Here is a 130,549-nt window from a genome sequence, read left to right on the forward strand (position 1 = left end):
AATTAAGGCAGGGAGAACTGAGAGCAGCCCATACAACTTCTGGGGGAAATCCGTGGGTTACAAAAAATCTGTTTGGAGCCATGCTGAATGGCTAAGGCGGAACTGTTTCCCACAAGGTGGGACCAGGCTCAGGGAAGAGAAGTGACCTTTAGGATAGTAATGCTAGTGCTGTTTCGTAAAAGAGCAGGGTCAAAGAGATAGCAGAAGAAATATATCTACCTCGTATAAAACAGATTGTCTGTCTTCTGGAAAATATCCAGATAAACCACCTCTGCCTTGTAATACAGAAAAATCTCTCCACTGACAAGATATTTACAAACTCCAAATTCAGCTTTTCTCTCCCAGGGACAGTGCTAAATGCATATTGCCAATATTTGTTTCTTTGAGTACTACTTTTCTAAACTAGCCACTCTCTTGAGTTTAAGAAATTTTTCTTCAGATTATTGTCTGATTAAACCAGGGAGTTCTGCCAAACAAATAACTATACCAGAGCTGAGGAGGCATCCTGTTCCCCACTGGGATCACTCTCATGGAGTTATCTTATTTTTCTCATTTCTAAGTTCTTAAAGGATGACTCACTTTCTCCTCCATATACAGCCTACACCTCTAGCTGTTGATCAGTGGCATTGAGCTGCATTGTCCAACTGACGAGTTCAGTGTTCAGACTGATTCCTTTCTGGGGGCAAAGGAGTGCCATCCCCTCAGCCCTTAAAAGCTTCTCTTAAGGGCCTTACGAGCTATTAAAATTGCTCACCTCTTCTGATCAGTTTCATTGCACACTTCTTGTCCTCCCCCACTTTGATTCAACAAACACTTGTTAAGCACCTATCAAGTGTGAAGGATAGTGTGTAAAATGTATAAAACATGCCTTCTTCTAAAGGCTTCTTGTCACGAAGGAGACAGACATATGCAGAAGTCACAAAAAATGCAAGGTGGATTATGAGAAGTGCTATGTTCCACTAAGGAATAAACTATAGGGTTATGTGAGGGAGGGACCTGGAGGGGACAGACTTTGAACTGGGAAGGGCAGACTTCTGATAAGGAATGGAGAAGAGAGTGAGAGTCTGGGGAATATAAAGACAATTGGCTCCACCAGAATTTTTTCCCCTTTGAATAATTGTCTTTAAATTCACAGCTTGTGTTTCTGTTCAGTCTAACCAGTGCCAACTTCAAAGCATCACACAAGTTATGATATATGGGCAAGCACTTACTTGGTAGCACCTGACATCCCAGAGGAGCCCTCCTGGGCCATCTGAAAGTCATGGAAGCCAATCAGCAGGTTATGTCAGCTTCAGGGCCTTCTCCCTTCTGATTCCTCTGACATTTGGTCTCTGGTCTGTTGACATTTACTAACATCTTTCTTCAAGGTATGTTTCGCACTGTGAGCCATCCTGCCCTGACTAGTCTCCCTTACAAGTAACGATAGATTGAAGTGAGCCACAAATTTTTTTCTTCTACTCCCATTGAGGAGTGGGGTCTGATTTCTCATTTCTTGAATCTGTACTGACTTAGTGACTTGCTTGACCGGTATATGTGGCAGAAGTGACATTCTGGAGCCTCTGAGGCTAGGTCAAAGAAACTTCTTGCACCTTCCACTCAGGACTCTCAGGAATATGTCCTCTGGGATCCCTGAACTGTCAAGTCCAATTACCCTACCCTTAGACTGCCATGCTGAAGAGGCCATGTATAGTTGTTGCACTTAACCATCTCAGCTGAGCTCGGCTTTCCAGCCAAGCTCACCAGGGCACCAGATATGTGAACAAAGCTGTATTGGGCCCTCCAGACCAGCCCATCTACCAGTTGAATACAACCAAGTAATTTCCATCAATAAATATGGAACAGAAGCATCATCTAGCTGAATCCTGCCTAAATTTAAGTGAAACCAATGACACATAAGCTCATGAGAAATATGGTAAAATGGTTGTTGTTTGAAGTCACTAGGTTTGGGGCCATTTTGTTAAGCAGCATTAGATGACTGGAACACCAAACCTGCAATGTTTAAGGCTAGTTTACATCAGATTACATTGTAGGCATCCTACTCTCCTTAAACCTTCTAAATCACCCAATTCCTAACGTGATATAACTGTGCAATAGTTTCATATAGTAGAATTGCTCATCTTGGGAAGTAGGTTGCTGAGATAGATGCCAACCTCTGTGGCATATGTATCTGCCTGGACAAGGAGACTCAAATACATGGGATTGGTTACACTCCCTCATTCATTCAACAAATATTTATTAATTGGTATCATCAAATTAATCAACATCCAAACCAACCCCTGGGTTGTATGCAGTGAAGTCACATTTCCCTAATAGTTGCGCAGCCCCAGGTTAGGGTCAACAAGTACAGAGAAACACTGTGGTGACTTATAAAATTCAGTACTCCCTCCCATCCTTGGGCACTGGTATCTGGTCTTTGTAATCAGAGAAATGGCCCTGTTCCTCAGCCTATAGAGGTATTGGGAAGAGGCCTTGACACAAGACAATGAACAGATTTAATATATTGTTCTATATATTCTTCTGTTTTGCGTAAAAATTTAGTATCAAATTCCATTCCCCATTGGGATATTTGTTAAAAGTGTTAGCACTTAAAAACCCCTGCTGTCTAAAATTCAGTCAACAGGGAACTTTAGCACTTGCTCTTTGCATATTAGCAAACACATGTTTGAACAGACAAAGTGGTCAGAGGCCATTTTGGATGGCAACATTCTAGATTAGTAGCCACAATAGAAATTTACCCAAATTAACTACAGAAGTTACTATAGACAGGCACTCTAGCCAACCTCATTATCAGAGTCCTAGCCTCTGAGCTCTCTTTCTAGGTATGCTCTGGAGGCTGCTGTGAGACCTGCTGGACCTGGGCATTTAGATGATGAGGGGCTGGCATTGTAACTTTAATTTTTGGTAAATCCATAAAGAGCAGGTAGTCTATAGAGAAGGGACTAGAACACATATTACATCAGATAATCCCTTAGCACTGCTTCTTGTGAGGGCCTGGCAAGAGGTGTTCCATGCTGTGGACTAGTGATTCTAGAGGCTCTAAACAGCCTGAACAATCCTGCCCCTAGTTTGCTAGCCCCATTTTAGCAGTTGGAGACAAACGGTTATCACTTCCCTAACTGCTCATTCACTTCTCACTGGACAGTTAGGCCAAAGGATTCAAATGACATACTCTTTCAATGTGTTCATGGAAAATGCCACCAGGGCAATAGTTCATTTTAACAGATGGTCTTCTGCAGGCAATCATGCTGAAAAAAATGTCAAAGGGACTAGTTCTGTCTCTGACCAGTTTCAAAAGCTGGTCAGAGACAGAGCTAGTCTCTTGATGCCCAGTCCAGTGTTTGGCCATAGCAGTGTCTTCTCCCTTTGACATTTTTTTTCAGCATGATTGCCTGCAGAAGGCCACCTGTTAAATGAACTATTGCCCTGGCGGCTTTTTTCATGAACACATTAAAAAGTATGTCAGCAGTTCATAAGTGTTGGAAGATAGAGCCTGCCTGAGGACTACAGACTCATACAAAAAAGTAATCATATTAAAAACATGATCAGATACGTGATCTCACACAGGATTTGAGTGCTGCCTCTGGGTGGAGAGGGCATTTAGAAGTAAACTTTGTATGTCAAAATAGTGGACTTAGGGAAACATTTTAATTACTTGTAGGAATAATGAAACAAAATATGGGGATTAGGATAGTCCCAGGAGAACTGGAATACTTGGCTACCATGTGAGTAATCCAAGATGGGGGTGGAGATTGTATAATATGGCATGATAATTAAACATGCACTCTGGAATCCAAGAGATCTGTGTTTAAATCCTGCTCTGCTATTGATGAGCTGGGTAAAGCTAAGCTGCAGAAGAAAATAAGGTAGGTAATCACATAACCCTAAACAGAACAAGAGACTGGTCATGAGTCTGCAGTAAAATCCAGTGATGCTGGAATGGTAAAGGGGTCAGCCAAGGTCCTTCATTTGAAAAGTTTCATCTCATGTATCATACTCATAACAATCCCTCATTCAACACATCCTAATAAATGAAACAAACTATTGAAAGTGAGAACACTTTACTCTAGCTGAGTTTCTTTGAAATTCACAGCTAGAATGTTATAAAAGTTGGGGGTTAGACTCCTCGAAACCATGTCTCTAAGCTTCCAATGCCATTTATAGCCTTCAATTTCTCCCACTTGTATGAGTTTCATGAATAAATCCTGCCCCTCCACGGAGGTGGAGATACACTGGAGAGGTGGCATAAAAAGAAAGCTGGCTCCAAAGTCCTTCTACTTAAGTTTAAATACATGTTCAACATTTATAAACTGTGTGACCTTACATGAGTAAATTTACTCCTCGAAGCTTCAGTTTTCTTAACTGTAAAATGTGGATAAAATAGCACCCTCTTTTTATAGGTTGTACAGGCATTTAAATGAGATCATGTATACAAAGCAATTAGCATATAGCCTGGCACATAGCAAGCCCTGAAACAATGTTAGCTATAATCTAAAGCAAGCAGTTCTTATTCTGTTAAGAGAGAGTTAGCTTTCATTAGTGACAATTTGCTTGAAAATTTGCACTGGGGTTCAGATTGCAATTTGCTTGAAAAGTATGCACTATGGTAATGAGTCAAGCTGGTATAGAGTTAGAAGAACTCTAGCCCCTTAAATGCTTTGGTGACAGCTGGAGTCCAAATGAACCCACATCCCTATGTCAGGAGCAATATGAGGCTGCAGTAGGTGGAGATAAACCTTGTAACCCTCTGCATGGCCCTCATCGTCTCAGGGGCCTGTCGCTACAGCATACTGGCCACCTTGTTTGGCATCATCTAGCTCACTGATATAAAGGATGTGGCTTGAGAACTTGATTTACAGACTACCAGGGCACCCTTTTCCAAATGTGCCTAGAGGTACTTAAGAGTATTCCAAGCTCTGGGGCTCATACCTATAGTAACACTATGACGTGTATAGTATCAGTATTATCCCTAGTTTATGGATTAAGATACTGGCATTCAAAGTGATTAAGACCTTTCTCATCATTACCAAAACAGCAATTGTTTTGGGGCTTGAACCCAAGTTACTGATTCTAATTTAGTACACTTTCAACCTATATGTATTTTTTTCATTATTCTAATCAGAAATGCAGATTATTATATCTTATATGCATATATTATGTATGACAATTAAGTTCGCAAACTCATCCTAGAAAAAGTGCTACATACCTCATTGCTGAATATCACTATGGTCACCTTCAAAGTACTCCCCTTGGGAAACTATGCACCGATGCCAGTGCCTAGTCCATCCTTCATAGCAATTTTGGAACTCTTTTTCTGGAATGGCCTCCAGAGTTGTTGTCTTAATACCCTTAATGTCCTGAAAGTCATCAAAATGTCTTTCTTTAAATATGTCCTTTATCTTCGGGTAAAGAAAGAAGTCACTGGGGGCCAGATGAAGTGAGTAGGGAGGGTGTTCCAATACAGTTATTTATTTACCGGCTAAAAACTCCCTCACAGACAGTGCTGTGTGAGCTGGTACATTGTTGTGATGCAAGAGCCATGAATTGTCAGCAAAAAGTTCAGGTTATCCAACTTTTTCACGTATCCTTTTTAGCACTTCCAAATAGTAAACTTGGTTAACTGTTTGTCCAGTTGGTACAAATTCATAATGAATAATCCCTTTGATTTCAAAATTGGTTTGCAACATTGTTGCAACAAGTTCACAAACTTAATTGTCAGACCATATATATGTGTATATATACACACACACACACACACATATATATACATATATATATATATATATATGATAGTAAAATAAGACTGGGTCTTACATTAATTTTTGCTCCAAAAGATGCATTAGAGCTGATTGGCTAGGTCTTATTTTTGGGGAAACACGGTATATGTATATATATATATATATATATATATATATATATATATATATATCCAGGAGCTGTGATAAATTCACACTTTTCTACCTATGACCCCGTGATATCAAGAGTTAGCCAGTATTTTAATGTAGTCTATGGCTCTGAAAGAGCAATTTTGACTGTCTTGCCTGTAGACCTAAATTGTGATGTTTATCCCAGTCCGCCTCTTGGTCCTTATGTACAACTATGTCACCTGGAAACTGCTCTCCTGAAAACCTTCCTTTTCATTACTCAGACTGTGCCACATGCTTTGGCAGCCTACACTATATAAAGAAGGGTTTGAATTATATGATCTCTAAAATCTCTTCATTCTATGATTCTATTAAATAATCTTTCTGGGCAGCTTTTTATTCTTTTGGTTGGACATTGTTGCTTCTACAGCCGAGACTGTCTGTCTGGATAAATAATGGTTGTTGGTTTTGCAGCTAATAGGGTGTTTTCATGTGACATTTTTATCCTCCTTTTTTTTTTTTTCTTCCCATTTTTAAACCTTGTCTCTTATCAGTTTTCCAGGTGTCCAGGGCATAATATATATAATGAATTTGATAGACAAAATATTGGGAGAACAGTTCAATTAGGTTTCTATTTCAATAGTTCAGAATTACATGATGAGTCAAGTGAATAAAAAAGATAAGGGCGGGGGGAGCACAGCTGAACGGCTCAGTTGGTTAGAGCTCAAACTCTCAACAAGGTTGCCAGTTCAATTCCCACATGGAATGGTGGACTGCGCCCCCTGCAACTAAAGATTGAAAATGGCGACTAGACTTGGAGATGCGCTGTGCCCTCCACAACTAGATTGAAGGACACAACTTGGAGCTGATAGGCCCAGGAAAAACACACTGTTCCCCAATATTCCCCAATAAAAATAAAAAAATAAAAAGGTAAAGGAAAAAAAGCTCAAAATAATTACCAAGATTCATGTCTAGGAATAAGGGAAAATGATGGTACCAACAAAGCATGATGAGCTGGAACTCATTAGAGTGGTACATCCAAGAGGAGCTGCTGAAAAAAAAGCAGACTTAGAACCTGAAACCTGGAGACTTCTGCTGCTAACAACTCCCATGTGCATATTTTGATCCCTTCGCTGTCAGCTCCACGGGGATGGAGCTAGTCCCTCTTAGGCACTATGATTTGGCTTTCTGACACCTCTCTGGATTGGAGAAATAAGAGAAGGCTCAGGGGAGTGTGCTATCTCTGGAGCCAGGGAAGGAAAAAAATTTTACAGTAAGAGCCAGTTTTCAAGCCAGTCAATTTCTCCAGAAAGAGGAAGGAGAATGAGGATGGTCTTAGACTGTTTCATTTGACGAGAAGTAGGTCACGGTGACAATGAGAGTAGTTTCAGTAGTGTGGTGGAGATAGAAACCAAATTACAGGGGAAACTGAATGTTTTTCATAATAAAGAAACTCAGACAAGAATGATTTAATCATGGGGAAACCTTTATTTAAGCCTGTCTTCTTGTACAAATCATAAAGAACATGTTCACAATGTTCACAATTTACCCTAAAGACCCAATCCTCGTAGTTTTTCAATGCCTCCAATTTCCTTCTTCCCTGTCTTCTTCAATTTTTTTTCTCTTTTATATTTCCTACTTACCCCTCCTCATTTTCAACTATGTTCCTAAACAGAGATATAGAAAAAACAACCTTAATAAAATAATGAAATCTTGGAAAAAAAAACCGCACAAAAACATGTCAAGTACCTCCAGGGCCAGGATGAAAAAAGATGCAAGGGAGTCTCCTTCATCTCACCCTTAGGAGCATAAGAATCGTAATAAACATGGTAATAGAAAATTGATTTAGGCAAAAAGGACTGGCCCTTCCTTGCCCTAAGCTGCTCAAGGGTCAGAAATGGAAATAACAGACAGGAAAGATTTAGGGGAGTTGTGGATGGAGGGAACATACAATCACTAAGCGAAAGCCATTGTCTTCAGAAAGCTCCAGAGGAGAGAGTAGGCTGGCCACAGCAGCAGGATTCTCTGAAGAACTGTTGGAATTCTGACGTTCCCCACTTGCTTCCCTTCTCTGACTGGAATGTCTTCCTCCGTCTCCAACTTGTGAGTCAGGAGGACTTCAAGATCCAGTCCAAACTACACCCATCTGATGGTGATGCCTTCCCTAATAGAAGCCTTCCCTGGGCAGAGTTCACTCCTCCATCCTCTGGGCGCTCATACCTCATGAAGCAAGAGGTAAGTGTGCACACCTCTAAGTCCACTGCAAAACTTGTATTTGTTTACAAGTCTGTCTGCTGGTCAGGAGTTCTCTGACTTTTGTATCCTTAGTGTCTTGAATACAGCCTGGCACATAGTAGGTAACTTAATAACTGTGACGGGGAAAAGGAGAAAAGAAAGAAGAAAAAAACGAAAGAAGAACAGAGTGGAAGAAGGGAGAGAGAAAGCATCTGACTCAAAAAGGGGACGGGGAATGGATTCAAAAAACTTCGGAGGAAAGAGACAGAAAGAGGGAAAACCAATTTTCACGGTCTTGTCTGCCTTTCACATTTCTCTTACACCACAACTATCCTCTTTTCACTCCTGATCCTTCAATTCACCCCAAAGAGAAGGAAAGAAGCCAGTCAGCCTTCTGACTTCTGCTCCATTCCCTCAAACCTCGTATCATCCCTTTCCCACCATGGTGCCTCCCCACGTGGCCTCTGCCCTCCTCATCTGCCCCACGGGCAGCACTCCCACCTTAACGCCCTGGCTTCTCAAGCCCCTGTGTTGTCCAGATGGGAACTTACACCTCAGATTGAAAACCAAGAGATTCTTAAGGGCAGTCTGCAGCGTGTGGGCTGAGGAAATGCTAGACTGGGCCTACAAGTTACGTGAGAAAGAATATTGTCAAGTGGGTTCAGGTGTCCCATGTATTGGAGAGAGGAGCAAGTCCTGGAAAAGGGAAGGGCTCAGCAATTACAGCCCTTCCTCCTCAACTCCTCAAACTCATTCATGGATGGACTTTCCACGTTCTTCTTCTTGATCCATTGGTCAGAATCATTTTTCTAACTGTCCTCTCATGGGCCCTACACCTTAGCTCCTGGAGCTTCTTGACTGTCTTCCCAGCTAGATGTACTTTCCCCGCCAAGAATCATACCAGGGTCCCTAAACCTTGTAGAGTTGCTTCTGGGTCTGCTCTCCTAACCTAGGTATTCAGCTGTCTCCCCTTCCCCAATGCTCTTTCCCCAGGAATTTTGAAACTACCTTTTCCTCAGTAAAGATCATATGTTCAAAACCAGTTTGAGTTATAAAGCACTGTACTAGAATATCTACTATCTTTCTCCCCCTGTAATCTCTGCCCTTCTTTTCTGATGTGTCCTATACCTTCTTCCCCCCATCCACTGCCGCTCCCCCCTCACCCAGCAGGTTTGGTTTGGTGCCGTGTGGAACCCAAAGCTATGTGCTGCACAGTAGGCAGTGTCAGGATACAGGCAGGCATCTCAGCACGAGGCCTTGGCAGCGTTCCCAGGCAGAGCCATCGGCCCAGGCCAGGACAGTAAGCATGGATAAGGTGGGAGAGGGCATAAGTACGGTGGCTGTAGCCCCCCAGCACCAGGAGTTCCCCTTGCAGCACAGCACATGCAGCCCCCACATGGGGGGAGGGCAGGGGAGTCAGGTGAGTCCAACTATCAGTCCTTGGTTCATAGGACTCAAAGCTCAGCAGGTCCCCAGTCTCACCTAGCCCACCTGCTACGTACAACCGCCCACTCAGAGCAGCCATGACATGGCCAGCACGAGGCACCCCCATAGGGCTCAGAAGTGTCCCCGGCTTCTCAAGTTTGGGGTCATAGTGCAGCAATGAGGCAAGGCATTGGTGAGACCTGTTGCAGCCACCGCTGATATACAACCGACCCTCCAAAACAGCAGCTGCATGGGCAAAACGTGGTGCTGGAAGTGCAGGTGCTGGCCTGAGGGAGAACAGGGCACATGATCAGGCAACAATCATCCTCATCTCTCCTTCTCTTCCAAGTCCCTTAGTCTCTCCTTGATGCCGAGAAACAGCCCCTCCCCCTTCCCTGCTCACCTCCAGACATTGAGCTCAGGGTTATAGGTCTCCACAGAGTTGAGGGCAACACCATTGGCTCGTCCACCCAGGGCATAAAGTAGTCCATCCAGTGCCACGAGGGGGAAAAAACTCCGAGCCTGGCACAAAGGTGCCATCTCTTCCCAGTCCTCTTGACTGGGGTCCCACCTAGACACAGTGTGACAAGAGATGGGAAGAGTGACCCTGGGAGTCTATGGTTGGCTGGGCCAGCAATTTCCCTCAGCTGTCTACTGTGGGGCCATACCTGAGAGTCGAAGCCAGGATGTTGGAGTGGCTGTAGAAATCCTGTCCCCCACACACGTAGAGTTCACTTCCTGCTAGGCTCGCAGCCCCATGCCGGAAGCGCCCTGGGGCTGGCAGGGCAGGCAGCCGCCCCCACTCCACAGTTCGAACCAGTCCCATGCCACAGCAGAAGGCCCGGGCCCACCACACTCCTCGGGATGGCTGCCTTACGGCCATGTTTGAGCTGAGCCCGTCCCCACCAATCACTACCAGAGCCTGGTCAGGCTCCCTCCGCCTCTGTTGACCTGGAATCTCAGACTCCACTATCAGCTGATGCAGCAATTCCTGAGACAGGGGTGGAGGCAGCCCCGCTGCCCGTACTTTCCGCAGCTCCCTGGTGGACATACGGCCAAAGCGGACACATCGAAGCAGGGCCTTGGCCTCTGACTCCTGGGTCTCAGGGTTGGCAGCTAGCCAGCACCGTGCAGCCACAAAGGCTTCTAACTCCTCCTGCATGTGTAGCTCATCACTATCCAGGAGCTCGGCCAGCCAGGCAGACGGTAAAGAAGGGAAAGTGGGGCACAAAACCACTGCAGGCAGGTGGGTGAGGAGGTAGTGACGGGCTTTGCTCCAGAGCCTCTCCAATCCGGGGGCTTCAGCCATGGGGAACAGGGCCAGGCAACGGGCAGGGCTGAGGCCCCGTGCCAAGGCTCTCTGGCACAGAGCCAGGCAGGAGGCGCTCTGGTACTGCAGAGCAGCCTGGGCAGCTCTCAGCAGTCCTGGCCACCTTGCCCGCACAACCCCAGAGTAGGCAAAAGAGACGAGGAGTCGCAGGTCCTGGGCAGACATGGTGTGTAGAGACACCTCTGTGCCCTGGGATTCCCTCATTCCACTCAGGAGCATGGCCCCAAAGAACTCGCTGCCACAGGCCAGGGCTGCTCGGTGCACTGCAGGAGGAAGAAGCAGAGGGGATCCAGAGTGTTGCAAAGTACTAAGCAATACCCCAACTTCACAATCCCAACTTTGGACCAACCACCCAAGGCCACAGGTCAAACTGAGATGTGCATCAGAATACCAAGGGTTGCTCGTTAAAATGCAGATTTCAGGAACCCACCCCTGGAGATTCTGATTCAGGAGGTCTGGATGGAGATCCTAGGATTTTGTATTTTAACGTTTTCAAGCACCCTGCATGATTCTCATGTTAGTGTCCAGAAGACACTGTCATAAACATTGCTTTAGTCTTTCTGATACAGGTCAATTAGAAAAAGAGTCTTGATAGATCAAGTTGAGAAGATGCTATAGACAGCACTTGCTAAAGGGGGGCACAAAATCAACCTCAACGACTTATGGTCAAATTACACAGGTCTTTCTATATTGTGCACAGAATAAAGTTCTTTACAATTGTAAGAGCCACTGACTGACACTAACAATTCTGTTATCAGATTTTACTCAGAAAGTGGTTCCACACTCAGGAATGACTGTGACCCAACCTACTCTGACTGCCATCTCTTCTTGCCCAAGATCTTGTGTAAAATTTTTCATGTGTTCTAGCTTTCCTCTGCACACTCCCTCCTCACCTTGGTATAATTCGTGGAATCATGAGATTTTAAACTGGAAACCTTCAAAATCATCTACTTCAATTGCTCCTTTTAAGATAAGGAAACTGAGTCCTAGAGAAAGGAAGTGATTTATTTTCTATTTCCATGCAGGGCCTGTTTGGGCATATCTTCACCATCCACTGTCACTGACGTCAGGCTGCAATGAGCATATCTGTGTGCCGATTTCCTGCCTATCAGCATGGCCCCCATGACACTGAAATTGTTGTATTAACAAATGCTGTTAAACAACTAAATCTCATATGCCTCCTAATGTAATTCATGTGCATGCGTGGTATCACCCATAACGTATTCTGACAGAAATGTTTAACCTAAAATCTAATCAAGCCTTTAGATCTAAATTGAAGTTTATAGGAAATTAAGGGGCTAAAGGAACAAGTTAAACAAAACCAGAAGGGAAAACACATACAGATGGAGCATTTTATAACTAGCTGTGTTTCTTCAATAAGTCAAGTCACAAAAAAGGGAAAGAGAGTTGTACCAGAGTAAAGGAATGTTAAGAGACATGTGTCTAAGTACAGCAAAGTCCTTGATTAGCCCCTGAGTTGACAAACCAGCTCTAAAAGACATTTTTTGGACAAGTGAGAAAATTTCAATGTGGACTAGATGATATGAAGGAATTATTGTTAATTGTGTTAGAAATGATAAAGGTATTATGTTTATATGAGAAAAATGTCCTCGTTTAAAGAGACACAAGCCCAAGTATTTCTGAGTAAAATGTCACAGATCTACCCTAAACTTCAGCAAAAAATAAATTAAATAAAAAGATGAAATAAATATATTAAAATGTTAATTATTAACTGGGGGTGATGGGTGTCTGGGTATACATCTTACTGGTCTCTTTGCTTTGTGTTTGAAATGCTTCATAATACAGGGTGGATATGCTGCTAGAAGTCCTCTCAGGCAGATGACACAGGGCCAAGCTCCCGGTGAGGCTTATGAACCTTGGGGTGCTTTGACCATTTGTGGCACGTTCACCTGTCTCAAAAGGCAGGTGACGTTGATATGGCTTTCCACTGCTTTTGTAAGTAGAAGGTAGTGGCTCGGTGCCTCCCAAGTGGTAAACATCGGTAACAGCTTTCAAACACATATTGCCTGAAGAACCTGCATTCCTCAAAGGAGGTAAGCCATCTCATACCATATCATCAATCCACCTATAGCTCAGAGCCAACTGTGAAAGGGCTCACAGCCCCTTGTATTGCCCCTCTTACTCATCATTAGTCCCTAGAATTTTAAGTGACAGGTTCCCACCATTAAGTTGGGATATTTCTTAGGGAAATGAAAACAGTGATATAAATATGTTTAAGTTCCAAACCCTAGTGAGGATTTTATAACCATGAAATTTTAAATCCTGACCCCTCCATCTAGTACTATCAGAAATGATAAACACTTTAGAGATCTGCTGTGTATTGAATGTTTGTGTCCCCCCAAATTCACATGATGAAGTCCTAATGGGATGGTGTTTTCAGATTTGTAGGTGATGCCTTTGGGAGGTAATTAGGTATGATTAGGTAGTGCACTTATAAAGAGACATGAGAGAAATATTCTCAATCAATCTCTCTCTCTCTCTCTCTCTCTCTCTCTCTCTCTCCCCCCCCCCCAACCCCCGACTGAAAATACAGTGAGAAGGTGGCTCTCTGCAAACCAGGAAGAGGCCCTAACCAGAACCTGACCATGCTGGCACCCTTATCTTGGATTTGCAGTCTCCAGAATTGAAAAATAAATTTCCATTGCTAAACCACCCAGTCTATGGTATTTTTATCACAGCAGCCCAAGCTTAGACAGATGCTTTTCCTTCTGGGAGTCCCAGAAGCACTTTGGGTCCCAGTCATTCCTTTAATGAGCAGTAGCTACGTGATACTAGACATTTCTTGAAGTCTGATTTCTTTATCAATAAAGTGTCAGAGCTGAACTAGATAATCTCTAAACTAATCCCTTTTAATTTGAAACTTTGTGTGTCTGCATTCCAACTCTACTTGCCAGTTCCTATAAGCCTTTGATTTGGCTGCATAGGAGGCAATGCATGGCCTAGTGAAAGCTGACTCGGCTACTGGATGTGGGCTTGTATCCAGGTTCTCACCAGTTAACATCTCTGAGTTTAATATTCTTTGTCTGCACCTAGGGATAATGGTACCTGTCTCACTAGTTTTTGGTGGGAATTAAAAGAGATGGCATACATAACAATTCATGGTACCCGGTACCTCACTATGTTAGTAGAATCTAAATAATACTCAACTTATTCAAGCCTCCTTAGCTTTCTTGGTGATGAACAGAGTTAACTTCAAAGTGCCATGGCCTGGTAGCCTTAAGATTCTGGCAAAACAGTATCAGACCTTGCTCATTATCTGTAGGATCACATCTGCCATAGTGTCAAGCACACTTAGGTGAAAGGACACACTAAGTTTTTCCATGATATTCCCCTGGTTTTTCCTGTGTTCTAAATAGAAGATGCCAAAAAGGGCCTTTGGTTCATCCCTGTGTGTCAATCACTTTCTGCTTGTTCTACTGGCATGTGCTACACCCTTAGCTTCAGCCAGTTGGCTGGAAATTCCTTGTTACTGGGCACAGGAAGAGCTACAGTGCAGAGAGTGAGCTTAAATCTGTCAGAGCTCCTAGGAAAACAACTTAACTGCGCATGCCCCACCCTCAGTCAGTCAGGACAGGCACCAAAAGCCACCCCAGGGAAATTCTGTCTGCAGCAGGGATCAAAATCACTATGGCAGGGATCAAACCGTCTGCTGCGTGCACACACCATTCCCGTAGCATTTGCACCTGCAGTAACATAATGCCCCACAGGCCCTCACCCCACAGCCGGCAGCCGCCAGCCTCTAGCTCCAGGTCACACCCGACGCCCTCTTGGTATAGGAGCTCGATGCTGCGCAGGTTCTCCCTCAGCTCCTCTGCCTGACTGGGCTGCTGTTCATCCTTCTGGGCGCTTCCAGCCCTCTCGCGTTTCCATTGGGCCGCGGCCTTCACCCTGGGCGCTCCCAGGGCCTCAGCAGCGACCAGCACATCCTCCAGCGGGGCGGGACCCAGCACCCCCTCATAGGCAAAGGTCAGCACGGCCTCCCAGGCCCCGGGGGCCACGTCGAGGCTGAAGGGAGATCGCGGACCAACGCCGCTCAGCCTGTCTCGAAAGAGGCTGCTAACTGCTGCCAGGATCACTCGATGCACCCCGTATACTCGTCCCCGGACTGACACTTCTTCATCCAGCAACAACCTCTGCTCCCGCAGCCGCTGCGCCTCCGCGAAAAACTGGCTCAGGTGCTCCTCGCTGCGCAGCCCCTCAGACTCCCCCGCATCTCCTCCATCCTCATCCTCCTCGTCCTCCTCGTCCTCTAGAGACAAGGCTGGAGAGGGAAGGTTCCCTTGGGGCATGGACCTGGGACCAGGCTGTTCCAGAGGAAAGGGGGGCAAACCTGGATCCTCGTCCGGGGTCCGAGGCCAGGAGGGGGTTCTCAGGCCCGGCGAAGGCAAGCCAAGGCCGTCCTTCTGTACGGGGAGAGAGACGCGCCCCGGGTTGGAAGGACGAGGTGCCGACTCCGACACGCTCATGGCCCAGGTTCGCTGGATTGCTGGAGGTGAGCAGAGAGAAGAGAGGAGGGGGTCAGAACTTGACCCAGAGAGGCTGGAGGAACCCCTGCCTCCAGCCCGGCGACGAGTCAGTCCCTCTCCCTACTTCAAACCCTTCAACCACTCCCCCCTCACCCCCATCTGCTGCCCCAAGCCCCCGCCCTCCACTCCAAGGCTTGAGCAGCCAGGCTGTACCGCGCAACTATGGGTTTCGCCAGGTGCAGCAAAGCGTGCAAGAAGCCTGTGTAAAGATGCACTACCCGGGGCCATACCCCCCCGTCTTGCCCCCATTTAGATAGTCGCCCTCCCGAGACACCGGGGTTCCACTTGCCCTCTCACTTGAGCCTGATCTGCTTCGGGCAGCGTGGCAGAGGGAACTCGCTGGGCATCCGGGTCAGCAGTCGCACCCGGCTAATTATAGCCTGCGCTGGCGGGCTTGGACCTGGGCTCCGGGTGCCCAGACTCCGACATCCAATCCCCTGGGCCCCGACCCGAGGTGACCTCCTTCTCCTTCCACCTGTAGGTCATGTCCTGGTGCTGAGCAAGGCAAATTCGGATGCCAAGGAGTATGTGGGGATCGGGTACAGTGACCAGGACGGAAAGGCTGCCCTCACCCGACGGGGCTGGGGGGAGGGGGGGGCGAAAAGAGTCTGCGCCGCGCAGACCCGCGGGTAAGTGGGGCAAGAGGAGTAAAGCGTGTTTTGGGTCAATCCTGGGCTTTGACTGTTGATTTTTCCGTGTACGGTAAAGCTGAGACCCTTGGAGCAAACAATACTGACGTGAAGCGCCAACATAACCAGGGTGAGTCGGTAAAGGGCGGAGGGGAAGGGGAGGTGAAGGGACGGGGGACCCTAGGTGACCTACCCCCTGTGCGGGGTTTCCTCCATCTCCCGAGGTGGGGTCGGTGGTGAGACAGCGAAACCCAACCCTGTGTCTTCAGAAGTGTCTGGAGGAATCTAACACCTTGGTCGCTGGGATGACGACCAGATAGTGAAATGTGGGCTTGATCTCTGTGGCTGCGGGGACCGGAGTCCTGGACTGGAAGGGCTTGGGGGGTGCAAGCGTTCTCTGTTGAGGCAGGGCACCAACAGCCACTCCCTCTGCCCGGAACAACACCCCTTTCTCATCCTGAGACCTCAAAATCCAGGCAATCATTTTCCCCCCCGCAGTTCAGGAATCCTCACGAAGGCTTTTATAGGAGGCAGCGCTCACCCTTCCCTCCCCTCTCGCGCGGAGGTAGGCAGGACAGGCCAAGGGCTGCTGGGGCTGGATTCCCTGGCCTATATAAAGGTTGATCCAGGCTGGGTAGATTAACCGGACAATCTGACTTAACCTGGGAGCAAAGCAAGATTGTTCCGTACGACTCGGGAGAGAGGGGTGGTGTTCGTGCTGGGGAGGGACAGTCGGGTGAGTTGCTCAGCACTGCACCGCCCCTCGGGTCCGGCTCTCCGAGCTGTCCCAGCTGTCTACCTGACGCTTTGGTCCCCCCACCGTGGTTGTCCTGGACCGCAAAAGGGGCGATGGTGACCACCCTCTGCACCCTCTCCCCCCAATTAGGATATTTCAGACCGCTCTTAAGGCTTCCTCACAGCGAGACAACACGGCCAGCACATTGAGTACCCCACCATTCAGAGGGCGAACCGCCATCCGGTGGAGACATAACAGGTTGGTTTGTACTCCATCACCCCCCTCAACCCTCCAACCAAGGACACTGGAACCCACGCTGAGTTCTATGCCAACTCCATGGTCCTGGGACTGTCTCTGGAGGATGCGTGGCTCTGCCATGGTGACACATGCCCCACAGCGAATTCAGGGAGCTTGGATAAAACCGGCTGTTCTGGGCCACGATCCACCTCCATTAAAGCCTTGGGACTAACACCATCCACCCGCACCCCCACAGCACCTCCAGGTGGACTAGGCTTCCTCCTGGTTGATGATGTGCTGGCTGGAGAAGGGTCTTGGCATCTCAGCCTGGTCTGTGCTGTACTCCCAAGGAGATGATGGGAGAATTCGTGGGCCAGGCCTGGCAATGCTCAAGTGCACTTTGGCTGGGTCATGGGAGTCATGGTAGCGGATCAGAGCTCAGGGTTCCCCAAGGTTGGGATCTAGACAGGGAAGAGGGAACTTCGCTCCAGACTTCTCTGAAGGAGAGGGGGCGGTCTGAGGGTGACCTAGGTTCCTCTCTCACCTGACCCTCCTCCCCCAAATCCATTGCATGCTTAACATCTGGGGCATCATCCTCTCTATCTGTGGCTGCCTTGGATTACTGCTCAGGTGGGCACAGGTATGAACTCAGGGCTCGGCGGGGCAGTAGCAAGTGATTCGAGGACACAGCCTGAGTGAAAATTAAAGGCGTCTCATTCCCATCCCCACCCCGGGGCTCACAGGGCTCCTTATCCTGCTCTCAGCTTCAGTCACCAGCCTGTCTATCTCAGCCATCTCCACCAATGGCAAAGTCAGGGCTGTTGTGACTCTGTTATCTCTCAGAGTCCCCAGTCCTGTCAGAAATTGCTGAGACCACAGACTGGCTCCTCTTTCCTCTCTTCTCAGGCGGCATACTTCCTTATCTCGCACAGCCTGGGCTCCAGATTTGGAGGTTCTCTTGGGACAGACCACCTTCACTTTCACCAACACGGTAGCTGTGGCTTTCCACGTGGCAGCTTTGTCGACACCCTTTCTGACCTGCTCCAGGAACTGCCCACCCCTACCCTCGGTGCACCCTTTTCTCAAGTCAGCTGACCACCCAGCCTGGGCAAGTCATTTTAAGAATTAGATGGAGGCATCTAATGAGCCAGCAAAGTCTCTGTGACCCCCCCTAGTTCTGTGTTCTGCAATTCTAGGAGCATGGGGTGCAGCTGTGGGACATGGATCCCAAAAATGGGTTGTGGGTGGTGGGCATGGTGACTGTGACTGTCTTTCTTGGTGAGACGCTGACCTGCATGGTGTGGAAGTCTAAGGCAGGCAACGGGTAATCAAGGTGGGGATGAGAAGACTGACGGGATGGCAGTGAGAGCTAGACAGATCTGGGAGGGGCCAAACGTGGGGAGATGTGGGATTTTGTGTGTGCATGTGCGTGTGCATGTGTAGCTGGCAGAGCAGATCTCCAGGGACCCCGACCTGAAATTAGACAATTTTGCTGGGAGAGACTCCACACGCCAGATCTTCAAGGGGAAAGTACGGACTCATTCTGAGGATCTGTTGGGACGAGCACTACACAAGACTAGCAGATGAGAAATGCTATTTCTTGCTCCCAGAGACTGACCATCTTGAGGTTCACACTTCTGGCATGGGAAGGGACACTTTGCAGTTTGAGGCAAGAAGAAAAAGGCCACCCATTTAGCCACTCTATTATGGGAAGAGTCCACTGGGAAAGGAAACTAGGGGATTGGAGAGGAGCGAGAAGAGACAGGAAGGGAAGAGGCAGAGTAGTAGTTACTCCTCCCCTTCCACTCACATTTCTCCTGTTTTTTTGTTTGCATTTCTTCATTTGTGGTATTCCAGGCCCCAATTATCTTCTTCCTGATTCTTCTTTTTTATCAACTACCTGTTTGGGACACTCCTCCCCATAAATCCCAGCCAACAAGCCATTGGCTTCTTTGGGTACCTAGTGAGACAGTGGGAAGCTGGCTGAGAAATGCATTAAAAGGAATGAGTGCCTCCGAATGTCACATTAGCCCAAACCTCCTCAGAAAAGACCCCTTGACTTCTGATTCCATGTCATTTGCAAATTGACCATTAGACCACTCCAAGTTCTCTAAGGCCCCGGGCTGGCTAGTTTGCAGTTCCCTTATTCTTCCCAGCCTAACCTAAGTCACCGACACTAAACTGGGTGGAGGGGGTAATGATCTTTGCTGAATGAAGGGAAGCCAGGAGGTGCTCCTGAAAAATCCATCTTTTCTCTGTTCTTTTCTGTAGGGAGCATTTTCTTGGACTATATGGTCCCACAGTAGTGTGGTCCAGAGCGCAGTTTCTTTGGTATGTTGTCCATCTTCTCTTCAGCCACTGGGGCACTCACTAGGACCAATATCTCTGGGAGCCTCGAGGTGAGAAGGATGTCCAGGCACGGAACACACTCTGTCTCCCATCTTCTTTCTCCACCAATGGGTCAACTTTTGTTCCTAGGACCCTGATACAGCTATCCCCAAAGGAACCCTTCTTGCCATCATGTGAACCACACTTTCCTACTTGGACATCTCTGCCACCATTAGTAAGGTCTTCCACTCCTGCCTTTTGTGCAGAATGACCTGGAGCCCTGCTTTCTGCTACTCTGAGTTCACCAAATACAGTAAAAGTCGTTTACATTCAGCCCCCTCCTCCTTTACCATTTCTCCCCATCCCTCATTTCATTCATGAACTGTATGGCGTTCTTTGATTATCAGATTTGGTCTCCCCCTACCCCTGCCCCATGCATGCACTTCCACTCACCCCTGACACTGGTGATAGATAGTCTTACTGCTTTGGGATGGGTCCTCTCTCCCATGGAGGAATATGTGTCTGTAATCTCATTTCCAGGCTTCTGTATAATTTGAGATGCTTCAGGAAATAGGACTGACATGGGTGTGCACAATGGGAGCTTCCTGGGGCCAGAGTGCCAGTATGGCAGGGATTGCAGCAGTTGTCGAGAGCAAGGGTCCTGCCTCTGTGGGCTCTCACATCACCACCAGGTGAGTGAGCCAGAGGGGAAGATTTGAGAGATGAATCTTACCCAGCCCACTGCTGGGCATAGAGTAGATGCTCAAAAACCAGTAATCCTTAAGTGAATTCATATGGGTGGCATAAAACCTTCAAAGATGGGATAAAATTGAATATGCCCTGAAACTTCTGGGAAAGCTAGGTGAAAATGTGGGTGGAAGGCATTGCTTCTGGAATGCATTGATTCTGCCTCTGCCTGCCCTTCTCCTCACGCCATGAGCATGGTGTTTGCCTTCAGTCGCCTGATGTCTGCAGGAATCATCAGTGCTACCCTGTCTTCTGCTTTGTTTCAGTCTTCAAATTCTACCTAGGTACCTGAGCAAGAGATACCTAGAATTAGTTGGTACCTTAGCAAGAGACTTGTGGAAGACAGGAGAGAATGTAAGTAGACAGGGCCATCCTAGGAGTCTAATTTTTTCAGGAGGAAGAGCAAAAGAGGGCTTTGTCTCAGCAACCAGGAGTTAGATGGTGATGACTGTGGTTGGCTGGTCTATCAGAGATGATCCAAGCTCACATAGCAAAATTCAAAGTCTGCTCATAAATCAAGGCAACATTTGGGGAGGGCATCACTCTTCCATTGCCTCCTCTCAGTTTTTCCCATTGCACATTCCCAGAGATCTCACCACACTCTACTCCTTCTATCCTTCCTTCCTGTTAAGATCCCTACGCTCCCTCACCTCTTCCCTCTGTGCTCCACACTCCCTCCTGCCTCTTTAGAAGAGTGGGAAGCTATCATTCTCCTTCTCCCTGGGACCCTCCTCTAATGATCACCATTCCTTCTTATAGCGGCTGTGACAGCCAGGATAAACTGCACCCCGTCATTGGCTTTTCAGGGAAAGGCTATGGCAAGAACAATGAATCTCTGCGAGGCTATCTGTTCACCTTCCTCATTGCTGTCGGTTTCACCCTTATTGGTGAGTACTCTCCAGCCCCCCCTCCCACATGGCTTCATTAATTGCCTTTCTCTTCATGCCCCCCACCACCCTACATCTGGGTTTTAGGGCCTGACCCTATAGCCACTTTTCTCTCTCTCTCTGTTCCTTAAAGTGGAAGAAAATGTCTGCTAACTTGGTGGTGGTGGGGGTGGTGTGTGTGGGGAGTAGGGAATAGGGAGTACAAGGAAAGGGAAGCCAGAAGATGATGCCCTTGACTCTCCCGACCTAGATCCCTAACTCGTTTGCAGACTGACCCTGACCTTTCATGTGCCCCAAAGCTGGTCTGAACACCATCACTCCCATCATCTCTAACTTTTTCCTCTGCTCCGATGCCCTCATCAACTTGGGCTGTTTCCACGCCCCCTTAGCCAGTCGCCTGGCTGGTATGGGCAGGTGTTGGCATCAGGCCCAGGGCTGGGAGGACCTGGGAGAGTTGCAGGAGCATCCTTGGGGTACAAGGTGGGTGGTACTGAGGCTTGGACAAGGGATGGGCTGCATTCACTCACCCCTGCTGCTGGCACCCTTCCTTCCACTAGCTCTTTCTCCTGGGCTGTCTGCTCTGCCTGCTCATGTTCATCTTTACTTGGTGAGCAGCACTCACTGCTGTGTTGTTTATCCTTCTGTCCATTCTACAAGAAACCTGGTGAGTGAGTGGGTAGGTGGGTAAGGGAGTGAGAGACAGCAAGAGGCTGACCCCCATAAGAAGCCCTGACCTACCAACAGTAAATCTCCATTTCCTCTCCTACGTCAGAAGTGAGGCCCCACCTCTAATCACTCTGCACTGCCCCCTTCCTCTGCACAGATGTGAACTGGGCTCCTCAGTCCATCTGGACACCTCACAAGGCACCTACCACAGGTACTGTCCCACGCAGTGAGCCTGACCACTGTGCAGAACCACGTCAAGAACTTCTTCACAGCTAAGAACCTAAAGGAGCAAGTGTCTGACTAGTTATAATTTAACTGAATATTCTGGCATCTGGCAAGCAAAAGGGGACAGAGGATTGCAGTGGGGAGTACTGGCTGTGGGGAAACAGTAGCTGTAGTCTCCATCTACATCTGAATGGGTTTATGGTTTCCATTTTGGAAGAAATGCAAGAAGTTTCGGCAGCAAAACAGAAAAATTGAGGAGTAAAGAAGCCCTTTTATTCCTAAATCCCCAAGGACAGAAATTTCAGGGATGAGAGATACTATCTGCTCCTTACTAAATCTGGGTTTCCTTTCTCTGCCACCAAGTCTTTTGAAGACTTGGTGACTTTATACCGGTTGCAGAAGCCGCCACCAAAGGAGGACCTGGAATGTACCTCTCAAAACTCCTGCTCCTACAGGCTACATCACTGAGCAAGACCTGCAGGCAAACCAAGAGCAGGTCTATAGGAACAGGGCCAGCAAGTGGGGCAATTGTCCCAGAGGAGGACTGACAAGGGTGCTCACCTGGTCCTTTGCTCATTCTTCCTAACCATGTAGTCAGAGTGGCATGTGTCCTCATGAAGTCCTATGACAATATTCTCAGGATACTGTCCTCATAGTCATGTGACTGGGAAAATTCCAAACTGCAGGGCATACATAGATGCCAGGGGTGGGGTTAGTCCCATGGCTAGATAAGCTGAGGACAGGTTCCATTCCTCACAGAAACCTATCTGTGATCCCTCGGTCAGCCGGCCCTGGGGCCCTAACTGGCTGGAGACGCTGTCCGGGGCAAAACGTCCCCCACTGCCTTCATACGTGGGAATCAGCAGGATATGCTGACCCTGTAAGAGACTCAGGAGACTTAACTAGGAGGAGGAGCCCACAATTTAGGACTCAGAGCCATGATTTTGATCTCTTGGCTCCACAAACTTTGAGGCTATCGTGGGGAAGCCTCAGGCAAGAGCCCAATGCTCGCTAAGGAAAGAACTTCCCTACTAAGCATCACCAACTGAGGCAACAGTGCCAAAGAAGGTCCTCCCTTCAAGATCCATTCCACCCCATGATATTAATAAAAATTTACAAATAACTACCCAAGACTAATGTGTAAAAACATACCTGATTCCCATTTATAAAATTAATTGCCCAAGCCTAGAGTGGCAGGGTTCAGTCCTGTCCCTAAATATATCCAAGAAGAGGAATTTATCTTCTTTCTACTTGCATCCCACTCTGTCTTCAATCCCAAAGTTTCTCATTTTAAACTTCTATGTCTTAGTGCATTTTCAACCTATTTATGTCTATCCTTTGTAAATGAAAATGTGTTTTCACTACTTTCTACTTAGTAAGTAATCAGAAAGTTACTCTTTTCCCAAACTCATATAATCCTAATTCTTTTCATCTTTTGGCCCAACTCTTACTTTATAGTCCTTTGATTATTTCTCTGGTTTACTTCTCCGTCAACCATTCATTCACTCAGCAAATACTGACTGAATGTCCACTACGTGCCAGACCCAAGTCCAAGTACTGGGAGTTGATATGGCAATGAATAAACTAGATAAAAAGTCCCTCCTCTATTGGAGCTTATATTCTTTTTAAAATTTATTTTTCAATTACAGTTGATATACATGAGTTTCAAGTGTACAACATAGTGATTAGACATTTACTTTATGAAGTGATCATCTGAAACTTTATATTCTAATGGGAGTAGACAAACAATGATAATAAATAAAACTATTAGATTAGAAGGTGATAAGTGCTATGATGAGGAAAAAAACAGGAAAGGAGCTAGAAAGTGCTGGAGGCATGCAATTCTAAGTACGGTTGTCAGGAAGTCCTCACTAATAAAAGAGAAAAAAAGTTGACTAAAGACTTAAGACTATGATGGAGTGAGCTATACCTAGAGGCAAAGCCTTCCAGGCAGAGGGAGCAACAAGTATAAAGACCCTGAAGGGTCAGTACACCTTCAGTGCTTAAGGCCAATGTTGCCGAAGCAGAGTGAACAAAGTGAGTAGCAGGAAATAAGGTCAAAGCAGTCAGTGGGGAATGGTGGGTGTGGGGACAGAGCCAGGAGAGCAGTTTCCAGGCTCTCGCCCTCATGTGGAAAGGTGCTCACTCGGGTAGTAAATGGCCATCAACTGTGATTGGATGGCCATCAGCTGTGGCTAGTTGGCTGTCAGCTGTAACCAGTGAGCCACTGGCCACTAATATAACTGCAGTGGCTACATTAGCAGAAGATGGGGGCTGAGCTAGCAAGAGCGGATTGCAGTTAGCACTGCGGATTGCAGCTAGAAAATGAGGTTGGTTGGCAGAGAGAAATGGACAGCAGGTTGTGGATAGTGTGGCTCCTGCTTCCTGTGTCTCCAACCCAGCCACCAGCGAGAATATAGTGGTATGACTCCCCTATCTATGGCTCCGTGGGTGTTCCTTTTTGGCCTCACCATATCCTGTGTTCTTATGTGGGGAGCAGGAGCTGAGATCCCGCATGACACCCTGCATGACAGTGGGACAGCTCATGGAGGGCCTCACAGGCTTTAAAGGACTTTGGTTTTTACTCAAATATAGGAAAACACGGATGGTTTTGAGCAGAAGAGTGACATAATATGGCTTCCATGTTAATACTATTCACTCTGGCTGCTGTGTTGAGAATTGACTGTAAGTGGGCAATGGTAGAAGCCAATAGACCAGCTACTGCAATAATATTGTAGATAGGTAATTGTGGCTCAGTTTAGGGTGGCAGCAGGGGAAATGAGGAGAAATGGGATTCTGGATATATTCTCAAGATAAAGTCAACATTTGATAAGTTGGAAGAGATGAGAGAGAGGTGTCAAAGATAATACCAAGGTGATATGACATGAACATCTACGACAGAGTTGTCATTAATTGAAATAAGAAAGACAGGGGAGGACGGATGGCTCAGTTGGTTAGAGCGTAAACTCTTAACAAGAAGGTTGCCGGTTCAATTCCCGCATGGGATGGTGGGCTGTGCCCCTGCAACTAAGACTGATAATGGCAATTGGAGTTGGAGCTGAGCTGCACCCTCCACAACTAAGATTGAAGGACAAGTTGACTTGGAGCTAATGGGCCCTGGAAAAACACACTGTTCCCAAATAAAGTCCTGGAAATACACTGTTCCCCTTCCCCAATAAAATCTTTAAAAAAAAAAGAAGAAAAAAATAATACCACAGTAAGTTCAGGAGAAAATAAGTACAACTTTGTCATGGTAAATTTGAGATGCCATCCAAGTCCAGATGCCAATGGGCAGGCTAGATAGTCAGGACAGAAGTCCAGGTTGGAGCTAAACAATTGGGAGTCATCTATATTAAAATGGTTTTAACACTGGGTGGAATCACTACAGGTATGTGTGTAAATAGAGAAGCAGTCCAAGGACTGAACTCAGAGAAGGTTAATAAGTTGTAGAGATGAGGAGAAACCAGCAAAGGAGACTAAGAAAGAGCAGTCAGGAAGCCAGGAGGCAAACTAGAGAGAATGTCCTACAGCCAAGCAAAGAAAATGTTTCAAAAGAGGGAGTGTCAAACGCTGCTGACAGCTTATGTAGGAAGAAGCAGAACGTACCATTAGATCTGGGTTTGTGCAAGCCACCGGTGACTGTGATTAGAACAGTATTGGTGGAGCGGACTAAATAGGGAACTAGAGGAGAGGAATTGGAGACAACTCTTTTAAGATGTTTTGTTGTGAACTGGGTCGGAAAACTAGGAAGCAATTGGAGGTGGAAATGAGGTCGAGGGGTTCATGTATTTGTAAGATGAGGAAAATGACAGCATATTTGTGTGCTGATAGGAAGATCCAGGAAAGAAAGGGAAATACTGACTCTACAGAAAAAGACGGAAAATTGTTGAGACACGTCCTTAAAAGTTTGAAGATGGGATCTACTGCACAAGTATTTAGACAGGAGCACAGATAGTTTGTTTATAGCAGGGTTTCTCAACCTTTACACCAATGACATTTTAGCCCATTCTGTTGTGGGGGATTGTTCTGTGCACTGTAGGATATTTTGCAGCATCCCTGGCCACTGGCTAGTGGCACTGCCTCCCAGTTGTGACAACCAAATGGCCTCTGGGGAACAAATTCAGTCCCAGTTGACAACCAGTGGTATATGGGAAAGCAAGAGGGAAAGCAGAATATGCGGGTATAAATGCTGGAAGGTGGTTAGATGTAGTGGTGAGAGCTTGTGAATATTTTCTGATTGTTTCTATGTTCTCATTGAAATAGGAACCAAAGCAACAGTGAGAATGGGGGGAGATGTTGGAGATTTGAGGGGTCAGAAGGTACCAGTTATCAAAAAGAGGGCAAGTGAAAGGACTAGGGAATATTGCTAGGTAACACAGAGGACCCAATTAAGTTCCACGGTGATGAGTTTAAAGTAAGACAAGTCAGCCTGTTTTCTGCTAGCCCTTTCAGCTGCATGGGCGTAGAGGTAAAGCAGGTGAAGAGCTGGGTATGACAAAACCAAGAGAGAGGCATGGAGTGAGGTGTTTACGACAAAGTAACAAAGTACTCTTTAGCTGGAGGAGGGAAATGAAGACATGGGGGTGGGGGGAGGGAATGAGGTCAGTGGAAAGGAAGATCAATGGATCGTAGGTCCTGGTGAAGGAATGAGTTGTTGGACTCAGTGCACTGAAGGCAATGAACGGGAAAGATAGGTAATGCTGGGAGAGTGGGATGTTTGAGAATGCGATACAGAATAGCTGTAAGTCTATGACCAAGGTAATGAGTGACTGAAGTGGGGGTGGAGGAGCAAAGAACTGAGAGAGACCAGAGTATCAGAAAGTTAATCTACATGGATATTGAAATCATCAAGATTTGTGACAGGAGTGGTATTGACGTGGTATAGTCTAACATTATTTCAAAGTTGAAGTGTGTTAAGGATGAGAGAGAATAGTCTAAAAACGATGTAAGGAAAAATGAGGAAACCTGCACTGCCTCTAGGAACAGTGGTACCATGGGTGTGAGAGAAAACACTGATAACTTAAGGTGATAGCAGAAGCAGAGTCCGCAGGAGAAACGAGGGCTCAGAGCTGGGATGTACAGGGAAAATTCAGAGAAGTTGAAGATACATATTAGTTCAGAAGAGCACAAAAGAATTCCAGGAGTTGGAAGAGGTAGGTAGATGGGGGGAAAAAAGGGAATGAAGAGTGATGATTATTAGAGTGTAAAAGACGAGAGGTGACTTAGTGGTTTGGGAAATCTTGGTGACTGACATAAACAAGATAAAGGGCATGATGAGATTAATTCTGGTGGGTGTGGTCTGGGGGCCCCCCTTCAAGCCTGCCAACAGAAGTGCATGCAGTGGGGCAGCTGGTTAGAGCCAGGTGTTCTTTTTTTTTTTTTTTCCAATTTTTATTGGGGAATATTGAGGAACAGTGTGTTTCTCCAGGGCCCCTCAGCTCCAAGTCATTGTCCGTCAATCTACTGGTGGAGGGAGAAGCTCAGTTCCAAGTACAGTTGCTGTTTTCAATCTCTAGTTGCAGGGGGCGCAGCCCATCATCCCATGCGGGAATTGAACTGGCAACCTTGCTGTTGAGAACTCGCACTCTAACCAACTGAGCCATCTGGCCGCCCCAGAACGAGGTGGTCTTAACAACAAGGTTGCTGGTTCGATCCCTACATGGGCCACTGTGAGCTGTACCCTCCACAACTAGACTGAAACAACTACTTGGGAGCTGATGGACCCTGGAAAAACACACTTAAATAAATAAAAGTTAAAAAAAAAAAATGCATGTAGGAATAAATGTATGAAGGAGGGAGTTTTATTCTTCAGTTAAAAATTAGTATGAAGTTAGACCTGGCTCCAGACTATTTTGAGGGAAGTCCTGAATATCTACTTCAGAGAATTTAAATGAGACAATGAATGTAAAAGCAGCATAAGGCCTGATACCAAAATTAGTTATACCATTGTTAAGGGGATATTAGAAGAATACCTAAGATAACCCTCAACCTTAGCTCCAGAGCAGCAACCACAAGGTTACCTGCACAGAAAGCCAGGTCGTTGCTCTGACACTGCCTCCTTCTCCATTCATCCCACCCACAACAATTTAGTCAGTGCCATCTCTATACTGTTACTGAACAACAAACCCAAGCTGATCACCAACATACAAAACCAAAAATATTTTATTGCTGAGTTATCTTGAGGTTCAAATGATGGGAGGGGAGACCATAATCTTGCCAGGAATCTCACGTTAGGATAAAGATTGTGGGTTCCACTTAGGGCACTATCTACTCTGATCCTGTTAACTTTGTCAGTCCCTCCAGGTCACTTCTACTTCATCTGTCCGATACCTGTGAAAAAATAGGAAAAACTTGATGGTTGGCCATCCCTCATCACCTTCCATTCTTTTCTGCCCTCATGATTCTGAACCCTCTTTCCTGTTGATTTTTTGCCTACCTCCCATATAATCCTATCCACCTCCTCCAAGGGGTACTCACCTCTGTGTGACCCCAGAATCACTGAGGGGGGTCCTGTGTCCAGCCCGAAACATCTCCCAGCCAGCTTGGGCTATCATGGCTCCATTGTCAATGCAGAATCTGAGAAGAAAAAGAGATATGAAATTTGGGATCTAAGAGTGGAAAATCACAGTAAATGGAGAAACAAAAAAAATCAAGAAAAGGGAAAGGGCCTTTACCTCTCATCTGTGGCAAAAAGCCTGGCTCCACGTTCCTGGCACATTGTCTCCATCATTTGCTGCAGCCTCATATTACCTATGACGAGGCAGGGCGTAGGATTAGCTTAATTTTACCCATTTCTCCACAGTCTAGCTGTACACCTCACGTGCATTTACTTAGGAAAATGAAGGTGTCCTAGGGCCAAGGACTGGGAAGCAAAGGACAAGAAATGAAACTAGCAATTTCCTCAGTCTAGCGATTTAGACTAGCAGAAAGACGCACATGCCCAAGAACAGGAAAGAGCAGAGTCCGGTGATACATACACCCCACACCTCCCACGATGAGGGCCTCCTGGGAGCCACAATGTGCCATGGCCCGCTCTGTGATCTCTACCAGCATTGCGAACACAGTTTCCTGTGGGGGACAGACAAGGTGAAAACATCAGAGGGGACCCAAAATTAGCTCCAAATTTATATAAAACTATATAAAAACTCTTCTGGCCCCACCTTTCTGTCCCAGCTTTTGAATCCATTACCTGCAGGGAGAAACATAGATCCTCAGGGGTACACTCGCCTGTGCCCAGCATCCTCTGGGCTACATCCTACAATTAAAGGGGAAAACAAACAGATACAACAATGAATAATGCTTCGGGAACGCCATGAGAGCAAGAATTAGTACACTTGGAGGATCACCGTGTGTCACAATTCAACTGACCAGGACATCCCATGTCACACTTTGTCCATCGCTGGCGCCAAGCTACAGAACGAGCAGCATTCATTCAAGATTCAATCATTACGAATGCTGGCCCTGGCAGCCCCACCCCTTACCCTGGTGAAGTTTTCTCCACAGTACTTACCGCCATCTAACCCTTTATATTTTATTACTTCCTCCTCTTTCTTCTTCTTTTTTGTTTCTTTATCTGTTTCCCCATTAGAATGCAAGTTCCAAGTAGGAAGGGATTTTTGTTTTGCTCCATGCTATTTATCACTATTGTTTAGGATACTGACTGGCACACAGAATATATTCAATAAATGTTTGCTAAATGAATATATTCAGCAACTAATATGGGCCAGTACCATGCTATACGCAGGAAATACAATGGTGAGCAAAATAGACATGCTTCATTAAAAAGTATGCCAAGTGCCTATCTCCTCACCCCTCTCACACTTACCTCAATGAAAGACAGGATCCCCGAGAATGAGACGTCCATCCCCTTTACAGTGTATGGCAGCTCAACTAGTTTCTTGCCTCTATGTGGGAGTGAATATATGAGGCATTAAGCCCGTAGTCAGCTGGCTGCTCATCCTCCATGCCCCTCCCAAACTGCATTAATATACATACAGGGAAATCCCTGCATCCCACCAGTCAGCCTCCTACCACCTTATGTTCCCTTACCGCTTTGCCATCTGTTCAATGTTGTAGCCCGGACTTGGGTCATTGGAAATCTAGCAGATAGAAAAAGAGGATGAAGTCAGGTATCCAGGAAGCATTTAAGAAGCTAATTTACTGCTTTCTCCCTCCATTTCCATGACTCCCCCAAAATTCAGCCACACCTTATGTTCTCTGCAACCCAATGGCTTACCTTCAGCACTCGAGCAAAACGATCCAGACAATTACCCACAGCAATATCAATGGTTTCCCCAAAGATGCGGTAACGGTGTTCTGAATATGCAATCACCTAAGGGTGATGAGGATGTCCATGAAAGCTCAAGTCTGTAAAGAGGAGCATTTGGCTTTGGGGACGAATATAGCAGAGGATCAACATGGCCACTAGAGCATCCAAAAAATGGAAAAAAACCACTTTGCCAAACCCTGAGTGAGATTTTTTTATAGCTCTTATCTTAGAAAAAGCTCACACATACCTACCTTGAGGATTCCCAGAGCAGATTCCTAATCTAAAGAAGATAGTCTAGGTCAGGGCAGAAGCAAACTGCCTTTCAAATACTTAAATTTCTAGCTTGGAGGCTCCTTATACTCATATATCCCTTAAAAGCTGTACTGACAGTGTAGACTAGGGAACAGGCTTTGCTGCTTGGAGGCAGGGAACTAGAGTCCTTTTAGAGTATCTCTCCAGGGCAGTAATATTTGTAAACAAGAGAAGAGGTAGAGTTGAAAACTCAAAAACCCCATATTGGGTCGGACTAATGGCCCACCCAATTCAGCACTGGCAATCAACTTGAACTTCTAGCACAGAGAATATTTACCCACTGACACATATCCTCCATACTTCTGACAGTGCGTGCTTCCTAGAGACCATAAGAAGTCCCTTTCCCTTCCTGGTGCTGCTAGGGATTTCTTTCATTTTGATGTAGGTCTTACTCTGTTGTCAAAAGGCTGGTGACAAAAGGGGAAGGAAAAACTCCTGCCTTTCCTCTTCTATCATCTACTCCTCTCCACCCAAATCATCTTCCTTATTTTTTACACCAAAGCTGCCTTCAAAAGGGAAGAGGAAAAGAGAAGACTCGATCACTGCTCCTCTTAATTCTTTTAAGCCTCCATTGCTAATTCCACACCCCAAGGCCCTCACCTTATATACCATCCTGCAGGTCCCAACCAGCTACTTGCCCTTTACCTGTCAGAGTTCCCACATCGTTTTCATGGGAATGTGTGCTTCACCTTTAATAACTATTTCACACAGTGAAGTTGTGTGAAAGCCTTTCATAGGCAGGACAATGACTATTTCTGACAATAACTCTATCAGGTGTTCTGTGGGAAGGGAAGGCTGGAGATCTCCAATCCCAATCTAAGAAAGGTCTCATAAGATATCCCAAACAACTTTGGCTTCACCTATAAACTTAAAATATCTTCTACCATTTATAAAGTGTTTTAAAAATTATTTATACTTTCACACTCTTAGAATAACAACTTCCATATATTTATCACCAGTAACGTAAAACAAAACATGTAATTACTATAAAGAAACAAATTGGGTAGTGCCCCTTAGTTATAATTTCTAACACATTCATAGAAAAAAAATAAGCTTCAAAACAATTAAAGTGAAAATGCTTTCATTATTTTGAAGGCTTCAATCCCTACCATTTCCTTTTTTAAACTGGAAATTCTTCATCTTTATAACCACACATACAAAAGTCACTTAATGTTCTGCCCAATTGGCAATGTTACAAACTTTGTTGTGGATTTTCTAGTGTACCACATTTTAGGTTCAGACAAGCTCAGCTTTGTTCTTGCAGTTCCTGCCACTCAGGTAGAACACAAAAGTGTCCAGTACAGTACATCAGAAATTAAGAAGGAATGGTGGCGTACTCTCAATACCTGTGTATTTCCACCGCTGACATAAAGCACAGTTGGGTTGGTGGCTCCAGTGATGAGACGGCCCATCTCAATGTGGCCTATACAGTGGTTCACACCCAGCAATGGCTTATTCCACAGCTGGGCCACAGTACGGGCCACAACAGCCACAGAAACTAGTGGGGCACCCATGCCAGGGCCTAGGGAGATAGAAATGGGAGTTAGAATCCTACAGAGAATGGAAAAAAACAGAGCTGAAGGAAGGAAGGGATGTAAGAGGTGGAGTCAGGGTAGTGGTGGTAGCAGAGGCAAGCTATAGGCTATTTTGACATGGCCAAGCTCCAAGGATATTCTTCCACTGTCAGCCACTCACCCAGCCATACCTTTGGTGTAGGCAATGCAGTCAATATCCTGGGAGGTTAATCCAGCCTCTGTTAGTGCCTCCTGCAGCAGGTCCAGGATAACAGCTCGGTGGTGCCTGGCAGTATCACCTGGAAGAAATCCTAGGAAATGAACACAGGTCAGAGATCATAGGGTTTTTCTGTAGCATAGGTAGGTAGAAGTCAAAAACAGGCTTTTAGTAGTGTAGGAAGAGTCCCTTTCATTCTCTTCAAGAAACCTGTCTTCCAGGTACTCAGATATATTACTTCCAACCTGTTCAGCTAGGCTGAACAGCCCCTCAGAAACGCCCTTCTTCATACCCAACTCCTACTCAGCCTTCAGGACTCATGTCAAGTGATATCTACGTTATACCCTGTGGTGAACTTCTCTGTGACCCTACAAACTCTGCGCACGATCACAGCATCGTATTCAACATACTGTATTTAAATATGTCTGGTATTTTTGTCATAAGCCTGTTTGCTGTAACATGTTTGCTGCAAGCATTTCTTCCATAAAAATTTTCATGGCACAACTAATTGGTCCTAAGGCAATTTCACAGTAAAAGATAAAATAACAGAAAATAAAAGAGGGACATTGAAACATGAAAAATTAGTAACAAAATTTACAAAAACTTTATTGTAAAAAAAGAAAATACATTGTCTTCAAAGTCTTTTGTTCATAGTATCATACTTTTTTTTTTTGCTTGCTGATTTGTCTCCTTGTTCAGCATTGCCTTTTTTCTTTTTTGCTATAATTTCTTCCTTTATTAAGAGAACTTTTAGTTTCAACTGAAAAAATCGATAATGAATGCTCTTGAAGACTGTTGTGAAGTAATAGCCTCTTTTATATTTGCCATAGCTAGGTAAACTTTAAGTTTTGACAGGGGGTAGGGAAGACTGTGCTCACCGAAAGATTTGGAAACTGATGTTATTTTCCAGTACAGTATGTAATTTGGCTTTACATGTAGCTTTGCAATCTGGCTTTATACATAGTTGTTATCATCCACTATTTTAAGATCACCACGTCTACTCATCACTGTAGAGACCATTATAAGAGTTACAATTTACATAATATAAAAATAGGAGTAACTACAAGAACTCCCTTAATGAAGAAATGAAACCAAACTGTCAACTAGCTTTATTACATGCATTACATATGACAAATGTAAACCAAACTGTCAACCAGTTATTTTATCTTTTTACAGTGAAATTGGCTTATGGTCAGTTAGTTATGCGGTGAAAATGTGGCAAAAATATCTAGAACTGTATTTAACATGTAACAATTATAGCATTATAATTATCTGTAGTTTCCCCAGTTTAACCATGAGCATCTCAAAACACTGGCTATTTTATTCACCTTTGTATTCCTATTGCCAAAATGCTAAACATACATATCTTTCTAACGAGTAACCTGTCACATCACCTGTTCAAGGAGGCTTTCCAGGTATACGCAAATCAGTTGCCCTCTCCTACATAAACAGGTGTTTTGGGGGAGGGTAGGCAAGATATAACATAACTTACAAATAACAAATAACACCTATTAAAAGTTGTAATGTGTCTGGTTCTTTTATTTAATTCTCAAGACCCAATGCAATGACCCAATGATGCAGGTATTATTCCCATTTTAAGAGTAAAGAAGTCCAAAAACAAATACTGAATATGAATACTGACTGCAAAGCCAGTCACTTCTGTCTGACACCTAACCTGGGAGTCTACACTCCTTTTCATTCTAGAATATTTTTATTGCATCTACATTATTTGTCATACTATAATATAAAGTTGTTTACATGCCCAACTCCACAGGAGGCTCATGACATCGGTTTTTGTATCCCGCAGCAAACTGAAAATTAGCACATAAAAGAAGTTAAATAAAAGCTTAACGAACCCTGAAGATCCAGGTCCAAATGCCTGTGACTTGTCTATCCATCAGCCAGCCTTGTGATTTTAATACTGTCACATAACATCGGAGACTCAGATCAAAAGCTCTATGAAGGGACCATGCGCTCCTTCTCCACTAGTGTTTAGAAGATGGAAGGTGATGGTGTGCGGAGAAGCGCGCTGCAAACTCTAAGTTCCTACTCACCTGTGCCGGGAGGCGTGACGTAAGTCCGCCGCGGGTTCGCCAACACCTTGCCATCCCGCACTACTCCCACGCCAATCTTGTTGGCGCTACCTTCAAAACCTAGCACCGCCGGCATGGCTGAGCCTGCGAGTAAACGCCGGCAGGATTCCTAGCTACCACTGCAGCTGTGGAACCCTCACCAGTCCTTGCTGAGCCTCAGATTCCCGAGCGCAGAGGAACACGAACACAGCCTGCAACTGCTAAGTGGCAGCGCGCAACCGGACACACTCCGAAAAACGCCGGCGGGTGACGCGCCCGCGCCGGCCCCGCCCCCGTCGTCACGGCGACCGGTCAAGGCCCCTTCCAGGACCTGTCCTCCCAACTGCCAGGGACGCCGAGCCGGCATCTGCTCCTTACATTCCCATCCTTTCCTCTGCTTCTCTCCGGTGGCCCATCCTAGCCTTCCCCACTTTTTTTTTTTTCCGTCCTGCACAGCGTTGGAATCTTCGGTCAGGGTGGCACAAGAGATCGTGCATCTGGCACACGGATAAACAGTCCGAGAATGGAGGGTGGGGGCCTTTAGTCCCCTGGATTCTCTGGAGATGCGAGGGAAGGCGGAGGTTCTCGGTCACGTGGGGCCAGACAGACTAATCACCCTCGTTTGTCTGCCACGTGGTGTCTCAGACGACGTGACCACGCCAGTTACCCACGTGGGTGCTCAGCGTGCTCCCTTCTTTGTGCTCGGGTAAGGAGGTGCCAGGCTGGGACTCAAGTAGGTCAGATGGAGTTGCTGTTCTTTTTTGCCCATCAGAGGGGCTTCTCTAGACGTCTGATCGACTAGCCTAAGCTGGGACCCTTAATTAAGGCGCTAATTGGCCTGAGGACAGATCTCATGAAGAGGGTACAAGGCACTGAAATGATCTAGTGTTGTGGGTGAGGGGCTGAAGGGCCTATGGCGCACGGAGGCGGGGAAAGAATTCGAAGATAATAACGGGTCGCGCGAAAGGTAGAATCTTTTATCCCCAGCCTTAGCTGGTTTCACCACTTATTTGCGTCTGTAGGCAACGCGGTAAAAATACTGCTTCGTTGGGCGACGTGGTGCAGGAGGGCGTTCGTTACAGAGATGCCGAAGCGTGGGAAAAAGGCAGCGGTGGTAGAAGATGGGGAAGAGCCTAAGACTGGTAAGAGAATGAAATGAACCCTTCTCCCCAGAGGCTGCTTCTAATTTCCTGGATAAACAGGAAGTACGGCCCGACGCACTCCATTTTTGCAGTTTGTGAAGAAGTCGCGGGAACTGCAGGCTTTCAGTGGGTCTATAGTTAACTCCAGATGAAAGTTGGATGCCTCCAACTTTTATCACTATGTATTACTTATTTTATAGAGCCAGAGGCCAAGAAGAGCAAGGCGGGAGCAAAGAAAAACGAAAAAGAGGCAGGAGAGGGGCCAGTCCTGTATGAGGACCCCCCAGATAAGAAAACCTCACCCAGTGGCAAATCAGCCACACTCAAGATCTGCTCCTGGAATGTGGATGGGCTTCGAGCCTGGATTAAGAAGAAAGGTTTAGATGTAAGTGGAATTCAAGGAGGGGGGAAGAGACAATCTTTGGTATTGATCTTGGGGTTTAATCAACCTTTCCTATTTTAGTCCCCAGCATGTAGGTTTTATTGTTCCCTTGTAGGTAGTTTTGTTGTGGGAGAGGTACAAGAAGAGGCAGCAAGTCATACCACCTATTTCCTGCACATCCATTCCTTCAATTCCGTTGCCATTGTTTTAAACTCTTAATGTCCTCATCTCTTCCCAGCATGTTGAAAAAACCTTGTTGGTGAACTTGCTCCATTTTATCTCCAGCATATCCTCTATTTCAATAACCAGTGTTTACACTGTGTAGTATACAGATAATGCATTATAGAATTCTACACTTGAAACTATCTTATTAACCTGTGTCATCCTAATAAATTTAATGAAATTTTAAAAAATTAAAAATAACTAGTACTTGAAAATCTTAGCTATCCACTGCCTATAGGAAAAACAATCTACTTAGTGTTGCATGTGTCAGTCTTACCTCCTTCCATTAGTTACCAGTTACAGAATTGTTTAAATATTGTGCTGCTAAACTGTTAAACTCCTTATGCACAGGGACTGTGTATCTCTAGTACTTAACACAGATTCTTCAATAAATGTCTGCTGAATTGATAGTTTTTATACTTATTTCACGCACAGTGGGTAAAGGAAGAAGCCCCAGATATCCTGTGCCTGCAAGAGACCAAATGTTCAGAGAATAAACTACCAGCTGAACTTCAAGAGCTTCCTGGACTGTCCCATCAGTATTGGTCAGCTCCTTCAGATAAGGAAGGGTACAGTGGTGTGGGCCTGCTCTCCCGCCAGTGCCCACTCAAAGTCTCCTATGGCATTGGTAAGACACTTGATTTCCCAAGGCCTGAGTTCTTCCAAACCAATTGCTAATACTCCACTCCGACCCCAATTCTTGATTCCTTTATTCTCTACTTTCCCTTTTCTTATACTTCTTTATGTTGATACGGTTTCATCATTTCTGTAGGAGAGGAGGAACATGATCAGGAAGGCCGAGTGATTGTGGCTGAATTTGACACATTTGTGCTGGTAACAGCCTATGTACCTAATGCAGGCCGAGGTCTGGTGCGCTTGGAGTACCGGCAGCGCTGGGATGAAGCCTTTCGCAAGTTCCTGAAGGGCTTGGCTTCCCGCAAGCCTCTTGTGCTATGTGGGGACCTCAATGTGGCTCATGAAGAAATTGACCTTCGAAACCCCAAGGGAAACAAAAAGAATGCTGGCTTCACTCCAGAAGAGCGTCAAGGCTTTGGGGAATTGCTGCAGGCTGTGCCACTGACTGACAGTTTCCGGCACCTCTACCCCAGCACGGCCTATGCCTACACTTTTTGGACCTATATGATGAATGCTCGATCCAAAAACGTTGGTTGGCGCCTTGATTACTTTTTGGTGTCTCACTCTTTGTTACCTGCATTGTGTGACAGCAAGATCCGTTCCAAGGCCCTGGGCAGTGACCACTGTCCCATCACCCTATACCTCGCACTGTGATACCTCCCCCAAATCACCCTGAGCCTGGGAAATAAGCTCCCTATATTAGCTTTAATACCCTCCTCCCCAACTTTAAAATTGCTCTCTAGAGAACTCTGCACTGTATTTCCCTTCTAAAAATGTGAATCCTTCATCCAGGCTCCTAGTGACATATGGGTTTCCTTTAAGCCCAAGGTTTTGGTTTTTGTGTGTGGGTGGGTTTTTTCTTTTTTTACATTAAACAAAAGCTACTGATAACTTCCTTTGAACTGTCCATATGAAAATAAAGAGCCATAATTTCAAACTTCCTGTCTTTGTATTCTGCTCCTTTGTGAGACCATAAATTTCCCTCCTTTCATAACAGATTAACAACTGGAAAAGGGTAGAGTCACCACATTTATTTACAAGCACAGGATGAATCCCTACCCTCCCCCAAGACAGCAACCCTACCCAGCCCAGTTAAATACTACAACTGGGGTGTAAGGTTGGAAGGAGGAATTAAGGGAAACACAAGACTAGGGGAACATACCCCATATTAAATAGTTATATACATATCAGTTCCTGTGGTTCTGTACAGAGCAGCGGCTGACCCCACCCCCATAGGACACGGAATGGGGGGAGAGGAGACTGAGGGTACTGAGGCCAGAGCCAGCCCCTGGAGAAGTGCAATAGCAGCAGCAGGTCCTAATGGTACACAAGAGGGAGGGAAACCCCCAGGGCTACCCACCCCCACCCTGCCCTGGAATGTGTAAGGGACAGGAATGGCTCTTAGGGAGCTTATAGGAAGGACAAGGCTAGAACCGTCTTTTAGGACCCAGGATTAGGGGCAACATTCGCCTACTTCACCCTAAACACAGCAACCCTGGGAGGAAAGCAGATGGCCAGCAGTGGTCTTACCTACCCCTCCAAACCTAGGTGAGGGCCTGGTTCTTTCCTACCTCTTCCCAGGGAAAAGGAAGGCAGCTGCTTGGCTCCACTTCTAGAAGCCCAGGGAGCCTTTTATCATGGCTCCCTTTGTAGTGTCACTGTCCCCACCAGGGAGGGGTCAGGCACAGTCTGTGGTTCATTGTGGGGCTCAGGAGAAGTTCTGGACTGGGTGGCTGACCTTCATACAGGCCCAATAGAGGGCCCGCCCCAAACACAGCACAGCCAACAGGATGACAAATGCCCAGGCTGCATAGATGCCTCCATATCGCCGTGCATACTTCCATGTCCCAAACTGACAAAAAAGAAAGATGAGGTTATTGTTGATCTCTCACCCCTTTCTTGAAGCCCTAGTAACAGCAACATAGAACTCAAGTTTTGGTCCCTGTTCCCTATCCATGTGTAGCCACCTTCAGGAACCTGCTTAAAGGCCCAGTTCAGCTCCCCCTAGGAAGGAACATACTCATACAGTCCCAAACATGTCAGTTTTTCTTAATGTCTTACAATAACACCAGGTTTTCTAATAGCAACTAATTTAAGCACTATTCCATTGTCCTATTCTCTGCATAAAGAAGATGGCTGTTCTTTACTCCTACAAGTAACAATGAAAACTGTTTATCAGTTACCTTCAACTTCAGCTCATCTATACATTAAAACAAAATAAACAAAACCCCCTTGATTTCTTTCACTTCTTTTAGGGTAGCCATTTCCAAATCTTAGCCTATAGACATGAGGCTGGAGAATGAAAGGGGTTGGATCATAGTTACTCACAGCAAGGCCAGTGGCAGTGACTGCCAAGAGTAAGCCAAGCAAGAAGCAGCAGATACATCTCTTTCGTGGATATCTGCGCCCAATAGATGACCTGTGTGGAGGCAAACAGAAATGGATGCCTGCAATGGCTCTGTAATTTTTATTCAACACATTACCCGATTACTAGCTCAATGATGCCACTCTCTAATCACTTACACTTTCCTGCAGTGAGGGCAACGGGCCAAAGTTCGGTCTGTGAACTCTGTCCACTATGGAGAAAGAAAAAGGGAGAAACCAACTAATAGTACAAGCAGGGTCATCTTCAATGAGAGTCCTGGGGCAGGAGAGGGTGGGAAATAGGTCCTCTTAGAATAGGCCTGTTCAGGATTCATTTTCATAAATCAAAAAGTACATTTATCTTTCCTCCTGGTTTTTTTCCCAGGGCTTTCCAAAACCCATCCTCACCAGAAAAGTATTCTTGCAATGTCCACAGATGACCCTGACACCCACAGGTTGTGGTTCTGGACTCAGAGGTCCTGGGTGCACAGGCCCCAGGTTGATGATTCTTTTGCTGTACAAGGAAAAAACTATATTTAAAAAGTTTTTAATCCTAAGGATCCCTACACTATGCCTCCTTCATAGCCCCCACCCTTTGTCTCACTCAGTTCCTCTACTTCTCTATACATTTAAGATACTCCGCCCCCCCAACTCTACCCCAGAGACTCCTTGAGGAAGAGCACTCCTTAAACTATAGGTCTCTTTTTCTCTCAGGATAATTGACACTGTGTCCAAAACTCCATTATCCTAAAGGACACCATTTCATCCCATTCTTTTTGCAGAGAGATGAAAAAGATAGCTATAACATTCAAGAGGCACAATATTCCTTAGCCTGTTCTTTCTAAACACCAGGCTCTATCATCTTGACATTCACTATAAACAGTCATCTTTTTTTGGCTTTCCAATTTTCCCCACTGATGCCCTTCCCCACCTTATGCCTCTTACCAGTAGGGTCGAGGGCAGGCAATCCGCTGTGAAGTCACTTTGCAGATAAGGAGACAGTTACAGGGGCATCGAACATATTTTTTCCCTGGGGGTGCATTCTTGATTGGCTAGAGGATAATAGGGATATTGGTAAGCAAACCTCTAATCCCCATCCCTTTCATTTCCCCCAAAAACACTCTGAGGAGAAATCAGATAGATAAGGTCTTAGCGAGGACAGAGAAATGAAAGAAAGGCATACACCATGAGGTTGGCAAATGAAAACTAGGCTTAGGTATCCCAGATAAGTATGAAGTTGAGGGATGGTAAACATCAGGTTTAGTGAGTGGCTTCTGGGGAAATGGCTATGTGAAACTCCTGGACCTGAAACCCAGGTTTCCTGAAGAGCACTAAGCTGATGGTCGGAGTCTAGAATCAAGGAATCGGAAAGAGGATCCAGAAAACAGGGCCCATTTCATTGATACGTGTAACTCACAGTGGCTTCATTGCAGACGCCACATTTGACTACATGCTGATGCATCTTGCCTTCCACGTTGATGAGAGACTGGCAGACTCGGCAGGTGATCATGGGGGCACTCCCACTGTCCGGGCTGGTTAAGGGTGAGTAGGGAGGTGGGTCCTCCCCAGGCAACACCGCTGGGTGTCCCTCAGGGAACGGGGGAAATGCTAGAAAGGAAGGTAAAAAGAAGGGCTGGCATCATTCGCAGACACCACCACTGATGCTCCACGGGATCAGGGAACTCTTTCTGGTCCTCAACCCTCTGACCAAACTAGGCGGGCTTCTTATAATCCGTGCTTCGATCAGCTTCCTCAGAACCCCCTTCCGTTCTCAAGCTCCGGTCGCGATTGCGGAGAAAAGGAAGACTCACCCAGTTACAGGTGCAACAGCTGCGCACCTGGCGCTTGGGCCCCGCCTCCGCCCGCGGCCCCGCCCCCTCCCACCTCTCAGAGTACCCCCGGGAACACTTCGGACCCGCCCCGGCTTACCCTGGGGCGGGGTATGTTTACCGGCTCCGTACGGTGGTGCGGAGGGGGTCAGGCCTCCCCCGGGCCCAGCTCCACTCCCACCTGGCCCCACTAATCCATTGCCACCTGCGCCACCGTCGATGGGCTCGGAGAGCAGCGGGGATCGCTCGCCATCGGCCGCCATGGCTGCCCCCACCGCCTTCAGCTTCGGCCAAGGATCCGGTTCCCGTCGCCGCAGCCACCGCCACCGCCGCTACCGGGTCCCCAGGGCGCCTGCGCGCCTCGCGCCCAGCTCGCCCCGCAACCAGTGTCCTGCCCCGCCCCGGTCCGCCCCTCAGCACGTGATAAGCTATCCCCGCCCCCGCCGGGCTATTATTCGTGGAGAGAAACCAATTCCTGGTCCTGTGAAAGCAGCTCTTCTTTCCCATTGGGGAGTGTCGCAACACCGTCAACTGTCACATAACCTTCCGGAAGGCCGCTGGGCATGCAAAAACTGCACGTGATGAGCGGCTCAGCGAGCCATTGGAAGCGTGGGCCATCGCGCTACCTCCAGATCAGGAGGTGGGGCTGGGCTGCTACGGCTCACTGGTCACGTGTGTCAGGAAGCTGGGCGTCCTCTGCTACGCGCCCAGAGCTAGCGTGTAGTTATTGCTCCTCATTGGTCCAAAGACACCACTATAAGACTTGTCACTCTTGGCGGTTATAATTTGCCTCCTATTGGCTGGAGGATTCCCTTTCCTTGTCCTGTGATCCTTCGGGCGCAATTTTATTGGCTCGAACTTAGCGCCAGGATCCGGGAAGCGTGGCTCGAGGAGCTGGCAGTGAAACAGTCCCGGAGCTTGGGCTGTTCTGAGCAGCGTGAGGAGGAACGGTAGACAGCACTTAGATTCTCAAAAGAAATATCTGTGAAAAATCAGGGAAAAGCTGCATCAAGAGAAAATGGATTAAAACGTTACGGTTATCACCCCAGTCTTTCTTGCTGGAATCACATCTGGAACAAAACACGACTGGTTTCTCGAAGCGGCACTGCAGACTCCACCCTTCCCCATCCCTGATTAAATTGTGAAATTATTTTTTAATGAATCTGTCTCTGCCGCTTCAAGGAGATCTAAACGTTTTGCTCATTTTTATGACACTCCCCCCCCCATCCTAAACACATACGCACGATGTGTTTTTTGATTGAGTTAACCAATCATGTCAAAGGATATTTTCGTCTTACCTTGTTTGGCAGATGAGACAGTCTACTTTCTGAAGACTCGGCTTTGCCTCCAGCCAGGAGACTGTAATGGAGGTTGCTCTGACAAGCATTGGAAAAGATTTTAAGCAGCGCAGGCAGTTACACAGGCAATCCACCTACCCACTCTCCTATTCATCCATAATTGTCCATACTCAACTTGCACAGCAACTAAGATTTCTTTTCAAACCTTAAGGTGCTCTGCTAAATGGGCACCCAGGCAGATGAAATGAGTAGGTAGCCCTCCCCCTTAGCTGAAGGGAACTTTTTTTTTCCTTGTTATTCCAACTTTGTTGGGTGTTTCAGGGTAGAGCCGGGACAATCAGTCAAGGTGAAGAGTTCCTTGTTATGGAGAGAAAAATTTAGGATTTCCTTAATTATGTAAGTGTAGGATGAGTAGGCTATTACTCTGGGATTGATGGTGAATGATGGAATAAAAGTGAGTTACCTTCAATAATCTTTGTTTTACAGTGTTACTGAAGCAATTTTTTTCAGTTAGTCCAGGGTAAGAAGGGCCCTATTGTCATAGAAGAAGGGAGTGCCAAGAGGTCAAAGGAAAATGGTTTCAGCTCCAGCTCTTGGAAAATATCTGATTGCTATGAATGGGCATATTTTCAAGTCAATGTAGGGGCCCTTTGACTGAGAGTAATGCTGGGATGGCTACCTTTTTCTGAAGAACCGCTCAGATGAGAGTTCTATCTTACCCCTTCCCAGAAACCAAAGCAGAACCCTGAGAGTCTATCAGTAACCTCTGAACCCAACCTTTAGGAATAGTGCCTAACCAGCCGCCTTCCCCAACCTCATGTGGCCTTTATGGGAGCTTGAACCACACCAGGTTTCCCCCACGTCACAACCCAAATTGTGAGTGCTTTACATCTGAGAGGCAACAAGGAATTAAAAATCAACTTTGAGGTACATGACCAGTTTAGCTAGAAGCCTCTCCACTGAGCCTAACATTGAGGAAAATGTAGCCCGCCCCAAATATTTAATAATAAAGGTACTGTTGCTGTCCCAGGCTTTAGGGCTGCTACAGGGACTAGAGACTTTACCTGGGTTCTGACTGTTAGACACAGCTTTCCCTGGTCAGCTTCTACTTAGAAGCCAGTATCCTTCCAATAGTTAGGTTCCATAGACACTTAAAGAACTAAGGAACCTCTGGATACAAAATAGGGAAGGGGTTGTAGCTCTGCAGTGGAGCAGGACAGTCTGCTGCTCTTTCTGCTGTTTCTGGCACACAGATGCTCTAGTGTTCACTCTAGGATGGAGTAGGTTCATTATTTGCACCTTGGTTACACATGTTCCAAAACCTGTCCTTTTGTGACTTTCCCCACCCTCACCAAAGCCATATTTGATGTTCATTTAAATCTAGTTTTACCTGTATAAAAATGTGGAAGAAATGGAGAATTGGATGCAGTACCAAGGATCGTGTAGGGTTGGGGGAATAGAATGGCTTATATTTTTTAGTAGTTTGGGCTCTTATAGGTGAAATATAAGGACATGTGTCTAGAGAAGTAAATGGAGAATTAAGTGTTAACCAATGGGAAGAATGTTCTCTCTGACAGGTATGTAGGCACTGAAGGAAAAGTGTGATGGAATAACCCCTGAATATGTCCTGTAATAGATCCTTTTTAATGGCAGACTAACCTCCACCTATACAGGTGTGGGACAAGGTTAAGGAAAGGACAATGGCTCCCTAAGTGCTCTCATGATGAAACTGCCTTATAATAAATAATACATTCATTTAAATAATATAATCAATTCCTTTGGGATTTGAGTTCCAAGACTCCCTTGGAAGGAGCCATTACTTATTCTGCAAATGCATTCATCACTTTCTACCTACAGTTCTGGGCACAGTACTTTAGGAGAGAACTAAGATCAATAAATTCTATCTCACCCTCAGTGACATTACAATCGGGTAGTGGTCAGAAGATGCATGCCCAGAAAACAAGGTAATTTGTGAGAAGGGCCATAAGAGAGGTAGAAAAAAAAAACAACCCTATCGGCATGGAGGAGAGAAATACCTCTTCTAGTCTTCAGTTATCTATTTCTGCCTAATGAACAACACCCCCCAAAAATGATGTGTTTTTCTCATGGTTCTGTGACTTGGCTGGATGGTTCTTTTACTGGTCTGCTCTGGGCTCATTCATGAGTGTGCAATAAGAGATAATTAGAAAAAACTGAATGGTCCAGGAGGGTCTCACTCACATGTCGGGCAGTTATATGTGTTGGCTTGGCTAGGCTTCTTTACAGCAGGTGGTCCTTAGAGAGATGGTGCAAGAGGGTGAAAGGAGAAGCTGAAAGTCATCTTTAGGCCTTCATTCTTACCACATTATAGTGGTCATAGCAAATCTCAAGGCCTACACAGATTCAATATGTGGGGAAACAGACTTCAAATCTTGGTGGGAGGAGCTGCAAAATATTGTGACCATGTTTTTCAACCTATCATAAATGGTAGAATTTCAGCAATCAATAATATATCTATAAATATTAGTTAAATATCTACTGTTTGTGAAAGACACTCCTTAAGAAACTTACACTCTGAGTAGGAAGATACAATAATGTAAAAATTCACAGTATTAAGTATCAGCACTAGTAATCTTTTATTACATGGGGAAAAAAACCAATACTAGAAATTCATGATGCAATACATGCTTCATGACAAATGAATTAAACAGTATAGTACAGGTTCAGGGAAAGAAGAAATCACTTCTAGCCAAAGCTGCCAGAGAAAACTTTAAAAATATTAAGAAGGACAATAGTCGTGTATGGATAACTTGGAGTTGAGCTCTGTCTTAAGTAACCCAATTGGCAGAAAAATGCAAAAAGTAATGATTATATCTGTAATTTTCTCATAGTTAATGAAACACTTTTATATCCATATTCATTTATTTCAAAACCCACTATGAGACGGACAGAGAAGATAAGACTATATTTTACAGATATGGAAACTGAGGCTCTGTGAGTTAGCCATTTAAGCTAAGTGAGAGATTGAAATGGGGCTAAAAGTTCAAGTCTTCTGACCATGGTTTAATGCTTTTGCGCTCACATCATCTGCTAGGCAGATTGAAAAGGGCAGCAGCACAGAGGTGGTAGAATGCATGGTATTTAGGATGGAACCATTTTATGCTCAATGCCTGGCAGGTAGGAGCTGCTTCATAAATGGCTATCAATCAACTAATCAACTTAAGGCCCATCTTGAGGTAAATTTGTATACTAAGCAATATTGTCAGCTGCAGTCCCAAGCAGGGTGGATAGTCAGCCAGGGCAATGTAGAGCAGCTGGCATCAGTTTTTTATGGCTGGCATTGGTTTTGATTGGTTGGTACTTGTATTATATAGATACATTGTTTCATTATTACCCCCAATATTAGGTATCTTATTTATGGAGTGAGGTCTTCTCACTTAGAATGAGAAAAATCAGGCCTTGGAGGTGTATTAGTTTGATAGGGCTGCCATAAAGAATACCATAGACTGGGTGGCTTAAACAACTGAAATTTATTTTCTCACAGTTCTGGAGGCTTAAAGTCAAGGTCAAGGGGTCAGCACACATTTCTCCTTGGCTAGCAGTTAGCTGCCTTCTCCTCTGTGTCCTCATATGGCCTTTTCTCTGTGAGCACACATCCCTGATGTCTCTTCTACTTTTTATAAGGACACCTGTCATATTGGATTAGGGCCCCTTATGACTTATTTAGCTTGAATTACCTTTCAAAGGGCCTTATCTCCAAAATGTAATCACATTGCGGTTAAGGGGTTAGGTAGGGCTTCATCATATGAATTTTGAGGGGACAGTCCATAACATGAATATATAAAGAAACCGTAAAGATTTGGAAGCATTTTTTTCTTCAGGCTTCCAATCAAGTGGTAACCAGCACACAGCATGGATGGGCACAGAATGGGGTGGGAAACATCTGCCTGGCTTATGTGACCCACGGTATCTCAATTTTATTTATTTATTTCCACATTCCCTATTTTTTCTTTCCCCTTTCCTGAAGTGGTAATTTACCACCTGTGTAAAAACAACAAGTCCCTTACTCCACATCCAGAGTAAAGAATGTTTTTGGTAATATGCAGAGAGAGTTAACTCAGAAAATAGAAGAAGCGGTGATAAGAAGATAGAAGAAATGGTAATAAGGCAGTAATGGGCTATAATCAGTACAGGATAAGAAACAGTGTTGATGGGCTCTAGTTTTTCTTCTGATCCAATTCATGGTTAGGTGGATCTAGAGAAATCAAAAAGTAAAAAAGACAATGGGGAATAATAATGATAGCCAAAATTTACTGTATGTTTACTGTAATTCCAGGAATTTATCTAAACACTTAACAAGCATTTAGCATAATCCTTGAAACAACAGTAAAACCTATTATCAAAACTTTACAACTGAGAAAAACTGAGGCATAGTGAGAAATTGACTTGCCTTGGATCACACAGCTGGCAAGTAAGGGGTGGAGATAGAATTCATACACAGGTAGTTTGATTACAGAGTCCACTTATTTACACTGCATAGATTCAAGATAAGCAGGTAGCATGGAGAGATAGGGTCATACTTCCCAAATTCTGTACCAAGGGTCAAATTCACAGAGGTACCGTGGGTTATCTAAAAATTTTAAATGAAACACAGCAATAGACAACATGTATTGTATGCCATGCAAGCTAATTGAACATTAGATTGTGCTACATTCCTTTTGATTTCAAAATATCTTTGTGAAGCTGGGTTATAGGGGAATCCCTCTGATAAAAAAGTAAGTACTGTGTGAAAATCAGCACCTCCTATTTGGATTTCTGCTTGTTCAGTGCTTCCTGAATATCTCTTCTTTTGGGTCTCAAACACTTGTTTGTCTCCTCTCACTTTGGCCTTTTATTTGTAGGTTAACGTGTGACCCAGAGAGATATAACACACACTTACTAGACATTTTATATTTTTGACCATTAGGTACGTGCTGTGTACCAGTGCTCACAAGTGCAGCAAATGCACACACACATAGCTCCTGGGTCTGTACCCTTTGCAGGTCAAAACCTGTGAGGAAAGCAGAAAGAGATTCAAACAAACCAAGATTAGGGGCAGGACAGCACCCCAGGCAGGGTTTAATGCGACCTAGAGCCTGGGCCCTCTTGTTGAACAGATCACAAGATAATGCTGTGGTCTGAAGAGGCCTGTTGAGCCTGGCAGGACAGACTCCTCTCTGGGCCATTGGTGAGATTAAAGTGACTGGGGGTTAACGTGATTATGCAGAACGTTGGTTGCTGAGCTTGAATTCAGAATAAAGTCTGTCATATAGTTCTGAAGCTTGTCACCCTGACTAAGGTAGGGAGTGTCTGTAAACTGTCCTTGCTTGTCGCATAACAGTACATTTCTTTGGTGAGAGGAATGTTTATATATACTGCAGACTCTTCCCCACATGGTGCTGGAAAAACACTACAGAAGATTGAGCCTGTCGCCCAATTTTCATTTTGTAGATATATTGCAGCTCATCTTCTTTCAGTTTGCATACACTTACTTTACACAGAGACCATTGAAATTACTGTTTGCACTTTCTTAGATATAATGATGTCTTATGTTTACGTTTATGTAAACTGGATTGCATTTGGGGTGTTAGAAAAACAAGGCTTTCAGCAATCAACTTGGCTAGATATTTCCTGGGGCTGATTTTTACCTATGACTGATCTTACCCATCTCTTAAAATCATGCTTTCGATGTTGCAGTTGTTCACAGTCTTCATTACCAAGATCACTAAGATTTACTTTAGTTCACACTGTTATCTTTGCATATATATATATATACATATAACTTTTTTCTTTATGTACACTGTCTTTACTCTTATGTCCCTCGCACTAGTATAGTTCTGGTACATAGTTGATCCTCAATAAACATTTCTTACATAAATGAGATAGAACAGGTTGGGAAAGGATGGCTTGGGGCCATGGTAAGGGGTAAAATACAATCAGGAAAATTAGAGTTTAGGAGAATGGAAACAGGTGGAGGATTCCAATAGCTAAGCAAGGTCCATTGATTTGTGATTTTATGTGAGGCTGGTTAAACTTGTAAAAGTAGGGAGAAGAAATAGCTGAATTTTTATAAAAATGTTATATTGTATATTTCTGTTACAGGAATTTTAAACTTGTAAAAGTGGTAAGAGGAAAGAGCTGAATTCTTACAAAAACATCACATGTGTCATTCTGTTTCCAAAAATATCATCCTGAGAGGAGCCCTTCACCCCTTACCATTATTGCTTGGATCCAATATTGCATAAACCAAGGGAGTGTCTGCATTTTCCAGTCTTATCCCCACCCCCTTGTCTGTGTGGAGGATCCAATAATTCTCTCACCTAGAATTTCTTTCTTTTCCCCATCTGGGCCTAGATCTAGACCCGTTATGTTCTCCCCAGTCCTGTAACCTCCAGGTCAGGAGCATTGCTAGGATCGACCCTGTTTCCTTTGTCCAGGAAGCAATTCAGACACACACAGGTTTAATTTTATTCTGGGGTTGCACGATCTAAGGTTTAAATTTTTCTGTTTTTAAATCTCTCAGGGTTTGCTGCAGACACAACCCGGAAACGGGGTTGCAGATAGATGGGGGGCGGGGGGCTCCCGGATTCTAGCCCTCTTCCCACATAGGTTTCCTTGCCTGAAAACCGGATCTGCCAACGGGAATGGGTTCAGGGAAGAAATGCCGGAATGCCGGATGCCCTCCTTACCCCCTCCTCCGCCCCCTCCACGCGCAGGTCTGGAGTGGTGTGTGGGACATGGGAAAGGATCCTGCGCTCCGAAGAACTCAGATTAGGTTTACAGCCCAGCCTCCCGCGATTATTGAAAAAAGTATGTGTCGTCATGGAGATGGGGCGGGCCTGTGTGCTGGGCTGCCACTGGCTGGGGCCTCCCCGGATGGGAATATAAACCAGCACTCGACACAGACGGCACTAACCGTGCGGACCATCCCCTGCGACGGCAGCTCAACTCCTCCGAGCAGAACCGAGAAGAGAAGGGCAGGCTCATCGAGAGGGCGTCAGCGGGACCATGGAGAACCGGTAAGCCGGGCACCAGACTCAGGGAATCCCGAAGGCACCTGGGTAGTAGGGAAATAGCTGTCACCGAGACCTGGAAACCAGGCACTCTGGGCCACGAACGGGCCGCGAGAGGGAGCAAGTGCCCTGGAGATTCAGAAAGCCTGGCACGGTGCCCAGTGTCTGGAACAGGGCGGCACAGCAATGGGGTGGCCAGCGCCTGCAGGGGCGCAAGTGGGAATCCAGTTGGGGTGGCGCCACCGGAGCAGGACAGGGACGGGTTAGTACAGTGTAGTCTACTCGAAAAAGGAGCCGATCTGTGCGTATGTACGCGCACGCGCGTTTGCGGTGTTAAGTGTGTAGAGAGAGGCAAATTCTTCCCTCCACCCGCAACACAGGGTTTTTCCACTCTATAGCTCTTCACAGATCCCATTCTAGAATCTTGGTGCTTGGTACTTTGGTGCCCAAACTGGTGTCCCTCCTTCAGAAAAGAGATTGTTCACCTCCCGGGCAACACCATCCTTCCCTCAAAATTGGAGGTCCTATAAACTTCGGCTGGAGTGTCCAAGGACACAAGGAAATCCTTATTCAGTGAATTGAGCAAAAACTCGGCCCACTCCTACCCGCCCCCCCACAACCCGCCCCCACCTCACAGCTTTGAAAACCCTTCTCTCTGCGTTGGTCCTGGAAATCTCAGTCCAAGTCTCTGCTTTGGGATCACTAGCTTTTGCATGCCCAGGGATCCAGGTTGTTCCGGGGGACTGATGGCCAATGAGGACGTCATATGAGCTGTGACTAGATGTGCTAGGTGTCCAGGGCTTCACACTGCTTTCATTTCCCTTGCACATCTTTGGGGATGCTATTTGATTAACTTTTCTTACCACTTTACTGCTTCTCTTCTCCATGTTCTGTGGCTCCAGCTCTGTAGGCCCCACCCTTGTCCCTTACCCAGCTATTTTCCTGATGGTTGTAGAGTCATCTCGTCCCAACAGCTCTGCTTTAGAAGGTAAGGATTTCCTCTGGAGGCTGGGTAGTTGTGTTCAGCTCTGTCACAACTGCAGTTGCAGTTCTCAATTTTTCCCCACTTCTATCTTTGGTCTTTCCAGATGAGTTTGAGATAATTGGTCTGGACGTGTGAGAAAAATTCTAGGTTTCTTTTTGAGGATATACAGGTTCTGGGAATGTGCATGTCCTTAGGTCTCTGAAAGGCAAAGAACCTTGAAAAGAAGGGAAGATGGCAGACGGCAGGGAGAACACAGCAGAGGGGAAAGTGAAAGAAAGACTCAAGAGCTGTGGGGCTAAATGAACCATAATAAATCAAAGTCCATGAGTCATAGGACTTTGAACCTTAGCAGAAGCAAGTTTTTAAATAATTTTCAAACTGAGCCTATAAGATAGGGGAGTTCTTTACCTTCTTTTTTATTATTATTATTATTTCAACTGTACTTCTGTAGACTCTGTGGCCCCGTCCTCTCTAAATCTTTGTTCTAAGGACAGCCATCAACCCTGACAGTGGTAGCAGAACGAGTTGGGGCTGGTGGTGGAAACATAGATGTCATTAACTTTTGTCAGGCTTCTGAGATTAATATCAATTCATAGGTATACAGGCCTTTGTTGGTGATGTTTTGGAATAGCTAGAAAGAATTTCATAACAGACTTTCCTTGGGTCTGATTCAGAAAGAGGAGTGGGTGCATGGGTGGGTGGGTGAGCTTAGTGTGGCCTCTCCTGAGCAAGAAGAACCTCCCCTCTGGGGAAGGTCGTTGGCCAGCTTCTCCGTCCCCTAGCACATCGGAATACCTGCCAGCCTGTCTGCACAAAAGGTCATTGTTCTATGATGCCCTTGGGATGGGAGCAAGACTCACCATGACTGTTCTTTTTTCCTAGATTCACATATGAAGATTGTAAGAACACTGCAGAGTGGCTCCTGTCGCACACCAAGCACCGACCTCAAGTGGCAGTGATCTGTGGTTCTGGGTTAGGAGGCCTGACTGATAAATTAACTCAGACGCAGGCCTTTGACTACAGTGAGATACCAAACTTTCCCCAAAGTACAGGTACTGGCAGGAGGGGAGAGGGATGGACTGAGTGGTACTGATGGGATTCTGATGGGAGGGCAGTGCTTCTGTGCCCAGACCTGGTTATCCTCTGTAGCACTGGACTAAAAACAACTGTTGTAGGAGAGGGAAAAAGACCAGCACCAACCAGAATGGCTTGAGAAGGAAATTCCCCTTCTAGAATTTAGTGATAGATGGCCTGTGTGCCTCAGTGGTATTATTTGATGTCATATTTCTTATGCTTTAATACTCAGGGCTCCTTAACCTTTATAATGCCTCCCCCATACACACCAGGGTCACTACACACTCACACACCCATCTCATTACTATGACTCTGCAGCTTAAATGGAAAAAACAGTGCCTATAACCTCCCACGACAAAGTCGGGCCTCCCCTGACCTACGTCCTCCTGCCTTTTCCCTGCTCTAGCTCCACCCTAGGATAAGGACCACGCTAGTGCACAGCAACATGTGAACATACAGACTACCGCGTTCTTGCAGATAATGCGCAAATACACAGACCTGATACACTGACCCTTTGGATCGGGGAAAGGGAGAATGTCCCCTAGGCACAGGGGAGCTCTGAGGATTATGTATCCAGCATCCCAATAGCAGCTGGAAAGATCTACAGCTAAAGTTTGGAAAAGGGCCAGTGACACAGTGGCAAGTAAAAGGCAAAGGTAGTTTATTTGCTTTACTTATTAATTTCTCAGATAATAAACTTACCTTGGTTATATTTATACATCTTTGGACTTCTACACTCCTGCCTCTTTTCCCTGGAGTGTTATTACTTTTCACAGTTTTTTCAGTTTCTTCGAAGCAAGACTGGGAGGCCAGAGGAGGAGGTGGAATGGGGGTTGGAGAAGGAAATACTGAAAAGAGAGAGGGAGAGCCAAGTTTTCTAAGGGAGATAGCAGTGATATCAGCTCCACCTGCCACTTGTACTCCCGAAAAGAAGGGCGCTACACTAAGGTATAGCACATTGATTTTTTTACGCTTTATCAACTTACTGTTTTTACTCTATTTAGGTTTCCAAACTGTGTCACCTCTGCTCTATTACTGGTAATTCTTTATTTTAAATGAACTCCTCTATCTCTGAATATCTCTCAGCTCTTCCTCTCGGTCCCTTCCCCAGAGCATCCATTCCTTGAAGCCTGGGTTGGTCATGTCATTCAGAGTAGAAATGCCAGAGAAGGGAAATAGTAATGATGGTTATGTCTGCGGGGAGTCCCCTTTGCACTCCCGTGCCCCTGCGTGCCTCATCTCGGGCTTGTAATCCCACAGGACTGTATGTGGGTCGTACTGGAAGAGCCTTGTATGGCTCCCAACTCAGCCCTTTTCCCTTGCTCAGCAGCCTCTTTAGGAAGCAGAATAGACCATGAACTCCCTTTTGGGAGTGAGAACGCATACAGTTTAGTTAAGGTAATAGATAAGAATACACATTTTGAGAATTTTGGAAAGTCTACGAAAGGGTCTATAATTACTGCATTCATTAGTACTCACTCACTCCATATTTTTTTTACTTTGAGCTCTTGCAGTTTGGCCTCTCATTCGTTTGAAATGACTTTAGAAAACCTTTCATTCCTTCCTTTGATATATGTTCACTTTGAACATCTTTACCCCCATCACTCTAATCTCGGGATGTCCTTATACACTTACTTGTAAGTTTCTGATTAATTTCTGTATCCACCAGACTTAAACTTTCTGAAAGTGGAGATAACAATGTCTTCTTTTGCCTAATGACACCCTCCCACGTGAAGCATAGTGAGCTGGCTCACAGTAGGTTCTCAATGGGTATGTGTTATAGGAAAACATCATGCCATTCATTTCCCTTTCTTTCTTTGTATTCAGTGCCAGGTCACGCTGGTCGACTGGTGTTTGGGTTCCTGAATGGCAAAGCCTGTGTGATGATGCAGGGCCGGTTCCACATGTATGAAGGCTACCCACTCTGGAAGGTAAGTAGGGGCATAAGCCTGGTTGCATGTGGAAGAAGGGGAGGGGGCGGCGAGCTCTCCTACTTTATTGCCGAACTACCTGGGCTGTGCAGATTTTTGGTCCCCTCCGTTCATGATGTAGATCATGCATATCTGCGTGGCGGACTGGTGCAATTTCAAAGAACACTTTCTGATGTGTCATCGTTTGCTTCTAAGGTGACCTTCCCAGTGAGGGTGTTCCACCTTCTGGGTGTGCACACCCTGGTGGTCACCAATGCAGCTGGAGGGCTCAACCCCAAGTTTGAGGTGGGAGACATCATGTTGATCCGCGATCACATCAACCTACCTGGTTTTGGGGGCGAGAATGCTCTCATAGGGCCCAATGATGAGAGGTACGTGTTTGCTCCTTTGTTTGTAGATGGGGGATTAAAGCCTTGTTTGGGAGTTAGGAGTGGGCTCATTGTATTCGATTCAACTGAGAGAAGCCAACCTGTGACCTAGGTTTGGAGTTCGTTTTCCTGCCATGTCTGACGCCTACGACCGGGAGATGAGGCAGAAGGCTCACAGTGTCTGGAAACAAATGAATGAGCAGAGAGAGCTACAGGAAGGCACCTACGTTGTGTTGGCAGGCCCCAACTTTGAGACTGTGGCAGAGTGTCGTATGCTGAAAATGCTGGGTGCAGATGCTGTCGGTGAGAAGGGGGATGTGCCAGAGGGACGCTTGAAGCGGGAGGGATCTGGTAAAACAGAGAGGGAAGGAGTAAAAGATTGCCGACGTGATAGTGGGTTGAGAGAGGATCGGACATAAGGGAAGACTAAATTAAACTTATTTCTAGAAAGATATCACGGTGGTGAGGTTTGGTGTGTTGTAGCATCAAGGACTTTAACAGGTGTCCTGCTGATGTCCTATCCGTCATTTGATAACTGTCTAAGGATTATTCTACCAAACATCATAACCACCTTCTGTACCTCTGGCTGGAAAGAAAACATCATTAGAACTGACTTCAAAATTACCACAATCAGATATGGAAATAAAGCATCGCCATGGTAATATTTACAAGAAATGTGTAAGGCCCGCTGAAGCCCTACTCTTTAAGTAATATAGAACAGTCTAAGCTCTACACTAATTTATCTGCTTCTTTGGTTGTTTTTTGAGATGCCAAATTGCCAACGAGGTGATGAATAGCGATTGGGCTAAGGAGTGAGCAAAAGAGCCGTTTGAGGATGCTGACCCTTGGTTTCCTCTTCCTCCCCACCAGGCATGAGTACAGTACCAGAAGTTATAGTGGCAAGGCACTGTGGACTTCGAGTCTTTGGCTTCTCCCTCATCACTAACAAGGTCGTCACGGATTATGAAAGCCGAGAGAAAGCCAACCACTTGGAAGTACTAGAGGCCGGGAAGCAAGCTGCGCAGAAACTGGAACAGTTTGTTTCCATTCTGATGGCTAGCATTCCTGACCCTGCTTGTTAACCAGCCTCTGGGATTGTCTGGCCTCTCCCTTATGGGATCCAAGCAGCTGCTTGCTATCTACTTTGGCCCCTTGCTGGGGTCATGTGCCTCTGCCTTCAGCTAGTAGCAGAAAAGAGGAAAATTCCTGTCCTTCTTTTCCACCCACTTCTCCCACGACACTTTTCTGGTGCTGAGTCCTCTTGCTCAATTGTCTTCTCAAAACAGTTTCCACTGCCCTTCTCTCACAAGAGCCGGTGCCCAAACCAAGCCCTACTACACATCCATGCTATTCACAGGATTTCCTGTGTGCTTTTGAACTTGACACGTTAGTAGTTTCTGCTAGCTTTTTGAGATAATGCTGTCACATTCCAGGGGGCTCAATTCTGCCTCCGTCAAAGTATGAGAAACCATACAAGGACCAGCCCAATATTTCTTGTACTTTGATACTATCATACTTGTATCAAAGTACTATCATACTTTTAGAATAAAGAGAAAGATGAAATAATTTCTTCATTTTTGTGTCATTTGGCAGAAGGCCGCTTATAGGCCGTGATTGGCATGAAAGGCTGCAAGACCATAGTCTTGTGTGACTATCTGCTTCCCAGACAAGTAGCTAAGAACTGAAATGAAGTCATGTGTGAATGGAGGAAAGAATGAAGAAAAGATAAGATGATAAAAGATACAGATGTTACAAGATGATAAGGAAGGAAGGGCAAACTTCGGGCACGTGATGGCCGCTTCCCTCAGACCAGTCTTGTCTCTCTGTCCCTTGCCTTCTGATTGTTTCGCTCCCTGTCTGCTCTCTCCTGAATATCTGTATCAGTTCATGGATCTTCATTTCTGTTCCTTCTATTCCATTGTTGCTAGTTCCTTCTTGAGCCCGAATTATATTTCCTCTTGATTTCCCTCTCTCCACTACTCTAACGTCTTCTATAATGAATGGTAACTATACCAAACATCATAGCCGCCTTCTGTATCTCTGACAGTGCAGTGGCAAATACCCCTTTATCTGGTGCCAGCCACTTCACTGCAGGGTAGACTCCTGCCAACCCCAGGCAACCTGTGACATTGACTCCTACTCAGCTTCTTCCCTTGGAGCACTGCCTTTTCGAAAACCCTGTTGCTTCTGTTCTTGTTCTAGTCTTTCTCTTTACTTTTGCTTCGTCAGAAGTTCCCTGTGATACATTATCCAACATGACCCTTTTTTGGCTCACCGCACTATTTGTGCTTATCAGCTTGCATTCTGAATCTGTGCCAAAGTGCAAATTTACAGAGGCACCACGGGATATTTAAAAATTTTAAAGGAAACACAGCAAAGTCCACATTTCCTCTAAACCATGCAAAACTACTTAGCTCGATGTAATTCACAATTTGAACATTAGGTTGTGCTACATTCCTTGATTTCAAAATATCTTTGTTAGCTAGATTTTAGGAGATCCCTGCGATGTAAAAGTAAGTACTGGGTGTGGCCGGTTAGCTCAGTTGGTTAGAGTGTGGTGCTGATAACACTAAAGTTGTCGATTTGATTCCCAGATGGGCCACACTGAGCTGCACACTCCTTAAATATAGAAAAAAATAAAAAATAGGTATTGTGTGAAAATCAACCCAGATAGGAAATGGGGGTAGCAGTGTTTGATCCCAAATTCTGAGAATTTTTGCTGTGCCCAATGGCACATACATTCCATTAGTAACTATTTGTGGATTCTGAAGTAAAAAATTTCTTCTAACTTGTACGTATTGTTTAACAGTGGTTAACTAAGTTGCTAAGCAATTGAACCAACTACTTGAAAAGGAAAACTGTTAGGTATTTATTTCTTTTGATCTAGGGGTGCTGTAAAAAAAATGCTGAGATAGTAAGCATACTATAAGAAATTGGGAACCTCTAGACTGGGCGCTGAAAACAGATCGAAGATCAAAATGGTCATAAAGGAATAGAGTATGGGAACTTGGCTTGAGATGGCTGGAAGAAGCAATATAAACGGAGCCACTTTAAAATAGAATTGGAATTGCCATGCCAGCGGCTGCCTTGCTTGCCTTATTCCTCAAACCCTTTAAATCTTAACACTAGGCAAAATTACCTTTAGACTGGGCCTAAGACAGCATTGTATCCCAAACAACCTTTTCCAAAGATAACAGGAAAGCATATATTATGACTACAGGACTGAAAATTTAAAACATTCTTTAAAATTAGCATCATTATATTAGTTTATCTGCATCTACTGAAATTCGTTCTGTTCATGTAATTGTTCCCCTTCCCTTTCTTGCCAGCAACCTGCGGCCAGGAGGGCTAGGCCTGAGGGGGAAGGGTGGAAGATTAAGAAAGACACAGAGACAGGAAAGCTGGGATCAGGAGGTCCACTGTCTATGGATGGTGGAGCAGTGTCACAGTATTTATTTCTCACATGGTTTTTATACAGAACAATTGCCTATACAAGCTAGTATTAGTAGAACAAGCAAGTATTGGAAGAACATACTGTTCTGTGAATATGTAAGTTTGTATGTCTGTGGCTGTAATTGTATTACCTTGTTCTTTGTAGGGTAAGATGTTGAGGCGAGGCCTCCCTTGAAAGACCTTGCAGGCTGCAAGGTCCTGTCATGCAGGGTGTCAGGCAGGGACTCAGCTCCTGCTCCCCACATAAGAACGCAGGACATGGTGAGGCCAAAAAGGAACACTCACAGAGCCATAGATAGGGGAGTCATACCGCTATACTCCATGCCTCTCTGCAATCCTCACTTGCTAGCTCAGCCACCATCTTCTTGCTAACTCCCATTTGCTGCTAGCGTAGGCCAGGCAGTTATATTAGTGGCCAATGGCTCACTGGTTATAGCTGACAGCCAACTAGCCACAGCTGATAGCCATCCAATCACAGTTGATGGCCATTTACTACCTGAGCCAGCACCTTTCCACGTGAGGCCGAGAGCCTGGAAACCATTCCTGGCTCTGTCCCCACACTCCATCCTTACAGGGTCTCACCTCACAATCTATGCGACAACAAGGGGCTCTGTGCAAGGAGCCTGGAGGTGAATGCAATATCCTGGGACTTCCTGGGCTTCGTAGGGTACCACCAGTCTCCCCGGACACAGCCAGGGTTTCTCAGGTCACCATCAGTCCTTCTGGGCACAGCCAGACTTCCTGGGCTTCTTAGGGTACCGTCAGTGTCTCCCCAGTCACAGCCAGGGCTTCTCAGGGCACTGCCACTATCCCTGGGCACAGCCAGACTCCTGGACTCAGCCAGGGTTCTCAGGGCACTGCCACTCTCTCTGGGTCTCTCAGGGTACTGTGCTGGAACAACAGCGATTCACAGTCAAGATGCTTATATATTCTCGATGGTGGCCAGTCAAGACACAAAAGGAATCTGCCAGTTCCAATACATGGTGGTAAGTTCCCAAGCAAACAGTCAAGCAATCCATTAAATTAGGGATAGAAGGCAATTCCCCATAGTCCATAGTCATTCGCCAGGGCTGTCCTGGGGGTGAGGGACAACCTTGACCTCACCCTCATCTCCCATGGAGGACTCAGCAAGTGTTTCCTCCTGGGACAAGTCCCGCATCCGGGCTGCCTCAGCAAGAACTTCCCAGCCCACACGGCCAAAACGACCTTCGCTTTCTCCAGCCTATGCTGGTTGGAGAACTGTCCACGTCTTCCCACCCCTCCATGGGGGTCCAGCTCTCCAGCAGCTGCTCCTCCTGGTCTTCCTGAGACTGAGTGTTCATACGTACAAACTGCTCCACCACCCTTTGGAGAGCTTTGGTCGGCACTGTACCCTGCTCGCTGCACCCATTTGTCATTCAGGGTGACGGGCAGGGTCTCTACTCCCGCTCCCCACATAAGAATGTAGGATATGGTGAGGCCAAAAAGGAACACCCACGGAGGCATAGATAGGGGAGTCATGTCACTATATTCTCGCTAGCACCTGGGTTGTTGACACAGGAGGCAGGAGCCACATGATCCGCAACCCGCCGTCCACTTCTCTCTGCCAACCAACCTCACTTGCTAACTGCAATCCACCCTGCCAGCCACCATCTTCTTGCTGGCCCCCATTTGGTGCTAGCGTGGCCACAGCAGTTATATTAGTGGCCAATGGCTCACTGGTTACAGCTGACGGCCAACTAGCCACAGCTGATGGCCATCCAATCACAGTTGATGGCCATTTACTACCTGAGCCAGCACCTTTCCACGTGAGGATGAGAGCCTGGAAACTGCACTCCTGGCTCTGTCCCCACAGTCCTTATCAGCTTACATCCTGCTCTCCACATCTCCCCCTTCTCTTTTTTGCTTAAGCTGCAGTTTATGAGTCTCCTATATCATATCGGAAAATAGATTTAAACCAAAATAAAATAGATTTAGGCCTTGTCTGTCGAAAGTGTCATGAATGTAATAGTAATTGTTATAGTACCCTTTCAGGGCACAAAACCTTTATGTTGATACTTACTGAAAAGAATAGATGGAGACCTGATGTTATCACATCAAGAATTACTCACATCATTGAATATAGCCACAGAGGCAGAAGCTCTCCTAGCCAGGGGGAAGGTGGGGATCTATGTCCACCTCTATCAACCCCGTGAGTATTTAGATGACCCTTATGCGACTGTGGCTGTCTTAGATTGTTCCTTCCTTGAGGAGTCTTACCCATCATTCACTAACCAGCCATCTTTTTGGGGTCAAGTTCTCCAGATGGCCCCTATGAAGCTGTGTCTGTCATAGGTTGTTCCTTCCTTGAGGAATCTTACCTGTCATTGACTAACCAGACATCCTTTTGGGGCCAAACAGGGAAATGTAAGGTGTAAGCACAAGGTGAAGTAAAGTCCCTGAAAGGATCAGTCTCACAGACTCTTATTTTTATTAGGAGGGCTAGGCATGAGACTCTCTGTACTGAGTATTTGTAAGGTTTTATACCCTGCGGCTGTATCTGTATTATCTTGTTCTTTCTGGGGGAAGATGCTGAGGCAAGCCCTCTCTGGATGACCTTGCAGGCTTCAAGGACCTTGTCAGCTACATCCTGTTCTTGACATCTCCCCCTTTTCTTTTTGTTTTTGAAATATGAAAAACACAGACCTTGTAGATTTTTTATTCATTGTCTGTCGGAGGGCTGGTTGTCCACTTCTGAGGACTAAACAAAATAAACATAAAACAATAAACAGAATAGCAATAGCACCCGCAAACCTTCCACCTAAAGTCTTTATCCAATTGACAGGGTTTAAAGTAGAAAGTCCTTTTGTAGCTGCAGAAAGTATCTCCTCTCCAGGGAGGAGTTGAAGCTTGGCGTTAGACATCTGGTCAACTTCTTGTTGTAGTTGTGAAATGTCCACAGTGAGATTGGGCATATGTCCCAGGAGATAGGCTCATACTTCAGACCAAGGGATACGAGGTTGATTATAAGAGAAAGGGGTTACACAATAGGTAGATATATTCCAATCACATTTTAAAGTAATCATAGTATGGAGATTTTTTAATTGATCACCAAGAAATACAACAGTAGTTTCTAAGTCAGCTAATCTAACATTAATTTTTTCTGATCTACCTTAACTTGTTGATTCCAAGATTTACTAGTATTTTCATGCCATTTTTGTACAAATTTAGTGGTCTGTACTGTTTGGTGTAGAGTTATTCCAGAAATGGCAGCTACAGTGGCTATAGCAATTATTCCCATAATAGCTGCAATTAAAAGTCCAATAAATCTTTTGGTTCTTCCCGCGGTTGACTGTCAGGCTGGTCTTCGGTGCGTTGTTTATGATATGGTTTAATATACCCACTGGGCACCCACAAAGGATGTTCTTCCGGTCCTGGAGAAACACAAGCATAACCTCACCCCCATGTTAACAAGGTTCCTAACTGTGATTGATTAGTTTGAATATCTTTCCACCAAATGGGCACATTCTCCAAGGCTTTAGGACTATGGAGATTGTTAAAATGTCTTTCTGTAGCTTTGTGCTAAGGTGTGGTTCTGTGCTAGAACCAGAAGAATTAAAAAAATTTAAAGTAGACATAGCTGTTGTTAATTGTATCTGTGGGGGGTCCCTATTTCTCCCCCTTTTTGTTTTTGTAATTGTTTTGTTAATGTGGAATTAGCACGTCGAACAATGGCTTGACCCTGTGTGTGTTCACAGAACTTTGTAAACTTTGTACTGTTATAAGCAGGGCCATTGTCCATTTTGATCACTTGAGGGAGCCCCATGATAGAAAAACAGGTAAGTAAATGGCGGCAGGATGTTTGCAGGGAATTGGACAAGCGCCAGCTGCCAGGTATCTGAGTTTTGGAATAGTCAATGTTGTGGGTTTTGGGTATAGGGTACAATTATAGCCTGGGAGTGTCTCCCCCTCTTTCTCTAGCCTGGAAAACACCCCTTTGCAAAGCAGAGCATGTAGGGATAGGGACCAGAGGAGGCCGGGAGCAGGCGCAAGGGGACGTTTGGTGTCCAAGATCGGGGCAGCAGCTCGGGGTAGGTAGCTTGTGGCAGCACTCCACAAGAGAGCTTAGCAAAGGCCCCAAGGAGGTCGGCCTAAGGGTAAGACTCATCCTCTGTATCAGAGTCCTGAGGGCCGGAGGTTTCGGGAAGGTCATAACATTTTTGTTCCTCATCCTGAAGCTCTTTTTCCTAATCGAGCAATAACTGTTTATCTCGTACTGGCGGCACCGAGGGAAAGCCAGAGTGCTTCAACGCCTCATACCCCTCCACTGCATGGTGTAAGACCTGAGAGAGTCCTCCCTGTGTTGAGGGGGATGGTAACCTTGAAACCTTCCTTGAGGGGTCAAGTGACTCCTTCACTAAGTTCCAAAGCACAAAGGTGGGGATGGGAAACTTAGAGGGACCTTCAGCTGTGAAGCGGTCACGGAGCTGCTGCCCCACTCTCTCCCATGTAGCGGAATTGACCGTGCCCTCTTCGGGGAACCAAGGGCATGTCTCCTGTATAAAAGACAGGAATTCCATTACCTGGCCTGAGCGAATACTACAGCCACGAGCCTTAAGCATAGCCTTTAGCATTTGCGCAAAGACGTCCCTTTCTTTGGGCCCATGCTATCCCATGTTTTACTCCCAATTAAACTTAACTTGCTCCCCTCCTCTCTATATAACCTCAAGGGGAGTCTCCTCACCTGCTCGGGTGGGCGCTACACCGTTTCTTCTTCCCATACTCAGGTCCCTGTTCAGACGCCACTTGCCGTGACCCGCACGGCCAGGAGGGCTAGGCCTGAGGGGGAAGGGTGGGAGATTAAGAAAGACACAGAGACAGGAAAGCTGGGATCAGATGTCCACTGTCCACGGATGGTGGAGCAGTGGAGCAGTTTTTATTTCACACACGGTTTTTACAGTCTTAGAACAATTGCCTATACAGCTAGTATTAGTAGAACAAGCAAGTATTGGAAGAACATACTGTTCTGTGAATATGTAAGTTTGTATGCCTGTGACTGTAATTTGTGTTATCTTGTTCTTTCTAGGGGAAGAAGTTGAGGCGAGGCTTCCCTTGAATGACCTTGCAGGCTGCAAGGTCCTCATCAGCTTACATTCTGCTCTCCACTTTTCTCATAAATATCCCTTCCTTTCATTTTGAATTTGGATTTATGCCTGAATCAGTGCTTCCTGAATAGCTCCTTTTTTAGGTCTCAAACACTTGTTTGTCTCCTCTCACTTTGGCCTTTTATTTTTAGGTTAATGTGACCCAGAGAAATATAATACACACTTACTATACATTTTATATTTTTGACCATTTGGTACGTGCTGTGTACCAGTGCTCACAAGTGCAGCAAATGCACACACACACAGCACCTGGGTCTGTACCCTTTACAGGTCAAAACCTGTGAGGAAAGCAGAAAGAGATATAAACAAACCAAGGTTAGGGGCAGGACAGCACCCCAGGCAGGGTTTAATGCGACCTAGAGCCTGGGCCCTCTTGTTGAACAGATCACAAGATAATGCTGTGGTCTGAGGAGGCCTGTTGAGCCTGGCAGGACAGACTCCTCTCTGGGCCATTGGTGAGATTAAAGTGACTGGGGGTTCACGTGATTATGCAGAACGTTGGTTGCTGAGCTTGAATTCAGAATAAAGTCTGTCGTGTAGTTCTGAAGCTTGTCACCCTGACTAAGGTAGGGAGGGTCTGTAAACTGTCCTTGCTTGTCACATAACAGTACATTTCTTTGGTGTCAGGAATCTTTATATATACTACTTTATATATACTATATATATACTTTATATATACTTTATATATACTCTTCCCCACATGGTGCTGGAAAAACACTACAGAAGATTGAGCCTGTCGCCCAATTTTCATTTTGTTGATATATTGCAGCTCATCTTCTTTCAGTTTGCATACACTTACTTTACACAGAGACCATTGAAATTACTAACTGTTTGCACTTTCTGAGATATAACGATGTTCTAATGTTGACGTTTGTGTAAACTGGATTGCATTTGGGGTGTTAGAAAAACAAGGCTTTCAGCAATCAACTTGGCTAGATATTTCCTGGAGCTGATTTTTACCTATGACTGATCTTACCCATCACTTAAAATCATGCTTTCGATGTTGCAGTTGTTCACAGTCTTCATTATCAAGATCACTAAAATTTACTTTACTTCACACTGTTGTTATCTTTGGTAAAAATACGGATGAATAAGAATAGTAATAATAATATCAGTAATAACAATATGGATGATAGAATAAAACATTTATTTGGTACTGGTTTTCGTGCTTTATACATATTACTTTTTTCTTTATGTACACTGTCTTTACTGTTATGCCCCTCGTACTAGAACAGTTCTGATACATAGTTGATCCTCAAGAAACATTTCTTACATAAATGAGATAGAAACAGGTTGGGAAAGGGTGGTTGGGTCATGGTAAGGGGTAAAATGGCAACCTGGAAAATTAGAGTTTAGGAGAATGGAAACAGGTGGAGGACTCCAATAGCTAAGCAAGGACCATTGATTTGTGATATTACTGTGAGGCTGGTTAAACTTGTAAAAGTGGGGAGAGGTAATTGCTGAATTTATACAAAAACATTATACAGTGTCATTCTGTCACAGAACTTTTAAGCTGGTAAAAGTAGGGAGAGGAAATAGCTGAACTATTACAAAAACATCACATTATGTAATTCTGTTTCCAGGAATTTTCATCTTGGGTGGAGACTTTCTGGTTACCGGAATTGCTTGGATCCGGGAATTATTTTGATCCAGTATTGAAAACAAGGGAGTGTCAGTCTCATCCCCACCCCTTGTCAGTGTGGAGAATCCACTAATTCTATAGGCCTGAGCATTTTCTTTTCTCCATCTGGGCCTAGATCTAGACCTGTTATGTTCTCCCCAGTCCTGTAACCTCCAGGTTTGCAGTGTTGCGACGGTTGCCCTGTTTCCTTTGTCCAGGAAACAACTCAGACACAGGCTTAATTTTATTCTGGGGTTGCACGATCTAAGGTTTAACATTTTCTCTTTTTAAACCTCAGGGTTTGCTGCACACACAACCCGGAAACGGGGTTGCAGACAGATGGGTGGAGCTGGGGGCGGTTCCCTCCCACTTCTAGTCCTCTTCCCACATAGGCTTCCTTGCCTGAAAACCGGGATCTGCGGGAATGGGTACAGAGAAGAAATGCTGGATGCCCTCCTTACCCGTCCCTGCGTCGGGGTTGGCGTGTGGGATACGGGAAATGATCCGGCGCTGGCAAGAACTCAGATTAGGTTTAGAGTCCAGCCTCCCGCGATTGGAAAGGGGTGTGTCACCGTGGAGATGGGGCGGGCCCGCGTGCTCGGCTACCATTGGCTGGGACTCCCGGGCTGGGGAAAGACACTGCACTCGTCAAACAGCGCTCTAACGGTGCGGACCAGCCTCGGCGACAGCAGCTCAAGTCATCCGAGCAGAACCTCGCGGAGAAGGGCCGGCTCATCGACAGGGCGTCCGCGGGACCATGGAGAACCGGTGAGGCGGCCTCCAGGGTTGGGGAATCCCGGAGGCCCCTGGGGAGCGGAAATGGCTGTCACCGTGCCCTGGAAACCTGGCATTCTGGGCGGGAGAGGGAGCGAGTGCCCTGAAGATGCAGAAAGGCCTGGCGCGGAGCCCGGTGTCTGGAACAAGGCGGCACAGCAATGGGGCGGTCAGCGCCGGCAGGGGCGCAAGTGGGAATCAGTTGGGGTGGCGCCACCGGAGCAGGACAGGGACGGGATAGTACAGTGTAGTCTACTCGAAAAAGGAACCGGTATGTGTGTATGTTCACGCGGGCGTGTTTGGGGTGCGTGTAGAGGGAGACATACCCCACCCCCCCAACACACACACACACACACAGGGTCTTCCCACCCCATAGCTCTTCACAGATTCCATTCTAGAGTCTTGGTAAAGCCCTGAGGTACTTTGATGACCATATCTAGAGTCCCTCCTTCAGAGAAGAGGTTGCTCACGTCCGGGGCAACACCTCTCCCCTCCTAATTGGAGGTCCAATAAACTTGGGCTGGAGTGTCCAAGGAGAAAAGGCAATCCTTATTCAGTGAACTGAGCAACAGACCCTGCCCACTCCCCCCCTCCCCAACCCCACCTCACAGCTTTGAAAACCCTTCTCTCTGCGTTGGTCCAGGATATGGCAGTCCATGTGTCCTGTGTGGGGACCACTGGCTTTTGCATGCTCAGGGATCCAGGGTGTTCCTGGGGGACTGATGGCCAATGAGGACTTCATATGAGCTGTGGCTAGATATGCTAGGTGTCCAGGGCTTCACAGTGCTTTCTTTTCCTTTGCGCGTCTTTGGGGATGCTATTTGATTAACTTTTCTTACCACTTTACTGCTTCTCTTCTCCATGTCCGGTGGCCCCTACCCTTGTCTCTTACCCAGCTATTTTCCTGAGGGTAGCCCACTGTATTGTATTGCAGAGTCATCTGGTTTCAAAGGCTCTGCTTTTGAAAGAAAGGATTTCCTCTGCAAGCTGGGTAGTTGTGTTCAGCTCTGTCACAACTCCAGTTGCAGTTCTCAATTTTTTCTCACTTCAATCTTTGGTCTTTCCAGATGAATTTGAGATAATTGGTCTGGACTTGTGAGAAAACTTCTAGGTTTCTTTTTGGGCATATACAGGTTCTGGGTATGTGCATGTCCTAAGGTCTCTGAAGGTCAAAGAACTTTGAAGAGAAGGGAAGATGGGAGAAGGCAGGGAGAACACAGCAGAGGAGAAAGTGAAAGAAAGACTCAAGAGCTGTGGGGCTAAATGAACCATGATTTGTGGAGTCATAGGACTTTGCAACTTATTAGCAACAAGTTTTAAATAATTTTAAAACCAAGCCTATAAGATAGGGGGGCTCTTTACCTTCTTTGATTTGATTATTTCGACTGTCCTTCTGTAGACTCTGTGGCCCCTTCCTCTCTAAATCTTTGTCATAAGGACAGCCATCAACCCTGACAGTGGTAGTAAAACTGGAGTTGGGGCTGGTGGTGGAAACATAGACGTCATTAACTTTGTCAGGCTCTGGAATAAATTTTTTGGGGAAGGAGGTCCTGAGTTTAATATCAATCCATAGGTATAAAGACCTTGTCAGTGATGTTTTGGGATAGCTGGAAAAAATTTCATTTCAGACTTTCAATGGGTCTGATTCAGAAAGAGGAGTGGATGGGTTGGTGGGTGAGCTTAGTGTGGCCTCTCCTGAACAAGAGGAACCTCCCCTCTGGAGCAGGTCGTTGGCCAGCTTCTCCATCCCCTGCCACCTCGGAATACCTGCCAGCCTGTCTGCACTAAAGGTCATTGTTCTATGATTCCCTTGGGATGGGAGCAAGACTCACCATGACTGTTCTTTTTTCCTAGATTCACATATGAAGATTGTAAGAACACTGCAGAGTGGCTCCTGTCCCACACCAAGCACCGACCTCAAGTGGCAGTGATCTGTGGTTCTGGGTTAGGAGGCCTGACTAATAAATTAACTCAGACGCAGGCCTTTGACTACAGTGAGATACCAAACTTTCCCCAAAGTACAGGTACTGGCAGGAGGGGAGAGGGATGGGACTGAGGGGTACTGATGGGATTCTGATGGGAGGGCAGTGCTTCTGTGCCCAGACCTGGTTATCCTCTGTAGCACTGGACTAAAAACAACTGTTGTAGGAGAGGGATAAAGACCAGTGCCAACCAGAATGACTTAAAGAAATTTCCCTTCTAGAATTCCCCTTCTAGATAGGTGGCCTGTGTCCCTAGTGGTATTATTCGATGTCATATTTCTTATGCTTTAATACTCAGGGCTCCTTAATCTCTATAATGCCTCCCCTATACACACCAGGATCACTACACACTCACACACCCATCTCATTACTATGACTCTGCAGCTTAAATGGAAAAAGCAGTGCCTATAACCTCCCACGACAAAGTCGGGCCTCCCCTGACCTACGTCCTCCTGCCTTTTCCCTGCTCTAGCTCCATCCTAGGATAAGGACCACGCTACTGCACAGCAACAGATGAACATACAGACTACTGCATTCTTGCAAATAATGCGCAAATACACAGACCTGATACACTGACCCTTTGGATCGGGGAAAGGGCAGATGTCCCCTAGGCACAGGGGAGCTCTGAGGATTATGTATCCAGTATCCCAATAGCAGCTGGAAAGATCTACAGCTAAAGTTTGGAAAGGGGCCAGAGACACAGTGGCAAGCAAAGGGCAAAGGTAGTTTATTTGCTTTACTTATTAATTTCTCAGGTAATAAACTTACCTTGGTTAATTTTATACATCTTTGGACTTCTACTTTACTTCCTCTTTTCCCTGGAGAGTTATGACTTTTCTCAGTTTTTTCAGTTTCTTCGAAGCAAGACTGGGAGGCCAGAGCAGGGAAGTGGAATGGGGGTTGGAGAAGGAAATACTGAAAAGAGAGAGGGAGAGCCAAGTTTTCTAAGGGAGATAGCAGTGATATCACCTCCACCTGCCCTTGTAGCCCTGATGAGAAGGGCGCTACACTAAGTGATAGCAAATTAATTTTTTTAAGCTTTATCATCTTATTGTTTTTACTCTCTTTAGGTTTCCAAACTGTGTCCCTATTACTAGTAATTTTTTATTTTAAATAAACTCCTATATCTCTGAGTATCTCTCAGCTCTTCCTCTTGGTCCATTTCCCAGAGCATCCATTCCTTGAAGGCTAGGTTGGCCATGCCCGTTAGAGGAGAAATATCAGAGAAGGGAAATAGTAATGATGGTTATGTCTGCGGGGAGTCCCCTTTGCACTCCTGTGCCCCTGCGTGCTTCATCTTGGGCTTGTAATCCCACAGGACTGTATGTGGGTCATACTGGAAGAGCCTTGTATGGCTCCAAACTCAGCCCTTTTCCCTTGCTCAGCAGCCTCTTTAGGAAGCAGAATAGACCATGAACTCCCTTTCGGGAGTGAGGACGCATTCAGTTTAGTTAAGGTAATAGATAAGAATACACATCTTGAGAATTTTGGAAAGTCTGCAAAAGGGTCTATAATTACTGCATTCATTAGTACTCACTCACTCCATATTTTTTTTACTTTGAGCTCTTGCAGTTTGGCCTCTCATTCATTTGAAATGACTTTAGAAAGCCTTTCCTTCTTTCCTTTGATATATGTTCACTTTGAACATGTTTACCCCCATCGCGCTAATCTCGGGATGTCCTTATACACTTACTTGTAAGTTTCTGATTAATTTCTGTATCCACCAGACTTAAACTTTCTGAAAGTGGAGATAACAATGTCTTCTTTTGCCTAATGACACCCTCCCACGTGAAGCATAGTGAGCTGGCTCACAGTAGGTTCTCAATGGGTATGTGTTATAGGAAAACATCATGCCATTCATTTCCCTTTCTTTCTTTGTATTCAGTGCCAGGTCACGCTGGTCGACTGGTGTTTGGGTTCCTGAATGGCAAAGCCTGTGTGATGATGCAGGGCCGGTTCCACATGTATGAAGGCTACCCACTCTGGAAGGTAAATAGGGGCATAAGCCTGGTTGCATGTGGAAGAAGGGGAGGGGGCGGCGAGCTCTCCTACTTTATTGCCGAACTACCTGGGCTGTGCAGATTTTTGGTCCCCTCCGTTCATGATGTAGATCATGCATATCTGCGTGGCGGACTGATGCAATTTCAAAGAACACTTTCTGATGTGTCATCGTTTGCTTCTAAGGTGACCTTCCCAGTGAGGGTGTTCCACCTTCTGGGTGTGCACACCCTGGTGGTCACCAATGCAGCTGGAGGGCTCAACCCCAAGTTTGAGGTGGGAGACATCATGTTGATCCGCGATCACATCAACCTACCTGGTTTTGGGGGCGAGAATGCTCTCATAGGGCCCAATGATGAGAGGTACGTGTTTGCTCCTTTGTTTGTAGATGGGGGATTAAAGCCTTGTTTGGGAGTTAGGAGTGGGCTCATTGTATGCGATTCATCTGAGAGAAGCCACCCTGTGACCTAGGTTTGGAGTTCGTTTTCCTGCCATGTCTGACGCCTACGACCGGGAGATGAGGCAGAAGGCTCACAGTGTCTGGAAACAAATGAAGGAGCAGAGAGAGCTACAGGAAGGCACCTACGTTGTGTTGGCAGGCCCCAACTTTGAGACTGTGGCAGAGTGTCGTATGCTGAAAATGCTGGGTGCAGATGCTGTCGGTGAGAAGGGGGATGTGCCAGAGGGACGCTTGAAGCGGGAGGGATCTGGTAAAACAGAGAGGGAAGGAGTAAAAGATTGCCGACGTGATAGTGGGTTCAGAGAGGATCGGACATAAGGGAAGACTAAATTAAACTTATTTCTAGAAAGATATCACGGTGGTGAGGTTTGGTGTGTTGTAGCATCAAGGACTTTAACAGGTGTCCTGCTGATGTCCTATCCGTCATTTGATAACTGTCTAAGGATTATTCTACCAAACATCATAACCACCTTCTGTACCTCTGGCTGGAAATGGGACTACATCATTAGAACTGACTTCAAAATTACCACAATCAGATACGGAAATAAAGCATCGCAATGGTAATATTTACAGGAAATGTGTAAGGCCCGCTGAAGCCCTACTCTTTTAAGCAATATAGAACAGTCTAAGCTTGACACTAATTTATCTGCTTCTTTGGTTGTGTTTTGAGATGCCAAATTGCCAATGAGGTGATGAATAGCAATTGGGCTAAGAGGTGAGCAAAAGAGCCATTTGAGGATGCTGACCCTTGGTTTCCTCTTTCTCCCCACCAGGCATGAGTACAGTACCAGAAGTTATAGTGGCAAGGCACTGTGGACTTCGAGTCTTTGGCTTCTCCCTCATCACTAACAAGGTCGTCACGGATTATGAAAGCCGAGAGAAAGCCAACCACTTGGAAGTACTAGAGGCCGGGAAGCAAGCTGCACAGAAACTGGAACAGTTTGTCTCCATTCTGATGGCTAGCATTCCTGACCCTGCTCCTTAACCAGCCCTGGGATTGTCTGGCCTCTCCCTTATGGGATCCAAGCAGCTGCTTGCTGTCTAGTTTGGCCCCTTGCTGGGGTCATGTGCCTCTGCCTTCAGCTAGTAGCAGAAAAGAGGAAAATTCCCGTCCTTCACTTTCCACCCACTTCCACCACACTTTTCTGGTGCTGAGTCCTCTTGCTCAATTGTCTTTTCAAAACAGTTTCCACTGCCCTTCTTTCACAAGAGCCGGAGCCCAAACCAAGCCCTACTACACGTCTATGATATTCACAGGATTTCCTATGTGCTGTTGAACTTGACACGTTAGTAGTTTCTGCTAGCTTTTTGAGATAATGCTGTCACATTCCAGGGGGTTCAGTGCAGCCTCCCCAAAGTATGAGAAACCATACAAGGACCAGCCCAATATTTCTTGTACTTTGATATTATCATACCTGTATTTTTAGAATAAAGAGAAAGATGAAATAATTTCTTCATTTTTGTGTCATTTGGCAGAGGGCTGCTTATAGGCCGTGATTGGCATGAAAGGCTGCGAGACCATAGTCTTGTGTGACTATCTGCTTCCCAGACAAGTAGCTAAGAACTGAGATGAGGTCATGTATGAATTCAGGAAAGAATGAAGAAAAGACAAGATGATAAAAGATACAGATGTTACAAGATGATAAGGAAGGAAGGGCTAGCTTTGGGCACGTGATAGCTGCTTCCCTCAGACCAGTCTTGTCTCTCTGTCCCTTGCCTTCTGATTGTTTCGCTCCCTGTCTACTCTCTCCTGAATATCTGTATCAGTTCATGGATCTTCATTTCTGTTCCTTCTATTCCATTGTTGCTAGTTCCTTCTTGTGCCCGAATTATATTTCCTCTTGATTTCCCTCTCTCCACTACTCTAACGTCTTCCATAATTGATGGCAACTATACAAGGTCGGACAATTAAATTTACGAACTCATCCTAGAAAAAGTGCTACATACCTCATTGCTGAATATCACTATGGTCAGCTTCTAAGTACTCTCCTTGGGTAGCTATGCATCAACGTCTGTGCCTAATCCACTCTTCAAAGCAATTTGGGAACTCTTTTCCTGGAATGACCATCAGAGTTGTCATCATAGTACCCTGATGCCCTTAATGTCATTAAAATGTCTTCCTTTCCATATTTCCTTTTTCTTCAGGTAAGGAAAGAAGTCATTGGGATCCAGATCAGTTGAGTAGGGAGCGTGTTCCAGTACAGTTATGTGTTTACTGGCTAAAAACTTCCTCACAGACAATGCCGTGTGAGCTGGTGTATTGTGATGCAAGAGCCATGAATTGGTGGTGAAAACTTCAGCTTGTCTAACTTTTTCATGCAGTCCTTTCGGCACTTCCAAATACTAAACTTGGTTAACTGTTTCTCTAGTTGGTGCAAATTCATAATGAATAATCCCTCTGATACCAAAAACAGTTAGCAACATCGTTGCAACAAGTTCTTGAACTTAATTGTCAGAACTTATACCCTCCTTCACTCCATTCTGACAGTGCAGTGGCAAATACCCCTTTATGTGCTGCCAGCCACTTCACTGCTGAGTAGAGTCCTGCCAACCCCAGGCAACCTGTGACATTGACTCCTACTCAAGCTTCTTCTCTTGGAGCACTACCTTTCCCCCTGTTGCTTCTGTTCTGGTTCTAGTCTTTCTTTCACTTTTGCTGGGTCAGAACTTCCCTGTGATGCAGCAGCCAACATGGCCCTTTTTTGGCTCACCGCACTATTTGGGCTCCACTTGCATTCAGCAGGCTGGCGTGTTTGAAAACCACACTACCCTCCCAGGCCTATTTGCCTTTGTAGAAAGGGTGGTACTGGATGAGCCTCTAGTAGAGGTGACATTTCAATTATTAGTAGTATAATATGGAAGAGGCATTTTGGATGGAAAGCTTTTGAAATCTTTCAAATCATCCTTGATAACTGACCTACGTTAGCTGAGCCCACCACAAAGAAAAAGCATCCTGGAATGGCCCTGTCACCACTCTTCCTTTCATCAGTTCTTGTACCTCCACCCAGCTCTAAAACCCTACCTGGCTCTTTAGGCAGTCTGTAACAGCTGTCATTTGTCTCTCAGAGAGCTGGTGTAGAGGAAAGCGCTGTACATCTTCTAGATATATACGCAACTGTAACTTGTTCATCTAATGAGATGTTTATAGACATTTCTTTTTAATCAAGTTATTGAATGTCTATATAACACTTTGCCTAAGATAATAATGTTGAACTGAGAGCCTAAAAATGGTATTTTCTCAAGTGCCCTGCAATCTTAAGAGAGATACATTTATAAAACCATTATCTATTACTATAATGCGGTATAAAATAGGTACAAGTCACATGTGATGGGAGCCCAAAGGACGAACTGATTGTATACATGGACCATGAGGATTGGTTGTTTAGGTAAAGTTGTATAGAAAACTTTGAGCTTGGCCTTAAAGGATGGAAGGGAGGAAGAGGTTTTCATATCAGGGCGAGAAAAGCACAGAGCTATGAAAAGCACTAGGCATGTTCATGGGTCATTGTTACAACAGGTGTGACCAGAATAGAGGACATGGAGGGCTCTAATGAGACATTGGCAGACAGGTTTTTGGAGGTCAAAGGAGGACTGCATTTGGTGCCTAGATTTCTTACCCCCTGAGTTGCCTCTTGGTGAGAAGGATCAGGCATCAGAATGGTGCCACCTGAAAAACATCGGACAAGACTTGAATATTTAAGGGCATTTTTAGATTTAGTAAATGGGTTTGCACATTTACTTTGCAGAGGGTGTTGAGTTTCATGATAGAACCCTACAAGTAGCTTCATGGAGATTATGCATTTGATGTCCTAATGCAGTAGTCTAATTCCTTGGTTCTAAACTGAAGTAGAAAAAGTAGGACTTACCTACTTTATGTGTATATACATATATCAAGTGTACATATTACTATATTCATATTACAGCATTAAATATACCCCCATGGTGACGAAAGAAAATTGTACATTTTTTATAATACAAACCAAGAGGTGTAACAAGGAAAGTAGCTATGGGTAAGTAATAGTCATTTAATTATAGGTGATAAGTATTAATTCTAAGTTAATTCACTAGAATCCTAGGTTTGAGGGAGTATATGGCATGTGGAGAGAAAACATGAACACAGTGTCTGCAATTTCTTTTTAAAAACAGCTTTACTATACTATAAAGAAAGAAAAAACAAAACAAAAAAAGCTTTACTGAGATGCAATTCACATATAATAAAATGTACACATTTAAAGTGTGTAATTCAATGGTTTTGAGTATATTCACAGATAAGTGCAATCACCGCCACAGTCAATTTTAGAACATTTTCATCACATCAAAAGGAAATCTTGTACCTTTTAGCTGTCACTCTGCTTCCCCCAACAGCCCAACCCACCACTAATCTACTTTCTGTCTCTATAGATTGAATTATTTTGGACTTTCATATGAATGGAAAAATACATGGAATCATGTGGACTTTTGTTACTGGTTTCTTTCACTTAGCATAATGTTTTCAAGTTTCATCCAAGATGTAGTATGTATCAGTACTTCCTTTGTATGACCAAATAATATTCCCGTGTATGGATAAACCACATTTCATTTGTCAAAGACGTCCAGTTTCAAAGTGCCAAACAACCCACCTAAACTGAATGTATCAGTTTAGGTGAGCCTGAGAAGAAAAGCACAAAGTCCAGGGAGATAGGTCTGGGAGGGCCACCTAGAGAAGGCTAGTTCTCCTGATGAGACTGTGATGAGACTGTTCTCCAGAGGGGCCTGCAGAATGCCTGCAAAATGGGTTGTTTTTCCTGAATCTCATGATAGGTGTCAAAACACACTTTCCATCAAGTTAGGCTTTCTTCCCTGGCCCTGTCACAGTCATCTCTATTAACGTTAATAATGTTTATTAATCATGTACTTCAAATAGAACACTGTCCTAAAAACCATACCATAAATTGGTAATAAGACAAAATGCTTGCAATCTAGATGGGAGACAGGATATATGCATAAAAGGAAAAACAAGGCTGAATTAGTTGTGCCCTCTATGCCTACTTTTAATCTTTTTATATGTTATATTGTCATTGTTTAGAATCGGCTTTCTCCACTGAACTGTAAGAGGGACTAACTTTTTGGAAAAAGACTACAATAATGTGTGAAAAATCACATATGCTTAAGTGCCAATGATGGCTTGTGCTATAGGAATTCGGAGGAGAGAACCATCACTGGATGGGGAGTGGGAAAGGGATTGGTGAGACTTGAGTTAAGTTTTACAGGAAAGAGAGGTGAAGAGGAAGGGGCAGAAGGCACTACATGCAGGCAAATTCAGGAAATGTTTAATCATTTAAAGATTGAAATGGTTAAATTGAAGAAATCATGAATGGGAGCAGTGGGAGGTAAGGTGCAGAGGGACCAGATTGTTTTGGGCTCTGATTCCAGGCTGAGGAGTAAGAATCTTATTCTCGAGGTCAGATGGCCAGCCATCGAAGGCTTTTAAACTAAGGACTGATAGGTGAAAATCACACGGTAGTGTTTTGATGGATTGAAGTTTAACTAGAAGTAGGAAGGCTTGTTTTGATGGTAGAATTACTTTCACCCCCAACTAGCTGTATTGAATAGCACAATTGGTGGCAAGTACTTATTTGTTAACCAGGTTGAGGTCTTTTGTAGTGTTTAAAAGAATATGCTGTTATAAAATAAAATGTAAAGTCAAAAGTGAAAGAATTTAGAAATGAAAATATATATTTAAGTCAAATTAGTAGTTTTCTCTTTGTTTAGATAAAATTTTGAATAGGTGATGTAATCACATAGCTAAAAAATTAAGCAACATTAAATGTATACAGTGAGAAATTTTGCCTTCATCCTGTCTTCCATTTGCCTTTTCTTCCCCACCACACTGGTAACCACTTTCATTAGTTTCTTGTGTGTTCTTCCAGGATTTAAAAGTATATAAACAAATAAAAGTACATATTCTTATTTTTTCTCCTCTTATTATTAAACATAGAAGTTATCATGTTATATGTACTGTTCTGCATCTTGCTATTTTATTTTATCTTGATATATCTTAGAAATCTTTTCACATTAATAAATTAGTGTGCTTTCTTGATGAATTAGATCAATGCTTTCCAGGATACATGGATACATGTCTGTCTCCTCAGATTTTTCAGAAGCAAAGGAAGAACACAGTCTTCAAATATTTTTTAGCCAATTCCCATTTTGTTTGTTGATTACTAATAGAAATAGAGACAGAGATCATGTCACTCGCTGCCATCTTTAAAGCAAATGGGGGGAATAGAACCGTTCATTCTGTGCTTTGCTTTCTGTATAAATTTATTTGGCTTAGATTTGCATTGCCTTTTTTCTTGTAAATAGGCCTCTGCTTTTCATTATTACCTTTTGTTTCTAAGCGACACCTTTGAACAAACATTGGCTAACTGCCTGGTTTTTCTGTCATTGTAAATTTGGATTTTAATAAAAAGGAAAAATTTGCTGTCTGTAATTTTTTTTGCCACATTTTAAATTTTGGACTAAATTTGATTTGATATTGTTTGGGATTAATCTGCTTTTATGTTCTTGTTTTAGGTCAAAGAACCCGCACTATTCCATCTGGCTTTCACTTTCACTTCCCTTCTGAGTTTGTTCATTTTAGGAAGCTTACTTTATCGTGCTTGCCAGTCTCTTTTCTTCTTGTTCTCTTTCTCTGCTTCTGTTATTCATGTTTTTTGTGCCATTTTCTTGTCAGCTACTTGATTCCAACCTTAGTCTTTCCTTTTCCTATTTTATTTTGAACTCTTTCTACCTGAGCTCCTGCTATAATTTTATAATAAAAGAGTAGTAGGAATACAATACTACTTTACATATAGCCCAACCTGTTCTAGTTCTATCAAGTGTCCTTTTTACCCATCAAAGGTTGTCTAAGGTCAATTCAAGTTCACAGTATTAATCCCCACTGCTCCGCCTCCCCCTCCCCCAAATAATAATAACATATAGCTACCACCATTGTTAGTATCCCACTAAATCCATCAAAGTATGAAAATAATTTAATTTCCATAGGGGATAAAGTTGATATTTGGCACAGTGGTTGTTTTAGGTATGTTTGTTTTGGAGGTGGGATGGTTCTCACTCGGGACATCCATAGATAGGATGTTCAGGGGCTTCATGGATCCTGTGAAGCCCCTGAAATGCAAGAGTATGTGTGTGTCTGAATTTTCAGGGATAGGAGAAAGTTCTTAGGTTTCCTTGGATGCTCACTCTACCATCTCTACCTCCTTCCTCACAAATGTATAAAAACCATTCATTTAAAGACACAAAAAACAAAGATGGGATTGTGGTAATAGTAATTTTCTGCCAATCTTCCTTTTTTTTTTTCCTTTCCCTAAATTTTCCATTCTTTCTGGATGTCCAGCTTCCAAAATATTTTCTATCTACTGACACTTCACTTTAGGATTACTGTATGGCTGGTGTAAGGGCTTGTTAGCAGGACTCCCAAGGATCTTTGTTATGTTTCCACAATACTGGGTTTAGTAATGTTCTCAGACCAGAATATACTAGCCTGGACAGAATAAAAGAGGTGCCTAAGAGAACCTAACTGTATCCCGCAGTAGTATTGTGCATTGTATAACCCTTAGACACATGAGGTACCTTTGCTCAAGGAGGGTCTCTGTACTTGCTTATGAGTACAACTAGGGTAGACTGAGAGACACTGTTATATTTGCATGGAGTCTAATATGGTTGTCACTTATTTAGAGTTTTCAGTAATGATGCAGGTGTTGGAGTCAAGATGTTTGTATTTCTGTGTGAATTGGAAAATTTTTTCATCTCTGAGTGAACTGACTTTATTCTGTCCTTTTCAGACAAATAGCCCTGTTTGATTTATTCAAGTGATGTCTATGTCAGGTGTTGCCATCAATCTGTACCTAATATTTACATTTTTCAATATAGTGTCCGCTCAGCTTGCCATAACATTTACTTGACAACCTTGCATCGCATTTATCTCTGTCCATTTTTTCTCCATTTATTTTTAACTTTGTCCTTTTGATAATCAGATATATTAAGACTTAAATAGAAATGCTGATGTTTTGTGTGTGTTTGTGTGTGCGTATACATATACAATGCAAAAACCAAAATTATCAACTTGTAAACTCTTGTCTGCCTATGAAACCTTGAGGAAGCTGGAAGCTTTTCAATGTCTGAGATAAGGCACCTGTCAAGTGTATATTTCTAGGCTGCTGAGCAAAGAGAAATGAACACATGAGGAAGGTGTATTTTTCTGTTTACTTACAACTGTTCTAGAGATTGGGGATACACAGAAAAACATGATAATGTTCCTGCCTTTATAAGGTTTACATTAAATTAGCGGAGTCAGACTATAAATAAATATAAATGTAAAAAAAACGCTATGATAATAAGTGTTAAGAAAAAATAATCAAAGTAAAGGAATGGAAAGTAATAGAGGAAAGAAAAGCAAGTTAAAACGACAATGAGATACCATTTCACACTCACTGGAATGTCTATAATAGATAAAACAATTATTAACAAATGTTGGCAAGGACACAGAGGACTAAGAACCCACACCCATTGCTGGTGGGAATGTAAAATGGTGTAGCCACTTTAGAAAACAGTTTGGTGGTTTCAGTATAATACGTGAAGTATAATACTACTAGATGACCCAGCAATTTCACTTTTAGGTATCTACCAAGAGAAATCAAAACATATCCACACAAAGACATACACACAAATGTTCACGGCAACATTACTCATAAAAACCCCAAACTGGAAACAACTGGTGAATGGATAGACAAAGGTATATCCATACAATGGAATACTGTTCAGCAACAAAAGGGGACAAAATACTGATACCTGCTATGTCATGGCTTAACTTCAAAGACATGCTAAGTAAAATAATCCAGACATGAAAGAATGTGCATCCTATGATTCTATTTATATGAAATGTCCAGAAGAAGCAAACTTATAGCAAGTAGATTACTGGTTTCCTGGGACTCAGGGTGGAAATGGAGATTAATGTAAAGGGGCATAAGGGATCTTATTTGCGGGGGGGGTGGTGGTGGTGAAAATGTTCCCAAACTGATCTATGGTAATGGTTGCAACACTGAGTAAAGTTACTAAAAATCATTGAATTGTCCATTTGAAACAGGTGAATCTTATGGTACATAAAATATACCTCAGTAAGGCAATGAAAAAGAAAGTAATAAAGGAGTGGGTGATTTCAAATCGGCTGTCAGGGAAGGCTGTCCTGAGGAGCTAGCATTTGAACAGAGGCCTGAATAAATGAGGGAGTGAGCAATGCAATGATTATGGAAGAGTGTTCAAACAGAGTGTTCAAACAGTTAGCATAAAGGTTCTGAGAGGAACTTAGGAATTTAGCAACAGAAAGAAGACGAGTGTTATTAGAGTAGAGGGAACAGGAATAGTGGCGGGACCTAAGTTTGGAGATGTAGGCAGGTGTTGTAGGTCATGGTAAGAACATTGAGTATTATTTTGAGCATGAAAGGAGGCCACTGAAAGGATTTTTAACTGATTTACCTTAAACCAAAAAAAGGCCTCACTGCTTTGTAGACAATCAACAGTATGAGGCAAAATGGAAGAAGGGAGATCAAATAGGAGACCACTGCAGTAGAAGTTGGCTTTGGCTTGGACCAGTGGTAGTGATGGAGGTGGTGAGAAGAGGTCAGATTCTGGAGATATTTTGAAGGTATAGCAGATATGACTTGGAAATAGGGTATGAGAAAAAGAAGAATCACGCATATTCCTAAGTTTTTGGCCTGACATATGAGGTGAATGGAGTTGCCATTTCCTGAGATGAAACCCTTAAGGGAGGAGCAGTTTTGGCAGATGATCAAGAGTTTGCTTTTACAGCTGTAAAAGTTTAGAAAGTCCCTGCTGACCTTCACAAGTTGTCTCAGTGCAGCAACAAGGATGATACTTTGATTGGAATGGACACCAAAAAAAATGAGAGATAAGGAAGCAGAGACAGCATGTACAAAAAACCCCCTTGAGAAATTTTGCTACATAGGAAATGGTGGCTGGAGAAAGGCTGTGGAATCAAGGGAAGGGACATTTATTTTCACTTTTTTGATGGAAAACATTTTTAAATGGAAAGGAACCAGCTAGGACTTGGGTGTGATATGAAGGAGGAGAGAAGATGGAAGTTAAATGGGACAAGTTTAATTGATAAAGTACCCTAAGTCATGCTTATAGTTCAGTTACAACTGCGCTGTGCGATAAGGACACTTGATAATGAAAGGAAGTGAGTCCACATTGGGAGCTTAGCTTTGACTTGATAGTGGTGCATAAGAGGGTAGCAGAACTAGGAAATAAAGAAATTGCTTGGCAAAGTGGTCTCTTCAGGATAATGATGACTGTTATATACACTTCAAAGATATTACAGGGAACGTTCTCCTTCCTTCCCAGAACCTCAATGAGGGGAGGAGTTTGAGGCGGGATAGTGGGGAGGGTGGCTAGGTTAGGGAGAGTAGGGAACTATGACTGACCCCAGACAAAAGTGGCAACAATTAACAAGCAGGAAGGGCAACCCTTTAGTTCAGCAATTGAGAAATCTGCAGCAGCATACTGGGAGGAATTCACCAGGATATTGAGGCACTGTCTCAGAGAGGATGGGAGGGGGAAGGATTACACAGGAACTTTGAGGAAGAAGTGGTTTATGGGTAGAAGCCTTTCCCAGAGGTTCATTCGGTGGTGAGAGCCATTTGTTCTGGGAGAGCAGTTTAGAAGGAGTATGTTTTGTGTGGGCAGTAGTTTATGAGTAAAGCGTTTGTCAGGGAGAAGTTTATGGGACTAGTGATAAACACGGGAGCGCTTGTTGAGAAATGCGGTTTGTAGGGGTTTGTTTTGAGGGGTGGTGAGGGAGGTGTTTTGTACAGTGAGAGAGGCCATAGGAGCGAAAGGAAGAGTCCTTGTTGTGGCCTTTCAAGTAATATATATATATATATATATATATATATATATATATATATGCATACATACACACACGCATATATATATATACACATATATATAATTAAAATCTTATGATTATAAAACAATACATATTTGGTGGCCGGTTCGCTCAGTGGTTGGAGTGCAGTGCTTATAACACCAAGATTGACGGTTCCATTTCCACATGGACCAGTGAGCTGCGCCCTCCACAACTAGAGTGAAAACAATGACTTGACTTGGAGCTGATGGGTCCTGGAAAAACACACTGTTCCCCAATATTCCCCAATAAAAAAATAAAAAATAAAAATAAATTAAAACAATACATATTAAAGTAGAACAATTGGACAATATAAAGAACAGCAACAAAAATAGAACAAAAAAGAGGGCCTTTGTTCCCTCACTGTTACCAGTTTGGTGTACTTACTATGGATTCAATATGTTTTAGAAATTTTTAATGTCTACTTTGTCCTCAACTTTTTACTTTGAAAATTGTCAAGCTCATAAAAAAGTTGAAAGAATAGTGTGATGAACACTAGTATACAAGGTGCGATCAACAAATACGGTGAGTACTTAAATAAAAAAAATTATTACAGTAAAAGACACATTGCCATCAACCCTCCTCAAAATACTCCCCCTCTCTTCAAACACACTTATCCCACCATTCTTGCCACTTTCTGAAGCAGTTCTGGAAGTCCTCTTTCGTGAGTGTCTTTAGTTGCACTGCCATGGCTGCTTCGATGTCCTGAATTGATTCAAAATGTTTTCCTTTCACGGTTATTTTGACTTTAGGAAAGAGCCAGAAGTCGCACAGTCCCATATCCTGTAAATAAAGTGGATGAGAACACACTGTAATGTTTTTATGTGACAGAAATTGCCGTACCAGAAGTGATGTGTGACACAGAGTGTTGTCATGGATGGAGGATGAAATAAAGACACTCACGAGAAAGGACTTCCAGAACTGCTTCAGAAAGTGGCAAGAACGATGGGATAAGTGTGTTTGAAGTGAGGGGGATTAATGGCAATGTATGTTTTACTGTAATAATTTTTAAAAATTTAAATATTCACCGCATTTTGTGATCATACCTCATACATACTTTCTACCTAAGTCATCAATTGTTAATATCTTGCCACATGCACACTTCCTTCTTTTTCCTGAGCCATTTGAAAGTAAGTTGTTGCAGACATCATGTCAGTTCACTTTTAAATACATTGGCATGCATCTCTAAGAATAAGGACATTCCCCTACATAACATTACCATGATCTCACTTAAGAAGATTGATATTAATTCAGTAACATCTGCATATGTCCCACCACAGATTATAAGTACTTTTTCTTTTCTTATTTCTCCAGCTCTCATCTTTGAAGGCAGAACCTCAATCATTTTACCTGGCCAGCTAGACCAAGGCAACTCTACGCTGGAGAAGGTAGAAAAGAAACTGGCCAGGAGCGTGGGTCCGCAGGAGCCTGTCAGAAGGGCCTCTCTCAGAGTCCAGGACTCTTTCTTTCCCCTGAGCTCATCTCAGCTGCTCTCCTGGCTATGGGCTAGTGCTTTGTTTTGCAGTCCCTCCCTCCCTCCTCCTTGCTCTCCTTTCCTCCCTTCTTCTCTCTTTCACCAAATCTTACTGTGCGCTAATCAATCTTATTTGCACTTCACAAAAAGCTAACTTCTGCACCAGGGTCTGCTGACTCAAGTGAACTTGGTCTCTGATCTCAAGAAAGTACAGAAAAGACAGTTTCTCTTTGGTGAGTGATGCCTTTTCTTGGCTCTGTAACCTGCCTTTAGGAGCATCATGCCCATAGGACTGGCTTGTCCATCTGGTGACCTTACTGGGGAATATGGGCTTCTCATAGAGAAAAAAGCTCTACTTCTTAGACTGCTAGTTGCCCTGATTATGATCATTACCTGACCAGAGCATCAGACACAGTTTCATGACAAGAAAGCAAGCCCCTACACCTTAAAATTTTAGCTTAATTGCTCTCCCATGGGATGATTTTTGTGCAGGAAAATATCTGATTTGCAGATTGAGGGGCACGTGTGTCTACTTTCTTGATGTAAGTTTTGTTTATTTATTTTTGTTTGAAGCCGTTGTTGGCTAGTCTTTCAAGATTGTTCCTAGATGTAAGAATGTAAACTCGGAGGTCTCTGAGTTTAATGTTAACATTTTAGAAATCTTAATGAAAACCACAAATTTACTCTGAATAAGACTACAACATGCTAACTGGAACTCCTAATCTATCACAAGAGTGGAAGAGCACAAAGAACCCACAGTTTCTAGTTTTGGGGACCAAAATTCAGGCTTAGGGAAGAATAGCGATTCTGGCATCCTCACAACTAAAAATCAATTAATCAAACTGCATCCTGACTCTTTTCTCTTAACCTTAATTTGATTTGTTATCATTTATCACAGATAGTTTTGCAAGCTCCCTTTAATCCTATCTTGGAACAAGGTGGAATACGAAAGAATACAAACCAACAAGCATGCTAATATATTTTAAGAAGGAGATTGGGCAGCTTGGAGATTAGAAAGGGAAATTCTAAATTTTCAGCATTGCTTCCTTATAAACCACCACTGTTCAGGGACAAAATGCTAACTCGGTCCTTAATTCTGAGTCAGAAATGTTTCCCCACCCTAATTTTGGCCTGAGTGAACATTACTCACCAGCTCTGCTCAGCAGGCAAAACATCTCCATGGTTTGGCCTCCCACTTAAGTCAGGGAAAGAATGTGTGGGGCAGGTTTATTTCCGAATGCACGTATTTTCAATGTAGCTCTTTACTAAAAATTTACGGTATTATTTTGGGATTGATTGGTGTGAGTCCATCCTGTGAGTTGGGATGCAGAGACAAAATGAAGTGTGGAGTTGAGAACAGGACTCAGTGTGGCTTGGGTAATTGTGCTGCTTCCACCTCCTGAAGCCCTTCCTGGGTGGCCATCTGGTTTTTCTGGATGCCTTTGTTATCTCATCTCAGTCTAAGCAAGACAAATAATTGTAACTTAACAAATGTAGCTGAGTCTATGCTTCAAAGCATCAATAGTTCAAGTATCTAGTACAGTCTTTTTATGAGGCTATGAGACTGACCTTCTTTGTTGAAGACACAAATTCTGGCCTGTAGTTTATAGCAGAGCCTGTAGGCAAACGTTAGAGTGAAACAAAAACTATGTGTAGGTGACAGAGCCTTAAAATGCCCGTACTTAATTTATATCTGATAACTTTCCAATGTGAAAGGTTATGAAGAATCCTAATAAGAATAATGCAACTTACAGGGAAATTTGGTTGTTTCTTTGGCATGCAAAACCAGCTAACTAAACCATTTCAAAAATATTTTTAGACAAAATGTCTCTAAAGAGAATTGCTAAGCCTATTTCAAAGAAGCCAATGAATGTTACTTACGCCAATTCATAAAGATGGATGAACATAACTTTTACAGAGGATACAATCCAGAAGATGAGTGAGATGGCATCTTTCCTAGCAGAGGGGTAGGCTGTGAAATGACAGAGAACTTGGTAAAGAGATTCATAGGTTAGATGTGGTTTGGGGAATTTCCTTCTGCAGACTTTGTTGGAGTCTAGAACTTCCTATTGCACCAGTGTGGGATGGTTGTTGTCTGTTTTATTGATCATATGTTATTAACAAAACTCCTCTACCTCTAGTGATGCTGCCAAAATCACTCAATTAGAAACAAAATGACATAGTTGTGATAACTCCCCCAGAGGATCATCTACCAGGCTATGCAGGACCTGGACAGTTAAAGGGGATAAAAGGATTATAACAGTGAAAGATCTGGCAGAAGTTAGGACTGAGTTCTGTGGATTGTGAGCAGGTTTGTGTGAGTTCATCTTACAAATGTGAGTTGTTCTGATGCTTAATAATAACTAAAAATATCCATCTTAATTATGCAAGGTTATTTTTGGCATCAATGGTAACCAATTGTTCTCTAGATCCATGAGGAAATGACTTCAACTGAACACACTGTCAGGGGCAAAGCAGACAGTGTAAGAGAAGGAACAATGGTGGGAGTCAGTACGTCAGTGTCCAATTTCTGTTCTGGCCTTAGGCAAGTCACTTAACATCTGAAGGCCTCAAGTTTATGGTAAAGCAAAAGAAATAATTCTAGTTCTTGCCTGGTAGACAGTTGTGAGGGTCATATGAGGTCATTTATATGAAAATAAACTAAAATGTAAAGCCATCTATTTAGGTCCCTAGAAAGCCTAAACAATACTTTTGTATAGATTTGGAGGAAAAGCCCCTTTTCTGGGTGAGGTCAATTCTGTACCAGTTTGTATAATTTGGTGAGCAGAGCATGGGTTAGGTTTCAGTCTCTACTTATCCACTTGGCTGGCCATGCTTGAGCAGAGCATAACCCTCAGAACTGCTTCTGTAAGGAGGTGTTCACTGTTAAGATGTTTACTGAATATCTTTAACAGGCTAGATCCCTTTGGTTTGGTGGGTCAAGGTAAACCGATGCTATATTCTGCACACAATTGAGCACACTGGGATCCTAACGGAGGTCAGTATTTAGACACCATCTCAAATAATATGTGAAAAAATGCATCCCGCCCCCCCTCTGTCTGCCCCCACCCTGGACTTTTGTGTATCTGGTGGGCATGGAAGTGACAAAAACCCTGGGAAAAAAAGCCAATGGCTTATTTGGGACCCACAGCACAGTTAGATTCCTTATTAGTAAAACATTGTTCAGCATCCTCTTCTTTCTTTTGTTTCCATGTCTTCCACACTAAGAAACTTTTCACAGCTGGAAAACCTCAGCCCAAGGCTGAGCTGGATTCTCATAGACAGTCAACTGTCACTAGGAAGAAGTAGCTGCAACTGCAGGATGAAGGAAAAGCGCTCATGTAGCAAGACCCCTGACTATTACTATTTCTTTTTCTTTTTTTACTTTTTTTTTTTATAGTCAGATCATTATTTAACATTTTCATCTGCCAACTTAGTGTTTTCCACCAACTCGGGGAGCAGAAACCTTCACAGGCTTCACAATCTTTTGTTTAGGTGCTGCCTTTGTGGGAGCCTTAGCAGCAGCCATTGCTGTCTTTTTAGATGCTTGCTTAGCCTTTTTTGTTTCCTTGGCAGCCCTGAGAGCTTGGTCACGTTGACCCTTCCTAACTTCAGTTTTCTGATTCCTCTTGGCCATTATATCAGCCAGAGACGCACCAGTGATGGTCCTCTGGAATTTGACCGCTGGGCAGGTTCTTTTCTTTTGAATTTCTTCCAACTGTCCTTTTTTGTGCTTTCTTCTGTAGAGGACTGTCCAGTTTATCTGTCGAGGATTCCTCTTGGAAAGGAATGACGACTCGCATTTTGCATTAAGAAATTGGAAAACCTTCCCATCGGTCCTGGCGTAGCGCCTCCCGTGTCAGGGGTTAATCTTGTACCCACTGAAACTGCACAGCTTGACCTTCATGGCTGCGGCTGCCAGAAAACTACTAATTCTTTTAAACCAGTGTTTCTCAACCAGGTCACCAGATCCAACCTTTTACAGCAAACATGTTATATGTCTCCTTTACTACCCTGAGTGTAATTCATAGATAAAATAACACAGTTACACACACAAACCCAGGCAATCCATTTTCAGAGACTGAACACACAAAATCATTGCTCCAACAATTCTCTCCTGCATTATCAGTTTTTCATTTCTATTTGATCTTTATTATCAATAAACAAGCTGTTATTTTTCTCATCTTGAAAAAATAAAACAAAACGAAAAATCAACCTTCTCTTGCACTCACTCTCATTCCATCTCATGACTTTAGATACTTCACCATATGGTGATGCGTCCAAATTTGTACCTCGAGTTCATAATCTTCTGGACTCCAGACTCCTACATTCATTCTGTTCAACTGCCATTTGACATTTCAATTTGTGGTTTTAGTAGGCATGTTGAACTTAACATCAACACAGGGTTGAGTGGCGTGGGAGAAAACTGAAAGGAACTACACCAAAATGTAAATAATAGTCTTGATGAGGGTCTTGTGTGTGTTTATCTATAGCATTATGTAAAACTTCTATAAAGAGCATTAACACTTTAAAAACTTTTTTTTTATTTTGAAATAATTATTGATTCAGAGAAAATTGCACAGCCAGAGGAATGAGTCGCAAGAGACCAAAATTGGTCTATTAGAATTTATTTGGCGTGTTTGAGCCGCGGGAGGTCACGCTAGAAAAGACCATAACCTCCCGGAGCAAAAACGGGTATGGAGTTTTATAGGAGAGGGTAAAAGAGGTTGTTCCCCCTTCAATGCTTCAGGGGGTTTTCATTGCATTGTCTCTAGCAAACCAAGGGTTTTGGGGCATGACCAAGCCCTCGGGCTCCACACCCTGGCCCCCAGGCCTCCATCCCAGGCCTGCTCTGATCACAAGCCCCTAGGAGACAAACAAAGTACAAAGCAAGACAGGATAAGATGGTTTCTACATTCCATGTGGCTTCTCCAGTCCTAAGACAAAAACAAGCTGCCAGGTACAAAGTACAAAGCAAGACAAGATGGCTTTTAAGATAAGAAGATTCCTGTTCCTGGCTTAAATCTGCCTAACAGACCTATGTATCCTTCACCCAGTTTCCCCTAGTGATTACATCTTACCTAACCATAATAAGAGCAGGAAATTGGCATTAGCATAATGTGTGTATTTGTGTGTGTGTGTGTACGTGTGTATGTAGTTCTGTCATTTCATTTCATGTGTAGATTCACGTAACCACCACTGCAATCAAGATACAAAATTATTTCATCACCACAAAGATCTCTCTGTGGTGCCGCTTTATAGTCACCCCTGTATCTCTATCTCCACCATCCTAACCCCTGGACCACTACTATGTTCTCCATATCACATAAATGAAATCATACAGTACGTGACCATTTGATATTATTATATTTTTCATTTAGCATAATGCCCTTGAGATCCATCCAGGCTGTTGTATGAGTAGCTCATCCCTCTTTATTGCTGAATGTGATATTCCATGCTATACGTGTACCACGCTTTGTGAAGCCCTTCACCTATTGAAGGAGATTTGGGCTGTTGCAAGTTTTTGACTAATCTGTATAAAACTGCTGTTAACATCCATGTACAGGTTTTTGTGTGGACATGTTTTTGTTTCTTTGTTTCTCTGAGCTAAACGCCCAGGAGTGTGATTGCTGGGTTATGTAAGTGTATATTTAGTATTTTAAGAGTCTGCCAAATTATTTCCCAGGATGACTGTACCATTTTAAATTCCCACCAGTAACGTATGAAAGATCCAGTTTCTCTGCATCCTTATCAGTGTTTGATATTGTCACTTTTTTTTTTTTTTTTATGTTAGCCATTCTAATGAATGTTTAGTGACATCTCCTTACTGCAGAACTCTGGAGTTCTTCCTCTTCAGTCTGGTCTCCTCTTGCACTCTGCCCTGTAAACTCTAGCTGTGTCGGCCTCCTTGGAATCTCAATCTAAGAGCTTTTTTAAAGCAAATTCCAGTCACTGTTATTCCATCTCAAGGACAAGTGGAAGTTCGTATTTTAGATTAATTTACACTGAGAATTAGTGCTTATGCTTAGAACCTAAGTCTTAGATGGATTCATTTGTCAATTTTCTAATCAGAGTATCTGTTCTATCTCTATATCTATCTATCTATCTATCTATCTATCTATCTATCTATCTATCTATCTCTATATCTATCTATCTAATCTATCATCATACATTTTGTTTAACTAAAACTCAGGAGTTCTATCAGAGCTGCCATTATTTATCTACAGCATCTGAGACATTAACTTCTTTGAGTCACTTTCTGTATTTATAAAATGAGCGTTGGTCAATAGGAGAGTTAATTCCTACTGTGAGATTCTAGGATATTGAATTCTTCTAGAAGCAGTGAGCAATGTCAGTAGTTGTGGTCCTTGGCATGTTATTTCTAAATAGGAAAATGGCATTGCTAGAATAATGAGCATGTGTTGGTAATTGTTATGTACCAGCAATAACAATAACCACAATAGCTAATACATTTATCTTTTTACATGTAGTGTCTTCTATACTATTCACAACATCCCTATGAGATAAGAGCTACAATTATTCAAATTTAGAAGATGAGAAAATTGTAACCTAGAAGAGGAAAAAACAAAAATAAAAACCTGTTCAATCTAAAGGTTATACTGAGACCACACACCTAGGTCCTTTCTTCATATTTAATCAAGAGTTAATTTCAAATCATTTCTAATAGTAACACCCCAAGTATAAAGAAGCAGGTGATGTGTGTAGTTGAATATATCATCCCTGTTGACTCTAAGCAGCTACTAGGTTCAGCAGAGGATTCTTTATTCCCTCTTCCTGTTGCAAATAGACCTCACAACAGTGAGTGGGTAAAATGGACACCAAAGAGGGATAGCACAAGCATATTTTGAGGGCAAAATGCAATCGATGCCTAGAGTGAAGCAAGCGCTCAATATTGATTAGTTGTTGTTATTATTATTGTAAACTATCAACATCAGCACTGCAAAATTTCAGCCTGCTAGACTTTGCAGATCACGGAAGTGGCTCCCAGACCACCGTTTGAAAACTTCTGCCTAAATTACAAAATAAAATATCTTCTTATAAAGGGCTTGCTTATGTTTAGAGAGGGTTTTACAGTGCTTCTTTAATGATTTCCAGAGTATTTTTAAAAATATTATATCATGATGGCACTTTTAGCTAAAGAAGTGACTAGAGTCAACATTGTAACCCTTCCAGTTTTACTCTCCCAGGCTATAAGGACTGATAAAGATGCTGCTGCTTTGGATATTTCTCTTATCTAGAGGTAAATTATCAGGTTTGCAAAATCTGGGTGTTTTGTTCTTTTTTAAACCAGATATATTTTTAAAAGATCATGCCTATGATAAGTAAATTATATAGTCATGGAACATCAAAATAAAGTTGATGAATAAAAAGGCACACTGCAGAAGTTCAAGAGTAGAAAGAATAGAAGTCCTTTTTCGATTCATTTTGTTTCTAACATAGTAGGAAAGGAAAAGAGATGTATTAAAATTACTTTTCAGGTGAAGGTTTCTGTCAGTGGGAGCAGTTACGTTGGCTTCTTTTAACTTGGTCCAAAGCAGTCTTTTCTTTCATTTGCCTCTGAGGATGTATTTAGTCTTCCACTGTGTAGAGATGATACATCAGGGCTACGACCAGTGCTGTGTGGCTGGGATCACCCAATTGGTCCACCAGCTGGAATTAGAGTCAACAGTAGTAATAAGAATTTCTGAAGGCTTGGTTATCTTTGATCAAGCATCTGGATGAAGCTCCCCAATGATTTATGTTTTGGACAATTCTCTAGCATCTTAGAGTACCCAACATCCTCAAAGTTTTCAGTAGTATCACCTCCAGCTTGTTCCCTTAAGACTTCTTACCCACCAGTATGCTCCTCCAAAAATTTGGTCAAATTGTACATCTTGTGGTGCAGCACCAACCAGGTGCTTGGCTGTGGTTGTGCTTCTGGACCTCTTTCAGGGTGAAGTACTTAATGTCCTTGTCCCACTGCTCAGCCGTGTTGGAACACGGACAGCCTCAGGCCCTGCAGACACCAGCAGATCTGGGTGGAGCAGAGCGAGCAGTCTCAACAAGCCAGGCCAGGGACATTCCCTGCATCTGGCCCCACGCCTGGGGTTGGACGGCCAGCACCACAGAGGGTAAATCTGAGTATTCTTAAGGGAATGCGGTTATTGGCTGAGGGTTGGAAAGAGGGAGTGGAGGGTGGAAAGTTGGAATGGGCTTCATAGGAAAGATGTGAAAATTCATGACTGACTCAAATATTCCAAATCTTCAAGTGAAGTCATAATACCATTCTAAAATGTGAAAAACAATATAACCATGTTGGAGAGATGACCCAAATAAAGGCCAAAGATCTTGACATTCCTAAAACGACAGGAAAGGCTTAAGGGAAGTACATATGGAAAATATAAGGAAATGACTTGGTTTGAAATTCATGGTCAAGAGCAGGCTGCTATGAACTACAGGAGAGTGGGTGTAATTCAAGGGTAGAACAAATTACTGACCGAATCAAACTGCAGTTTCCCAGGCTGAGACATTTCCTGTCTTGGGTGTCTGGGTCTGTCTCAATGCCCAAATAGCCTTACTTCAAAGTATCTGTGGGAGCAGAAAGAAGAATTGGCTCAGTGTGTTTATTCAGTGCTGGGTTGGGGAGTGGGAGGAGGGTGGGCTGAGGGAAAAATCTGAGTTTAAGAGCACATGGACCACAAGGAGATAACCATTTTTCTGAAGACTAGCATCTAAGGCACTTCTCAGAGGGAAGAAAATCCTGGGAGGGAAGAACTTGTTAAACAAGAGGAAACAAGAATCTTTGAAGCTACTTAGGTGTATAGGTAAGTCACAGTAGTGTTGGGTGCCCCCAGGGAACAACATGAGTGATTCTCTCTTTTAAAATTTTTAAAAAATTTTTGAAGTATTTTCAGCTTTAAAGAAAAGTTACAATAATAGCACAAGAAACTCCTGAATACCCTTTATCCAGATATATTATTTAAAAAAACAAAAAATGTTTTCACACTTTTAAAAATCATTTTCTTTCTTTCTCTCTAAACACACATATACCTACATACATATAATCTATATTTTGAACTGTTTGAGGTTTGAGAATAGTTTGCATACTCCATGACCCTTTGCTCCTTAGTATTTCAGTGTTCATTTTCTAAGAACAAAGATAGTCTCTTAAATAATCATAGTACAATTTTCAAATTCATTATATCAAATATTGATATAATACTCATACCCACTCAACAAACTATAGCATTTTTTAAATTTATTTTCTAGTAGGGTAGTTCTCTTTTTGATGGGGGCTGAGACTGACCTAGCAGGACAAAAATGTGTGCCTCTTCTCTCAGCTCTCATTAGTGTCTTTTTTAGTTTAGGAACCCCAACAAGTGAGTCGCTTGGTTTTCTTTTGTTTCATTTTCATTCCATTTTCCCCTAAGTGTACAAAAGGAATCAGCAGGAGATACTCAAGTGCTAAGAGACCTTCAGTAAATAGAAGAGATCTGGCATGACAAGGTGTAGTTTTAGCAAGGTCCTGAGATGTGAAATTGGACACACACACACACACACACACACACACACACACTTCCCTGCCTCACCTCACTTTAGGACCGAGAACGGACTATTGTCCTTTTTCTATTCCTTTTGATCTTTTTTGGGGAGGGTGGTTAGCAAGGAAAGTAATAAATATTTGAATGAGCAAAATAAATTTGGGATAAAAATAGAGATGGTCTCCTATAGTAATTCTAGTCCTTTACTGAGAATAAAGCTTTCTACAAGAATTTCTCTCAAGGAAATTTTGACACTATACTTGTTTATCTTCTCAATTGTTCTTTTGTGTTACTTGGAACTAACTTCTGTTTAAGAGTCAGTTGAGGTCAAGTTTCAAAACTGCTTTCCCTGGTTTTTCCGGTTCTGCAGGATCCACACATTATTACCCAGACTCAGGGAAGGACAGAGGGGTGGGCAAGGACAGAGGGACAGGAGAAATGGGAAAAGAATGAGAAAGGATCTCTGCCTTCAGGGGAATAGGGTAATATGGAGAAGGGAGAGGAGACCCCAGAAATTATGCTGACAGGGTGTAAGGAGTCTAGAGTCTCCAAGTTTCATCTCAAATCAGTCCTTCCTTTTCCCTCCTCCCCTCCAGGCAAAATGAAGCTGACGCTGGTGCAGATCTTTTTCATGATGTTGCTGCTGTTGCTGGGCCTGGGGATGGGCCTGGGGTTGGGGCTTCAGATGGCCGCAGCAGTCCTGGAGGACAGTGATCAGTCACTGAATGAGTTTTGGTCCAGTGACTCACAGGACAAGGCTGAGGCCACTAAGGAGGGAGAGGGCATCCGAACAACAGAAACCCTGCTGCTTAGCAACAAAGGAGTGGTGCAACCCGGCTGGCCAGAAGAGACCATCCTCAATGAAGATGAAGTTGGAGGAAACAAGATGCTCAGATCTGAGGCTCTATTTCAGAGCAACAAAGACTATCCCAGGCTGGACCTGATGGCCCGGGAATGCAATGCCTTGATGGCACACAAGATGAAGGAGCACAACCACACATGCATAACCCAGTACACATTCATCCACGAGGAGCCAGATGCAGTCAAAGCTGTCTGTAAAAGTCCTGTTGTTGCCTGTGAGCTCAAGGGAGGCAAATGTCACAAAAGCTCCCGACCTTTTGATTTGACAGTCTGCAAGTTATCCAAACCAGGCCAAGTCACTCCTCACTGCCATTACGTAACTTTCATTTTTGAAAAGTTCGTTATTATATCCTGTAATGACATGAAAGTCCAGGAAACGTCTGGATAATGAAGCAACTTATCCTCTTAACCTTCTCTTCTACCTTTCGTTCCACTTCCTCTTTCTCATGCTGTTTTCCTCCTCTTAGGTATTCTGCAAAAAAGGTTCTGGGGACACAAGCTGGTTTATTCTTTATCATTCTCCCCTGAAAATTTAATTCTCCTTTGCCTGAGGGTTCACCTAACTTGCATGTTGCTCCTGAGATCAGAGGTGGCAGAATAGGTTAATGATATCTAGATTCTCTAGGTTCTTCCTTTCTGGACCCTATCTCCTGCCCTTTGAAGAGATAAATGAAGAATGGCTCTCCTGTGGTCTTGGTCATCAGTTTGTTCCCTGGTCTTTGGGTGTAGACTACAAGAGTTTAATGGTTCTTTTACCCATATCCTTCCCTGCTACCCACCATGAGACACTAGGGAAATTACCTAAGCCTCCTGGACTTTGCACACAGCGCTTCTCCACTGCAGATGCAAATTAAAGTGATTGCATCTGTGACTGCATCTGCAGAACGGGTTTCTTGAGTCTGAAAAAATATAGGGCCTAGATTTAGGGGTCAGCTGGTAAGGTTCTCTGGTGGTACAGACCAAGATACAACTTGTGTTGGGGCAAGGACAACCCTCTTTTTCTTGATCCTTCTGTCCTCTTTTCTCTTTCATCTCATCTTTTACTACCTGCTCTTCACTTTGCTTCTTTTCTCCCTCTCTTTCCTTTGCTTTTTTCCTTTGCTTCTTCCCCCACCCCCCGCCCCGCCCCTTCTTTTCCTCTTCTTTTGGGCCCTTCCTTTTCTTTCTCCAAATCCTTTTAGAAACTTATTCAGCCAACACTAATCACTTATGCAATGCCAGGTAAGAAGATGTTGGTCCTATAGTCAGAGTCTGGCATAGAGGATTGGAGGGAAGGTGAATGAATCAAGAGAGTGATGAGGAGAGAGAGGAAGAGGGAGTACCATTTTCCCAAATTTGGTCCAGACAGAATAGTGCTCACATTAGGTGCTCAATAGATGTAGAATGAATGGGATCAAACAAACTCATTCTCACTTAGCACCTCTTCCCCTTTTTTGCTCTGAAGGACAAGAAAGTTGATGAAAGAATAATTTCAGCAGGGAGGTTTTGCATCTACTCAAGGAGAAGAAAGCTTGGGGTTGAATAAATAGAGGACATAAGTGGCTGCCCTCAGCCTATTTCCTCTGAATTCAAATCAATCAAGAAATAGACATGTGTGGGTGCAGGAGGAAATCCGAGAAAATGGTCATAAGGATTTGCTGTGTGACTTGGTTTTTAAATCCTCCCCCTAAGGTTTTTCTCTGCTTCACTCTCCTGGAGTCAGGGGCATACATCAATGGGAGACTGGAGGGAAGCAAATGTTTAGCTTACTCTGACCTGGCTTTTACTTTCCTGTTTTTTCCTCCCTTATTCCCCATGTTCCCTTATCCTTCCTGTTATTGCAGGCAGGCAACTACTTAAACGTGTTGACTCTAGTAGGCTCTCAGACTCCTCTGATTTAACATTTACCTTTATGCCTCTGATGCCCCTCCCCTGGCAATGACCTCTTAGGAACAGTGCTGTTTGGCAGGAAGTGTGTCTGAATCTGTGGGACACTCTGAAATTTAGAGGTTGATGGAGGAGTGGCAGCAGGTGAGGACCAGGCCAAGGGTCGTGTCCTTCCTGACAGGGAATCCCTTTCCGGGGGGACAGACAGAAGATTATCAAAGGCAAGAGAGAAAATGAGAAGTGAGGTGGGAGGAGAGGAAAGAAAAGTAGATGTCAGAGAAAATCAGCCATGTTAGGAATTTGTCCAGTAAGTAAACAAAACGCATTGAGGATTGGGAATGGAATGTGAAAGCGTTCCAAGTCTGACTTCTTAACCAAAAGCCAAAGGATCCATTGTATGAGGAGGACTATTAAGAGACTTAGCAAGAAGAGAATTAGCAAGGATTTGAAGCCTGTATTCTCTCGTCTGCAGATGAGTCAACACCCTCTTATACTTTCCCACCAGTTTCTCTCCTTAAAGGTTCCCACACTGTCCTCCTAGCTCCTCCTTGTAGTCTTCACCCTGGACAAATCTCAGTGATCAGGCTTTTATTAGACTGTGGAGACTATCTCAGGAAAGCAACTTCATATGTTCTGAGGGTCCTTAGTGGCTTAAGCAGGAAAACACAACACGGTGCATGGTGACAAGAGGTGGACACTTTACTCAGTAGGGACAGACAAGTAACTCATTATAGCCCAAATGCTGCCTCACTCTCAAAACTTTCACCAGCTCCTTCAGCTCTCAAGTAGCTCCTTCTTTGTATGTCCAGTGTATATGCTGTAAGCCACACAACAGGTCCTCAGCCCCTTACCCACTGTTCCTCAATCCCCAAAGCTCTAAAAACTTTTCTTTCAAAGGCTCCAAAATTCATTTATGATTAGGATGCAAAATCTGACTGAATTGATGGTGCAAGGCTATTTATTATCTTTACTCATGCTATATGACCATTACACATTTCACTGAGGAAACATCAGTGTGTTTGATTATGAATATTGCCTCAGATAGACTCTTCTAGGAGTGTTTAAGTAATATACGACACATACACACACTCACTCCCATAATATTGCTTCTTAAAATCTGAAAAACTCTAAGCTTCAAAATGCATTGGCCCCCAAATTTTCAGGTAAGGGATCATGGACCTGTATATACTATTTAATTAGTCCTTAATTAATTTGCATATACAATATATGACCCTAGTTAGGCTATAAGCATTTTTGTGGAAGCAACTCTAAGTTTCTTCTATATTCTTCAATACATTTATTGATCGATGATTACCTGCTTATTGATTCTGGTACCTCCTCAGAAGTTATAAAAATTGTATGAAACAGAGTCATTTGAGAGCAGTAAGTTGGCTGACTCCTGTGAAATACTGCACAGTCGAATAAAAAGAGCTGAGTAGCCTAATCCGTCTTTCAAAGCACTCAACATGAATTCTTTTCTTTTCAAGACAAGCAGGAAGGAAACTCTCATTGTATGCTGGGCAATCTACTAAGTGCTATCACATATTTTGTTTTATGTAATGCCTGGAAGGAAGCGATATTATAGTAGCTGCATTTTACAGATGTTAAGTAACAGGCTCAGAGGGGCCAAGTTTACCTTGACCAAGATCACCCAACTCATAAATAGCTGATCTGTAATTCAAACTGAGGATCCCTGACCTTCCCTCCATTTGCTGTTTGCCAATTTAAGGCACCATTCAGTTTGCTCACTCACACCCCAAAGGGTGTGATTCAACTCTAAGTAGAGTTTTGGATCTGGAATTTTTGCCTTGGTGTCAGTCAAAAAACATGTATTGTGCGAAGCTCATATGTATCAGGTACTATAGGAAAATGAGCAAGAGCCAGAATGGGTGCAGGAGAGAAAATCTCTAGGTCTGAGTCCTTCTCTCAGGATATGAACACAGGGCAGAGTATGACGCTAGAGGCCTAACATTCTGGATGATTATGGACACTCCCTGACAGGATATTAAAAAAAAAATAAAAATCATAGTATATGTGTAAGAAAGTTCAACAAAGTTTGGATTTTTACCAGGATGACTACTTTAATCCTTTTTAAAAATATGGAACAATTTTATTTTCCCAAAATCAATCTTTTTGGCTGTTGCTTTGCGAGCATTGGGTAATGTAGTGCTGAAAGGTGGTTGGGAGGGAGGAACCAAGGCCAGAAAATGACTCCCTTACTATTTGCAAGATACTCAAATGTCTTCAGAGCACTCTACACAAGACTCTCTCAACCTCGGCTACTCTTAGAATCATCTTGGGGAGTTTAAAAAATATAATAAGTACAATCCCAGGGTTCTTTTTCCAGAGATATTCATTGAATTAGTCTGGGCTGGGACTTGTGCGTCAGGTGGAGCCCAGGCATTTTGGGGCGTCCATTACTATCTTTCCCGTGGCAGTTTTTCTGTAAATTGGTATTTCAATGGCTATGAACAGAGATATTAAAATGATTTGGGAGATTCTGGGTTAAACAGAGTTAAGTAGGTTTCTTTTATGCAGATCTCACAACCTTTAATATTAACATGGCTTGTGAATCTCTAAGAGGCAGAGATCATATTCAGCACTTCTAAATTCATTTCACCATGAAATTCCTCTCCCTTCTCCTTAATCATTTAATAATCAGTTTCTAGAACTAGTGTTTCTAGTTGGAAGGAGTTGTTCTAGACTTTTCTAAGCCCTTCACTTGGCTTTGTCGATCTAATATAGTTATCATGGGACCTATCTTAAAGACTGAGACCTAGGTGAGAGTATAAAGTAATCTATACTCAGATTATCAACTAATCTCACGATGGTGTGCTGTAGAAGAAAAGAACTGCTTCTTGGCAATCAGATAGACCTGGAATAAAACTGAAGCTTTGCTACTTAAAGGCAGGTGTGACTATGGATAATAACTTTTGGTTTTCAGAACCTCAAGTTCCTTATTGTAAAATGAGATAAACAGTAGTACCTACTTTTTGGGTTGTTATGAGGATTATATGAGATTAAATGGCCCATAGTCGGGCCAGGTGAATGGCAGCTGCATTTGGTGGTGATGTTGCTGGATTCACTGTGCATAGAGAGCAATATGCATTTTTTATTATTATTAGTTTCAAGTGTACAAAACAATGTAAGAGTTAGACATTTATGCCCCTCATAAAATGATAACCCCTCCCCCAATCTACTACCCCTCTGACATCGCACACAGCCATTACATTTCCACTGTCTCTATTCCTTATGCTGTACTCCACTTCTTGTGAATATATATATTAAAGTCTGCAACCCAGAAAAGAGCCCTACCTGACCATGCCGACACCCTGATCTTGGACTTACAGCCTCCAAAACTGTGAGATATAAATTCCTGTTGTTTATAAGATGGCTGATCTGTAGTATTTTGTTCTAGCAGCCCAAATGGACTATAGTACTATGTAAGACTCGCACTTGTGGTCGTTATCAACAATGTAAAGTAACAAAGTAACTTTTGAGAGAATCATTGGAAGCTGGTATTCACAGACAGACAGTGGATGATTCAGCATGAGTTACGCTATAGCCAACACTGAATAAATGGCATTAGGAAACTGCAGAGGCAAGATCTATGTTGTTTCAGACAGATTTTGAATAGTCATGACATTGTGCTACCTTTTTCCTGTGGTGGGAGATATGGAATTATCCAAGAATGATACATTTGACAATAAAGAACACAAAGAAATTGTTCCTAGATCTAACAGGAAGAGATAGAGCCTGGACACTACAAAGAATCCTCATGTGCACTGATTAGACAATAAACAAATATGCAAGTATCTACCCATAATTCTAAATCTTCATCAGTAAGTCACTATACTTCACATGGGCCCATGAATTTTATAATATATTTAAAAATCAAATTGTTTATATAGATAGGAGCCCTATACCCACCCTCCCACCCCAATTTGGCTAGGGCCATACACACCCTAGGGGCAGCTCTGCTTACAGCCAAACCCAAGATAAAGTCTCATGTATCATGTCATTGTTGGGACTCTCCTGAGATCTCTGAAGGGCTCACTCTTGGCAGGCAGTGTAGACTGAGCTGGCCCTCTTCATCCCTTATTTTTCCCAAGGTTGTATAGCTACATCATCAGGCAGAGACTCACTCCTGGGGAAATGAAAAGGGACTCCAAGGGACAGAGTTGTTGCTATTTTTAACAAAGTTTTGATTTAGCTTGTAATTTATTGCTGTTCCAGCCCTTGCACCCTGCCCATAGACCTGCCCTTTCCTCTTCATATTTACAGACTGGCCTTCAGTGAATTTCCAGAAAGTGGTTCAAATCACAGAGATGTCACCTCCAGGAGAAGTTGGGCTGCCTCTTTATTAGAATTATGATTCAGAAACAAGGTAAAAGTTGGATTTAGGGGACGAATAAAGGGGAAGAGGAAAATGGTGGTATTAAGTCTAGGCAGAAGGGATTATGAGGAAATCCTGAGTGCTCATGTTGAGGCATAATAGCCTTACCTATTTATATAGCATTTCAGGAGGCACTGGGATGCCCCACTGTTTGTAAATATCAGCTCTCCAGTATCAGCATGAGGCCAGTGTTGGGAATTATACCTTTATAAGTTTATCATGTATCACTATACACAGGATATAAAATTTTTAACTTCAAAGAATGAGTGGAATTTTTAGCACCTTCATATGTGACAATAAGAAAAGCAAAAAGCAAAACAGCACTTACTCTATGAATGCTTTTGCTTGAGGTTGGCAGTGTGCTAATTACTGGGTGCTAATTCATTAAAAACAACAACAACAACACATCAACACATCAACAACAACAAAAACTAAAACCAGGCATTGTATCTGCCTTTGGAGCACATCCACAAATGAGACCCCTGGGGGATAATTATGATAAGAAGAAGGAAAGAGATGTGATTAGATCCAGCCCTCAGCCCTGCTCTGGAAAGCTGGTCTGGCTAAGGGCCACCATACAGCAAGCAACTATATTAGGAGACTGGAGTTAGAATGTATTTCCAAGGTGAAGGAAAGGGTATTCAAAGGGTCAACTGATGAAGATCGATATCCTTTACTGGGGAGGTGTAGCCATGCCCCCAGCTGCTGTGAGCATACTGAGAATTCACAGTGCACTCTTCTCTGGAGAATCACCTCCAGCCCAAGGGGGCCTCCTGCTTGGCAATGCCTAACAGGTTACACTCTTCCCCAAAGGGTGGCCCACAGCCAATGACTGACTGACACAGATACATGTACAAGAACCTGGACCTCTTGCCTTCATTTTATGTCAATCATGTTCTAGAGCTCCCAATGGAGTCGGGTTTGAGGCTAGACTTGAAACTAAAATCACGTCTTTGTTTAGTTTTTTCTTCTACCTTATCCTGCTTCCCTGACTTACTTACAGGGTTTCTTCTGAAAGCACTCCCTCAGTGAATCACTAGCTCAAAAATCTCCATGTGAGGCTCTGCTTTTAAGTCACCTGGCCTAATAGCTTTGCTAAGGGCAAGCCCTGACAGAGGCTGGTTCTTTAGGTTGCACATAGTCCAAGGAAAGGATGGATAACTTATTTGACTTGAAGGTCTTCAAGGAGCTGAAAGGCAAGGGCCCAAGTTGAGGGTCACTTCAGGTAGGCAGGCAGGCAGGGAAGACTGTAGAATGTCAGTGTGGCATAATGGTCAAGCACATGGGATCTGGAACTTCACAGTCTAGGTTCAGATCTGAATTCTAACATTTATTAGCTGATCGTGGGTAAGTAAACTCTCTGGTTCTTGTTTATTAGTAAGTAGGGAATATGAGCAGAACTTACAGAATGCCTTGTACATTTTAGGCGTTCAATGTGTATGTATTGAGTTAAACTCATATTTTTTGCATGGCCCATTCTCAAACATTGGTTAACACGCCCTGATCCTCCTTTTAGGTATGGTCGATACCCCTCAAGAGAAAGATGGACTAGATCTCTTGGCCTTTAAATCAATAGTGGTACCATTATACCGTATTTCCAACTTTCTTGATCTAGGGACAGTCAGCCATCTCTCATCAGTATCGGAGACTTACAGAGGTTGCTTGAGAAGAACTCCATGGTTTTTAGTTATCGTGGTGGCTTTAATGTCCACAGATTCACTGATACTGTTCCCTTCAAAAGGTGAGCTTAATTCCCCTTTCCTTGAGTGTGGACTGCACTTGATGATTCCCTTCTAATGAATAGAAGGTGATCAGAGTGATGGAATGCTGCATCCAAGATAGGTAGGTCCAAGGAAGTGTTTGGCTTCCTCCTTGCTCTTGCACTTGAATCATTTGCTCTGGGTTAAGTTAGCGGCCATGTCCTGAGACACTCAGGCAGTCCTATGGAGAGCACCATGTGGTGAGGAACTGAGTTCCTGCTGACATCAGTAAGGAATTAAGGCCTCCTCCCAAAAGTCTTGGAAATGAATCCTCCAGCTCATCAAGCCTTCCAATGATTGCAACCCTGGCTGATATCCCAACAGCAACCTCATGAGAAAACCCTAAACCAGATCCACCCAGCTAACCAGCTTCCAAACTCTTGACACTTAGAAACATAATGAATATTTGTTGCCTTAAGCTGCTAAGTTTTGGGATAATTTGTTACAAAGCAGTAAGTGATCAGTGCAGGTATAAAATGCAAGATTTCTACCCTGGCTCATTATGGTGCATCTTAGTTGTTGTTTTTTTGTTTTTCATTTCTCTGTTCTTGATCATTATTTTATTTTCATTATCTGGGACTTAAAGTTGATTATGCTTCCCTCCCACCCCAGCTGATAAATGACCCACTATCTTAGTTAAAAACCTTAGAATATCATTTCCAGGACATTTATAAACTTTCGAAATGTATTTGTTTATCAATTTGTCTGCAGGAATGTTAAAGATTACTACTTATTCTGATCATATAAGTTCCTCACAAAGAAAAAAAGATGATAATATTCCATGTTGTCATGTCTTAGTATACAGGTTGGTAAGAATATAAACTTAAAGATACATACTTTCTAGAGGGCAATTTGGTAATAAACATAAAAGCTCCTAATATATTTTTTTTCATATTCTTTGATCCAGGGATTCTGCTTTTCATAATTGATCCTAAGAACTTAATTTGGCAAGTGCATAAAGCTGTATGACCAAGGATATTCACAGCAGCACAGTTTACAATAGTAAAAAGTAGAAAATCCTAAATGCTCAACAGTAGGAATTATTTAAATAAGTAATAGTAATGTAATGGTGAAACACTATTCAGCTCCTTAAAGTGATAATAAAAACTACATTTATTAGCATGAAAGAATAGAAATGTGCTCACTGAAAATGTGTTTATAGTGTGTTTGTTATGATTCCATTTTATGAAAACATGCATGTATTTGTAAAAAAAAAAAAATCTATATGTATCTATTCATATTTTAAAAATCCTGAAATGTTATATGTCAAAATGTTATCGGTGGTTAACTTTCAGTGATGAGGTTTAGGGCAATTTTAATTAATTATTTTTCGGTTATATGTATTTTCTAATTTTTCTTCTAGCAATTTAATGAATCAAGAAAAAAAGCAATAAAACTCATTGTAGAAAATTAGAAAAATACAGAAGAGTCATGCTCAAATGTACTTACACTATTCAAAGTTAATCACGTAAGATTTTGTTGCATATACTTTTAGTCTTTTTATGTGCAAATATAAATACAAACATGAATATCTTTAAAAAGCAAAATTAGAATAAAATGCTATTTACAGTTTTGTATTATACTTTTAACATATTTAAATGTCCGAAGTAATACCAAGCTCACAGAAAAGTTGCAAGTACCATACAAAGAACTTTTTTTCCTGAACTATTAATATTTGAAAGTAACTTGCTGAGTGCTCCTTAATCCCTGAACACATTAGTGTGTCTTTTTTACAAACAAGGATATTTGCATACGTAACCATAATACAATCATCAAAACCAGGGCATTAGCACTGACATTATGATACCATCTAATTCAGACCTTATTCAAATTTTACTGTTTGTCCCAATAAAGTCCTTTATAGCAAAAAGACACAATTGAGAGTCATGTGTTTCTTCTGTCATATTTCTTTATTCTCCTTGGGTCTGATATAGTTCGTTAGGCTTTCTTTGATTCATGACTTTGACTCTTTTGAAGATTATAGGCCAGTTACTTTGTCACTCAGTGTGACAAAAGATTATAGGCCAGTTAGACTGTCACTCAATGTGGGTTTGTCCTAATATGATCCAGATTCTGCATCTTTGGCAGAGATGTCACAGGAACGCTAATGTTGTCTTCTCACGGCATCCTAGCAGTTCCCGTTCAATTCCAATTTGATCCATTACCGATGATGTTTGTTTACTTGGTTAAGGTGGAATTTGCCAAGTTTCTCTACTGAAGCTACCGTTATTTTTCTTTTGTAACTAATAATTATTGTATTCCTACCAATGCTATTGTTGAGAAGTCTGGTATCATTTGCAGTCTTTGTAAATGGTCTTTTTTATTTCACTAACAAGCTTTTAGGATCTTTTTATGCCTGTGTTCTTAATTTTCACGTTGATGTGCATAGGTATAGGTCATTGTATCCTGCACTGGGGGAGGAGATATGGTGGTGATGGCAGGGTTTCATCTGGACATTCAAATGTTCAGGTCTGAGAAATTTACTTCATTAAATTTTCAGTTTTCCTTTTTCTCTCTCTTTTCTTTCCGAAACTCTATGAATCAAATATTGGAGCTCTTGAATTGCTCTTCTATATATCTTATTCTTTCTTCTATGTTTTTCTCACATTTTGGAACTAATTTCCTGGAAATTTCTTTGACTATTTTTTGACCCCAATACTGATTCTTTTGTTTCCCCGGACATTTACGTATCTATTTTCTGAGTGTTTATTCTTTTTTAATTGTTACTTTTTCAGAGCATCCTGGTTTTTGTTTTATGAAAGCAGTACTTCCTGAAATAACTCAGAATATACTATACATAAATAACTCATAATATAGTATAATAATATTAAATATATTAATATTTAATTATTATTAAATATTAAGACTTTATCCTCTAAAATGCTTTGTGATGTTTGCCTTCACTTTATGTTTTCTAAGTGCAATCTTCAAAGGGATGTGGAGGCAATTCAGTATGTGAAGACAATGGACTTGCAAACAAAACTAATTTTGTAGCAGTGGGCAAATAAATTTTTCTATAAAATAAAAAATTCAATATTCTTAAAAGATTATATACATGTGTATATATGTATGTGCATGTCTAGTGTGTGTGTGTGTGTGTGTGTGTGTGTAGGCAAATGGTAGGTGCTGAATTTATGGCAGTTCTAATTTTTCCTCTTGTACTTATTTACTTCTGAAAAATAACAAAACTTCCAGCATCTACAATGTGTGCAAGGTATGCCACCAGATGGCACCAATGCACTAATCTTATGATCAGCACTGTAAAGTGGGTCCTTGACTTTTCAGGTCTCAAGTTTTTTAAGTAAATTTGAGTATTTTAGCACCTATTTTACTGAGTAAAATCTGGGAGGTATATACCAATAAGTTAATCATAATTTCCCTGGATGATGGAATACAGTTAATCTTTGAATAGTACTCTTTTCTTAGTCTTCAATAATTGATATGCATTATTCAAGTGATACAAATCAAAAGGATGTATCTCTGTAAAACAGTTGATTTTCAACATCAAGTTACAATATATAGCTCTTAACATTGGGGAGGGGAAGAAATTGACATATAGGTACAAATTGGTGACTCACTGTTTATTTTCCTATCACTATTCTAAATTATTAGTCCAAAGCTAATTTCATAGAAAGATTTATCAGGATGTTTCTTTTCATCTAATCCCCTTTAAAACACTAGACACAGAGAATCAGGAGGGATATCTCAGCTGCAGAGGCCCCTGCCAACCCCAGAAGAATGAAGGACCCCAGCCCCACACTGGGCTCCCCAGCCTGGAGTATTGGTGCCAGGAAATGGAGCCCCCATAACATCTGGCTGTGAAAAACAGTGGGTGTTCCAACTGTCCAGGTAGCATGGAAGGCTGTGGAAAACCCAGACAACCCCTTAAAAGGCCCGCACACAGACACTCACGCACAAACACTCACCCTGGGCTCCAGCGGAGGGATGGTGACCAAGGGGGCATCAGAAACAGATGGGGAGAGACTGAATTGTGTGGGTCAGGCAAAGACTGGAGGGATAGTCCCCATTTTCCCTGTTTGAGGTCCTCCTCCCAAGCAGCCAGCAGGCAGGAGGGCTCCTATGTTGAGCCCTTCCCCATACAGCCAAATCTGAATCTGAATTAGCCTGTTGAGCTCAGCTGCTCCACCCTGCTGTCTCCCTGGGAGCCTGCCCTGCCCAACTCCCTCAATGCCAGAGGCATTTTCTCAGCAATCAACCCCACCCACATTGCACTCTTTCTTGGAAAACTATTGGGGTCCCAGACAGGTGACAACTAGCCTCAGTGTGCTCTGACACTTTTGCTGAGTAGCTCCAGGCTCCTCACTGGCACCAAACAAGAATTACATTGACCTGATAAAAACTACTCTTCCCACTTGAGTGATTCCCTTAGACCCTGCCTCATCCAACTTGTGTACCACACAAGGCTTTATCAATGGCTGAACCTTATGGGAGTCAGCAGGTGGCAGCAGGTTGTCTTGGCTTTTTGTGGAGCTACTCAAGGGCCAGTACTGGTGGCAGCTGTCCTTAGTTTACAGCGTGGCCTCTCCCACGTGCCTCCAGGTTTAGCACAGGCAGTGAACAGCTGTGGATCACTTTGTAGCTCCTACCAGGTAGTCCCTGGCTGGTCATAGGTAGCGGGTGACCTGGGCCAGCACCAGAGTCCCTTCCAGGAGGCCCCAGACCAACACACTTGGAGGTTGGCTTCAGACCACAGCAGAGCACCACCCAATTTGCCCACAGGGAGTACACCCAAAGGGCAGTCTCAATAAGCACCAGAGCCCAGTGGCATGAATCCCACTCAGTGGGGTAAGCCCCCTGTACAGCTGCCTGTGGTTGTGGCCAAACCCCACGGTCAGTTAGCCTCAGGGTAAATCCTACCCACTGATGTGTCAATAGCAATCAAGGCTCAAATTTAACTATAACCCACATGAAGGACACACCTGGAGCACCTGGCTCAGGTGACCAAGGTTGCCCCAGTGCACAGCACACCTACTACATAAGGCCACAGGGCCAAGACTGGGAGACATAACAGATCTACCTAATACACAGAAACAAACACATAGAGCAGCCAAAATGAGGAAACAAAGAAATATGTTCCAAATGAAAGAACAGGAGAAAACTCCAGAAAAAGAATTAAACGAAATGGAGGCAAGCAACCTACCAGATACAGAGTTCAAAACAATGGTTGTAAGGATGCTCAGGGAACTTAGTGAAAACTTCAACTAAGAGATAGCAGGTATAAAAAGGGACATAAAAAAAGAACCAGTCAGAAGTGAAGAATACAATAACTGAAATGAAAAATGCACTAGAAGTAATCACCGGTAGACTAATCACCAGTCACTTATGAGGGAGCCCCCTTAAGATTGTCAGCTGATTTCTCAGCAGAAACTTTGCAAGCTAGAAGAGACTGGCACAAAATAATCAATGTGATGAAAAGCAAGGATCTACACCCATGAGCATTCTACCCAGCAAGGCTATCATTTAATATCAAAGGGCAGATAAAGAACTTCCCAGACAAGAAAAAGATAAAGGAGTTCATCACCACCAAACCAGTATTACCAGTATTACAAGGAATGTTAGAGGGACTCCTTTAAGATGGAAAAAAAATTAAAAATATGAATAATAAAATGGCAAGAGCTACATATCTATCAACAATTACTTCCAATGTAAATGAATTAAATGCTCCAATCAAAAGACATAGGGTGGCTGAATGGCTAAGAAAACAAAACCCTTTCATATGCTGCCTAGAAGAGACTCACTTCAGATTGAAAGACACACACAGACTGAAAGTAAAGAGATGGAAAAAAGTATTTCATGAAAATGGAAACAAGCAAAAAAGTTGGGGTAGCAATACTTATACCAGACAAAATAGACTTGAAAACAAAGGCTATAACAAGTGACAAAGAAGGAGTCAATAATCCTACTTCTGGGTATTTATCCGAAGAAACCCAAAATGCTGCTTTGAGGGGAGGTGTGCATCCATGTTCACTGCAGCATTGTTTAAAATGGCCAAGATATGGAGGCAGCCTGGGTGTCTGTTGATGGATGAATGGATAAAAAGTAGGTGGTACAATATACAATGGAATACTGCTCAGCCATGGAAGGGAATGGGTTCTTGCCATCTGCAGTGGCATAGATAGGCCTGGAGGGAGAATGTCAGACAGAGAAAGACAGATGTAATGTGATTTTGCTTATATGTGGAATCTAAAGACCAAAATAAACAAACAAAATAGAAACACCTCACAGATACAGAAAAGATTTTGATGGTTGCCAGATGGCAGGGAGATCAGGGGTGAGTAAAAAAGGGGAAGGGATGAAGTACAAATTGGTTATTACACAAGTAGTCACGGGAATGTAGAGTAAAGCATAGGGAATATAGTCAATAATATTGTGATAACTATGTATAGTGTCAGATGGGCACTGGATTTATCAGGGTGATAGATGGGAGAGGGGTTAAGGAACAGGGTGAAAAAGGTGAAGGGATTAAGAAGTACAACTTGGTAGTTACAAAATAGTCATGGGGATGTAAAGTAAAGCATAAGGAATATAGTCAATTATATGGTAATAACTATTTATAGTGCCAGGTGGGTACTAGACGAATCAGCGGGATCACTTCTTAAATTATATAAATGTCTAACCACTATGCTGTACACCTGATAACATATTACAAACACTTAAAATATACCTCAGTAGCATTTAGTGCATTTACAATGTTGTGTAACCACCACCTCTATATAGATGCCAAATATTTCACATCCCCAAGGAAAACCTCATGTCCATTAAGTAGTCACTCCTGATTCTGCCCTCTTTTTACCCCCCGGCAAACACCAATCTGCTTTCTGTCTCTGTGTATGTACCTATATTGGATATTTCACCCAAATAGAATCATACAATATTGACATTTTATGTCTGGCTTCTTTCAGTTAGCTTACTGTTTTCCAGGTTTGCCCACATTGGGACATGTATCAGTACTTCTTTCATTTTCTGTGGTTGAATAATATTGCATTATATGCATATACCACAATGTGTTTATCCATCATCAAAAAACTGTGAACGTAGCAAGTGCTGTTGAAGATGTGGAGAAATTGGAACCCACCTGTGTTGCAGGGCCCAGCTGTGTCTATCTGTTTTTAAACCCCTGCATCAGGTTTTTATTTCAGTGGAAGTTTTTAGTTCTGGTATTCCATTTATTTCTTTGTCTTTATTTTTTGTTGCCTGTCAAAAATTTCAATCTTGTTGTATTAGTTATTTTATTGCTTATAACAAATTACCACAACCTTAGTGGCTTAAAACAATACCTATTATCTCGCAGTCTGTCAGTCTGAATTTTTGCTCAGCTCGGTACTCCACCCAGTGTCTCATGCTCCAGAAGTCAGCTAGGCTGCACACTCTTGGAGGCTTTGGGGGAAAGAATTCACTTCCAAACTCATCCATGTGGTGGCTGAATCCAGTTCCTTTTGGTTGTAGGACTGAGGTCCTTGCCCGTTAGCTGGATGTTGGCTAGCAGTCACTCTCAGCATCCAGAGGTCACCTGCTATTCCCTGTCTCCGTATTAAAGACAATAGTGGAAAATCCCCTCAAATCAACTTCCTCTCAAATTTCAAATCTTTTTTTTTTCAGTCCACCTAATCAAATCAGGTCCACCAAGCATGTCCTCCCTTCTTTCAAGTCAACTCTTCCATAAACCATAACATCATGAAGTGACTATCCCATCATATTCAGAAGTCCTGCCACACTCCAGTGGAAGAGACAATGCAGGGCATATACAACAGGAGGGGGATCTTGGAAGACAACTTTTAGTACTAGAACTAGACTACCATGCTGTATTTATGGATGGACATATTTTTATGTATGTGGACATATTAGTAATATAAAAATTCTTGTCTAATAACTCCATTTTCTTAATTACGTAATGTGTCTTCTCAGTCTCTTTTGTTCTTGGGTTTACTATCATGACTTATCTTCTTGTATATTGGTTATTTTTCATTGTATATTGAAAATTGTATATATTTCATATACAATTTCATTGTATATGAAAATTGTAAAGATATTATACTTTGAAGCTCTGGAAGATGTTATGTTCCTCCATGAGGAAAAAAATTGCTTTTTGCAGGAAGTAGGCATTGGACCATTAGTAATCCTAATTAAACTTATTCATCAGGGTTTTAAGTGCTTCAAGGCTAGGGTTTAGTCTATGTGAGGGTAAGTCTATTTCTGATTCATTCTTACTCCTAGATATCTCAGCATTCTAACTAAACGCCTTAGATATTACCAAATATCTCCTCATTCTAGGCTTTCAAATTTAAATTTTTGTTTCCTCAGGCCTCTGAATCTGAATAAAGCTTGTCTCAACTTCTCATATGCCACTTTGAAATTGTATTGCCTTGAGGGGGAAAGTGATCTCAAATGCCAGGCTCAGCTATACCTTTCCTGAAACTTGGCTCCACAATTTTTCACTAACCTGACTCTCTCTGATGCCTTCAAAAAGATAATTTTTTTTTTTTTGTTCAGCTCTTGCAATTATTTTAGCAAGCGGCTGGTGTGCAACCACCTGTTCTACCACGCCAGCAGCTGAGATAGTGGAATTGCAAACTAGTGGAGATATGCTGACTATCCTTTGAAAGTCAGTAGAGTTGGATTTCTACTTCACTTCAGAAACTAAAAAAGACTACAAATTAAATATTTGAAATGTAAGACATTTAAAAATCACTTTATAAACACACAAACAGAAAATATGAAAAATCGTATTTATAATATTAAAGGGTATGCAAACCATAGGTTGTAATTCAGTGCATAAAATTTAAGACCTCTGGATGACCAAAGGTATCATAAACAAAGTTTTAAAGGAAAACATCCAACTAAAAAAAACTATTTGCAGCATATACTAGAAGAAGGATTAATATCTATTGTATGAAAAGTGCTCCTAAAGTCAATAAATAAAGATATGCAGAGGATATGAATAGGAAATTCACACACAAAAAATAAATTAACAGAAAACATTTGAGAAGATTAACCTCATTGATATCCAAAGAGAATCAGGTGTTTTTTTTAATCTATTGAAATAGAATATGATATATTTGATAATAATGTTAGAAGGATTTAGAAAAATCTTTTGTGAGAGTTTGTACTGATATAGCTTTTGGGGAGAAAATTTGTCAATGTAACTTGATTTTAAAATGTAATTTTGCTTTGATCCAGAAGAAATTTAAACATTAAAATTGAAGTATAACACAGTTATAGAAAAGTGCACAAAACATACACGTACATCTCAGTGATAATCACAAATCAAATACTCTTTAACCCATGAAGTTTACTTGCTCTATCCTTTGGAAATGTACCCAAAGGCAAACAAAAGGTTTATACTAAGATATTAACTTCTGCATATTTTATTACTGTTTGAATTTTTTCACTCCAATTTTCTTAAATTTAATTTTAAAGATATTTCTATCTGTTCACAGCTCTGCTCTGGATAACTAGAGAAGAGCAGTGTATCTTGGCATCTGAAAGTAAAGGGGAAGCAGTGCTCTCTCCCCTGAAACTGAAGCAATGTTGGAAGCAGCATCAGTAGAGTGGAGACAGGCCTGCAACACTCTCTGACAGGACAGTCAGTGGACATGACCCCTGGACAGAGAGAGCAGTAGGAAGGATGTGAGATTGCATGAAGCCCACACCCCCAGGGGGTTCAGAAATGACCCAAGGACATTAAAGGGAGATTACGTTCCTGATTGGGGACATAGGCATTTGAAGTCTTTAAAATTTGTTGTTGTTGTTTTTTTAATGGAAATATAGCCTTACCCTGTATATTTATAGGCTATTGAAGCCTGTACATGTTGCTTTCACGATTTTTATCATTACTATTTGAAATAAGAGGAAGTGAGTACCTGTTCCCACTTAGGGAGAACAGTTGACTTCTGATATGTCCTGAATAATGAGGCGAATAAGGTCAATGTGTGCGTGTACCACACACATCAGAATGTTCCAGATCTCCTACATTATTTTTTTTTTTTACACTGTCAACTCTGTCCTTTGATCATGCCCAAGCGGTGCCCCAAGGGTCTCCCAGTAAGGTCATCATTCAATTTGTCTTGGCTCTCAGCCAGAAACAGAAGGCCCAGGTCAGCCTTCAGGCCTAGCGGCAGATTTCCCCCCCCCACCCCCACCCCCGCCAATAAGCACTGGGCAGCAGCCAAGGGCATGCCAATGGTATCAGGCTATTGAGAATCAGAAGGTGTGGGGGTTGACTCAAGTTTTTTGGTGCACTCAAAATAGTTTTTCCAGAACACTTATTAAGAAGTTTATTTTGATTTTAACAATGGGAATTAATCTGTTTAAAACAAAAAATTAGTTCTTCCTTAGGCTTTTAAACTTAATTTGCAATTTTGTTATTTAATTCATAAATTCAGAAGATACCTGAGTGCATTTTGGGTATCTCACAAAGCTGTCTTATGACCTGTGATAAATCACGAGATGGATACCAAGGATGTGGAACACTGGGAATCTCAGTTTGGGTCTTGGTTTAGGGACTGACCAAAGAGCCTAACTTCTTCCTGTAATAGTCTCAAGATTAAGAAGAATAATCTGAGTCTAATGAAGCACAAAGGATTTCTGTGGTTCTCCAGGCTCAGAAAAAGATCTGTGATGCATCCCAAACTATAATTCCCAAACTAAGAGTTGTTTCTACTAATCCTTATGTTTGAATTTTCTTTTGTTGTGCTCCTATGCCAGAATATTTGACATAAAGAATGGAAATAAGACAGTAGTTAGAAGAGGTTTGCCATTTCTCTAACATATTGTCAGCTGTTGTGCTTCTGTTTTTATAATCATATCATTACATGTAATTCTTAAAATTTACACCAGGCCTATGTTTGGACAGCCTAAATCTCCTCAGGTCTCATCAGTCTTGGGTTATTGATTGGATCATTTTAACAGTAACCACCTATATCTCACATGATTTTAATTCCTGTATGTATTCATTAGAATTGGTTTGACAGTGACCTAAATTTCTAATGGCAGTGGCTGAAACGAGAGGGTATTTGTTTCTCGCTCACATGTCTTTTTCTAAAGTCCAGGGATAGTCTGGTATGGAGTTCCATGGAGTCAGATATCCAGGTTCTTTCTATTTTGTTGCTCTGCCAAACCTAGCACAGGGCTTCCATATCAGGATCCAAGATGGCTGCTCTAGCTTCAGCCATTAGAAAAAAGAGAAAGAAAAAATAAGAGAATTCCTCTTTCTTTCAAAGACACATCCCAGAATTGTTTCATTCATTTCACTTATTCTCCCTAGACATCCCATTGTTTACAAATTAGTCACATGGCCAATTTTACTTGCAAAGAAAACTGGGAAATATCTCTTTTATTTTGGGTGGCGATGTGCTCAGGTAAAATTTGAGGCTCTTATTATAACCCCAAATGAAGAAAAGGATTACACTAATTGAGAGACAATGGTAGTGTCTGCACTCCTATAACCCTCTGGATGCTCTTAAAAATCTCACCCAGGTCATATCTGTCATATCTAGGATTCTCTAAAGGAAGTCTCAAAATGCTCCCAGACCACTAGGCCATGTGTATCATGTGGTGTCTTTTTTTTCTTCAACTCAGTCCTTCTTGATGGTATTCTTTACCCTCAAAGACACTTGTGTTGGCTTGATTGATGTCATGGCTGCCAGTTGCCTCCATGACACTTGGCTTCTATACCAAGATGTGCTTTCTTCCAACAACATCAAATCTGTTCAGGTGGAGGTTTTAGATGTGTGTGGTTTTCCTTTGGGAAATGGACAGATTATGCCTTTATCACTTGGTGTTACGCTTTATCCCCTAAGCACCAAAACAGTACTATTTGTTCCTTAGTCTCTTAGAGTCTTTCATCAATATTGCTCTACCATATTCTACTTAAAGCTTTTCTTTCCGTAGTGTTCAAACACTGGTCAAAAAGGCCAGGTGTATGTTAGTGTGTATGTGAAGCATTGGATAAGGAGGTAGATAGAAATGAAACACCATTCTTTTTTGTCATAGTTTTCATTTTCTTTTCTGTTATGCAGAATCCTTCCTCTTCAACAATTCTCCTCATGCAACTAGAATTCTTACAAACACTGCCTCACTAGTTAATCATGTATGCCTGAATCTGTTTGAATTCTGGTTTTAGGAACAACTTAACCTATAACCAGATAACCATATTTCACTTTGGGTCCAATAGCTGGCAAAGTGACTGCCATGCATAGACACTTAACAAATACTTATTGAATAAATGAATGAGCATATGTTTAAGTAGGGCCAGAAAGGGATACTTGCAATACCATGGATAGTGAAGAGACTAGCCACTCCTCATAATCTCAGTCAGAGCACTGCTACCATCCCCAAATAGGCAGATGGTCTAAGTTAAAGCACAAAACAGAATAATGTGCTTCTTACTGAGGAAGATAAAAAAATCATCTCCAAGTTTGGGGGAAAAAAATGATAATTTCTTATTTTGTATATCCCTCTACAGTATTTTCTAACAAGTCTGCTTATTAGTTAAAAGTAAGATCTACCTTTCACCAACGAACTGGGCCACCAACAGTGAGGCGCTAATCTTCTTCCATTCCTTTGGAATTCAGGAAGTTATAATGCTGTAACTTTTCATGGGGGAGAAAACAAATAACACTTTGAAACTGGCAGTGTAGCTGAGTATACCGAGATTAACAGCTGTGAAGATGACCACCTTTTCTGGGAGGATATCTTGGAAGACTAGAGATTCATAATGTCATAGGAGAAAATTGAAACAACTGTGAAATTATCATGCAACATAGTTTGTAATGGGTGGAAAATGTGAATGATGTAGAATTGGGTCAAATCTTTTCATGTCCTCTTATTTCTGAAAAATTTGTCACCCTCTCCATTCCTCAACAGAGGGCCTTAGAGAGCTGAAAAAGCAAGGCCTAACTTTTGGTCCAATGTAGCCTCTCTTTAGCACTCTAGGACTAAACCTAGGTCCAGTCTCATAATCTTTTTTTTTTTTATGACATTTTTTTTTTTTTTTAATTTGAGGGTTGTTGTTTTTTTTTTTTTAAAGATTTTATTGGGGAAGGGGAACAGGACTTTATTGGGGAACACTGTGTACTTCCAGGCCTTTTTTTCCAAGTCAAGTTGTTGTTCTTTCAGTCTTAGTTGTGGAGGGCACAGCTCAGCTCCATGTCCAGTTGCCATTGCTAGTTGCAGGGGGCACAGCCCACCATCCCTTGCGGGAGTCAAACCGGCAACCTTGTGGTTGAGAGGATGCGCTCCAACCAACTGAGCCATCTGGGAGGCAGCTCAGCTCAAGGTGCCGTGTTCAATCTTAGTTGCAGGGGTCGCTGCTCACCATCCCTTGCAGGACTCGAGGAGTTGAACTGGCAACCTTGTGGTTGAGAGCCCACTGGCCCATGTGGGAATCGAACCCGCAGCCTTCGGAGTTAGGAGCATGGAGCTCTAACCGCCTGAGCCACCGGGCCGGGCCCCCCAGTCTCATAATCTTATATCTCCGAGCTTTAACAGCTTTTGTTTCTGCCCTACCTGGTAGCATCTGCCCACCCTCAGTGATCAATAGAAAGAAACTTTGAAAACTCTTTTCTCATGTGCCACCTACACAGTACAAGGCAAGCTCTTTCTTTTTTTTTACTCTTGATATTATTTTTTTAAATAATGTTTTAATTTTCAATTACAGTTGACATACAATTAGTTTCAGGTACAAGGCAAACACTTTTAAGGGATTAGAGTTGGTCCTAATTAATGCAGCTACTCTCTGTATGCTTCCTGGGATTAGAGTGGCAGTGAACATCTTGAGATAGATATATATATATATATATATATATATATATATATATATATATATATATTTGTGCACTTGCAAAAATACTTCCTTAAGGTAAATTTCTGAAAGTGAAATTGTGTTTTATGTTGTCAAAACATCAGACACATCTTCTCAATTTTTCTCAAGAAATCATTTTATCAATTTATATTTTCATCAATAATCTGAGCCTCTTTTTTCTTAGTCTTGCAAATGCTGTTGCCTACATTCTTTCACTGAATAACTAAAATTTAAAATTATTGTTGTCACTACTTCACATCCATTAGGATGGCTATTTGGAAAAAACAAACAAACAGAAACTAGCAAGTGTTGCTGAGGACTGGGGAAATTGGAGCCTTAGTGCCCTGCTGGTAAGAATGTAAAATGTAGCTGCTATGGAAGAGTGTGGTGGTTCCTCAAAATATTAAAAATAGAATTACCATGTGACTCAGCAATTTCTCTTCTGAGTATATATTCAAAAGAATTAAAAGCAAAGACTCAAACAGATATTTGTAGATCCATGTTCATAGGAACATTATTCACAATAGCCAAATGGCGAAAATCACCCAAGGGTCCATCGATGGATGAATAGAAAAACAGCACGTAGTATATACATTTAATGGAATATTTTTAGCCTTAAAAAGGAAGGAAATTTTGTCACATGATACAAAGTGGTTAAAACTTAAGGACATTATGCTAAGTGAAATAAGCCAGTTACAAACGGACAAATTCTGTATGGTTCCACTTATAAGAAGCACCTACAGTAGTCAAATTTATAGAGACAGAAAGTAGAATGGTATTGCCAGGGGCTGAAGGGAAGGGTGAATGGGGAGTTATCATTTAATGGGTACAGAGTTTTGTTTTGCAAGATAAAAAATTTCTGGAGTTAGTTGGTGATGATGCTTGTACAACAATGTGAATGCAGTTAATGTTACTGAACTGTACACTTAAAAATGGCTAAAATGGTAAATTTTATGCTATATATATTTCACCACAATTTAAAAAATTAATATTGCATCACCTCAAGAGACTCTAACATAAAGAATAAATTATGTGAGTCGAGGTTATGGACAATATTCATCTTATTAGGTTGGTATTATTAAGGAGGGAGTGCTAATGGAGATTGAACAATAATCTTTTGAAATTTTACAATGGATGAAGCTAAAAATTATAGTTTTAACTTATCTTAAGGAATATGGTGGGTAGAAGCCAGGATTTGAATTTCTTATGCAATATTGAATGAGAGAAACAATCTTTGTAAATAATCCTTGTTCTATTTCCATGTCTTTCATTCTAAAATGTATATGAATCAGATCATTTACTTGGAGAGAAGGAGATACATGATGATTATTTCATGCCTTATTTATTGTACTATATCGTACTGTCATAAATATTTTGTTTGTTGTATAACCCCAAAATAAATGAGATGAACATGGCCCAGGAGAGATGTCCATAGCACATACCCAGACTAGCCTATGTGCAGATCTTCCTCAGCTGATGTATAAAAGGTTGGTTTTAGACTGTGTCATGGAGATTCCCAAAACTTTGATAGGATCCTCACTCACTAAGACATTACACTTAAAAGCCACGAGCTTCCAAGTGAATAGTGGTATCTAGAGGCTTGATTTTCTGGTATCCTTTCCTTAGCCACTGAAATGGAGTCTGGAATCCCTTGGCCATAGGTCCCTATTTACATCAACTAATTAATGAATTAAGACCTTATCTCTGAGTCTGAAGGATAGGGAATGGAAAAAAGATGAGTGGATTGGATTGCATTGAAGTATGCAAGAGCAATAGACATTCTCCCTACCGTCACCCATTATTACTCTCCTTATCCCATTTTCCATAAGTTAATTGTAGGGAATAATGATAAAAAGATATTAAGAAGTTTCACATATGAAAGGAAAGAAATTATTACCTAAACTGGACAGATAGATTTCTTTCATCATACTGATTCTTCAGCCTTTTTTGGAAGTAGGATACTCTCAGATAAAGCCATATCTATGGAAAATGAGGAAAGAAATTGTGAATAAATGTGACTATATCAGAAAGTGATGAAATGTTTGTAGTTTTGTGAACAGTGATGTCTAAGTTAAATAAAAAATATGGGAAACCACAAAAGCAGCATTGGACAATTGAAAAGTACTCTGGGGATTTTGCTGTCCTGAATATTGAGGTATTTATCCTGAGATGTCTCCTATTAGAATCTACACCTTCATTTTCCCATGAATACTGTGTTGTATGGAAAGAACAGAACAAGCGAAATCTCTATACATATTGCACTAGAAAGATGAATTACACAATTTCTCAAGGGACTTCAGGATCTTTTTGCTGCAAAATTGTGTCACAGAGAAAGGTTAATAATTCCAAACTCAGAAACCCCACAGAACCATACCAGAGACACTTTTCTAGGTCACTGTACTTTATTATTTCTACTGAACTAGAGATTCACATGAAAACAACTTTGGAGCACATTTCAAGCAACCATTTCCTGTTCCTTTAGGTGCTGGTCATCTTTCACTACAGGCATTCATCTGTATAATGCATTTAAAATGGACTAAATTACATGGCCTGTTTGAAACCACATCTCAGAGTACTACCTGTGAACCTAGCCCACATTGCTTGTGCATCATATTGGGGAAGAACAGAGGAAAGTAAATGATTAAAATGAAGGGGATCAAAATTACCATTCTCAGTTTTGACGTAGAAGAATCAGCATGGAGAGGGGTATATGCTCTCACTCTAACCTCTTAGAGAATACTCTTCTAGAATGCTGGGACGAAGATATCTTTCTGGTGGCTGATGCTTTAGTGCTGGTCATGTATTTCCAAAATATCATTTACATGACTAGGAATAATTTGTCTGATATCGTCTTGCCATCGACAAGTGATAAGGACATATCCCTTCTTGTAAACAGATTTATATTGACAATCTGGCATCATGACTCCATCTGTTAAATTACAATACACTCCTTCTATTAGTTTCTGGCTCCTGTGACATCTCTTAACTCCATTCCTACATGCCACAAACCTTTGTCTACACAACTGTTGCAACTCCTCATATTCTACGCCAAGAAAGAAATGTTCTTTTTTACAGTGCAACCTGTTATGAACACTTTTTAGCTTAACTTCTTCAGAACAGTAGTCGGAATCAGATAATGGTCTTTCATAATCAATTATAACATCCTTTTGGAAAAGTTCTTTGGTAGGTGGTTTGGTAGGCCCCGTACTAAATAATTCCGCCACGTAATCGTCAAATGCTTCTTGCTCAGAAGGTGAGAAATTCAAATATTTACGTAGCTTTAGAAACTGAAACGGAAATGGCTGTAGCAGCAGGAGGAGCAGAGGCAGGGCCTGCATGGTGAGCAAAGTTCCCATATTTCCCTGTGAGGAATAGAAGAGAAGAGATAAGGAGACATGTTCTACTGTGGTGCTGTGCCTGCCTCTATTCCTATTCAGGCTCCATTTCCACCACCAATTGCTTTTCTGAGCTCTAAGACTTTGGATCATTTTAAAATTGACAACTCAGTATCTATTTAAATACCTTTGAAATATTGCTTAAAAACTGACCTTACTAGGCCTATGTTCAGTCTAGAAGACTGGGGGTATGAGAGGGAGATGAAGGAAAGAGGGAGTGAGCAAGGGAGACAAAGGGCTGGAGGGAAAGAGAAAGGAGATCAAGACAGCAGTGGGGAGAGAGGAGGATAAAAAGGCTCACATGCTCCTTCCAGCTGGTAGAATGCATCAGTTTCCTTTTTAGGAGTAAAGAACTTGCACTGAAAAGAGCCATGAGTGATCCGCCCTCCCCTCATTAACAATCTGCTATTATGAGGAAAATTCTTCATCTTGGAATTTTCTCCTCTTATTCACCTCTCACCATAGACGTCCTTGGAGAAGGGATCAAGCATGAGCATGCTTCAATGTTATGTCCTCTGTGTCCTCCATCTCTATTTCTGCCCATGTCTGTCTCTGTCTGTCTCTTTCTCACCAATTTAATTAATCCCATTCCTAAACTCTGCCCCAGGCAGCCACTAATCTACTTTCTCTTTTGTATCTGGACTAAAACTTTGAACAAGAAGCGGTATGAATGTAATTGCTTTGTTAGATATCAAAATGTTTTATAAAATGATCATAAGTAAAAGCATATTATTGGCACATGAATAGATAAACCTATTCTCAAAACACAAATAGATCATTCAGAAACAGAATTATTTAATATATAAGGTAACTTTTAAATTAAAGGTGAGAGAATGGATTTTATTCCACAAATAATTGGTACTAAGATTATGTATAAACCATGTGGGGGAAAAAAAACCCTCTCATTATACTTCAAAATAAATCTGAGATGGATGAAAGAACAAAAATTTAAAAATCAATAAAAGTAATAAAGTAGAGTATAAATGAAAATGCAGATACTTTTGGGGTGAGAAAGGATTTTGAGAAGCATGAAACCATTAAGTCGAATTCATAAAGGATTAAGAAGTTTGAAGACATAAAAAAGACTACTCAAGTCTTTACAGTGGCCCTAAGGAGAAGAAATTTTTTTGAGCAAAAGATGAGAGTTTCAGAAAACTCACTGATCCTTTTATGACCCAAAAGAATCACACTTTTCCCCAAATTTCCTCAACCTAACATCATTCTCAGTTTGGTTATAGGTGTGAAAATCTGAAGCATTAAATATTGCCTAAAAATGTGTGTGAAAAGTATACATTTGAAGATGGCTAAAGACTACATTTTCCTTATACAATTTAACTAAGAGCTACTCTAGGATTTATTCACAAAGAACTAGATATGGCCACTGGTTTGGTTTGACTTCATAATTTAATCCTTCTCAGAGATCAGGAATAACAGGAAAATAGAAGTATAGAATATATTTGGATAGAATATATCATAGCTTTTGCTTGGGAAAAGGAAAATAAATCCAGTGAGACAATGGGCTCTCTATCAAGAAAAAAATAACATAGATTCCAGTGTCCGTACCACCCCCCCACACAGAGTCTTTAATGCAGGAGGGACTAGAGACCAAAATAATATTTTTAAAAATAAAACTAATAAGATTGATATTTATGTTATAAATAGAATTAATAACAAAAATACATAGAATATTTTTCATAATTTTGGAGTTAGTAAGGGATGTCTTTATTAAACAAAACAAAAGCACAGACATAAAGAAAATTATTGAAATATTTGATTACACACATATAGGCTGAATTACATACCCATTACACAAGTACATAGAAAATGTCACCAAAAACAAATAACATAATAATAATCTCAATGGTAGAAGACACCAGAAATAAATTTCAAAAAACCAACAACAGCTTGAAAACAAACAAACAACAACAAATTTCAAACTACGTGCAGTGTGAAATTGCTTCTCAAATTCAAGTGCAAAAAAAGTGTGAGTTTCTTTCTAAATCCAGCATATCTTCCCCAAAACCACAACTGCCAAGGGTGACAGCAAAATTACCTCGGTTATTATTTTAGGTGTCTTTCACCTTTCTTACACAATTAAAAAAGAAAAATCAACGCATCTGGATTTGTCCTAAAAAAAAACCAGCAAGTTCAGTTCTTTCTATGTAGGTGTTGTTTGACATCATCAGTTTCTCTTTCTGTTATAAATTGTCCTAATGATGAGCACAATGTTATTTTTCCCCTCACTTTTTAGATCACTAAAAGTGTTTAAAGTTAACACAAAAGCCATTAACATTCCTTTTGAGCTGTCAAGACCCAAAAGTATGACAACTTCTTGTGTTACAGAAATGAAGAATTTTTGTCTTATTTCCCAACATTCTACAGCAATAAAAACAAAATGCCAATTTATACCTTAGCAAAGTATTCTTATTTCCTATGAAGTCTCCACTCAACCCATGTATTTTTTAGCTTTTGCATCATTACAGATGCGCATCATGAGTGCAACTCTGCCATGATATATCTACTTCCCTACTAGAAGACCAAGGAAAGTCATTTAACTCCAAAAATTTGAAGGGAGTCTGTTTGGATAAAAATATTTTAGACTTTGTTTTAAAATAAAATAAAAAAGGCCTAATATCATCTTCCAGTCAAGAATGAATAAAATGGACCTGATTTACCCTCCCACCTGAAACAATTTTAAAAACCGACAAAATGCCAGAAAAATTATTTTTAAGATAGGGGACATCCAGGCAACAAAACACACTGATCCTTCAAAGATGGGAAACAAGCAAGCTGAGCCCTACAATTCACTTGGCTTGCTATCTTGGGAGAGATTTCATGCAAAAGTGAAGGGAGGGCAAATTTAGGAAGAGCCTGAAAACTACCTGAATCGAGGAGGTAGAATTGAGGAAATGAGGAAGCCAAGGAAACTTGAGTCCGTAGGACAAAGTACCAGAAAGGAGAGAGCTGCCTCCAGACAGAATCTTGGAGATCTGCAAAGGGTTCCCCTCAAGTATTCAGCAAAGTACTATTTATCATATGTGTGGGAGAAAACCACCTGAAGATGGGGAAAGAACCATTTAAAAGGATCAGAGGGAATAGTGCCTACTCCCACTAGCCAGACTGAAAAAAGTCAAAATTCATGGGGCAGTAGGTAGAGTACTCAGGAAGGTCTTGCCTCAGTAGTGGGGAATAATTAGCCCTAGACTGTTACTACTCTGGACCTACCTAAGAAATCAAAAGGATCCATATGGTGTCCCTGAGAAAAAGTTCAAGAAGATTTATAGGAATACAAAAATGTCTATACAAGGTAAACTAATGAGGTAAAATTCAAAATGTTTGGCATCCAATCAAAGATTGCTAAGCATGAAAGGAAGCGGGAAAGCACAAACCATAATGAGGACAATAATCAATCAATTGAAATTGACAAAGAAAGAAAGAAAGAGAGAGAGAGAGAGAGAGAGAGAGAGAGAGAGAGAGAGAGAAAGAGAGAGAAAGAAAGAAAGAAAGAGAGAGAGAGAAATTGACCCAGAACAGGCACAGATTAAAGACATTAAAACCACCATTATAACTATATTTTTTACATATGTGCAAAAAGTTAAGTAGAATCATGGACAATAGAAAAAAATCAAACTTGTAAAGATAAAAACTACAATGCATGAGATGAAAAATACATTGGATGCGATTAATGACAGATTAGACATTGCAGAAGAAAGATTAGTGCATCTGGAAGCAATAGAAATGATGCGAATGAAACACAGACATAGACAACAAAACAAAAATAAAAAGAGCACAGTAAGCTGTAGAATGAATTCCAGTGACTCAGATGGATAATCTGACCCTGAAGAAAAGAGACAGGGGGATGGGGAAAAAATTGGAAGAAAGAATAACCAAAAACTTTCAAAACTTAATGAATAGTATAAATTCACAAATCCAAAAAAGCTCAACAAACCCCACACACAAAAACATGAAGAAAACTATACCAAGACATGTCATAATCAAACTGAGGAGAAAAAAAATAGCAATATAGCGAAAACCACAGACGTAGTCTGAGAAAAAAAGACATGCTACAGCCAGAAAAACAAAGACAATAGCGACATTAGATTTCTCATCTGAAACACTATAAGTAAGAATACATGGGAAAATATTAAAATACTCAAAGTAAGAAAACTGTCAACTTAGAAATTCTATACCTGGCAAAAATATCTTTAAAACACTAAAGCAAAATAAAAACATTCTCAGATTGTGAAGCTCAAGGAATTACTCACCAGCAAACTCACACTATAAGAAATGTTAAAGGAAAATCAAACAGGCAGAGGGAAAATTATACCAGTTGGAAATCTGGAGCTACACCAAGGAGTGAAGAACATTGCAAATGGTAACCACAAATGAATATGACTTTTCTTATTACTTAAATTTATTTAAAATATAATCGACTGCTTAAAGAAAAAATAGTAGCAATGTATAATGGGATTTACATCACATTTCAAAGTAAGATGTATGACAACAATAACATAAAATCTGAAAGGAGAGAAATGGAGGTATATTATCATAAGGTTCTTGTACTATAAATGAAGTAATACGTATCAGTTGAAAGTGGGCTATGATAATAAGTTAAAGATATATACTAAAAATCCTGATTCAACCACTGAATTAACAAAATAAAGAGATACGGCTAAAAAGTCAAAAAAGGAGGTAAAATGGAATTATTAAATACTTTGATAAATCCAAATGAAGGCCCATAAATCAGTAAAAAGGGAGCACAAAAATAGAAGAGAAACAGAAAACCAAAAGTAAGATGCTAGATTCAAACTAATCATATTAATAATATCATTAAATGGGAATGGTCTAAGCAAACCAATTAACAGCAAGTGATAGACTGGATTAAAGAAAAAGTCAACTATACACTGTCTATAAGAAATGAACTTTATATGAAGACACGAAGTGGTTAACAGTAAAGGATGTGAAATTATATATCATGATAATTCTAGTCAAAAGAAAGCTGAAGTGGCTATAGCAGTATCAACTCTAGTTTCACCTACTCCTATTCATGTGTTTTTTTCCCATTCCTAGCCCCTTTTTCTTCTTCTACCAAATTCAAGATATTAGTTCTTCTTTTACAGGTGCCTGCAATGATCACTTCAGACAACAGAGATATCTTTCTCTCTTAAGATATTATATTATTGTCCTGTATCCAATACTTTGTATAGTGAGGATACATTATTTGTGCCTTCTCATAAAAATGCTTACAATGAGTATGATCAGGTTAGGAAGCTGCTCAGGGACAACCCCCACCTGCCCCCATCCCAGCAGGGCTTGATGTGTACCCAGGGTAAGTCCAGCAATTCATGCCGCTCTTGTCCTTTTCCACCTGGACAAATCAGGGCCATGTGTTTCATGAGCCCTGGATAAATAGGTTGCCCTACAGGGGCTGAAACCAGGGCAGATGGAATAGTGGCCTTTGAGTGAAAGTCATATGGGTGGCCTGGCTCCAGAAATCTGTCTGACTTGTCACTCTGTGCCTGAACAGTGAGTTCAAATGCAAGACACACAGAGAAGAACACATAAAGTCAAGTGGTGCAAAGCCTGGAAGGAAAGCAGAAGCCATGTGAGGCACAGCAGGGAGGTGTGTGTTGAGGGCACAATCTGGTAAAGAGAAGAGAACATGAAAGTTGGATGAAGAAGGGACAGAAAAGGATAGAAGGGCACAGGTGTCAGAAGGGGGGGTAAGAGTGGTGACTCTTTGTGTGGGCATGTTTCAAGTACCCGTCCTCCCAATCTTGCTCCCCACTGCCAATTCTTCCTCTAACAGACCTCCTGTGCCCAGGAGAGCTCTGAGAAGGGGCAGTTCATGTGACAGGTCTGAGAGCTCAGCCCACATTCCCATAATGATAACATGGAGTTCTTGGAACAGCCTGAGCTGGGGAGAGCAGAGAGAGCACAAGCAAGCAGCATAGCCTGCAGCTCTCACATGCCCAAGGCTCTGCCAGCTCCTGCGGCCCTACTCTTAGACCCTTCTGAGAGCTGTCCTGGTCACAGGAGGCCTGTTAGAAGAAGAATTATTGGCCGGGCTGGGGTGGGGGGGCAAGGCAAGGTTGGGAGGATGGGCTCTTAAAACATACCCACACAAAGAGTCACCACTCTCACCTCTCCCTTTCTGACACCTGTCCCCTTTTATCCTTTTCTGTCCCTTCTTCATCCAACTTTCACGTTCTCTTCTCTTTACCAGATTGTGCCCTCAACACACACCTCCCTGCTGTGCCTCGCATGGCTTCTGCTTTCCTTCCAGGCTTTGCACCACTTGACTTTATGTGTTCTTCTCTGTGTGTCTTGCATTTGAACTCACTGTTCAGGTATAGAGTGATAAGTCCGACAAGCCCCGGGGCCTGCTCAGGCCTTTCACTGAGGTCCCAGACTCAAAGAGTCATCAGGGCCAGAATTGACTGAGTTAAGTTTCTTACGTAAAGGATGTGTAAGAGGAGGGAGTTGTATCATCGGTAAAGAAATCAAAGGTGCAGAGGTCTGAAAACTAGAATGGAGCTTAATTCAAATGTTCCCCAGAAAGACAGCAAATTTACCAATTTGTTTTCCCAGGAGGAGCACATGAGAATGTCCCCTTCTCTGTACCTATACCAGCACTGTTATATTTAAAATCTTATTTCTGCTGACTGGGAAGGTAAAAAATTATATTACATTGTTTTTATTTATATTACCTTTAGCAGGAAGGAACGTTTCCAAATATTTAAAGACTTTTTATTTCTTTCTTCAAATTTATGTTTGTGTCCCTTGCTTATTTTTCTGTGGGTCTGTCCATTTTTACCTTATTAAACTGACATATCTATTTATACATAGAAGATATCAACCCTTTGTCAGTCATATATATTGCAGATGTTTCTCTTCAATTGTGTGCTTAACAAAGTGCCCTGATCTAATCATAATGAAAATAATAATGGCAGTTACCATTTAATCGTCAAAACAATCTTATGAGATGGAGTTTATTCAGGAGTGTTCCACCATTATCTTTCTATATGGTTATGGGTAAGTTTGCTTTTCCCTGTCAAATAAAGATGAATGGCTAAAAGCATGGCCTGTGGAATCAGACTGTCCTTGTTTCTTCCGGGGGACCACTTAGAATGTGTGTGACTTTGTACGTTACCTAAAGTCTTTATTCTTCAGTTGCTTCATCACTGAAGTGGAGATAATAATAATCTACCTCATGGAGGTTGTTCTGAGAATATATATATATATATATATATATATATATATATATATATATACATAATATATATATATACATATACATATTTTAGACTAGTGCCTGGCACATAAGACCTCAATTATTGTTATTAATTATTGTTATTACCTATTAATCATCCTTGTGGTAATTATATGTGATCTTGAAAAAGTTGAACATACTTTATAAACATGAAGGTGTAGGGATTTTAAATAGTTGTCTTATCCCAAACCTGCCAGTTCTCTGGTTGCTGGAGTAAAAGGGATGCATTTCATGTACGTGACACTCCTTCCAACTTCTCAGCTACTGTTTTGGAAACCTGAGTCCTGATTATAGTGGCCTTGTGTTCGCTCCCATATATATCCATGGCTCAGGAGTTTCGGGGTAAAAACCCTGCCTTGATAGTTCTGGGACACTGTGTAGGGAATGGATGCTCTTTGACTTAAATCGAATTGTTTGGTCGCAGTGTTGTCCTTGGGAGCTCTGAATACATAGGCAGCAATGTTTTTTTCCCCCTAACTGCAACTAGAATCAGAATGTTCTCTAACTAGAAAGAAAGCTTAGTTCATCTAATCTAGTGATATTGAAACTTTGGAACACATCAGCAAACCTAACACTCTTATAAAAACCCCACATGCTATATAGTCCTTTCTCCAACCTGTAGAACCCAAAACTTCTGGATTCGGGCTCAGGAATTTAATCACAGCTCCCAAAGTTATCAAATTTGTTAGGGTAAGGCTAAGTTGATGGAACAAAATCTCAAAGTATAGTAGATTTTAAAAACTACATATTTATGAACAGTCCTGTCTTGTCGTAGAATTAACCCCTGGTCGTTTACAGAATGTAAAAGCATTTTACAAGACTCTACAAGAGTAAGAAAAGATTTACTGAAAGTCAAAGAGAGAGAGTTCTGTTTGGAACTGGCAGAAATTTTGCCAGGGCAGTCTGAGAGAGACAGCTGCGGAGACAGAGGGGCAAGAGAGATACTGGCAGAAGTTTGCCAGGGCAGAGTCTAATGGAGACAGCTATACCAATGAGAAAGAGTTCTGGGGTATTATATCTTTCCATGCAGGATGTAGGATGTCAGCTTGCAGGGGGTCTGCCGTTACAATTGTGTTCTCCTGGGAACTGTCCTATTCCCAGCTATGATGGATGTCAGTTTGCAGGGGGCTGCAGTTGCAGTTGGGAACTGTTCTGTTCCCACCTATGATGGATGTGAGGTGTTTGTCAGCCTGCAGGTACAGTACTAGACAGGGGATTCAGAGCCAAGTGGTTAATGTTTAAGCTTGTTCCTGCCAGCTCACAAGCCCGCTCCTGTTAACTCTTTGCTTGTCTCATCAAGTCCCAAGATGAGTAGTCCAGCTTGGCAAAATAACTCTGCTTCACAGTTATTCAGACACATGGCTTTCTTCCCTTTTGCTCTTCTGGCCATTCCTAGGACTTTATCGTCACCTACATGATTAAGGTTGAGTCACATTCATGTCTATTTTGGGGAGCTAGCTGTTCGTAAGAAAATAATCCACGGAGGAGGAGCCAGTCCAATGTCATAAGACCTGGACCTACAAGTGGCACATATCACTTCTGCTCAGAGAGCCTGGGAAAGGATGCCTGGCTGGGCAGCCCTGTGCTTCACTGTATCTCTTTGTTGTACAAGCAAGTGGAGTGGTTTTGGGTGGGCAACCTGAAAGCTTCACCACATTGGTTCTGATTCTGATGATTCTCGTCACTGAGAACCCACAGCTACCCCCACCTCCGCATTGTGTAGATAAGGAAATTGAATCCCAGTGGGAAAGAAGTTACTCAAATTTGAACCAAGAGGTTGGACTGCTCTGCCATAGACATCTCACCCCACCCCCAACGCCACCCCATGTGTGGTGAGGTGGCACCAGCCCAACCACGTGGAACTATCCCTGGAATGGAACCCAGTGAACACATCTCCCTTCCAAAGCCCTGGGTTCTCTTCCAACAGAGAGAGAACTTTGGGCCCTAGGCATCTCCCTCTATCACTTTCTCCTCTGGCTGCCAAATGCAAATTGAATGCTAATTACATACCTACTTGGCCAAGCCCATAGTGATTGTTTATTTAAGCAATCACCACACTGGCAAGGAAAACCCAGCTAAAAGATACAAAAATATCAGCCCTACTGCTGCATGTTGGTTGATTGTCAGAGTTTGCACTTTTGATATAATGAGAATTCTGCACCAAATGTGAAAAACACTAAGAAAATTGACATATAAAGAGTGATAATACAACAAGAAAAAGTATAACAGTGATGTGGCATTCATTTATTTAAAATTAGGACATTAAAAAAGAGTGGTCTCAGGATAGAGGGAGGATGTAAGATTAGAAAACATGAGTACATAGGCACATATTAATGAACAAGATAACTGCCCATATTTTATGTAGAGTATTGAATCATAAAGACTTACAAATAAACAATTTGAAGTAATGATAAAAGTTCACTACCACATCAGAAAGCAACAAGATTGAAGACGAATTCTTCCCGGTACTTGACATAGAGTTCCTATTTCCCATCTTTCTACCTCCTCTATTCTTCCGTGGCTTGCCATTCCTCTCCCTCGGGGAATCAAGACTATGCTTGAGTAACAATTGCAGTAAGTGCTTTATTTCTTCCTTCTATAGCAGCCTGTGAAGTAGATAGGGATGTGGTTGGAGGAAGGAAGGGCTGGAGCTGTTGACTGAGGTCAGGAGCTCAGGCACAGTATCTTTTCCCTCTGGCATCTTCTGGAGGACAGGCAGACCTCTGGTTGCATAGGTGGGTACTCACATTTGTGTGCACACATCAACACACACATTTCTTTGAAGAGAAGCAGTGAAATAATATCCCCTATGCTTATTCACTATTCCTCTGAATAATCTCGGTGGCAGTACAATTAACTTTCAATTATCTATATTGGTGTTGGGCCTTCTCTCCTTAATTCTATCAAGCTGGGTAAGCTGGGCTTCTTGGCTTTATAGCTGAGCTAGGATGGAAGTCAGTTCATGGAAAGTGTGTTTGTGTGTTGTACGTGTGTTGTGTGTGTATGTGTGCACGTGTAAAAGAAAAAAAGAGCAAGTATCTGCACTCCAGGATCAGTTATAAATTTTAATTGAATTATCCACAATTTTGGATTTTTCATTCCTCAAGTTAGTATAAGTAAACAAGTTCACTATAGTGCTGAAAGGGTAGATATGGATAATAGAAGGCAATAAATAATAATGATGATACTCATATGTCCTTCTTTAGATAGACTATAGTCTCACGGCCCCGTGGGATTTATAACTTAGAGCCACTAACCAACCAGCTCATCAGAGAATGAGTTGTTAGCACTGTCAATATTTTCTTTAGTGAGCTAACACTATGATACTGGCACCTGGGGAACAGTTTGCCCAGAGTGAGCTGGGGCATAGTGGTCTCCAGTTCTGAGCTCTCAGAGCAGCTTATGCCAAGATTCTGTCCACACTTACAGCTGAGGGCCTTGGAGACCCCACAGATCACTTTCATGGAGCCAAGAATAAAGTTGTTGCTCAACTTGCATGACCCATTAGCTTCTGAAACTTTTCTCCAGACCACCATATCATTACAATACTCTTCGTCATTACCTGTACTGTTTCCCTTAGGGAAGCCATAATGTAATCTTCTAAATGTCAACAATGAGGAAGACAGAATAACATCCTTGGACATACTAAGGCTGGTATTTTTACATAGCAGAATCAAGTTCATTAACACCGCAATGGTCTGTTTTTCATGGTCACTTTTTACCATGTCATATTGCATCTCTTCCTCTGAAAATTTTTTAATTGTCTCCATCTTGCTTCCTGAAGATCCTACAAGAATCAACCCCAGGCCGAGTAGCAGCAGATAAGTCTTCATCACAGATCTAGGGTAATCTCTTCTGCATAGAATTAAAATAAAGAGTAAAAGACAAAAATAAAGAGAACATTAAAAAGATAGCTCTCTTCTTCATGACAGCTCCCAGTATTGACTATGTAACTTAAGACTCCTACATCTGTTAATGGAAGTATTGATGAAGTGAAAAGACCCAGCTGAGTCTGAAAACCCAGCTTTAAACCCTTGCTTATCCATTAACAATTTACCTCATTTAACTAACCTCAGTTTCCCCATGTGAAAAAATAGGAAATGTGAGAATTATATAAGATAATACATTTAAAGTGTCCAGAACCAAGTGGTTATTTTTCTTCCTTTCCTCCTTGTCTAAAATCTCATTGGCAGGGTCTCTAATCTTCACAGTGGGTCACAAGAATCTTACCCAACACGTTCCTCATTATTGTTACCTCTCCTACAGCCTCACACAGTACCCGGCACCTGGTAGCCATTTGAAAAAAGCCCACAATTTTTACCCCCCCCCTCATTTTTTCCCCCACCAATTCTTAGTCATGGTCTATCTGTCTTTACCAGTTTCTTTGGTAAGTTGATCCTGTAGAGAAAGCTTCCAGCTTGTGGCAGAGCAAGAGGTGAAATTGTATTTGTTTCCTGGGAGTTTCTGTGACTGGGTCTAACAGAGGGAAGGAGGGGCAAAAAAGGGGTAGGTAGAATAGTATGAGATAGAAGGAGACAGTGTGGAGCCCAGGATGCTCAGAGAACTGAACGAAGTGTCCGTCTGGTGGTCAGAATCCCAGTGACCTAGGCAGCATTACTGCCTCCTCTTCTGTGAAATCTTCCCTGTCTATTTATACTATAACCCAAAGTGATTTTTTTTCTGCGTCTTTGAAACCCTACAACATAGATTACATTGCTCTTCATTTTATATGTTCTTTTTTCTTGTCCGTTAGTTGATTCATGTTAGTCTTTTCTCCTCTTACTAAAGCTAAAAATTCCTTGAGCCTGGAACATAGTTTCTCCTTTTTATTCTGTACAGAATCAAACACTGAACAGTTATACACTGGTTTCTCAACAATCTTTATTAACAACATAGCATGGCTTGACTCGTGTAGAAAATCCTTTACTTGAGGTCAGTGCCGGACAATTCATAATGAGAATCCCAGAGAGAATGGTTATTTAAGGTGATGATTCTTTCTCTTGCTCTAGAAAGATCTCATTCTTTCTCTCCTACTTCTAAAAGCCTCCTTCCCCTATGCTTATATCTTCAGCATTATCACACTTACCTTCTAATCACCATTCCTTGCCCTCCAATTCTTTCAAAGCACTACTTTTCTAAAAACACCACTTATAATGACATCTCTTCGGAAACCTTGAAGTATTCCTCATTGCCTATAAGAGGTAATCTAATCGCCTGAGGCCACTTGGTCAAGGCTCTCCTTGATCTAATCCCAACTACTTTTCAAGGCTCATCTCCCATTATTTTGGTATGCAAACCTTCTGTAGTCAAATCAATGTGATCCGCTCTCTCTGAATGCACCCTATTCCATCTCCCCATTGGTGCTCCTTTTTTGAATGCCTACTCTTTTCTGCCTCTTGAAATCCTTCAAAGCCCATTCTTTCTTTGACACATTTTCTTACTACTTAAGTCTACCAAACCCATTTCTCACTCCTTTGAACTTCTTACCTCTCACTTCTTATACCACTCATTTGACATTAGTATACTGGACTTGTATCTTTTTATTATATTTAATTTAAAAATATACTGTGTGTAAAATTAGAGCACTAAAAATATATAAGCCGTAATAATTGGGTTGATTGATTATTGATAAATTATTAAGAATTAAGTGGGTGTGTTCACGTGTGTGCCTTGAGCATGGTACAGATTGAAGGGAGGAGGGAAGAAGGATTTAGATTGTTTCCTAAACATCCTCTACCATTGACATCAATATTAAGCTGATAGTAGGGAAACAGAAAGACAATAATGAGGAAAATAAACAAGAAGAAGAGCAGTGCAGAGAGTCCCAGTTTTTCTGAAACATGTATTTCAAGTGAGCAGAATTCACAGCTACCTGGGTTTGAGTTGGGCTGCTGGGTGCCCATTTGAAGAAAAATAAACAAACCCAAACTACAAATGTCATTTGAAGTGGGCTTTGATGACAATTGAATGAAAATATTCTAAGAATAGATTCCATTGGACAGTCTCAGTTGCCTACTGACACTTCGGTGGAAGTGCATTTGTCTGCAAAATTTTGTTTTTAATCAGAAGAAGGGAGGTTGGGTGAGGAAAGGGAGAAAAATCATTGGGAAGGACAATAAAGCCTAGAGAAAGAAACAGGAAAGAGAATTAGAATTCAGAACAAAGAAACTGGCCTTAAAGGACACATTTCAGCCACTTTAAAGTTTTGCCCAGGAAATGATGTTGCTAGCAGGACCCAACAAGTTACATACTAGGGACCACCGGTTCCTGCTCAGCATCTCAGA

At 42.6% G+C, this 130,549-nt stretch overlaps 10 protein-coding genes, 2 long non-coding RNA genes and 2 pseudogenes across 25 annotated transcripts; 6 read left to right on the forward strand and 8 right to left on the reverse strand.

Annotated features, from left to right (window-relative positions):
* Nucleotides 1-7,326: 7,326 nt before the first annotated feature.
* Nucleotides 7,327-16,997, reverse strand: KLHL33 (kelch like family member 33). Of its 3 annotated transcripts, XM_074327947.1 has the most exons (6): nt 16,221-16,997; nt 15,688-15,873; nt 14,588-15,358; nt 10,190-11,114; nt 9,925-10,092; nt 7,327-9,808 (listed from the first exon to the last, which is right to left on the reverse strand). In XM_074327947.1, the coding sequence occupies exons 3-6, from the start codon at nt 15,336-15,338 to the stop codon at nt 9,256-9,258; spliced, it is 2,397 nt and encodes a 798-aa protein (XP_074184048.1). In that variant the 5' UTR covers nt 15,339-15,358; nt 15,688-15,873; nt 16,221-16,997; the 3' UTR covers nt 7,327-9,255. The 3 variants fall into 3 exon arrangements, with proteins under 3 accessions (XP_074184048.1, XP_019574054.2, XP_019574052.2); XM_019718495.2 differs by lacking the exon at nt 16,221-16,997 and having other exon boundaries at nt 15,696-16,030; XM_019718493.2 differs by lacking the exon at nt 16,221-16,997 and having other exon boundaries at nt 15,688-16,030.
* LOC141570606 (uncharacterized) lies at nt 16,031-18,065 on the forward strand. Its single transcript, XR_012494797.1, has 3 exons — nt 16,031-16,157; nt 16,914-17,021; nt 17,933-18,065. It is a non-coding gene; the product is annotated as an uncharacterized LOC141570606 (long non-coding RNA).
* OSGEP (O-sialoglycoprotein endopeptidase) lies at nt 18,036-34,761 on the reverse strand. Of its 4 annotated transcripts, none has more exons than XM_074327950.1 (11): nt 34,220-34,707; nt 32,140-32,259; nt 31,781-31,956; nt 30,090-30,185; nt 29,903-29,952; nt 29,679-29,757; nt 29,043-29,108; nt 28,831-28,921; nt 28,528-28,603; nt 28,331-28,429; nt 18,036-19,385 (listed from the first exon to the last, which is right to left on the reverse strand). In XM_074327950.1, exons 1-11 carry the CDS (start codon nt 34,332-34,334, stop codon nt 19,352-19,354), a joined length of 1,002 nt encoding a protein of 333 aa, XP_074184051.1. In that variant the 5' UTR covers nt 34,335-34,707; the 3' UTR covers nt 18,036-19,351. The 4 variants fall into 4 exon arrangements, 3 of the variants coding, with proteins under 3 accessions (XP_074184051.1, XP_019574056.2, XP_074184052.1); XM_019718497.2 differs by lacking the exon at nt 18,036-19,385 and adding an exon at nt 27,998-28,183 and having other exon boundaries at nt 34,220-34,761; XM_074327951.1 differs by lacking the exons at nt 18,036-19,385; nt 30,090-30,185 and adding an exon at nt 27,998-28,183.
* Nucleotides 19,240-23,451, forward strand: LOC109438532 (uncharacterized). Of its 4 annotated transcripts, none has more exons than XM_074327955.1 (4): nt 19,240-19,399; nt 19,479-20,020; nt 20,835-20,962; nt 21,786-23,451. In XM_074327955.1, the coding sequence occupies exons 2-4, from the start codon at nt 19,887-19,889 to the stop codon at nt 21,902-21,904; spliced, it is 381 nt and encodes a 126-aa protein (XP_074184056.1). In that variant the 5' UTR covers nt 19,240-19,399; nt 19,479-19,886; the 3' UTR covers nt 21,905-23,451. The 4 variants fall into 4 exon arrangements, with proteins under 4 accessions (XP_074184056.1, XP_074184057.1, XP_074184055.1 ...); XM_074327956.1 differs by lacking the exon at nt 19,240-19,399 and adding an exon at nt 21,520-21,626 and having other exon boundaries at nt 19,407-20,020; XM_074327954.1 differs by lacking the exon at nt 19,240-19,399 and having other exon boundaries at nt 19,407-19,641; nt 19,869-20,020.
* A 46-nt stretch (nt 34,762-34,807) lies between the features above and the next one.
* On the forward strand, nt 34,808-37,556 carry APEX1 (apurinic/apyrimidinic endodeoxyribonuclease 1). Of its 4 annotated transcripts, none has more exons than XM_019718499.2 (5): nt 34,808-34,943; nt 35,260-35,379; nt 35,580-35,764; nt 36,419-36,611; nt 36,756-37,556. In XM_019718499.2, exons 2-5 carry the CDS (start codon nt 35,322-35,324, stop codon nt 37,271-37,273), a joined length of 954 nt encoding a protein of 317 aa, XP_019574058.1. In that variant the 5' UTR covers nt 34,808-34,943; nt 35,260-35,321; the 3' UTR covers nt 37,274-37,556. The 4 variants fall into 4 exon arrangements, with proteins under 4 accessions (XP_019574058.1, XP_019574059.1, XP_019574057.1 ...); XM_019718500.2 differs by having other exon boundaries at nt 34,901-34,970; XM_019718498.2 differs by lacking the exon at nt 34,808-34,943 and adding an exon at nt 34,950-35,099.
* A 79-nt stretch (nt 37,557-37,635) lies between these two features.
* On the reverse strand, nt 37,636-41,214 carry PIP4P1 (phosphatidylinositol-4,5-bisphosphate 4-phosphatase 1). 2 transcript variants are annotated; one of them, XM_019718502.2, is made up of 7 exons: nt 40,913-41,214; nt 40,401-40,591; nt 39,929-40,035; nt 39,392-39,497; nt 39,143-39,195; nt 38,948-39,038; nt 37,636-38,471 (listed from the first exon to the last, which is right to left on the reverse strand). In XM_019718502.2, exons 1-7 carry the CDS (start codon nt 41,073-41,075, stop codon nt 38,328-38,330), a joined length of 855 nt encoding a protein of 284 aa, XP_019574061.1. In that variant the 5' UTR covers nt 41,076-41,214; the 3' UTR covers nt 37,636-38,327. The 2 variants fall into 2 exon arrangements, with proteins under 2 accessions (XP_019574061.1, XP_019574062.1); XM_019718503.2 differs by having other exon boundaries at nt 40,934-41,213.
* A 7,543-nt stretch (nt 41,215-48,757) lies between these two features.
* On the forward strand, nt 48,758-55,065 carry PNP (purine nucleoside phosphorylase). 2 transcript variants are annotated; one of them, XM_074327948.1, is made up of 7 exons: nt 48,758-49,147; nt 50,044-50,129; nt 51,009-51,178; nt 53,028-53,131; nt 53,327-53,502; nt 53,612-53,802; nt 54,370-55,065. In XM_074327948.1, the coding sequence occupies exons 1-7, from the start codon at nt 48,773-48,775 to the stop codon at nt 54,579-54,581; spliced, it is 1,314 nt and encodes a 437-aa protein (XP_074184049.1). In that variant the 5' UTR covers nt 48,758-48,772; the 3' UTR covers nt 54,582-55,065. The 2 variants fall into 2 exon arrangements, with proteins under 2 accessions (XP_074184049.1, XP_074184050.1); XM_074327949.1 differs by lacking the exon at nt 50,044-50,129 and having other exon boundaries at nt 49,009-49,147.
* Nucleotides 55,066-59,613: 4,548 nt separating this feature from the next.
* On the reverse strand, nt 59,614-61,897 carry LOC109438554 (uncharacterized). The gene is made up of 2 exons (XR_002136402.2): nt 61,655-61,897; nt 59,614-60,344 (listed from the first exon to the last, which is right to left on the reverse strand). It is a non-coding gene; the product is annotated as an uncharacterized LOC109438554 (long non-coding RNA).
* A 2,234-nt stretch (nt 61,898-64,131) lies between these two features.
* On the forward strand, nt 64,132-73,030 carry LOC109438553 (purine nucleoside phosphorylase). The gene is made up of 6 exons (XM_074327952.1): nt 64,132-64,464; nt 66,325-66,494; nt 68,338-68,441; nt 68,637-68,812; nt 68,922-69,112; nt 69,684-73,030. Exons 1-6 carry the CDS (start codon nt 64,454-64,456, stop codon nt 69,893-69,895), a joined length of 864 nt encoding a protein of 287 aa, XP_074184053.1. The 5' UTR covers nt 64,132-64,453; the 3' UTR covers nt 69,896-73,030.
* An 11,711-nt stretch (nt 73,031-84,741) lies between these two features.
* Nucleotides 84,742-85,257, reverse strand: LOC109438540 (large ribosomal subunit protein eL24; annotated as a pseudogene).
* A 3,683-nt stretch (nt 85,258-88,940) lies between these two features.
* On the reverse strand, nt 88,941-89,881 carry LOC109438534 (cytochrome b5; annotated as a pseudogene).
* Nucleotides 88,962-95,260, forward strand: RNASE10 (ribonuclease A family member 10 (inactive)). Its single transcript, XM_074327957.1, has 3 exons — nt 88,962-89,482; nt 90,075-90,175; nt 91,489-95,260. The coding sequence occupies exon 3, from the start codon at nt 91,494-91,496 to the stop codon at nt 92,139-92,141; it is 648 nt and encodes a 215-aa protein (XP_074184058.1). The 5' UTR covers nt 88,962-89,482; nt 90,075-90,175; nt 91,489-91,493; the 3' UTR covers nt 92,142-95,260.
* Nucleotides 95,261-116,371: 21,111 nt separating this feature from the next.
* RNASE9 (ribonuclease A family member 9 (inactive)) lies at nt 116,372-116,953 on the reverse strand. The gene has a single exon (XM_019718462.2). It carries the CDS (start codon nt 116,951-116,953, stop codon nt 116,384-116,386), a length of 570 nt encoding a protein of 189 aa, XP_019574021.2. The 3' UTR covers nt 116,372-116,383.
* A 10,548-nt stretch (nt 116,954-127,501) lies between these two features.
* RNASE11 (ribonuclease A family member 11 (inactive)) lies at nt 127,502-128,098 on the reverse strand. The gene has a single exon (XM_019718469.2). The coding sequence runs from the start codon at nt 128,096-128,098 to the stop codon at nt 127,502-127,504; it is 597 nt and encodes a 198-aa protein (XP_019574028.2).
* Nucleotides 128,099-130,549: the final 2,451 nt, after the last annotated feature.

Source organism: Rhinolophus sinicus, linkage group LG03 (genome assembly GCF_036562045.2).
Source record: "Rhinolophus sinicus isolate RSC01 linkage group LG03, ASM3656204v1, whole genome shotgun sequence".
Classification (NCBI taxonomy): Eukaryota; Metazoa; Chordata; class Mammalia; order Chiroptera; family Rhinolophidae; genus Rhinolophus; species Rhinolophus sinicus.

Coding starts and splice junctions, on each gene's coding strand:
- RNASE10 (XM_074327957.1), top strand. CDS start 91,494: ATGAAGCTGACGCTGGTGCAGATCTTTTTCATGATGTTGCTGCTGTTG.
- LOC109438553 (XM_074327952.1), top strand. Junction 68,813..68,921: donor ATAGGGCCCAATGATGAGAG/GTACGTGTTTGC, acceptor CCTGTGACCTAG/GTTTGGAGTTCGTTTTCCTG. Junction 69,113..69,683: donor GCTGGGTGCAGATGCTGTCG/GTGAGAAGGGGG, acceptor TCTCCCCACCAG/GCATGAGTACAGTACCAGAA.
- OSGEP (XM_019718497.2), bottom strand. CDS start 34,334: ATGCCGGCGGTGCTAGGTTTTGAAGGTAGCGCCAACAAGATTGGCGTG. Junction 30,186..31,780: donor TCAGCGGTGGAAATACACAG/GTATTGAGAGTA, acceptor CATCACCCTTAG/GTGATTGCATATTCAGAACA. Junction 28,430..28,527: donor CTTTTTGCCACAGATGAGAG/GTAAAGGCCCTT, acceptor TTTTCTTCTCAG/ATTCTGCATTGACAATGGAG.
- KLHL33 (XM_074327947.1), bottom strand. CDS start 15,338: ATGAGCGTGTCGGAGTCGGCACCTCGTCCTTCCAACCCGGGGCGCGTC. Junction 10,093..10,189: donor ATCCTGGCTTCGACTCTCAG/GTATGGCCCCAC, acceptor CACTGTGTCTAG/GTGGGACCCCAGTCAAGAGG. Junction 9,809..9,924: donor CCTGAGCTCAATGTCTGGAG/GTGAGCAGGGAA, acceptor GTTCTCCCTCAG/GCCAGCACCTGCACTTCCAG.
- PIP4P1 (XM_019718502.2), bottom strand. CDS start 41,075: ATGGCGGCCGATGGCGAGCGATCCCCGCTGCTCTCCGAGCCCATCGAC. Junction 40,592..40,912: donor TAAACATACCCCGCCCCAGG/GTAAGCCGGGGC, acceptor CTTCCTTTCTAG/CATTTCCCCCGTTCCCTGAG. Junction 39,039..39,142: donor TGCCCTCACTGCAGGAAAGT/GTAAGTGATTAG, acceptor GCCTCCACACAG/GTCATCTATTGGGCGCAGAT.
- APEX1 (XM_019718499.2), top strand. CDS start 35,322: ATGCCGAAGCGTGGGAAAAAGGCAGCGGTGGTAGAAGATGGGGAAGAG. Junction 35,765..36,418: donor TTAAGAAGAAAGGTTTAGAT/GTAAGTGGAATT, acceptor TTTCACGCACAG/TGGGTAAAGGAAGAAGCCCC. Junction 36,612..36,755: donor CAAAGTCTCCTATGGCATTG/GTAAGACACTTG, acceptor TCATTTCTGTAG/GAGAGGAGGAACATGATCAG.
- RNASE11 (XM_019718469.2), bottom strand. CDS start 128,098: ATGAAGACTTATCTGCTGCTACTCGGCCTGGGGTTGATTCTTGTAGGA.
- PNP (XM_074327948.1), top strand. CDS start 48,773: ATGGGTTCAGGGAAGAAATGCCGGAATGCCGGATGCCCTCCTTACCCC. Junction 49,148..50,043: donor AGCGGGACCATGGAGAACCG/GTAAGCCGGGCA, acceptor CTGTGGCTCCAG/CTCTGTAGGCCCCACCCTTG. Junction 53,803..54,369: donor GCTGGGTGCAGATGCTGTCG/GTGAGAAGGGGG, acceptor CCTCCCCACCAG/GCATGAGTACAGTACCAGAA.
- LOC109438532 (XM_074327955.1), top strand. CDS start 19,887: ATGCTTCAGGAAATAGGACTGACATGGGTGTGCACAATGGGAGCTTCC. Junction 20,021..20,834: donor GGCTCTCACATCACCACCAG/GTGAGTGAGCCA, acceptor TCCTTCTTATAG/CGGCTGTGACAGCCAGGATA. Junction 20,963..21,785: donor TGTCGGTTTCACCCTTATTG/GTGAGTACTCTC, acceptor TCCTCTGCACAG/ATGTGAACTGGGCTCCTCAG.
- RNASE9 (XM_019718462.2), bottom strand. CDS start 116,953: ATGGGAACTTTGCTCACCATGCAGGCCCTGCCTCTGCTCCTCCTGCTG.